The following is a 144179-nucleotide window of genomic DNA, read 5'->3' on the forward strand; positions in this document are numbered from 1 at the left end:
AAATCTGTCAATAGGGTATTTGCAAAATGGCCATAATAGCTACCTTTCATCTGAGACATTGTTAAGAACATCAAGATTTTGCAAACACTCAGAAGTGTAACTTTCCACAAATATTCGAAGATCGTGTCATGAATTCATACAAGTATCTGAGTCCTACAGTGGCCCTATGATAGGCACTAGGGGTAGAGAGTGAATAAAATAGTCAAGGACCCCACCCTCATGGAGCTGACATTCTGAAGGAGGAAAGTGGGACATAAATAAGTAATCAAATAAAATAATTTCAAATGATGGAAGGGGCTATGAAAAAAATAAAAATGGAATCACAGCTAGAGAGTGGCATGTTGAGGAAAAATGAGAAAGTAGGTGTGGCAAAAGCCTAAAGAACAAGGGGAATGAAGGATGATGTGAGGAAAGGAAAGTAGGAGCCAGACCATGACATAACGTGTAGATTCGGTTGTTACTGCACTGGCATGCCCCTGACTTTTAAAAACTGAAATACAATAACATTTTAAGATGCATAGAAAGTGTACAACTCGATGGCAACACACACATGCACACAACTCCTGCAATAACCACCCAGTTTGAGATACAGAACATTTCCAAACCTCAGAAGTTTCCCTCATGCCACTTCTCAGTCTAACCATCCCACAACCCCAGCCCCTGGCAGAGACAAAGTCCTACTAATCCCTGACTGGCCTTCTATCACTGCAGAGCTGTTTTTCTTACTCTTGAGCTTCTTATAAATAGAATCATACAGTCCAAACTTTGGTTGGTCTTCATTTGCTTCATCTGAGAGATTCATCTATGTTGCTGCATATGCCAGTAGTTCATGCATTTTTTAAATTACTTGTATTCTGTTGTATAAGTACATCATCATTTGCTCACTGGACTATTGATGGTCTTTTAGCTTGTTGCCAATTTTTGTTTATTAGAGATAAAGCTGTTATAAATATTCTTGAACCTCTTTTTAGTGGTCATAGACACTCACCCTGAGCACACACCTAGGAGTGGAATGACTAGGTCACAGAGTAAGCAATATGTTTAGCTTTATTAGTCATTGCCAAACAATCTCCTGAGCTCACCATATATCCCCTTCCACTAGCGGTAAAGGAGAGTTCTAGTTCCTCTACATCCTCAGCAATGTGTGGTATGGTCAGGCTTTTCAATTTTACAAATTTTAGCCATTCTGCATGTGTATAGTCATATCTCACTGTAGCTTTACTTTTACTTTCCCTGAAGATTGATATTACTGAACACCGTCTCATATTCCAACTGTATGTTTAGATTTTGACTTTTGATAGGTTCTAGGAAGATTGACCTGTATTTTTAAAAGATTTGGTTCCTCTGTGGAGAAGCGCCTATAGGGAGCAGAACGGAGGCGGAGGGAATAGTTTAGATGATCACTGAAGGTGATCACTTTAGGCGATCTAGACAGGAGCCCGAGGTAGTGCAGATGAGTGGTGGTAAAGCAGTCAGAAAGAAGGGAACAGATTCCGGATAAACCTTACAGGAAGCCTACGGACTGTATCCACAGATCAGACATGGGAGAGAAAAGGAGGAATCAAAGATCATCTGAGCAACTGAGTGGAAGTGGTACATCTCCCACAGTGTCGAAATTTGGGTGAGGGGTGGTTCCTTACATGTCAGTAGGACATTTATAGGACATGAATCACACTGTAGCAACCTGCACCCCCCACCAGAAAACCACTCAAAACCAAACAAATTCCAGTCACAAACTGCTCAAAGAAACATTCTGGGCACTGAGAGAGCTGCGGTGGACTTTGATTTGCTTCCTTGCCTTGCAAATGAGCTCTGTAGCGCTGTGCAGTGTGCATTTGCCAGCAAAGCTTATATAACTTCATTTATCACTAATGTTGTTGGGGTTTTTTTCTTCTTCCAAGAATAAGTATGTTTCTACCAGATGAAATAAAAAAAAATCCAGAAATTTAAAATTAAATTAGTTTGGAAATTACTGGCATTTTTCTTCTTGTGTAAGGTCACTCTGCCCTTGCAGGCCAGTGCTGGGGAAGTGACACATTTCTTTCTCTGTCCCACACTTCTGCTTATTTTCATGCAATAAAAAGCAAATCCCTAACATTTCAAATGTTTAGTGCATGTGGCAAATATTTTTCTCCTCATTTAAGCCTTTAATTTTACGTTATGTTACGTAAAAGGTGGAACGCCAGACCACTGGTTTACCAGGCTGCTTCTATGTGTGGAAAAACAAAATTCTGTACTTGCAGAAATAATAAGCTGACTCTTCAAGTCTCCGGACTGTTAGTCTGCCTGCTTCCCTGATTTGTGTAGTGCTTCTCAGTCCTTAAAGCTGTGACAATACTACATAAAAGAAGGACCCACAGTTATCACCTATAGGAGGTTCCTGTGCTAAACACCAATCCTCTGAGGTATGCACTATTATCTCCATTTAACATATGAAAGAGCTAATTTAGTCCCTTGCCCAGGATCATTCGATTGGTAAACGATGGGGCCAAGATCAGAACCCATGTCTATCTGAGTCAAAAACTAAAGCTTTTCATGGCTCCTGAGCTACGGCAGTGTAGAGTGGAAATTGAGTATGCAGATGCCAGAGCCAGCCCCCTGGGTTCGCATCACAGCCCTACCACTTAGTGGCTGTGTGGACTGGGCAGGCCCCTGTCTGACAGAAGACTATCATGGTACCAATCTTATTGGCTATTGTAAGAATTAAATAGTTATATATCACTTAGAACTGTGCCTGGCTTATGCTATGAGAGGGTTAGCCATTACTTCTTAACAAAAATGATAGCTTTATTAAGATATAATTCACATACCATACTTCAAATGTTTAAAGTGTGCACTCCAGTGGTTTTTAGTATATTCAGAGAATTCTACAACCATCGCTACAGTTTTAGAATATTTTATCACCCCAAAAAGAAAGCCAATGCCCAAGAGCAATCACTTGTCACTCCCCCCACCCACCTCCAGCCCTGAGCAACCAGGACCCTACTTTCTATCTTAATAGATTTATAGATCTATAAGAATCTATTGAATATATATTGCTCATTCTGGACACTTCATGTAAATGGAATCATATGATATGTGACCTTTTGTTTCTGGCCTCTCTCACTTAGCAGGCTTCAAGTTTTATACATTTTGTAGCATATATCAATCCAGTTCTTTTTATCGCCAAAAAAATATCGCATTGTATAGATAGGCCATAATTTATTTATGCATTCATCAGGTGATGCATATTTGAGTCATTTCCCCTTTTTGGCTACTGTGAATTGTGATGCTATGAATACGTGTATACAAATTCTTGTGCGGACATATGTTTTCATTTCCCTTGGCTATATAAATAGGAGTGGGATTGCAGCTAGTAGTTGGCGCTGCCTCTCTATTTATTTCTGAATATGCAGATACACACTTCTCACAGATAAATGTATACCTTAGCTTTTTTGCTTTAAGTAACTTAATGAGGTAAGTGCCCTTCCTCTTTTATAATACAAATTTAAAAACTGAGATTTTGAGAGATTTGCCTTACTGTTTCTTGGTCTATGGCTTTGTCTATGCTATATCCTTTTTTTTTTTTTTTTTTTTTTTAGCATGCCCTCCTTTTTGTCCCTTGCCAATCCTTTAGGTTTGAACTAAGGCTCTACTTCTTGCCAGTCTGCTTGGACTCCATGCCTGGGCCAGGTGCTTTGCTCTGTGCTTCCAAAACATTCTGAGCATTGGTTTACTATGGCCTTTGTCACATTCCACTATATTTATAATGGTAGGGACATTATACCCTAGGGAAGGGTACTGTCCTCCTCAACTTTGTCTTCCATGCCAAAGACAGGCCTGGCATGAATTGTCTCCTGAATTCTGTTGATGAAAATTAAGAAAGAAGGGCCCAGATACATGCTAGAAATTGGTCTTTCAGATTGGTAAAATCTTGTTTGTCACATAATGCAGTTTGAGTTGACAAGAACCAGGGAGTATTATTTAGACAAAAAGAGTTTTCACTTTACTAAATCACTTAACACAACCTTCTTATAAATAGTGAGTCCCCCTGGGAGACTGATGCCCAAAAGGTTGTATGTCTGCCATAGAAATACCCAGAATGCTTTTAGTGATACATGAGGGACATTTTTAACTTAATGGTTAATTATTTCAAAATATATTAGAAATAAATACAACTAGAATATCAAACCCATTATACCACTGTTTATCTTTTTTTTTTTTTTTAAAGATTTTATTTATTTATTCATGATAGAGAGAGAGAGAGAGAGAGAGGCAGAGACACAGGCAGAGGGAGAAGCAGGCTCCATGCACCGGGAGCCTGACGTGGGATTCGATCCCGGGTCTCCAGGATTGCGCCCTGGGCCAAAGGCAGGCGCCAAACCGCTGCACCACCCAGGGATCCCTATACCACTGTTTAGAAGCAGGCTAAATTTTTTTTTTTTTTAATGAAGACTAGTTAAAAAAATATATTAAGTAAATCATGGTGCGGATAGAACACAGATACGGCAAGTATTATAGAGATGGTCAAAAGAATTCAAGCTTCAGAACACTATTTAAGGGCATTTAACATATGAAAAGTCTGAAATACTTCATGGAGCGCCCAGAGGATGCTGATACTGCAGGCACCAGGTCACACTCTGAGCAGCAAGGTTACAGAGCATAAATGAAGGTATAAAGTAATAGCATAATACTACCTACTACCTCTTCAGTTCTACTATGCATTGGGTACTCTTCTAGGTGTTTTATAGATGTTAAATTTATCCATGTTCATAAAAATCCTGTAAGGTAGCTACTAATATCTCCACTTCACAAATGAAAATGTAAAAATCAGAATTGGTTTGACTTTTAGTCATAAGTTTTTTCCCACAAAATAAGATACACAGGCCAAGAGGAAGTAATAGCATTTTCCTTATTTCATCATTGCTATAAAATAAAATAAATCAAGCTAGAGGGACCTAAACCATTGCTTGGTCTTGGCCAGTGCCAAGATCTCAATGGTCATTCTATTCACATGTCCTTTCTATGGCCTCATTGTGAGTCAGAAAGTAATCTGGTCCAGGGATCAAAGCCTGAAACGTTTTCCCATTTCCTTCCCCACATTCAAAACAAAACAGCTCTGGGCAAGGGATGCACTTCCGTCCCATGGTTATTTGATGAACACACACACACACACACACACACACCCTTACTAAAACACAATTTGGAATAAAAAAGCATTCTTAAAACAAATATCAATTACCTATAGTAAAAGAATATATATATATATATATATATATATATATATATATATATATGCATGCCCATGTGTACAATGGTTTCAACTGCCCATTAGGGGAATTACGTTGTTGTCTCAAGTTAAAATTACAAATTTATTTCCACATGGTTATTCTGTGAGATGTGTTTACCTCTTAACACATTATCTACTTACCTACCTACCAAACTATCCTAAAGATTCCAAAGCTCCCCATTAAGATAAATCCAAGAAAAAGAATAAATAAAACCAAGTTTTCTTTTTCAGAGGGCCCCAGGGCCCTTTGGGGTCATGGATGGGGAGATCTGTTGCTAGTCACAGACCACAGACGACCAAGGTGCCTTACATGCCTTCAAAGGGGAACTTTATTCCCTAAAAGTAGGTTCCACAAACCTGAGGGCTTAGGGCTCAATCTGGTCTGGTTCTTCCGTTGCTGTCTAATTTGGAAATGTCCCAAGTTAAGTGCAGAGACCTGACTTCTCTTGAAAAATGGGAAGACTGGGCAACACTGGACCTAGATTCTTAGATCAGCTTCAGCTATTTGCAGTGGAGAAGCGGCTGTCCCTCTTGACCATCTCAGCAAGTTTCACTCATGTCCATTATCTGCCTTGGCCCTGCAGGCTTTTGAATTTGGAATTCCTGGTTTTATAAGCAGGGCTTATAAACAGCCAATATTTGCTCATCATTATCCTGGGGGAAAATCTGGCCAAGTACGTTGGAATACTGAAAAACAGTTTCCTTTTAACAAAGTGAGAGCAGCTGGTTCACACAAGAATTATTCACTGAGTTTGTGGAAGCCAGTGTGCCCCGATTTAAACACTTTATATTACTCAGATATGCAAGTGACAAATCTCCCTCCCCCCTCCCCTTATAGTGCAGCTGGTTGTCAATTAGTGTACCCTTGGCTCATATTCTCTGAAGCTCATTTTAAGTACTACTAGAAGTGACTCTGAAAGTGCCCCCAATACTTTTTCCATCTACTTTGTTGGTTAGTAGGAGGTGAATTTCCTGAGGGTCATAAGAAGCAGTAGAACGAAGGGTGATCTTCAGGTATGGTAGGGAGATGATATCCAGGGAATTGAATTACTCTTTTTAAAAAAGCAAGTACCTTTTCAAGTTACTTTTTCATTTCTCAACTTGCTCAATTTAGAGGTTGGAGAACCTTACAGTTATCCAGCTTTTTATTCATTCAGTAAATGTTTATCAAACGCCAACTTTGTTGCCACACACTGTGCTAAACTGGAGATGCAACAGTAAATGAGACTGGGTCCCCTGCCCTGGAAAAGTTCAGCCTGGAGGTAGTTATTCAAATTTTTATACCCCAATAGCAACTTGAGAAGCGTCTGGTGGCATCTTATAGGTAGAGCAAAGACTCATCCATCACGATCCCCCAAAAAGATCCTACAATTTTCCCATCTGTTTGCTTCCCAACAGATACAGATATATTTGCCTTGAGAAAGATTTTCCAAAGGTCTTACTATCTCTCACCCCTAAGACACCTCCAACTAACACAGACACCCTTGGCAATAATGAAGCCTCAAAAGCCTCCGGGGCAGGGTAGGAGCCAACCCAAAGCACCATGGTGATTGATCTGCATAGGAGCTGTCACTACTCAGGTACTGCCAACTGCTGGGAGCCAGAAACACTGCCCCCAATGTTGCCAAAGTGTCAGGGTTTGCAAGAGAAGCCAGAAATTGGAATTTGTGTAGTGTAACATCTTTTTGAGAGTTAGGGTTTGAACTGATTTTTATTTTTATTTTTTTTTTATTTTTTATAAATTTTTATTTATTTATGATAGCCACAGAGAGAGAGAGAGAGGCAGAGACACAGGCAGAGGAAGAAGCAGGCTCCATGCACCGGGAGCCTGACATGGGATTCGATCCTGAGTCTTCAGGATCGCGCCCTGGGCCAAAGGCAGGCGCCAAACCGCTGCGCCACCCAGGGATCCCTGAACTGATTTTTAAACCCAGTTTTGGGATCCCTGGGTGGCGCAGCGGTTTGGCGCCTGCCTTTGGCCCAGGGCACGATCCTGGAGATTCGGGATCGAATCCCACGTGGGGCTCCCGGTGCATGGAGCCTGCTTCTGCCTCTGCCTATGGCTCTGCCTCTCTCTCTCTCTCTCTCTCTCTCTCTGTGACTATCATAAATAAATAAACATTTAAAAAAAGATAAATAAACCCAGTTTTGATCATCAAAAATGGGGTTGCAGGCAGGTTTCAGTGATGCGATCCCTAGACTGTGATCTCTGATTTCAGGAGACCCCATGCTCCACCCCCTCATTGCATTTAACAGGGAATCTTTTTTTTTTTTTTTAAGATTTAAAAAAAAATTTATTTGACACAGAGACAGTGAGAGAGCACACGCAGGGGGAGGGGCAGAGAGAGACGGAGAAGCAGGCTCCTTGCAGCAGGGAGGCCCTGTTGGCTCCATCCCAGGACCCCTGGTATCATGACTTGAGCCAAAGGCAGATGCTTAACCTGCTTAACAGACTGAGCTGCCCAGGCACCCCTTAACAGGGAATCTTTTTTTTTTTTTTTTTTAACATTTTTATTTATTGATTCATGAGAGACACAGAGAGAGAAGCAGGCTCCATGCAGGAAGCCCGATGTGGGACTCAATCCCTGGACCGGGATCACGCCCGAACCAAAGACAGACGCTCAACCGCTGAGCCACCCAGGAGTTCCAACAGAGAATCTTAACTAGAACTAGCAACCTGGAATTTGCCTTTTCCAGGAAGTCCTGTGGGGCCTCTCATGTTTTTGAAAATCCAACACAGGGAAACATTCAGTCTTCCTGCATCTATCTCTCAATATTTCTCTTTCTCTACTATTCAATCTATAAATACTTCTTTTCATTAAAGAGTGGATCTTGAATATATTGATCAATCAATACAAGCTATTCTTTAAGAGTAATCTTTGTAAGATATATGTGATAATAACATAATTTGGTTCTTCTGACAATCCTTAACTTTTCATACTCACATTATTCTGGCTTGGAATAAAAATCCTTTCCTGGGCACTTGTCCCTTATTTCTCTGGACTGGTGTTGAGCTAAAAAAAAGCCCATGAGTGCCTTATCTTTCAATATCTACAAGGACTTCATTCTCTACCACTCACAGATGTTCTATTTGCCCTGCCTAGATTGTATAAGCTAAATACATGAAAGATTTTGTTTTGATTTTCCATCTCCCTGTTCTCAGAGCTACTTTCTTTTTATCAAACTGCAGTTAAAGAGGACAGAAGTGAGAATATAATGTGGTTTTGTTTTTATTCACGGAAGACATTTTCAATCTTTAATTGTTTTACTGAAGTTTCTTACCTCATTAGAACTTAATTTATGCACAATAAGTAGAATTCATTTTAATTAGCAATCCTGGATTGTGGACTTTTCCTTAGCAATATCCCAGAAGAGGCTTAACTTTAAGCATGATTCAGATTCCCTGCTCTTCTAGGACTGTATTATAAAAAGCAAAAGCAAACAAACAAACAAACAAAAAAATTTAAAAAAAAAAAAAGCAAAAACAGAACATATGTACAAACCAGTGTCCCTAACCCAATATATTCATTTATAACATTTTAATCACCTTGGGATATTTATTCATAACATTATAATCACCTTAGGATGCTTTGACAATTGTTTGGTCTTTTTTTTTTTAATCTCCTTATAGTTGCCACCAAAAGAATATGTGCTGAACACAGCCAATACTGATTGTTCTCTGGAAATGCCTATCTCTCAGGTATTTAACAATGATCATTTCATCATCAGGACTTCAAACTGAGGCCTTAGTAGTCAGTAATGCCTAAACGTGATCTAATTTTCTGAGAATGAGGAAAGTGACTACAGAACCCAAGACAATAATAATAGCTGGCATTTTTAACATTTTTTAAATTGTTTGCTACATGCCAGCGTTGTTCAAATCACTCTGCATCAGTCAGCTTATTGAACCTATTTCATCTTGTTCTTCTAGGTGGCATAGCTGAGGTACAGACAGGCAGTGTGACTGGCCCAAGGTCACAGAGGTAGTTGCAGAACACATATTTGAATCCATGCCCCCTGGCCCGGGAGCCTGCAGCCTTAACCACTTGCCTGCCCTGCCTCCTGGGCGTGAGGAGATATGGTGAAAGTTGATGGCTTTTTCCTTTTAAGTTTGCTTCGAGTAGCTTTAGTTTTTCCATTTATCCCAAATTCTTCATTTGTTAATTTCACAGTATATTTACCAGGATACTGTGGCAAACTCATTATTGAAATGTATTCATAGTTTCTTGGAACTTGGAAGAAAGGCTACATAAATATTACAGAATGATTTAAAAAATATATGAAATGTATTCACCTGAATATAGGATGGTCGAATTTCGTACTATAAATAAATGAATGGGTGCTGACTCTTGAACCAAGTCCTGAGGCTGTGGCTGCGCCAGGTAGCTCTACGTAATCTCACAGTGCAGGCTGCTCGGGCTGCAGGGCTAATGGTCAGATTTTAGACCAGGAGTGAGTCCTCCTGAGGCCTCAGGAAACTGCAGCCCAGGCTGCGGCCAGGCCTCCAGGTGCCACTTTCCTCGAACCTTCTACTATCCTAATGCCATGAGAGGAATCTGAAGAAGCAAGAGAATGGATAAATAGAGATACAGTCACACAGTAGAGTACTACTCAGTGAGGAAACAAATGAACTAAATAGATGTACAACACGGATGAATTTCACAAGCATTTGTATTGAAAGAAGACAGCCAGAAAGCAATACAGACTGTACGGTTTTGGGTTTTGTTTGTGTAAAGTGGAAGAACAGGCCAAACCTAGGGTGGGGAAAATGTTTTGCGTCTTGATCTAGGTGTGGTTACGGACAGGTATATATGCATCCATAGATCATAAGGTCCTTCACTTGCGATTAGCTCACTCGATGTGCATTATACCTTCATAAAAAAGAAAAAGTACTTGTGTAGAAGACTGTCAGACTGCAAGTGCTTGGTGGGATCTGCAGCCAGAGCTGAAGGCAGGGACCAGCTCCCAACAGGGCTTGAACGTCAAGCTAAGGGCTTGCCCTTTATTCAGCAAGCCCAGGGGCCTCTGGAAGGAGTGACGTGATCACTGTGGAGTGTTGAAAGCTCAGTCAGCATCATTCTGCGTAGAGGGAGAACTGGAGCGGGACAAAACAGAGAGCAGGGAGATAAGATGACCTTAAATAGTCCTCATCTGAGAAAACTCCAATTCTCTATGGACTTGGTGAGTGCACACTCCCTGCACACACAGAGCACTCACCTCCAGCTTGGAGGAGCTCCGGGGGCCCTCCCTGCCAAACCGTCACCCCGACCATCTGAAAATGGCTTTTCCAGGGCTGCTGTGCCGCCGTGGGCTCCCCAGGGCAGGCCTTCCTGGCTCACTGCCCTTCTCGGTGTCTCCTGCTTCCCCACTCCCAGCTCCTGCCCATCACAGTTCTCTTCTCTTACCAGCAATTCCAGGGAGGAGGAGGAGGCGGTCACTGCTGCCCACACTGACCTAAATAAAATGCAGGGGTCACAGGGTCATTTCCATGGGGAGTGTGGATAATTTGCACATTCTCACTCAGGCATGCTGTCAAAATTCAAGGAATTTTCCATATTAGAATTAAGCATTGCCAACAAAGATCAGCATTTTTTAAAAAAACTGAATTGAACATAGATGATTTGTAATGTGTCTGTATCATACCTGCAAGTCTTTTAACTTTTTATATTTCTTTTGAGCTGTTTCTACTTATTCAGTAAGCATTTAATTTAAAGAACTGTTTAAAGTGTATCTGTTTATATGCTTATTTTTTATTTAAGGTTTTTTTTTTTAATTCTGACACACACACACACACACACACACACACACACACAGAAGGACAAGTAGGCTTCCTGCAAGGAGCCCAATGCAGGACTTGATCCTGGATCCTGGGATCAAGCCCTGAGCCCAAAGACAGATGCCCAACCACTGAGCCACACCCATGTGTCCCTGTGAATGTGCTTTAAATACATCTATATACAGAATAATGCCATGTCAGTAATCTGGGTTCTTTTCTGAGGTTAGCTTCTTCAAGTATGGTTCTGAATTTTTTTTTTAAAGATTTTATTTATTTATTCATGAGAGACAGAGAGAGAGAGATAGAGAGAGAGAGAGGCAGAGACACAGGCAGAGGGAAGGCTCCATACAGGGAGCCCTGGGACTCAATCCCAGGTCTCCAGAATCAGGCCCTGGGCTGAAGGCGGTGTTAAACTGCTGAGCCACCCGGGCTGCCCAGTTCTGAATTTTTTATCATCCACCTAAAGTAGCTATTTATGGGCCATTACATAAATAAAATATTTGGATTTAAAACAAATGCATTTCAACAACGCAGTATTCTAATTTACAAAATGAGTTGTCGTGTGTGTGCACATGCATGTGACATACAAGTACCTAGAACTCACCTACTTTGCAAATGGAGACAGCTCCATCAAAAATAAGGAATTTGCCTAAGGTTACCCTGTTTTCTTCCCCCCAGAAAGTTTTTTTACTTTGTTTTCTTTCAATTCCAGGTGAGTTATTCTTAAAATATTGTAAGTCAGGGATGCCTGGGTGGCTTAATGGTTCAGCATCTGCCTTTTGCTCAGGGCGTGATCCCTGGATCCAGGATTGAGTCCCACATCGGGCTCCCTGCAGGGAGCCTGCTTCTCCCTCTGCCTGTGTCTCTGCCTCTCTGAGTCTCTCATGAATAAATAAATAAATCTTTAAAAAAAATAAATAAAATATTCTAAGTCAAAATTCACCCCGGTAATTTGAAGGGAGGAATAAAATAATGTTGAAAAATAACTGAGGCCCCTGGGTGGCTCAGTTAGTTAAGCGTCGGACTCTTGATTTTGACTCAGGTCATGATCTCAGGGTTATGACATTGAGCCCTGCATGGGGCTCTGTGCTCAGCGAGGAGTCTGCTTGAAATTCTTTCCCTCTGCTCCTCTCTCCTCCATGCCCTCTCTCTCAAATAAACAATCTTAAAAAAAAAAGGGAAAAAGAACGAATGAACGAACGAACTATATACATATAAATAAGAAAATGACCATCTGTGGTGGGATTAACCGAACTGTGAGCTGGGAAAGACAGGACAACAGGGGGGCAAGGTATGAGACTCATCACATCTCTAAGAAGGAAGAAAGAAAACACCAGTGGGGGTGTGGTCAGTTTTGCTCACTAGACACCAGCTGATGCTGTTAATTGAAGATGACTTGGTCACTGCTAGGATTGATGGGAGTGGGAGACATGTTGGAATTTAGATCCCTGGCAAAAGTTTTAGAAGACAGGATTAATGGGGTGGGGGGGGGGGGACCCATGATAAACAATAAAAATTGAACTACCAATAGGATTTGATGCTGTATTTGCATAATCCTGTCTCACTCGTTTTTTGCCCTAATCCTGGTTCCAATAAAGCTTTATTTACAAAAATAGGTGGGGCACCTGGGTGGCTCAGTTGGTTAAATGTCTTACTTTTGATTTTGGCTTGGGTCATGACCTTAGGGTTATGAGATTGAGCCCATTGCTGGGCTCCTCGCTAAGTGGGGAGTCTGCTTCTCCCTCTCCTTCTGCCTCTCCCCCTGCTCTCTTTCTCTTTCTCGCTCTCTCTTAAATAAATAAATAAATAAATAAATAAATAAATAAATAAATAAAACAGGCAACTGACCTATGAGCCATGGTTTGTTAATTTGGTTTTCAAAATTTTGTATTAAAATATCATTTATCTTGATTGCTGAATTTTTTGGCATCTTCTTAAAGCTTGTGCCCAAGATAAATGCCTCACTCACCTCACCTCAGTCCTGGCCTGGAGGCAGACCTGGCAAACAGTGTACAGTGGCTGAGTTAGATGATGTACTTTGAGTGTAAAATAAAATGAAGTTATGCATGTATTTATGCATGTAATTACTTTTTCATATAGCTACCTTAGATCCCAGGCAGTACGTTTTTATGAGTGAGAGTAAGCAGAGCAAGTACAGTACCTCTCCAGGCCTGTGAGAGTGGGCCAGCATGCAGGAATCTTCCTGACCAGAAGCTTGCTGAGCCCACCAGGAGCAAAGCAATAGCACTAGGAGACCCAGGGCTGAAACTAGCATTTTAGCAATGCCCACAGTACTTACGTGTCTAGTATCCTGTAATCTCACATTTATACCTCCCCTAGATTCATGTGAGAGGCCCTTTGCTTGGTTTTAAGCATACATTACAGTTCAAAAGCCACTCACAAGGGTCCAAAGAAAACCACAGTCCAAAGATGAAGTCAGAATTTCATCAGGATGTGAGTGGTGATTTGTCTCAGTCTTATGACTCTTATAGACTCATTTCCCAAATAATCTCCAGTCTAAAAGAACACATCTGAAACGTTACACTTCCTGCAAGAATGTACAGTACAATGATTCCCTGTTCCGGGACATTATATGCTTTAGTGAGTCTTTAACAGACTTTGGATATTTTGTTTTCCTACTAAGGTGTCAACTGAACTCATAATTGCATTTAGGGTCAGCATGGCTTCCTTCTAGCTGATTTAGTACATACTTAAAGATTTCCTGATGTCCAGATCTGAGAACATCATCACCCATGGAGTCACTCTGAAGGTAGTCATAATTGTCTTTAAAATCTGCAAACAGTTCTCAGAATGGCTAATGTGATGTTTGTGCACATCTACCCCCCAAAGATCAAGCTATTAATTTGGCTGTGCTGGAACTCTCTGGGCTCATCTGTACATCCATTTATTTTGGGATGAGTTCATTTCTTGCCATGAGAATTTTAGCCGTTTTATATTACAGCTTTTGGATTAATTGCTGCCAACTGAGATAATTGTAGCCATGAGCAGTTTTTTTCCCCCTTTTTCTCTCTTTCTCTTTCTCTTTTTAACAGTTTGTTTTTTGTTTTTTGTTTTTTTTTGTGGTTATCACTGTTGATTCCTGCAGAGATGGTGAGGTTTCTTTCTCTTTATATCTTACCAGCAAAACTTGGTGTATCCCAAATAAATAATACATAGCGCATTAGTTGTTCATTAAGGAAGAGAAAGTTAAGTCATAATAAATTTCCCAGAGCCAAAGAAGGCCCCTTTATCTTTTCTCTCAGAGGGTATTTGGGATATAAAATTAGAACAAACCTGAGGACATGTTGGTATGCATCTATGTGCTTTGGTTGCCAAGTACAAGAGGTGAAATAAGTCTCCGATAAATATCTTAGGAGGTACACACTTGTACTGGACAACCCGAAAATGACTGCCCTGTACTGGAAAGAACATAGCGCTCCCTTCAGTAATTGAGAGGCTTCTTTCTCTGTTTGTGGCTGCCTGTACTTGCTGAGTAGCTCAGTTGGCTGGAGCATTAAGTACCGACTGCTCCACAGGAGAGAACAAGCCCAGATTGCTCCGGGGTGCTGAGCTGGGATTGCTCAGCATGGACTGAAGAAGAAGGAGGCCAGAGGTGAGCCCTGAAGAAACAACAGATTCTGGTGGGATGGGGACCACAGGGTGTCATCTGGCTAGCAGGGCCTCCTGGAAGGTAACAGATATCAGAATTACTTCCATTTTTTTAAAAGATCCTGATATAGTAAAACATAAATGCTGGGAAAGGTATTAACATTGTAGCATGTTGGGATCCCTGGGTGGCTCAGCGGTTGAGCGTCTGCCTTTGGCCCAGCGCCTGATCCTGGAGTCTCAGGATCGAGTCCCACATTGGGCTCCCTGCATGGAGCCTGCTTCTCCCTCTGTCTATATCTCTGCTTCTGTGTCTCTCAGGAATAAATAAATAAAATCTTTTTTAAAAATTGTAGCATGTTTTAAGTTTTTACAACATTTAAAGCTATAAACAGAGTAGTTTTTTCTCTCATTGGTGTCCTTTGTAGTTATTTTACCTCTTTGGAGATCATATCCAAAACCCATACTTGAGGCCCTCAGTGAATGTAGGCCTCAGCCAAATGCCTTCCCGGGATGCCACTGCCCCATAGTTGACCCCCAACCCAGATAACACAGCCCAACAGGCAAGGCCCATGCTGTCCTTAGAACTCCTTTTTCAACCTATACTCTGGGTGGCCTGTACCCTAAGTAGATCCTTGACAAGTATATGTTGAATAAAGGAATTGAATGCTCTTTAAACATAACCAAGAACTTAGCACCTCATTGGTTTTCTGATATGTCCCCTACTTGGCTCCCCTCAACCATGCATTCTACCTACCTTTGAAGTTCTGGCCAAGTACCATGTTTTTATGAAGTCTATCTGTTCCAATTATTTACCCTATTACCTCTATATGCTCAGATGTCCTCCTATGCTTAGTCAGAACCATTTATAATAGTGTGAAACTCCCACACCTCCAACCCCCACTTCTCTCTTAGCCTGGAAAATTCAAACTCTTTGCAGTCAGGAACCATGTCTTAGTCTTCTTTTGTACCTATAGTGTAGGGCCTAAATTCCATGCACTGCCTGGACATCGTTGAGCCTCACGGGGCCCCAAAGGCCTAACCATGAGTTCTCATGCCTTTGCCAGGCATGTCCCCCACCAGGTAGGAAACGCTCTCCACTTGGCTGGTTCTCCCAATATCTGGACCAGCTACACTTTCCCTGGACCTCAACCTAACGTATCTTACTTTTCTGTCAGCCTGTGAAATTATTCAAGCAAGCCAATCACATTCTCTCATGGGAACCAGACAGTACTTTGTCCTCTTAAGACAAAGCCTGCCTCCCAGCCTCTCACAGCTCCTGCTGGTTTGCTCAACTCCCGAGTACAATCTCCTTGAGACCCTACATGGTGTGTGATGTCCTCCTACAGGCTGTGAGTATGTATGACCAATAACTGCTGTCAATCTCTCCTGTCCTGCATCAGGTGTGGTATGTTTGGCCATCTTGTACTACTTAGGGTGGGAAATCCCTCCTTCAACATGAGGTTCATAGGAGGTGATCAGGACAGTATCCCACACAGGGGGACACATTTATGATTGTATAGTCTTCATTCTGTGAAGTTCCTGGACCCCAGTAGGAGACTGAAAATTAAATATTTGCTGTGGATGACAATAGATTTATTATCCTACAAAGAAATCTCTTTTAATCCTAGATCAATGATTTCCATTCACATAATCATATTTTAAACAATCTTTTTTTCTTACTGCTCACCATGCTGTTGACCAATAAAAGTAAAGTTGCCTCAGGGCAAATCTGTACTTAATTTCTATACTACTGATCTGGCATTTACATTGTAATTCCTAATTGTTAATAGGAATAAATTGTAATGCCCATTTATGAAAACAAGATGCTAGTATCAGTCAATATAATCAAGAGACTAAACTAACTGGAAGCAGACTTTTCCCACATAAGAATTTACTTAATGTTTCATCGCCTCCATTTATTTTATTTATTTGCAAGGAAAAAATGGCAACATCGAAGGCACTAAAAATCAAATAGAATCTTCCTGGAATCTGCAATTAGTATTAAGCTTATTGAGCTTCAGAGACTTTCATTGGCATTACTCTGCTATTTTATCACTTGGTTCCCAGAGGTCAGAGATAAAAATAGCCATGTTTTTACTTCCTTACTTTATTCTATAATAGCAGGTAAAAAAACGTACACAACAGCCAGCAATTCTCCTGCTCAGTTTCTAAATCACAATCATTTTCACGTGGACTGTCTGCGTTGCCAGTGCCCTGCTACTTCTCCCTTTCCTTAGAGCTGGGGAGTTAGAGGAGTGGGAAGAGGGGATCAGGGTTGCTGATAAAATATTAGGTCTACTCCAGTAGCAGTCCTCCGTCACAGGGGGAATCTAATGACTCGCTTTCTAGCCTTAACTCTCCAAGAAGGAAATTCCAGGAGAATTTCTGCTAACGTTAGCAGAAAATGGTCATTAAACAATTCCAGCAAGCTTCAGACCAGTAGCTAAGCACCAAGTCCTTCTCTCAATGCCTGGCCAGTACCTGAAATGAGGTTGCACAGAGTCTCTAACGCTCGTTCTCCCAGAATGGATGGTAAGGATGTAACACTTGCTAAGTATTGGGTTTTGTGCTGATCCTGCGAAAACTAAAAGGCTAGTGTGAGAGGCAAGTGTAGGTGCTCAGAATTGGGAACGGGCACGGAAAAGAGGTATTTCCAAACAACGCAAAGGGCTTGCTACTGGGACTAATCATTTCACTAGGCACAAGGAGGGGGCCCAGGTGGGCTGGCCCTGCAGGTGCTTAGGAGTTCTGTGGGCTCTATATGCAGGTAGGTGTCTTGGCTGTGCACCACTCATGTTAAGTTCCAAAAGCAGGTTCTCCATGAGCTCACGTAGCTCATGGCCTTTGTCTTCAAAATGGGCAAAGGGAAAATGGGCTTTGCTGTCCAAAGTGGCTGGAAATGGTGGAAAGAAGTCCAAAATAAAATAACTTTTCTGGGGCAGCCCCGGTGGCACAGTGGTTTAGTGCCGCCTGCAGCCCGGGGTGTGATCCTAGAGTCCCAGGATCGAGTCCCACGTCGGGCTCCCTGCATGGAGCCTGCTTCTCCCTCTGCCTGTGTCTCTGCCTCTCTCTTCGCTCTCTCTGAATGAATAAATAAATAAATATTTAAAATAAATAATAATAAAAAAATAACTTTTCTGACACAAGGAGGGGGCAGGCAGGATCTCAAGCCCCTGAGGAAAAGCAGGAATGATATCTCCTGAAATGAGAATTCCACACTGTGTGGAGGAAGGGCCACCAGGGCAGCAGCTGGTCTGCAGTTTTTGTGCCAAAGTTTGTCTACTTTGCTGCTGATTGCTGCTGGCTTGATCAGCCAAAGAAAAAATTCCCACATTTGATCCCTTGATATGGAGACCTTTCTCAGTATTCAATACACAAACTTTCCAGATTTATTTAAATTTTTTTTTAGGAAAATCATAAAGAGGGAAAAAGTATTTTTCATAATCCACATACCCAATACTAATAGTTTTATGTGTATACGGCCAGTAATTGCATATATATACATATGTATGTTTTTAAACCAGATCATATAGTTACATAATCTTTTAATTTTTAAATTTTGTCATGCTTATCTTTTTATGTTAAGAAATGCATACCTACTTCATAATTTTTAAGGTTACATATTATTCCAAGTGGATAGATGTATCATAATTAACCCAACTGATCCTCTATTATTGGATAGTGTAGATATGTTTTCTGGATCATAAAATAAAAATGCCTTTTCTATATAATTGGGTTCTAAAATTGACAGCTCAGACAGGTTTTTGAGCTTCAACATTTCTTCCAGCTTTACTGTTGACAAACCTTCACATCCATCTCCTTCTAAATTGCTACCTTAACTCCTTCTAAACATTTTCATCATAAGCCATACAGACATTACACAGAAATTCAATATTCCTTTCATTGTGGTAAGAAAGCACAGTTGCGAGTCAGGAAATGTGGTGTCCTAGTCTGACCTCTAGCACTGTGGCAATAAAGTACAATGCAACTATTAAGGACAAATTGTGTCCCCATTCCCCAAATTCATGTGTTGAAACTAATCCCCAATAGCTAAAAACATGACTGTGTTTGGATATAGGACCTTTAAAGAGGTGATTAAGTTAAAATGCAGCCATTACGGTGGGCCTCAATCCAATCTTACTTCTGAGTCCAATAAGAAAAGGCAATTTGGATGCAGAGAAAGACTCCACCAGAGGTGCACAAGCATAGAAGACTATGCAAGTACCCAGGAAGAAGGCAGCCATCTGCAAGACGGCTCAGAAGAAACCAAACTTGTCGACACCTTTGATCTTGACGTCCAGCTTCCATAGTTTCTTTTTTCTTTTTAATTTTTGCTTCCATAGTTTCTATTGTTTAACCTGCCCTGTCTGTGGTATTTTATTTCGGCAGCCCTAGCAAACTAATATAGCAAACTTGGAGTACATTTCTTAAATCCATGAGCCTCAGTGCCCTTCAAATAAACTAGGGAATGAGATTATGAGATCTGCACAATTCTTAAGCCTTAAATAGGTCATTCATTTCTAATGAGGCTGGCACCAAAAAGAACACTGAGCTTCCCTAGCACACACAAACTCATTTTCATTGGCCTAAATGGCTGAGGCCTCTCCATTCCTAACTCACTCACTTAGAATTATAGGTACTGTGAAAAGGTTGGAGCTATAATCTAGCTGGAAAGGATATGGGAAGGTATCTATAATGTCCATTAAAGCTAGGAGAAAATTGTTTAGTTTTTGGTTGAACATGATTTCTGTATAATCATTATGTATATGCAGGAAAGTAAGACTATAACCTGCAAATATATTTCAAACGTAATAACATGTTTGTGAATACTAAATATAATTAATGTATTTAATATGGCTATGTGTTTTATAGACACTTAACTAAATATTTAATGATTTTTTGATATCGCCATTTTTTTGTGTTTAAAAACCAATGCGATTTTTTTCAGGTTTCAAATATTCAGGCCCCTGGGGATAAAAGTGCTCTTACCCTCCAGGCATTGTGCACAATGAATGAAAAGGCCCCAGAAGCAATATAGAATGTGATGGTAATTAAGAAAATACAAGATGCGACAAACATTTGTGTTTTTTGCCTAAAGAAAAACTATGTTTATGGGACTAGAGTCCCTCGGGAAGCTAGGAAGGGGGGAATAAAAAGAGTAAAAATTTTCAGTGTGTATCTGGCACCATGCAGAGAAATAAATTTGATCGGTAAAATCAAAGATATGGGCCTTTTCCTTACTAATATATCCTTATAGTACTGTGTACAGCAAAAACAAAAACCAGAACCCAAACCACCACTACCACCAGCAAAACCAAAAAGAGCAAACATTTTGCTCTGTCTCTTGCAAATGACAGCATTTGACACAATACTGGCCAATGAGATTCAAGTGAAACTCTGCTGGATTTCTGGAAAAGTATGCTTTTCCCATTATAGACATCTCCTTTCCTTATTGTTTTCTTTTCCTTTTCCCTATCTGGAATGCAGATATATGGCTGGAGGTGGAACAGTCACCATGTGACTACAAGGTGACCATGAATAGAGAAGCCCCACACCAAGGATGGTGAAACAGAAGGGCAGAAAGAGCCTGGAGGCTGCTGGTGTCAGGGAACCACTGCCCCAGGCCTGAACTGACACTTCTGGATAAGTGAGAAAGAGAGACACCTATTTGAAGTATCTAGCTGTGGTGTCTATTGTACGCAGCTGAATAGGATCCCTAATTAATGAAGAAAGCTTTGTTGATAGGCCATGTTTTAGTTGGGCCTAAGGATGAACAGGGTTCAAACATGAATTAAAGTAGAGAAAGTTACTGCAGGCTGAGGATACAGTGGCAGAAAAGTACAACAGAAAATAGTGTTTTATCTTATAATGAGAATGAGGGAAAGTTCATGTTGTTTATTCATGTGCAAACATGAGGGAGGAAATGAGGCTCAAAAGCTAGCTTGAGAACAAATTGTAAAGCAGCCTGCCCAATAGAAATACAATATGGGCCACACAGATAAGTTAAAATTTCCTAATGGCCACCATAAGAAATTTAAAAGAAAAAAAAAAAAAGAAATTTAAAAGAAACAAGTAATAGTAACAAGATCAATTACCCCCTCCAAAAAAACAAGTTAAAATCAATTTAATTTAATTTTTTATTTTTAAGATTTATTTATTTATTTATGATAGACATAGAGAGAGGGTGGGGGCAGAGACACAGGCAGAGGGAGAAGCAGGCTCCATGTTGGGAGCCCGACATGGGACTCGATCCCAGGACTCCGGGATCACGCCCTGGGCCAAAGGCAGGCACTAAACCGCTGAGCCACCCGGGGATCCCCCAATTTTTTTTTAAGATTTTATTTATTTATGCATGAGAGACAGAGAGAGAGAGAGAGAGAGATGCATAGACAGAGGCAGAGAGAGAAGCAGGTTCCATGCAGGGAGCCCAACGTGGGAGTCGATCTCGGGTCTCCAGGATCACACTCCGGGCTGCAAGCAGCGCTAAACCGCTGCGCTACCGGGGCTGCCCTAAAATTAATTTTAATATATTAAACCCATATATATGACATATTACTTCAACATGTAAACAAAATAAAATTTATTTATTTATTTATTTATTTGAGAGAGAGGGAGAGAGAGGGGGACCACAGAAGCGTGAGCAGGGGGAGGACCAGAGCGGGAGGGAGAGGGAGGGGAAAGATCTTGAGCAGACTCTGTGGAGAGCACGGAGCCCCATGGGGGTGGGGGGCTGGATCCCAAGACCCTGAGATCATGACCTGAGCCAAACCAAGAGTTGGTTCCTCAACCAACTGAGCCACCTGGACACCCCAATATAAGAAATTATTAGCAATATATTTTGTATACTTTTTTTCTTTCAAACTCTTCAAAACCTGGTGTCACACTTGCAGCACCTCGAAGTTAGGATTGGCCATAGTTCAAGCACTCAATAGCCACATGTGGGTAGTGGCTACTGTACCAGACAGTGAAATTTTAGTCTTGAATCTCATGTTTAAAAGTGTGAACTTCAACTACAAAAATATGAAGAGTCACTATTTAATTTCTAAGAAAACCTCTAGTATATTCCAAGCATTACAGTATTCTATTTTATTTCAAAATGTTACAGTTCTGGTTTTGGAGACAAAACCCACAAATACAGTGGATTTTCAAGATGGTATTATGTTTCTGTGGAATGGCAACACCAGTAGTCTGGAACCTAAAGTCAAAGACATCTGCTAAGTCCCCTTAAACCTTAGAATGGTTCTTTCACAATATATTTTGGGTTATTCTTTTTTTTTTTTTTTTAAAGATTTTACTTATTTATTTGACAGAGAGAGAGAGAAAGGGAGAGAGCATAAGCATGTGAGGGGCTGCACAGGGAGAGGGAACAGCAGACTCCCCGCTGAGGAAGGAGACTTATGCGGGGCTTGATCTCAGGATCCGAGGATCATGACCTGAGATGATGGCAGACAACCAAATGAGCCACCCAGGTGCCCCTTTTGGGAGATTTTCTAGAAAATATGGAAGCTAGTAATAAAAGCAGCTACTATAGATAATTATGACCAACATGGTAGCTAATTGTCCTCTTGAACTTTTTTTATATATGAATGCTTTTACACAGTTGAGATTTTACTTTTTAAACTACTCTGTATTCTTAACATTTCATAAGTACTTTTTCTATCATTAAAATATCTTTATAAACATCATTCGCAATGGCTCCCTTATACTATTTCTTTATGTGAATAAGCCATATTTTTTTTTACCATTATCTTCATGTAGCATTACAATCAAATATAGAATATTTCCATCACTTCCCTTTGGTAGTTAACCCTTCTCCCACCTCCAGCACCTGGCAACTGCCTGTTTTCTATCCCTATTGTTTCGCCTTTCCAGAATGTCATATAAATGAAATTATACAGAATATAGCCTTTTGAGGTCTGGCTGCCTCCAATTAGCATAAAGCAATTGAGAAATTCATCCATATTATTGTATATGTTAGTACTTCGTTCCTTTTTTGTGGCTGAGTAGTATTCTATTGTATAAGGAATCCACATTTTATTTATCTATATACCAGTTGAAGCACATTTGGCTTATATCCAGTTTTTCTCAATAAGGAATAAAGCCACCATAAACATGTACATACAAGTATTTGAACATAAATTTTCATCTCTATTGGGCAAATACTTCAAAGTGGAATCTCTGGATTGTATGGTAAGTATATACTTAACTTCATAAGAAACTGCCGAATTATTTTCCAAAATGGCTCAACCATTTTGTATTCCTACCAAGACTGTATGAAAATTTCAGTTGTTTCCCATCTTTACTGCTCCCTTGTATTGCCAGTTTTGTTTTTGTTATTTTGTTTTGTTTTTTAAGTCATTGTGATAGATGTATAGTGGTAATTTATTGTGATTTTAATTTGCATTTCTCTGAAAAGTGCAAAAACAAAAAAAAATGCCTAATACAATAATTATTCTAATGAAATTAAGAGTTTTTGTGAATTCAAATGTATTGATCCTTTTATTTTTTTCACTGTGTGGAAAATTCCTTCCCAATGAGAAATCAGAAAAAAAAATTCAGTTATATTTTTAGGATTTTTTTTTGAGGATTTGCTCCAAATTACCTACATTTTAAATCCATCTGGGCACATTAGTTAGTTAGTTATATGATGGTAGTATCTTTATTCACTGGGGAAAAAAAATGGCCAGGCAGCTCTCTCTGTAACCTTTATTGACTAATCTATTCATTCCATTTATTTGTGAAGCCTCCCTTATTAAATAAGAGGGTCTATTCCCAGGCAATCAAATCTGTTTCATTCATCTTCCAGCCATTTGACAATTACTTGTTAAGTACTTAACTATGTGCCAGGCACTATTCTAGATTCTGGGAATTCAATGGCCAACTAAAAATACGGGCCTCAAACTCTCAGAGCTTATATTCTAGTTGGGGGAGATAGATAATAATTAAATAAATTAATAATTGTATAATATTTTAGGTATTGGTAAAAGCCAAGAAGGAAAGTAAAGCAGGGTAAGGGGCATGTAATGATGAGCAAGTGCTACTTTGAGTAGGTTGGTAAGATGAACCTCTCTGAGGAAGAAATATCCAAGACATAAATGTATTAAGGTTGTGGAACAAGAAGATACCTAGAAGAGGAGCATTCCAGTCAGTCACCTGAAAATGCAAAGACTTTGTTATAGGAATGAGCTTGACATATTGGGGAAACATCAAGGAGGCCGTTGTGGATGAAACTAACTGATAGTGAAGGGAGTGGAGAGAGGTGAGAAGGCCATTTAAAGGCCACAGGTCACAGAGATCCTTGTAGACAATTTATATTCTAAATCAGATGAAAGCTATTGGAAGATTCTGAGCGGAAGGCTGATGTGATCTGATTGGCATTTTACAAATACCACTCTGGCTACTGTGTAGACAATTGTTTAATACATCTTTTTTAATAGTTTTTTTTTTAAGAGATCTTACTTATTTATTCATGATAGACATAGAGAGAGAGAGGCAGAGACACAGGCAGAGGGAGAAGCAGGCTCCATGCACCGGGAGCCCGACGTGGGACTCGATCCTGGGACTCCAGGATCATGCCCTGGGTCAAAGGCAGGCGCTAAACTGCTGAGCCACCCAGGGATCCCCATTTAATACATCTAATTTAAATAAAAATGCGTCTACGAAAAGAAAAATAATAGAAGAAATATATTTGGTTATAGAAAAAAAAAAAAAACCAATGGTGAAGGTGGTATTTTAATACCCATAGTGTGGGAAACACTGGCTTTCCTGGTTATTACTTGTATCTAGGCAACTGTACATTCCTGCAGGATTCTCTGATGATTAGCTATTTTCCTAAATTTTTTTTATAATACTAAGCATTCTCCCACCGATTCTTCAATGAGGTTTCTCTGCTCCCTGGTAATCAAGCCTGGGCACAGGGTTTCATAGTTTCCGAGTTATTGCACACCTATTATTTTGACAGAACTTGGAGGAACTCACCTCAGAAAAGTCTGAAGTCCTGAAGCAAATCAGGATTTGCTTGTAAATTACATCACTGCTGTGAGCAGTAATCAAACTGTGTGTGGAGAACTGGGAACCAGGGAGGAGGACTAAAATCGCATATAAACTGTCCTGAAGGCACATTCAGGCACAACCTCCTCAGTCACAGCACCTGTTGCTCTGGAACTGGTATTATCAACGAGCAGTTCAGCTAGCTATGGTATGATTCCAGATGTGCTGAGAGAACCTATATGACCAGTGTACGCTTCTTGTGATTCAAGGAACAGAGTTTGAAAGATGCTTTCATCACCCAACTGCATAAAAGCAAAATTTCTTGTTTTGGAGAAATATATGCCAGGCTAAAAGAATTCAAAGAGTATGATGAGCGCATACAATGAAAAGTTTAAAGAGGGGAAGTATGTACCCCTGGCTACAAATGTACTAGCTTATGCTTGGAATATTTTTGGAAAGATGCACAAGAGGTTATTAACAGTGGTTGCTTCTAGGGAACTACTGGGTTCTGAAGTAAAAAAAAATAGAACTTACTTTTTACAGATTCTTTTGTACTTTTCTAAATTTTTTTATTGGACTTTTTTATTATGTGCATACATTAAAATGTCAATTAAAACGAATTAATGAAAAACAAATACAGCTTTTGTTTTTATCATCAATGACGGGTCCTTGAAGCTCTCTCACTGCAGAGGCATGGAGCCAGGGTACCTCAATTTTAACCAGAGTGCAATATAAGTTACCTGAACCTTAGCTTCCTACCTACTGGTAGGCCAGCTGGGCCCAGAGCTCCCTTCTAGAAACATAATTTAGCCTTTCCTGAGAAAAGGTGGGGAAAGTTCAGTTTGAATCGCAGCTGTGTGACTCATTGTGGAAAAGGAAAATTATTTAACTACTCTGAGGCTTTATTTCTTCATCTGTGAAATGGGGGAAATAATGACAAGTAGTAGACTTTTAATGACAGAGAGGGCTTTTATATGTTGAAAGGAGCACTCCCAATTACTTGCTTTTTTTTTTTTTTAGGATTTATTTATTTAGTTTAGAGATCCTGAAGCACAAGTGGGACGGGCAGAGGGAGAGGGAGAGAGAATCTCAAGCAGAGTCAGCACTGACTGGCGAGCACACCATGGGGCTCTATTTCACAACCCTGAGATCATGACCTGAACTGAAACCAAGAGTCCAGTCAGTGCTCAACTGACTGCACCACCCAGCTGCCCCCAATTACTTGCTTTTTAAAAAATATTTTATTTATTTGAGAGAGAATGCACAGGAGGAGCAGCAGGAAGAGGGCAGAAGGAGAAGCAGGCTCCCCACCAAGCAGGGAACCCAACTCAGGACTGGATCTCAGGATTTCAGGATCATGACCTGAGCCGAAGGCAGATGCTTAGCTGACTGAGCCACCCAGGTGCCCTCAATTACTTGCTTTTTAATTAATATCCATTATGATAAAGGTTTTCATTTGTGAAGCTCTTATCTTTTAAGCTATGAAACACAATACACAGATATTATTTTTATGTTGCATTTTATGCTACTATATATTAGATCATATCTTTATAAATCAAATGGAATACCTTTCCCTCATTCTTTGATTACTGTTCAGTTCATAAATTTAATGAATGAGAATTGTTTAAATAATTACCTTGTATATAACTAATCAGATTCCTTTAGACATTTCAAGCCACAAATACGAGTTAACTGTTACCTTATTCCCTCAAACATTTTATGATACAGTCTTATCTCATAAAAAATCTTTGAGAGTTTAAACAATTTTCTAATAGCTCTGACTTATGAATTTAATCATATTTTCTTAAGCATATAAATGTCTTTTAAAATTACATATATAAAACAACACAATGATCTTTAAAAACCTGCTACTAAGCAATTTACATATGAATATCACTACCTTAGTACAAAAATTTTAAGTAGTTTTCTGGGATTTTGCTCACCTGCCATCATAGGTCAGCTGAGGTGACTCAGTTGAAAATCAATCAGATTTTAAATCCGTATCTTGAGTTGTTATTCCATTTTGTTTCATAATTTTAGGTACCTATTGACTCTCACCCTGTGGCATTTTATTGATCATATGAAAGTTAATTATGATAAACATTCTTATCTAGTATTCAGAACACCAGAGGTAATCAGTTTTTTCGAATTCAAAAGCAAATAGAGGCAGATTGTGAATATTGGTCATTCCTCATAACAAAACCTTAACAGACTACATTTCCCTGTCTCTTTTGCAGCTGAGTATGGCCATGTGACTACTGGCCAATTAGATGTAAGCAGAAAAAAAAGATGCAACTGTGAAAATTACAGAAAGTCTCCTAAAAAAGGAAGAGGTGTAGCCTTCAACTTCCCTTTCATCTTCCAGTTGCTTCAGAAGGGAAGCTCCAGCAGTCATCAAGTGCCACAGCCCAGGGATGCAAACACACAAAGCTATAAGGAGTTCTAGGCCTTGATGATTGTGGTGCACCATGCTACTTCTATACTGACCTGCAGATTTAAGTGAAAGGAAGATAGCATTTTACCTTGTTTAAACTGCTATTTTTGAGGGCTCTATTACTCACAGCTGAACTTAATCCTGACACATGGCTTATATAACTTCCTGTGCCATCTTCCTCAATATCAGAATCATGCATTGAGTTTAGAAAATCAAGAATATATATATTAGATTTATGGACATAGTCTTTATTTTTTTTTAAGATTTTATTTATTTATTCATGAGAGACAGAGAGGCAGAAACACAGGCAGAGGGAGAAGCAGGCTCTACTCAGGGAGCTCGACGTGGGACTTGACCCCGGGTCTCCAGAATCACAGCTCAGGCTGCAGGCGACACTAAACCACTGCGCCACTGGGGCTGCCCTGCACATGGTTTTTATAAAATACTTTTTAGCTGTTGCTATCTAAGATTGTAGGTTGATGAGTATTAAAATTTTTCTTTTATAATATTTTACAGATGCCAATTTATCTAATTATAAGATTAAATTATTTAAAGAATATCCAAGGGCACATGGGTGGCTAAGTCAGTTAAGTGTCTGCCTTTGGCTCAGGTCATGATCTCAGGGTCCTGGGAATCAAGCCCTGAGTCTGGCTCCCTGCTCCCCTGAGCAGGGAGGAGTCTCCTTCTCCCTCTCCTTCTCCCTCTGCCCCTCCCCTTGCTCACGTGTGCATTCTCTAACTCAAATAAATAAATTTTAAAAAATTGTAAACGAATATCCAAAATGTCCCCAGGTAGCATTAAGGAAAAAATAAAATAACATGAATCAATGCTGCTTGCCCCATGCCAGGATCAGCATAAGAGGTTGGCTGCAGGGGTCCATGAAGCAAGCTCTGGGCCCTCAGCCCAGTTCCCTGGAGTCTAGTGGGTACTAGCCTGTCACTCCTCACCTATGGACCCTCCTAGCCTTTGGCTCAACCTCTCCTACAATAAATACTGCCAGATTGGCTTTCCTCATCTATTGTTCCCAAAGAAGCTTGGCAGAAATATCACAGAAGTTAGAGGGTTTTCTTTTGTTTTTTGTTTTTTGTTTTCATTTAGCACTTCAAATATTTGAAATTGTATAAGATGACTCAATTCCAGGAAACTTCAGGTATCCTGTGGCACTTGTTCAGTGAAGTGTTGAAAAAAGACCCACTCTAGGGTCTTACTGAAAGATGTGAGCAAGCCAACTTGTAGGAGGCAAGGACAAAATGTAACTTCAGAAAAGTGTTTCTTTCATTCCCATGTGGTTTGCAGGTCTTCTCTGCCCCACTCCTACATTCTTCTCTTGAGCTCAGCCTCTCTGTGTGCTTGGCTCCACAAAAGCCCTGCCACTGGCTTCCCCATAGCAACTGGCTCACATGCTCCTCCAAATTCTATTTATGAATGTGTGTTTAATTATAAACCCTTTCAAATCCTTTGAGGGGAATATTTATTAAATGCTTATTATTAAAGCGTCTTTCTTAAACACTATCTTTTTTACATCTCGTATCTATCCTTCAAAGTAGGCTCTCTGAAGAGACTCATTTTACAGATGAGAAAATGGAAACTCCTGGTTCCACAGCAAGTACTTATTAGAGCTGTGCATTAATTTCAAATTCATGCAATTTTTTTCTCCTGTTTCCCTCAGCCATGCCAGAGAAACTGGTTGGTTAATCAATGTCACTTGCAACCAGCAGAATGGAAGGATCACAGCCTTTGGAATCAGACATACCCGTGTTTAATTCCATGTGGATATTTCTGAGCTATGTGATCATGGGCAACATATTTAAATTTGATTCTCTCATCTGTAAAATGGAAATAATAGTAGCACCTATCTAGTGGGATTGTCAAGAGAATGTGAAAAACAGCCTGCCACATGCTAAATACTGGATGAATAGTATTTATTCATTTATTCTTTTTTTTTAAATTCACTTTTTTGGGGAGGATTTTATTTATTTATTTATTCATGAGAGAGAGAGAGAGAGAGAGAGAGAGAGAGAGAGAGAGAGAGAGGCAGAGACACAGGCAGAGGGAGAAGCAGGCTCCATGCAGGGAGCCCAATGTGGGACTTGATCCCCTGTCTCCAGGATCACGCCCTGGGCTGAAGGCGGCGCTAAACCACCGAGCCACCCAGGGATCCCCCAAAAATTAACTTTCAAGATGATGAGTAAGCATTTAGCATTTGCCAAGTCTAGAAATTCCAATTGCTTTGATTTATTATTATTTTTTTTAAATTGAAGTTTAGTGGATATATGCTATATTACTTTCAGGTGTACAATATAGTGATTCAATAATTCTATACATTACATAATCCCCATCACAATAAATGTATTTAACATCTGTCACCATACAACATAATTACAATATTATTGACTATATTCCTTACGTTGTACTTTTCACCTCTGTGTGACACTTATTTATGACTGGAGGTTTGTACCCCTTATTAACCATCTTCACCTATTTCACCCATCGCCTCACACACCAGATTGTTCTCTGTATTTAAGAGTCTGTTTCTGTTTTGTTTTTTAGATTCCATGTTTAAGTGAAATCATAGGATATTTGTCTTTCTCTTTGGCTTATTTCACTTTAGGTCCATTTACATTGTCACAAATAACAAGATTTCATTCTTGCTTATAGCCGAGTAATATTCCATTACACACACACACACACACACACACACACCCCACGGGGGTGCTTACATATCTTGGCTATTATAAATAATGTGGCAATAAACACAGGCATGAATATATCTTTTTTAATTAGTGTTTTCTTGGGTGAGTGGAATTACTGATTTGTATAGTGTTTCCATTTTTAATTTTTTTGAGGGAACTCCATACTGTTTTCCACAGTCGAACCCATTTATATTTCCACTAATGGTGTACAAGGGCTCCCTCTTCTCCCATATCTTCAACAACACTTGCTATTTCTCGTCTTTTTTTAAAAAGATTTTATTTATTTGAGAGAGAGTGAGAGAAAGAGGAAAAAAACATGCATGGACTGGGGGAGGGGCAGAGGGAGAAGCAGACTCCCTGCTGACTGGGGAGCCTGACTCAGGGCTCAATCCCAGGACTGATCCCAGCTCAGGATCATGACCTGAGCTGAAGGCAGACACTTAACCGACTGAGCCACCCACCCAGGTGCCCCTATTTCTTGTATTTTTGATGTTAGCCATTCTGACTAATGTAAGGTGATAGCTCACTGTGGTTTTGACTTGCATTTCTCTGATGAGTAATGATGTTGAACATATTTTCATGGGTGTGTTGCCAGCTATGTTTTTTTTTTTTTTTTTTTTTTTGGAAAAGTGTGTATTCAGGCCCTCTGCCCATTTTTAAAATCAGGTTATTTGTTGTTGTTGTTGTTGTTTTTTTTTTTTTGGCATTGAGTTAAATAAGTTCTTTATATATTTTGGATATTAACTCCTTGTCAGATATATAATTTGTAAATATTGTTTCCCATTCAATAGGCTGCCTTTTTGTTTTGTTGATGGTTTCCTTTGCTGTGCAAAGATTTGAGATAGTCTCAATAGTTTTGTTTTCCTTGCCTAGAGGAGACATTTCTATACAAATATGGCTAAGGTCAATGTTCAAGAGTTATTGCCTATGTTTTCTATTAAGAGTTTTATGGCTCCGTGTCTCTCATTTATATCTTTTTTTTTTTTACAGATTTATTTATTTATTCATGCGAGACACACACACACACAGAGGCAGAGACACAGGCAGAGGGAAAAGCAGACTCCATGTGACATGGGACTCGATCCCGGGTCTCCAGGATCATGCCCTGGGCTGAAGGCGGCACCAAACGGCTGAGCCATCCAGGCTGCCCTGTATTGTGATTTCTTAATGAAGTTTCACAAACTTGCATACATATTAGTATTTACCCCTGGAGAAAAGTATTCCCAGTATAAGAGCCAGTTAGAGCAAAGTCTCTAAGGTAAGCACACCTGATTTACTCAAAGAATATAGAGGAGGTCACAATGACAGGAGCAGAATGAGCAGAAGAGACAGACCATATTGAGTCTTGGAGGCCAATGCAAGGACTTTGGCTTTTATGGGAAGTCATTTTGGGTTGTGAGTAAAGTTTTGACATGATATGACTTACATTTCAAAGCATTGCTTTGCCTCGTATATTGAGATCAGATTTAAGTGAGCAAGCAGAAGTAAGGGAATGGTTAGGAGGCAGTGGCAGTAATCCAGGGAAGAAAGGTGGCTTGGATCAGTATGGCAGCAATGAAAATGGAGAAGAGGTTGGATTCTTGACATATTTTGAAGGTCAAGACAACAGGATTTCCTGATGGATTGGATATGAGTTATGAAGAAGGGAAAGGAGTACATAAAGTAGTGAGACCGTATGGGATCACTAACAAAGTGAGCCTAGAGAAGGGAAGATGGCCAAGTTCTGAGGTAGGAAGCATACCAACTTTTCAACAAGACTTTAGAAACACTGGCCTTATATTTCATTGATGTAATACTTTCATATAAATGCTGAGATTTAATTCCTTCAGCATTCACTTGTAATTTAATCATTATGATTGTTAAATGAAACTAAGGTGTATATAAGGCTTAATCTTCCCTCACTCACTCTGTGAAATTCAACTGAGAAGATGTATTACACAAGGTCAAAGAAAAAGGCATCAGAATTGGAATCTATAATCATTCTAGTCTCAGTTCTACAGATAATGGTTTTGTGAGCAAGTCATATAAACCTCCAGTCATTGATTCCCACATCAGTGAGACTAGAATATTGAAACGGATGTTGGGTCCTCTTCCATATTAATGTTATTATTTTTGAGATGAGTCTGTACTTGGTAAGGCTTGTTTTGTTTTGTTCTTGATATAGTATAAGGAAAATAATTTTGAGCAGAGGTATCTTGAAGAGTGCTTTAATTCTCTCCCTCACACTCTTCTTGGCCTGCAAGGGAAGGATAATGCCTGAACCAAATGCTTCAGTCAAAATTGAGTTGGAACATGATGCCCGATCTTTGCAGGATTCCTTGGGGAATATACTATGTAGTTCCTGCTGAGAAAGGGAAGTTTCACTGGCCTGGCAACCTGGGGATCTCCTGTAGGTATTTCATCAGACTTTCTCCCTTAAGGAGAGTACAGGGCTGAATGAAGTCAGAAGTAGCAGCTCTTACATGTGTTGGATCATGAATCCCCTTGAGAATCTGATGCAACAGCTGCTCTATCCGGCCAAGAGGGAAAACATCATTGCCACCAAATACTAGAAATGGAAACCTTATTTTTTAATAAATGAAGAGACCGAAGATAGAAATAAAGAGACTTGAGCTTGGCCCTGCTGTTAGTAGTAAGCAGTGAATGCAGGACTAGATGTCTAGGTGTTGTCTCTTAGCCAATGTTCCTTCCATTAAATGATGTTGCCTTTTATATTTTCTCTATTTTCCTGCAAAGTTAGTTTCTTAAATGTTTGGGAGGGTGGGAGGGAGTGCATCATGTTTTGTTTTTAATTCATATTCCATAATATTCAACCATTTAAAGTGTACAATCAATGTTTTTTTTTTGCATATTCAGAGTTGTGCAATCATCACCACTATATAATTTTAGAATATTTTATCACTCCAAAAGGAAACCTTGTACATAATAGTGGTCATTCCCATTCCCCCACCCCCAGCCCTAGGCAGCTACTAATCTACCTTCTATCTCTGGGATTTGTCTACTCTGGGCATGTTGTTTTTTGGTGACTGGCTTCTTTCACTTAAAATACTGTTTTCAAGTTCATCCATGTTACAGCATGTATCAATACTTACTTCCTTTTCATTGCCAAATAAGATCTCATTGTATCGAATGTTTGTTTACCTATTCATCAGTGGATGAACATTTTTTTCCATTTTGTGACTACTATGAATAATAATGCTATGAACACTTGTGTACAAATTTTTGTGTAGACATAGGTTTCATTTCTCTTGCTATCCACCTAGGAGAATTGCTGGGTCATATGACAGCTCTATGTTTAACATTATGAGGAACTGCTAAACTATTTTCCAAAGTGGTTACAACACTTTATAACACTATTGGCAATGTTACAGGTTCCAATTTCTCCACATTCTAGCCAATATTTCTTATCTTTTTAAAATTATAGTCATCCTAAGAGTGAAGTGTTGATATATGGGGTTAGTGGCCTACACAATGTACAGAGTAGAACTAAATAGTCAGGAGCTAAAATGGAAATTCAAAGCCAGATAATAAACTCTACCATCATTTTTTTTTCAAGTCAACACTTAACTGAGCTTTTATTATATGGCAGTTACTATACTAAGCATTGTCTTAGATTTCCCCCCTAACTTTGATCATACCACCATCACCACCTACTGTTACTGGCCTATTTTATAAACGAGGAGACCAGCTAAAAGAAGTTAAGTTACTAGTGGCTGGTAGGTGGCAAATCCACGATTTAAGTATAGGGCTGTCTCTTGCTGAAGTCTTTAACCACCACACTGTACTGCTAAATATTTTATCTAGTAGATTTCCTTTTCCAAAATGAGTCTAATCAATCATTACTTCCAAAGTTTTACCCTCACCATGCATCGTCTCTAGCTCCCAGGGTATCTACAGTTATTCTCAAATTTAGTACCAGAATCACCTACTTCGATATGCTTCGTTAGCTTTGTAAGTGTGTCTGACATTTACCAAACTTGGAGAACCACTGAGTCTGTTAGAATTAAATTCAACTGCAATTAACAGAAATGGTGCCATAAACAAGACAGAAGTTTATTTTTCTTACCTGTTAAGAAGCCCAGAGATAGTTGGTCACTCTAGGGTCAATATCAACCTCTATGGATTGGGAACCAGGCTCCTTCGACCTTTGTTTCATATGGCTTCAATTTTTTCCAAAATAATTTCACTGTCCAATTGGCTTCTGGAGCTTCAACTATTATACCTGCATTCCGACAAGCAAGAAGTGGAAGGGAAAAAAATACACACCTTTCCTTTAAGGACTGTCCAGGAATATGCATGTATCACTTCCACTTAATTTCACTGGCCAGACTAGAGACATAAGGCCACACCCTGATGCAAGGGAAGCTGGGAAAAGTAGTCTTAGATTCTGAGTGGCTATGTAGTCAATGAACTATTAGAGGTTCTCTTATGATGGAGGAATTAAGAGGGGTGAATGTTTGGGACAATTAATCTCCATCACACCCAGGAAGGAAGAAAATTTACCTAATTCCTATTTCTACTATTTACTACTCCTATTTTGTCCTATTTCAACAAAAGACTTTAGAGAAATTCTCTCTGTAACAGATTTTAGATTCCATAATGAAGGTGACTAAGGCAATGGCTCTTAAACTTTGCTGCACAAGGGAATCACGTACGGGTCTTAAAAACTACTGATGCCTGGCTTCCTTGTCCAATCATTCTGATTTAATTGGTGTAGAATGGAACCCAGGCATCAGGTATTTAAAAGCTCCCATTGTGATTCTAATGTGTAGCAAAGTTTGGGAACAACACTCCTAAATTTTGAGGATCTTCAACCTAAGATCCATTGAGTATGGATTTATTCCATCAATGGCCTTTCTCTGAACTCAAACGCCAGCAGTTGGGCTGGTACATGTTCCTGGTATTAAGGTTAGGTATGATCAGGGTAAATCTAATGCCAGCGCTGCAAAAGACAATTCAGAGGGCATGTTCTTCTGACAATAGCCCAGTGACATTTTTATGTACAGAGGAGAACACATTTTAATTGTGGCTATATTTAAACACATGCATTATTTCTGTGTGGCATGAAAATAGCTATTCTGGTTGTGTGTGTGTGTGTGTGTGTGTGTGTGTGTGTGTAGCGGGACTCAGCCCTGATGGTGAATCATCCTTGAGCACAACATTTACATTTCGAACACAAGAACCTATTCAATTCAAATTCGGAGGGTCCTCTCTATTTGGCAGTATGCTTGTCATTTGGAAGCTCAAAATAGCCTTTTAGAAATCCAAACAGTTTTGAGCTAGTTGGCATCTCAAACTATTACTAGCTGTCAGATATTTTATCCATTCAAGCAGATATCGGGCAAAGGTTATATTTTCTTTGAATTGTTAATGCAAGGTCTGTCTTTTAAGTTGAGATGCGAAATGAGGAGAAGAAGAATAAAATAGAAAATTTTCAAAGAAGAAATCTAGACAGGTCATTTCATCCACCTCTTCACCTTCAGATAGAATGACATTAAAACACTGTAAGTAGATAAGAATCTATACTATTTTTATAGTTCTTAAATGACAAGATTGCACAACCCTGTTCTCATTGCACTACATTTCATTGTAACAATTTGCAGCTAGAAAATACTTCTTTGCACTGAACCCAAGAGCTCTGGCCAAGTTAATCCCATTTCCTCCTTGCTAGTCTTCAATTCAGATGGACAACAGCATTCTTCGTGAAATTTTCTCACACACTTGGAAACGATAATTAAATAAGTCTCCAGGTTTCTCTCCTCTAATCTGCATAACCTCCCTTCATATCCTCCTTTTAGTGTTCAACTAACTGCAATCACCTTCATGGCAATCTTCTCTTAACCATGGGATTCCCAGAATTGTCTGCATTTGGAATGACCTGAGGAACTTCAGTGTCTACTCATGCTGGTGTCCCACCCCAACAGATATGATTTAATTGAAGTATATCCTGAACTTTGGAATTTTTAGAAGATTCCCAAGTAATTCAAAATTGTAGACAAGTTTGGGAATCACTATCTGAACTCACCCTCTTACCCTCACCTCCTTCCTCCTTGCTAATAGACCCTCAATAAGAGTCCCAGATTAGGCGTCATGATTGGCCTAAACAGTGGTTCCCAGCCCTGGGAACATTAGAATCACCTGCATAGCTTTGACAATAGGAATGCCTGGACCCCACTGATAAACTACAACAGAACATCTACCGTGGGACCCAGGGAAACTGTGCCTTTAAAAAATGCTCTCCAGGGGCAGCCTGGATGGCTCAGAGGTTTAGCACCTGCTTTCAGGCCAGGTCCTGATCCTGGAGACCCAGGACCCAGTTCCACATCAGGCTCCCCACATGGAGCCTGCTTCTCCCTCTGCCTGTGTCTCTCCCTCTCTCTGTCTCTCTTTGTGTCTCTCATGAATAAATAAATAAAATCTTAAAAAAAAATCAATTAAAAAAATAAAGTGCTCTCCAGATATTTTTAATCCACCACCAGGTTGGAACCCATTGGTGGAAAAATCTGATTTAAAGTGTTTTCCAGGGCACTTGGGTGGCTCAGTGGTTCAGCGTCTGCCTTTGGCTCAGGGAGTGATCCCAGAGTCCTGGGATCGAGTCCCACATCGGGCTACCCACAGGGAGCCTGCTTCTCCCTTTGCCTGTGTCTCTGCCTCTCTCTCTCTGTGTCTCTCATGAATAGTTTAAAATCTTAAAAAAATGAAAAAGATAGTTGCATGACCCTGAGAGTAAATGCCTCCTTAAACTTTGTGCCCTAGGCACCACATCTAGCCTCATCCTAGCCTCCACTCTGATTCAGATAAAATTTAAGAGCTGGTACCTGTCATATAATCTTATACAAAACAACCAGTTAGATCAACTAAAATATTAAGTTTTTCAGTGGTTGTTCCAAGTGTTCTAAAGCCAAACAAATTTATCTAGAAATGATGCCACATGCAGCGTGATCTCAATTTGGGGTACGCATCTTGGTATCAGATGACATCAATATCCCTCTGAGTTAAAAAATAACTACCATGCTGATTGTCTCAGTCCCTGTTCACCCACATGAAAACCGGAATGTGATCCTGTGAGAAAAGAATTTAATTAGGTGAGTCAATGGGTGTCAGCTAGCACAGTGGCGGCAGAACCGAGGACTAGGATCCTCGTGCAACTACTAAGGAGTCAAGTAGCTGTTACTCGAATTAAAAGTGGAAACTAGTAGGTGTTTGTAAAAATGTGTCGAGCTTGGCTATTCCTGCTTCCCAAAGCGTTTTAGGACAAACATATGCAGCGGTCTCCCAGAAATAGAAGTGTGGGTAACTCAACCCAAAGTTGTGGTTCCTGTGTCCAGCCTGTGTTGGGTGGTGCGTCAGCAGAATGAACGGTGAAGAATCTCAGTGGGCTGACATTCTGGAGCTTCCTCAGAATGCCTTGTTCGGGCTGGCAGGGAAGTAGGGGGTGCTGGCCAGGCAGACAAAGGGGAGTCTGCAGGTTGAGGCAACACCCATGGCTAGGACTAGAGCTTTAGATGGACCAGTTCCACTCCACATTTCAGGACTCTGACTTTTGCTTTCATAGGTGTAGCACTGATGGAGACAGCTGGTGGCCAGTAGCAGGAGGACAACCTCAACCAAGGGACCTATAAAAGGGCCCTCTTGTCATACCCTGCCCCTTGCTGCGGAGGTGATATTCGAGCCCTTCTCAGCTTAGTGTGGCTTGTGGGTGCTCTAGCATCAGTTCGGAAAATATTTAACAATTTGTTGTTAAAAATAATGACTACTCTTTCCGGTCTGATGTGTGCTAGACCACTCCAACTGACTCCTTCTTGCTCTGTGACTATCTCAGACTTAGGGCAGTAGGACTCTATGTCCTGTACCTTATTGCAGGGAGGGATGGGTTATGGTCCTACCTGTGAACTGAGAACTGAGTAATTGTTGTCTTAAGGCTGTTTCCCTACTTCCTTTTCTGACAGTCTTCAGGCAGGTAAGGAGGCACTCAGCAGCAACTGGCAAACTGGACCTGGATTAAATCAACACCTGAATGTGTCAGAAAGTTTGGATGGAGTCCAAAATGTGTTTGCCAGCCAGAATGACTAAGAACCCACACCTGGTGCCAGAGTGCAACACAGACCTGCCAGCGCACTTGGACAGATCTGCGGTGCTCACTGGAATCCATGGTCCTGGTACAGGAAGTCCCAGGTGACTCTGCCCGCAAAGTCACACTCCTTCAAATACAAAGGTTGGGTGTTTTTATGAGATGCATCCTGAAGTATGAAGAGAAGAAATGACATAATGTCTGGGATTTGCTTTAAGAATATTTAAATATAAGAACTTCAAAGAAAAAGAAGTGATACAAGAGGCTGGATGAAATGTGGCAAACTGGGATTATTATTGAATCATGATATGGGGTAAATAGGGATTAATTATGCTATTTTTTCTAATTTTGTATATTTGAACACTTCCATAGTTAAATCTGTTTAAAAAGCTAAATTGATCTTTATGAACCTCATAAAGCTTGTTTGCAATGAGTCTACGCATAGCTTTGCATAATACCCACTTCTTTGAGATGACAGCAAGAAATAGGGAGCCCAACTATATGGAATCTGGATTGTCCTTTTCACCCAGTCCCAACAACTCCTCGCCTGTGCTCAGGACCCTTATTTTGCAGTGAAAAGATGGCAGGTCTGGGGCTCAAGAAATCTGGGTGCAAGTTCGGTCTGTTCATTAACAATGAGACCTTGGATAAATCGCTTGCTCTGCAGCTTCTTTCCTTCCTCTGTAAACTGGGGATGATCCTGTAATAACACCACCCTTGTGGGTTATTGGAGGATCATATGAAATCAGGTACCTTGTGAAGTGTTAAGGAAGTGTTGTCAGCACCAGCAGCATGACCTTGGATCAGATGGCCAAGTGCTCTGACCTCAGAGTCCTCAGTTATGAGGGCGGAGAGTACAACAGCATTCCCAAGGCTGTGGGAGAACCACCCAGGAAACTTATACAGCTGGTTCTGCTTTGCAGCCTAGTTGGGGGACAGCTGACTTAAGTAATGGCAGTAGTCCTTTCATGTTCTAGCAGTGAAATGGCTGTTGGGGGATTAGGAGTCTACTGTGCCAACTTACGTTGACAGCTAGGTACAGGTCACAGTTTGGGGGTAATTTCATGGTGATAAACAGTTAAAGAGAACCATAATATCTGCAATAATGAGGAGGAAATCTGAACTGGTCTGAGGTGAACCAAGATCTTTATAGCTAGGAGTAGGCACACAAATTAAGAGAGTGGAGGGGGTCAGCTGTTCTGCTCAAGCAGCTGTTACATAAAATGACTGGTAAGGGACTTTCCTGAGCTACCTGGTAGAGCTTCCTATAAGTAGGAAACAACTGCCTCAGGTGAGAGCAGCACCCATAATTTCTGCAGTCTTAGGGACCTTTGGGGTGTCTAGTTTAGATAGCAGGGCCACATGTGGGAGGGTGACCTTGTAATCCTGGCTCTAGGCCTATACCTTCTTCACTGGTAGGCCCATGAGATTGGCTGCCCACCATGCCCATGCCCATCTCACTGGCTATCTCTCTGCTTTTCTTTGCAGAATATTCCAACATTTGTACATACTTGTTTCCAAGTTGTTTTTCCCACATTCTGATTTCAGAATTCTTGTTTGTCTCGTGTGAAGAACAATCCAATTCAGTATTTGTTGACTGCTTGTTATGTTCAAGCCCTTGTGCTACTGACCTCAGATGTTATAAATGAGAGGAAAAAGGAGGTTTCTCCTTAAAGCCCCAATCTAATGTGGGGAAGGAGTAGGGACTACTAAAATAAGCACACAGGTAATCCCAATATACAAAGAATCTGGCAAGCACCACAAGAATAGTGGGTCGTGAAAAGATTTTAAGGAGAATGGTCATATTCCAAAGACTTGATGGAGAAAATTTATTAGAGATGGGTCTTGAATGGTAACTACATTTCCTAGAGGCAGAGAAGGATGGGAACAATACTTGGGGAAGAGGAGGCACAAAGGCACAGAGGTAGGAAAAGGTGGTACGTGTTTGGAGAACAGCAAGCAGTGCCATTTTGTCTGCAACCTGGAATGAGTAGAAAACCAAGAGGACACGGATGTAGGCTGGGGCCATTAGGAAAAGGCACTTACTTCAATTTTCTAAGCAATAAGGGCCCCTGAAGGTTTTTAAGAAAAGGCCAGAGATGAGTACTTCGAGAATATTGACTTAGTGCCGGTGTGCAGACTGGAGAGCCAGACGGACCAAGCTACGTAGTACGGAGAAGACAAGAGGCTGCTGGCCCTCAGATAGGCCACAGAGGCCACAGAGGCCACCACATGCTGGTACACAGAGTCCAGGAAACCATGGAGTCAGGCTAAGGAGGAGAAGTCTCGAGGTTTTATTCTTAAGACTCTACTTTTTCTGAGGTAAAAAGCTCTCTGTTTTAGACATACCCTTGAGGTCTGGAGAGGTCAACATTTTCCTGTCATACACTGGAAAGACAAAATCAAGTTTTCTCCCCAAGTTGATCTTCTTTCAACACTGAAAAATTCACTTTCTTCTAATATCCATAGCTATTCCACTGGGATCCGTAAGAAAAAACAAAAAAAACAAAAGTGGTTGAGTTGAAGGCCAGAGTAGCCTGCCTTCCTTGTGCCTTAGAACTTCTACACAGCCCCGAGTATGAATGATTTTATTCTTTCATGTAACAGTTTCCTTCCTCCTCCCGCTATGCTCTCAGTTCTATTCCTCCCTGCTTTTCATAGCACCTGTGAAGTCTCCTGCTTGAATGGCTCCATCCCTCCAACATCCATCTTGCTGCTTCCCTCTATACTCCTCCTGCTCCAAATCACCATCTCTCACTTCAGCCACTGTAAGGACCTCCTCACTGTCTGCTTATGCTCTTGTACCTTTCCTGGCCCCACTCTTCAAGCCACAGCCAGATAGATATCCACAGTGGTCCTTTCCAGAGTGAAGTAACACTATATGATTATCTCATTTCAACCCTCCAACAAGCATGCCCCACAGGTTAACATCTGAAGTCCATAGGATGGCCTATATGGTCCTTCATGACCCAGCCCCTGGCTCCCCCCTTTCCCTTGTTCTGCAGCTACCCTGGCCTCCTTGCTGTTTTCATACCCACCAAGCATGTGTCAGGCTCAGGCCTGGCCCTTGCTTTCCCTCTACCTGGAATGTTCTCCCTATTTTTATGGGCCACTCCTCACTTTAGGGTTCTGTTAATGCCACCTCTTCAGAGAAGACTTTTTGGACCACCATGTCATGATCTATTAACTTACCTTGCTGTGTTTCTCTTGGTAGCACTGTGGACTACAATCAATCTTTGTGTGATGTGTGTCTTCTCCCAGAAAATGTAAGCTCCATCAGGACAGGGTCTCAGTTTTGCCTGCCTCTATTTGTTCAGGGCCTGGAAAAAAGCCAGGTTCTCAATAAATACTTGCTGAATGAATGAATGTAGAGATCTTCTCTCTAGAAAACACTTTCCTTTGGCTCTGCTTCTGTTTCTTGGTTCTCATTTGCTTTGGTCTTTGAAGGTTTTAACTTAACAAAATTTAAAACTTAACAAAACAAGGGGCCTTGCCCCTTGACTGGCATGAAACTAAATGTTTCTCTTCTTCCATCTCACATCATTTACGATACTTCCATGGACTCCCAAAATTTAAATTTGCTCCAAGATTTACTCCTTACTCTCCTTTTTTCCCTTTCCCTCTCTCTTCATCTCTTATCTTTGTGCAGATGATGACCTAATATTATTTTCAGCCTAGACCTCTGTAAACTCAGTCCTTCCAGTGCCTAGTGGGCATCCTAATGGCACCTCATATTTCATATACTTAAAAATTTCTTCCTCTTCCTCCTCACCTTTCTATGTGTTAATAGTACCACTATTTCCTAGGCTCCTAAGTTAGAAGTCTTAGAATCATTTTCTATTTCTCCTTCAGACCTTCTTTCCTCTTTCACCAATATTACTGGATCTTCCTTCTTAATGGCTCTTAACTCTAATTATTTCCATCCCCACAACCACCACCCTCGTATGACCATTGCCTGCCTAGCCAGAAGTAGCCTGACCTGTTTGATGTTCCCTTCCTGCTTGTAGGCCCTTATCTGAGCCACTCCCCTACCCCATCTCTGCTTCAAAAAGCCCCTGTAGGCTCTGTTCCAGCAAGCATCAACTCACTGATGACCATGCATTTCCAGTGCCAGTTTGGCTTTTTGCTTGTCCCTGCACTGCCCAAGGCTTTCAGTCCTGCTCTTAACTGAATGTCTAGAGGCCACATGGGCCAGACCCACTCATATCAGAGCCTAGGCCCCAGCTCCCATTTCTTGGGGAATGAAGTTTAAGCTTACCTCTTCACCAGCAGCCTGTTTCCATTCTCCCCTCCTAATTCCTAGCTTCAAATAAAAGAATCATTTTTGAAAGATTTGCTTTAAGCCTTGTCTGCCCTACTAAAAAATTAATGGCTATTTCCTATAGAATGAAGACAAAATTTCTCAGCTTCAAATTCAAGTTTGACTGTGGTCTACATTTTTAGCCATAGTATTCCTTTTTTTTTTTTTTTTAATTTTTGTTTTTTTTAGCCATAGTATTCCTAAAATAGGCCTAAGACACAAATGCTTAGAGGGGCTGGGAAGGTAATGGGAGTGAATATATGGGTCCTGTATAACACGGTGAGGAGTGGTGGAGACTGTGGCAAACTGGAGGGTCTGCGCCCAGCTGTTTAAAGAAAAGAGCTAGCTGTTGGCATACAGAAATTTGAGCCTAGGATTGCCAGATGTTCTGAGTATTCCACAGAAACTGGAAATCTGAGGTTTTAGGCCAAATTTCTGGAGTTCATATGTATGTGTGTGTATATATGTATATACACACATACATATACATACACATATCTATACATGGTCTAATACATATATAACATGTATATACCAGTAATACATATTATGCCATATGGTATAAGACCTACATATATATATATTTCACGTGAGTGAATACATACACACACACATATATATGTGTGTGTGTGTGTGTGTGTGTGTGTGTGTGTATATATAAAATGAATGACTATGGTACAGTGGTCTAATACACACACACACACACACACATATATGAATTAATATGGTACACTGCAAATCATATCTGCAGGCTGGATACAACCACAGAGTTACCAGTTTGGAATTCGGCCTCTATATCTCCCAAACCAGCCAAAATCTCTGAGCCTACCCTTGTTAAAACAATAATAATAGCAATAAGCAAGTGTTATATCAGTGTTACAGATTGAGTTCCAAACGAAGACCTTATCCTTGGTGTAATCAGAAGGAGAATTAGAATGGTGGTAATTTTCTCAGGATGTGACTCAGAGGCATTTGCTGCCCTGTCAACATACAATTTAAAGCCATCCTGTAGCACCAGGAGCAATAGCCCAGTTTATGAAAGCACAGACACAGCATTTCCCACCCTGGTATAAGGTATATGAGAAATGCTTGTTGGAGTACATAGACAGCATTTCTAGAGACCTGTAAGTCACCATTCTTCAAAGAGTCTGTATTCCAAACATTTGTTTTTCAAGGTTTTCTGTTTTCAACATGGTCCCAGAAACAATGATATAAATAGGACCACAGAAGCCATACTGCCAATGGATTTCTTTATATTTGCAATGAAAAAGAGTAGCAAAGAAGGCTGTTGCAAATATACTGGTGTGGTGCTTCAATCCCACAAACTTCCTTTGCCCTAGTGGCCCTGGTCAGAAATAAACCTCTAGTAGGCAGGCCTTCAAAGAGGAGCATGGACACAAGGGTGATTGAGAAGAGTGTTTAATAGCATGGTTTCTGAAGTCCTTCTAATCACACACTCTGGACTTTTCATTGGCATTGTCCCAGGAATGGCCTTTCTTTGAGCCTGGGGGCTTTGGGGTTTGGCTTGAAGTAAAGAAGGGAAGGGCATGAATGTAGGGCATATCCTTCCAGCTGTCCTGGAGCTGAAAGGGGCAACAGGACAAGGCAGTTTTCCTTCTTGACAAGGATGCTAGTGCAATGAGGTTGAGAGTGGGAAGGGAACCACATCAGGAAATGTCTCTTATTTTTTATTTAGGTCAAGGGTCCCCCTCAACCCCCCACTCCTCCCAGGCCTGTCTCTCCCCAGGAGCAGGCTGGAGACATTGCCTTTACATAGTATTTCACTCCTCCAGAAGTTCAGCAAGTACAGCTGACAGCACCCCAGGGGACTCCTACCATTTCCTCAGTCTCCAGGGAGATGCCTCCTGAATGAAAGGATCTAAAAAGAGACACACACACATTTATATACACGCCTTCCTGTTCTCTCAAGCACCAGAATATTTTCTGCTCTGTGCTCCCACACTCTACAGCCTCATTATCTTCTGAGATTTTTCTCTCCTTCCTCATACCACTGCCTCTGCAACCACCCCCACCACACACACAGTTTCCTCTGTTATCTCTGAAGGCTAGGAGAACTACTGAGAAGAGAGGAGTGTTTCTAGAGCTTTATCTTCCTCAGTTCCGCCTCAGCCTCAATGTGTGAATACTAGGAAAGCTGTTCCCGGAAGTGTTGGAGGGCATATCGCTCTTTCCCCACCCTGTTCACTACCCCTCAACCCCCCTCCCCATTGATCACTGAGCCTATCACTCATTTCAAAGCTTCTGTTTAAATCTAACTTTCTTCAGTCAAGACAGCCACAAAAACTTCAAGCTCCTTTTCCTCCTTCTCCCTCTCCTACCCTTTGCTCCACTCTCCCATCCCCCTAGTTCGGGAGACTGGGCTGGTTTTTGTATTTTTTCCCATTGATGAGACATAAAGCTAAAAGTAAGACAACACAGGTGTTCTACATTTGTTTGTAAACAATATTTTACCTTTTTTTAAAAAAAAGATTTTACTTTTTATCCATGAGAGACACAGAGAGATGCAGAGAGAGAGGCAGAGACACAAGCAGAGGGAGAAGCAGGCTCCACGCAGGGACCCCAACAAGGGACTGGATCCCAGGTGTCCAGGATCACGCCCTGGGCTGAAGGCGGCGCTAAACCACTGAGCCACTCGGGCTGCCCTATTTTACTTTTTTTTTTTTTTTTTTTTAAGATTTTATTTCTTTATTCATGAGAGACAGAGAGAGGCAGAGACGCAGGCAGACGGAGAAGCAGGCTCCATGCACAGAGCCCAATGTGGGACTCGATCCGGGGACCCTGGGGTCACGCCCTGGGCTGAAGGCAGCCGCTCAACCGCTGAGCCACCCAGGCATCCTTATTACTTTCTAAATAATATACTAAATGACTTTCTTCAACCTCCAAACCTCTCCTTAGGTGAAGCACTTTTAAATATAATGCAGTGGCTCCAGCTGTTAATCTGAAAAGTACAATAAAAACACTATGAGAGCTCTTCTGCCATCATTGGCACTGTCCTCGGCACAACTCGCTCAGTGGCTCTGCCTGAGAGAATCCACCGCCCCCCACCACCTGGCAAACCTCACAGCAGACGGGATCCGGGCCATGATGGACAAGAAGGCCAACATCTGAAACATGTCTATCATTGCCCACGTGGACTACGGCAGATCTACGCTGATGGACTCACTGGCGTGCAAGGTTGGTATCACTGCCTCGGCCTGTGCTGGGGATACCTGCTTCACGGATGCCTGGAAGGGCGAGCAGGAATGCTGCATCACCAAGTCAAGGGCCATCTCCCTCTTCTACGAGCTCTCAGAGAACAACTTGAACTTTATCAAGCAGAGCAAGGATGGCTACAGCTTTCTCATCAACCTCATCAATTCCCCCTGACATGTGGACTTCTCCTAGGAGGTGACTGCCACCCTCCGTGCCACTGGTGGTGCCTTGGTGGTGGTGGACCATGTGTCTTGTGTGTGTGTGCACGTGGACACATGCAGACAAAGATGGTGCTGTGGCAGGCCATTGCTGATCATAGCAAGCCTGTGCTGATGATGAACAAGGTGGACTGGGCTCTGTTCGAGATGTAACTGGAACCTGAGGAGCTTACCAGCCTTCCGGAACATTGTGGAGTGTCAATATCATTTCCACCCATGGGGAAGGGGAGAGTGGTGCCGAGGGCAACAACATGTTGGGACTGGCGGCTTTGGGTCTGGACTCCATGGTTGGGCCTTCACCTTGAAGCAGTTTGTAGAGACGTATGTGGCCAAATTTGCTGGACATGATTCTGAAGAAATCTGATGATTCTGTCATGATTCTGTCAGCATCTCTCAGGCCCTACCTTCAAGGTGCTTGACGCAGCCATGAGCTTTAAGAAAGGGCAGACAGCAGGCTGATTGAAAAGCTAGACAGTGAAGACCAAGACCAAGAAGGCAAACTGCTCTCAAGGCTGTGATGTGCCGCTGGCTTCCTGCCAGGGATGCTCTGCTGCCAATGATCACCATCTATCTGCTCCATCTGCTGTGATCTCCTGCATGAGGGGCCCCTGGCAACGAGGCAGCCTGGGCATTATAAGCTGTGACCCCAAAAGCCCCCATATGATGCACACTTCCAAAATGGTGCCGACCTCTGACAAAGGTCAGTTCTATACCTTCGTCCATGTATTCTCAGGTCTGATGCTCACTGGCCTGAAGGTCAGGATCATGGGGTCCAACTACACCCCTGGGAAGAAGGAGGACCTGTACCTGCAGGCCATCCAGAGAATGATCCTGGTAACTGGCCGTTACGTGGAGCGCATTGAAGATGTGCCTTGTGGGAACATGGTGGGTCTGGGAGGCATGGACCAGTTCCTGGTGGAAGACTAGCACCATCAACACCCTTGCACTCCCACAATGTGCAAGTCATAAGGTTCAGCCTGAGCCCCACTGTTCAGGTCACTGTGGAGGCCAAGAATCTAGTGGCCTCCCCTTCCCAAGCTAGTGGAGGGTCTGAAATAGCTGGCCAAGTCAGACCCCATGGTGCAGTGCATCACAAGGAGTCAGGGAGCACACCATTGCAGAGGCTGAGGAGCTACACCTGGAGATCTGTCTGAAGCACCAGGAAGAGGAACACGCATGCATTCCTGTCAAGAACTCTGACCCCATAGTCTCCTACTGCAAGACTGTCAGTGAGAAGTCGAATGTGCTGTGCCTGCCCAAGTACCCCAACAAGTGCAATCAGCGGTACATGAAGGCATGGCCCTTCCCTGAGAGCCTGGCCGAGAATATGAACAGGCAGGACGGCCACCCATCAGGAGCTCAAGCAGCAGTCCCACTATCTGGCCGAGAAGTGTGAGTGAGATGTGGCTGAGGCCCATGTGATCCGGTGCTTCAGGCCCGATGGCACCGGCCCCATCGTCCTCACTGACATAACCAAGGGTGTGCAGTACCTCAGTGAGATCAGGATAGCACGGTAGCTGGCTTCCTGTGGGCCACCAAAGAGAGGGCTCTGTGTGAGGACAACATGTGTGGGATGTGCTTCGATGTCCTTGATGTGACCCTGCATGTGGACACCATCTACCTCAGAGGTGGCCAGATCATCCCCACTGCCCAGCACTGCCTCTACACCAGTGTGCTGACTGCCCAGGCCTGGCCTATGAAGCCTATCTACCTTGTGGAGATTCAGTGTCCAGAAGAAGTGGTTGGTGGCATCTACAGTGTCCTGAACAGGAAACGGGGTCACATCTTTGAGGAGTCCCAGGTGACTGGCACCCCGTTTGTTGTGAAGGCCTAACTGCCCATGAATGAGTCCTTTGGCTTCACAACTGACCTGAGGTCCAGCACTGGTGGTCAGACCTTCCCCCAGTGTGTTTTTGACCACTGGCAGATCCTGGTTCAACAACACCAGCCACCCTAGCCAGCTGGTGGCAGAAACAAGCAAGCATAAAGGCCTGAAGGGAGGCATCCTGGCCCTGGACAACTTCCTGGACAAACTGTAGGCAGCCTTCCCTGTAGCCGACCACCCTCGGTGGGACTCAGCATAGCCCCTGCACCCGGCCGATGATCGACCACAGCAACATTCTCCATGACACCTCAAGACTGTTCAGACAGTGACACTCCATCTGACAGGTTCTGGGGCCCACTCAATGTCATCACTCAATGTGAATACTTGATGCCACTTCTTACAATATTTATTTCAAGATTTCAGAGGGAAGAGAAATGCCCGGGGGGACTTATTTGGCCGGTGGGGATGGAGAAGTGGGATGGAACACTCAACACATTTTTTTTCCATTTCAGAAACTCAAATGTCAGAAAAAATAATAATAATGCATTAAGAGGTTTATTTGGGTAAATGGCGTAGTGGATTTTCCCCCAGAAAGGGGGAAGGAACAAGCAGTAGACCTTTCTCTTTAGAGAAGAGATACCACATATGTTTGCTAGAAGGCAGGAAACTTCATGTAGTGTCACAATGAGCACCTCAGCTGTGTTAGTGCCACTGGAATAATATATTTGATATGATGGTGACAAAAAACAAAAAGACCAAAAAAAAAAACCCACTGTGAAAGTATTCAAAAATCCAGAAACATAGATAAAATTGTGTATTTATTGTACTTGTTTAGGTTAACAATTAAGCCCGCTATTTTATTTTATTTTTATTTATTTTTTAAGCCCACTATTTTAAATGGAGAGATTCCTCACCTGAAATGTAGTTGTAGTTGAAAGCAGAAATATGTTTCTTCTGTGCTGACATTACAAATACACTACATATTTCCCTGTGACTTAAAAAATTTAACAAGTGTACAATATGATTAGTACACATTCCCTAGTACACATTGGAGCTAAATGGATTAACAAAAGAGCTATTTATCAACACATAAATCCTCCCATGTGGATGACCATTTCAAATTCAGAGTAAGTTTATAATATATTTATAAACCAAAAATAAAGATGATTTTGAATTTTGCATTTTAATGGAATCCTGGAGACTCCAATGAGAAGCCAAGTAGAAAAAGGTCATAGTGTCCTATTTCTCCTTTTCTTTAAAAATGGAATTCCTTTTACATAAATATTCTATCTGTATTACACAATAAATCTAAATAAGTGAGAGAGAACTTGTGCTCAGAATCCTGTCACCTCAGCAAAACTAACTTTTCATTTGACCCTGCTCCCTTCTAATTCTGGTGAGTAATTGGAATGAGTGCATTCTCCCATTTTCAGTTAATACTATTTGAGAAGCATGTTCCATGCTGCTATGTAATCTTTGTAATTTGAATTTTAATAGCTACACCATATTTTTAATTATTCCCCAGTTATTGGGCATTTATTTTGTAATCTTTTCCATAATAATTAACACTGTGGCCAATCTTCATTTATTTAGCTTTTTTTCCTTATGGATTATTTCTTCAGAATACATTCTATGAGGTAGGATTAAATAAAGGTCAAAAGCCCGGATGTGAAGAGGTTTTTATTTCACTCAGTGACCAAGGGGCTCTAGGGACTCCACCCATGGCCTCCCACCTTTTCCATCAGAGACAGACAGTTCTCTATCAGAGGTATATCAAGTGGCTACATTCCCCCTCTAGAATACTGGGACAAGCTGAGAGTCCATTTCAGAAAAATACAGGCTTAAATACTATGACCTTAAACCCATATGAGCTTGCTATATGTTGCTACCAAATGATTCTCAACAAAAAGTAAAACCAGCACTTTCAGATTATAACAATTTTGCTGGGGAAAAAAAAAAGTGAACAAGGAGTGACATTTAGAAAGTTGTATGTCCCATTAATAAATGTAAAATGGTTTTCATTGTTTTAATTTGCATTTCTTTTATAAATTAGTGAGATTGAATCAGTTTTCATATATATGTTTACTAGTGATCTCCTCTTGAATGAAGTGTTTCTTTCCCCAGTTCATTTACTCAGTAAGGACTTAATATTTTTGTATATTTTATATAATATAGATTTTAAGCATTTTAAATACATGCTAATATTTTCCAGTTTATTTTTTAAATATAATTCTAACATTGTGTTAATAAGCTATAACCACCTCCAATTCTCATAGTATTGCTTCAGAAAGCTTTGGATATAGACTTTGGTTCAAAGGGCAACTTGATTCATATAAATCACTAACATACCTGTTTCCAGAGACAGTAACACAAAATTGTCAAGGGTTGGGATTTTTACAACAAGCCATGATTAAATTATAGAAATATCTTTGGTCAATGCCAAATTTATGTTGTAACTTTTTTTTTCCTGTACCATATAAACAGAATAATCAATGTAGTCTGGGACTTGAGGGAACCTCAATGTAGGTAATGAGGTTGGGGCCTTTGGAACGTGAAGAGAGAGGAGCTGGGCTTTCTTGGAATGACATGAAATAAGGTCATATGGTTTGGAGTGGACAGATGACATATGAACTGGGAAGAACTAAGTTAAGAGGAGTTTCTCTCTTTTCTGCCTTTCTACATTCTCATCTTCAACCCCTTTCTGATCACCAGATAAGATTTCCATAGGAAGTAGTTTACAAATATTTTTGGTGTCTCCTTTCATTTCCTTCTTCTATTCCTCTTTTCCCAAACTCCCTCACTCCTTCCTTCCTCTTCCTTTTCTTATGGCAGGACAGCACAATTACAGTGGAGTTTGATAAGCTGGATCCAGGTGCTATCATTTGATTTTTTAAAAGATTTATTTATGTCTGTATGTGTGTGAGAGAGAGAGAGAGAGAGGAGAGGGAGAGAGGAGAAAGAGGAGAGAGAGAGAAAGCACAAACAAGCATGGGAGGAGCAGAAGGAGAGACTCTTTAGCAGCCTCCACACCAAGTGTGGAGCTCAATGCAGTGCTGCATCTCAAGATGCTGAAATCATGACCTGAGTCAAAATCAAGAGTCAGACACTTAACTATCTGAGCCAATCAGGTGCCTCGCTACCATTTGATTACTTGACTTTTACCAGATTACTTTCTGAATCTCCATTTCCTCTTCTAAAGGGAGACAATAATAGTACCATTTCTAGAAGGCTGTCATGAAGATTAAAGAAGAAAAGTGTTTAAATGCTTAACACAGTATGGTAGACTATTTTATTCACAACTATTTGGTGCTCCCACCAGGGGGAGGATTACACTCTCCAATCCTACTAATGTCAGCCTTGGCCAGGAGACTTGATTAATCAATGAAATATGAATGGAGCTGACATATGACACTTTGAGGCAGAAAACTTAAGCCAGTACACAGTTTGTCATGTTTTCTTTTCCCTCTGCCATAACAACCAGCAATGTTCCAAAGAGAAACTGTTCTATCACTGAGTCCAAAAGTAAAGAGGACTTAGAATAGTCATGGTCAACATGCAGTGGGCACATAGCATGAGCAAGGAAAAAAAAAACATTGTTACAAGTTATAAGCCACTGAGCTTTGAGGGTTGCTTATAATCTAGCCTATATTGATTGATTAAAACAGTATCTGGTATGTTGTAAGAGCTTCTATAACGACTGGTGAGCTGTTAGCCAATGTCCAGTGCTCAGACAGGCATAAAAGACATTCGAGTTCTGACCAGCCAGAATGGAGTGTCCTTGATCACACATAATAACAGTTTCAAAATACATGAAGTGAGAACTGATAGAAATGCAAGGAAAAAAGGACAAATCCACAATTACAGTCAGATATTTCAATACTTTTGTCTCAACAATCAACTGAACAAATAGACAGAAAATCAATAAGGACATAGAATACTTGAACCACCACCAACTTGATCTATTTGACAATTATAGACTATTCCATCCAACAACAGCCAAATACACATTCTTTTCAAGTGCATACAAAGCAATCAGCAAGATAAACTATATTCTGGGCCATTTAACAAATCTTAATTGAAATCATTCAGAGTATATTCTCTGACTCCAGAGGAACTAGAAATCAATAAGAGAAAAATGTCTAGAGAATTCCTAAATATTTGGAAATTACACTACACAATTCTACACTTGTGTACCAACAAAATAACAGGAAAACTAGAAAACATCTCAAAGAATATGAAAACGAAAACACAACATAGCAAAATTTGTGGGATGAAGTAAAAACTGTACTAAGAAGATCTGTAACTTAAAATCTTATCTTAAAGAAAAAAAATCAAGAATCAAAGCTTTCAACTTAAGAAGCTATAAAAAAAGAGAATTTAAACCAAAGTAAGCAGAAGGAAGAAAGTAGTAAGAGCAAAAATCAATAAAATAAACTAGGCAAAAGAGAAAATGAATGAAACCAAAAGCTAGTTCTTTGAAAAGATCAATGAAATCAATAGACAAGAAGAAAGAAGACACCAATTTTATATATTAAAGAAGGGACATCACTACAGGTTTTATAAATATTTAGAGTATAATAAAGTTTATAATAAATGTATCAATATATTTGACAAATTAAATGAACAAATTCATTAAGAAACACATCAATTCAAGTAGAAAACCTTAGCTTAGCTTCATATCTATTAAAGAAATTAAATTCCTAATATCTATTTTAAAAATTGAAGTCCTAATCTGTGCCCAAGTCTTAGACCCAGAATACTCTACTAGTGAATTTCATCAAATATTTAAGGAACAATATCATCAATTCTAGATAAACTCCTTCAAAAAATAGAGGGGAGGAAGGAATATATATCCACTCATTTTATGCCAGCATCACTAATATCAAAACTTGTTAAAGATCTAAGAAAACCATTGACCAATATCATTCATGAATGTTCATGCAAAGATCCTTAGCAAAATATTAGCAAATTGAATCCAACAGTGTTAAAAATTATACTATATCACGATTCAGTGAGTTTATCCCCAGAAAATAAATTTCAAATCAACCTCAAAAACTGACTAATGTAATTCACCATATTAACAGGATAAAGGAAAACATAATATGATCACCTCAACAGATAAGAAGAGACATTGATAAGTATTTCATTTATAATAAAATCTGTCAGCAATTCATGAGAAGGGAACTTCCTAAAGCTATAGATGGGGACATCTACAAAAGCCTGCAATTAACATCATACTTAATTGTAAAAGAGTGCATAAGAAAATATGGAAGAAAATCTTTAAATCTGGGATAAGCAAAGTTTCTTAAAAATAAGGGAAAATCATAAAAAGTGATCAACTGAACTTCATAGAAATAAAAAACCCTCTGCTCTGAGATAATATTAAAGAAATAAACAGACAAGCCAGAAATTGAAAGAAAATATTTACAAAATGCACATTTCACAAAAGACAGGTATCTAAGATATATAAAGAAGTCCTATAACTCAATAGCATGAAGATAAAACAATCCAATGAAACGAGGAGCAAGTGATCTGAACAGATACTTAACAAATGAAGATACATAAATGGCCAGTAGACACATGAAAAGATACTCCATATCACTAGTCTCTAGGGAAGTGTAAAGTAGAACCACAGTGGATCACTACTACATATCTATTAGAAAGGCTAAAATTAAAAAGACTGAAACACCAATTGTTGGCAGGGACATGGAGCAACTAGAGCGGTCATACACTGCTGGTGGGAACATGAAATGCTACAATTTTTTTGAAAAATAATTAGGCAGTTTCTTAAAAAGTTAAATATGCACTTACCATACAACCTACGCATCACACTCAGTTATTTAACCAAAACAAATGAAAACTTGTATCACTATATACCTGTACATGAATGTTTGCAACAGCTTTATTCATATAATTCAAAGGTGCAAACAACCCAAATGTCTGTCAACAGATAAGGTGATAAATCACAAGATACCCATATGATAGAATATTACTCAGCTATTTAAAGGAACTACTAACACATGCCACAGTATCAATGGTCAAAAGACACTAGACATAAAAGAGTACATATATATAAGAGTACATATATATGATTCTATCTATATGTAATTCTAGAAAGGCAAAATCTAATCTATAGTTACAGAAAGCACATTAGGGGTGCCTAAGATTAGGAGTCATGGGTCAGGGACCTGGACTGAAAATGGGTACCTTACAGTATCTTAAGGTGATAAAAATGTGTTTCCTGACTGTGGTTGTACAATGGTTGTATTTACTTATTAAAACGCATTAAACTGGGGTGCCTGGGTAGCTCAGCTGGTTAAGCATCTGCCTTCGTCTCAGGTGATGATCCCAGGATCCTGAGATCAGGGGTCCTGGGACTGAGCCCTGACTCAGGCTCCCTGCTCAGTGGAAAGTCTGCTTCTCCTTCTCCTTCTGCCTGTCCCCCAGGCATGTGCCTACTCTCTATCTTTTACTCTCAAATAAAATCTTAAAAAAAAAAACTCATTAAACCATAGCTTAAATTGGGTGCATTTTATGGAAATTTATCTCCTTAAAAAAGTTACAGATAGTGCTCTAAGGGCACACACTCTGAACCTATCAGCTTGGGTTAGAAATCAGCTCCCATTCTTATTAGCTGTGCGACCTTGGACAATTTACTTAATCTCCCTTTGCCTCTCAGTTTTATCATCTAAGGTAATAGGATAGTAACAGCACCTACTTCACAGAATTGTTGTTGGGATTAAATGAGTCAACACACATAAAGTTCTTAGATCAAATGGCAAGTATTAATATTATTACTGTGATTTTTATTGGTCACCTGACCATTCACAGAAAGGTACAAATATTTGAAAATAGGGCACTCTGTGTTGTTCACTGTTCATCTCCTATATCAAGCACAGGATGATATACATAGTGGGTATTTGATAAATATATATATATATTTTTTTAGTGTATGAACTGTGAATAAATACTGTGTTTCTCTTTGGGGTGATAGAAAAGTTTTGATGACGGTTGCACAACATTGTGAATGTAGTTAATGCCACTGAAATATGGTTAAAATGGCATATTTTATATTATTTACATTTTACCATAATAAAAGAAAAATGTTTATATACCTAATGAAAAAGAACCTACAGCTTTAGATTTCAGCTCTGCAGAGGCTATGTATAACCTCAGAATAATCACTATAGCTCTTTTGTCTGTGGCTTAAATGTGGAGGAAGACATTCATTTGTAGTGTCCTTTAAGGTCTTAAGATGAGGATATTGTGAACATCTTGACAGAAAAAGTGAAAATTTGGATCTACCATGAGGTACATTAATAACCAAAAAGTCTTGATATATCAAGCATTTGTCTAGTAAGATAAAATTTCCACCAACCAAGCTACAGCTTACTTCCCACACTAAAGCTATAAAAATATGGGAGATTCAGCACCTGTTAGTAAAATTATGAATTGAAGTATCTTGAGTTCCGGTGTTAAGCTGCTCAATAACATTCTTCTTTAGGACTTATATAACATGATTTGCTTGCATATCTGCGATACTTCTAATAAAAATAACAATTTTGTGGATACGGTCAGTTTTTAGGAAATGTTCTCAAAGTGACAGCTTGAAAACTATCATCAGTTTATTTCAAACCCTTCAAGCACGTGAATGAGTGTTCATTTTATGGCTATAAAACTTTCACATGTTCCTCCTTCCCTTGGTGGAAATTACTTAAGAACTAAAGATGTCGGGCAGCCCCGGTGGCTTAGTGGTTTAGCGCCGCCTTCAGCCCGGGGTGTGATCCTGGAGACCCGGGATCAGGTCTCACATTGGGCTCCCTGCATGGGGCCTGCTTCTTCCTCTGTCTGTGTCTCTGCCTCTCTCTCCCCCTCTCTGTGTCTCCCATGAATAAATAAATATTAAAAAAAAAAAACTAAAGATGTCTAAAATGATTAAAACCCCATAACAAGTACAGAGGAAGAAGTTTTTAGTGGTTAGATTAATTTAGACTAGTATGTAGTAATACTTCCTACCATAAAGACAGAATAAAAAGATACCCAATAGTTTCACTCAAAAGGAAAGTTTTATTCATTTTTTTCCTCCTCATTTCTCTCTCTACTGCTGCATGGTAACCACTGGAGAAAAGAGGAGGCGTGTTAGATTCCACAGTGGCATCTGCACTGACGTCGAGCAGTGCTCTGCGGCTTGCTGTGTATTTTGGCTCTGGTAGACTAGCTAAACTTCCATTACCTTGTTATCAAAATACCACAATGATAAGAGTTCCTCTCCCCCAAGGAATATATTTCACTTTACAGTTACTAATCAGCAAAGAGCCACAGGCAGATTTTTTTTTTTTTTTTTTTAAGAAAAGAGCTAAATGAACCATATGTATTATTTTCTTTACACAGGCTAAGGCTTTGAATAGAATAACAGGTGGGAGTTTGCAAGATATTTTAAATATTTCAAAGAGCCCAGTAAAAATTCTGTCAATACTAAGACAGAGCTTCCTGGCCCTACTTTTGGCTTCCAATTTTCATAGCATGCTGATTAATTAGGGGTTATATGTGTCTAAGTAGGAATGGAGAAGTAAATTATTACACGATAAATATAGTTTACTAGAGAGATTTTTTAAAGTAAATATGAGGTCCTTATAGGAAAAGGATAATGAAACAAATCCTTGGTGATTAAAATGATGGGAACCAGGAGCCTATACTAATTATTCGGTAAGTAGTCATCTTTCTATACTGTTGCTGCCTATGTGAGTATTATTTGTGATTTATACCCTACCATTTTCTGAAGACATTTAAATGGTCTCACACTAGCTAAATATTCTTTCAATACTTGGGTTACTTTACTACTTGCCCAATGAGATGATAGAAGCCCTAAGGAAAAGGAGGACCAGTCTCTGAACTTCACTGTTTTTCTAAATAGGTGTTTTCTGGCACAGAGTAGGTGGTTTCACCTTGTCCTAGTCACTGACCAATGGGTTGTTGGAGGAATTTTCTGGTCAGGTCCATGTGTTGCCCTATTTCAGCAAACACTTACCAAGAGCCTACTGTGTGTCAATCCCTGAAACTAGTGTGAAGTGTAATCAGGTGATGGGAACACACATTAAAGGAATTTGTAGAGTGCTCAAGGGAAGGGAACAGTTTATGCAAAAGGCATGAGGCCGGAAGAGCTAGGCTGGTCTGAGGCACCAAAAGGACAGCAGGTTTAGGTTCTGTGGAAGCAGGAGAGCACAGAATGAGATGAGCTTGGAGAGGCTGGCAAAAGCCAAATTATGCATGGCCTTGTAGGTTATAGTAAGAAGCAAGAAGCTCTTAAGAGTTTACTCGCTGACTGTTCTGAGAGTAGGGCTGGGGAAAGGGTGGTAAGAAGTGTGTTGGAGAAATGAGTTTGGAGACCAAGTATTGGCTTAGACCAAAGTGGCAGAAGGGGGATGAAGAGAAGTATGTTTGAGATTTATTGTCAAGGTAGGAACCATAGGGTTTACAGATGGACCAAATGCAGGAGATAAGGGAAAGGGAGAAGTTTCTGGCTTGGACAATTGCATGAAATGGAATGCCCCCTTTACTGAGTTGCAAGATTGGGAAAGAACAGGTTGAGATGGGAGGTCTTGAAAGGGAATCAAGAGTTTGGTTGTGGCTGTATTATGTTTGAAATGCCTGAAAGACATTGAGAGAGATGTCAAGTTAGTAATTACATTTACAAGTCTGGAGCCTATTAGATATATATGGTTGATCAGCATATATTGATGATATTTAAATATATATTAAAGGAACTCTGTATTTTAGAGATTCCAAAGGAAAATGTAAGGAGATAGAGAGGAACAGGGAAAGGAAGTAGAAAGGATACCAGAATGTGTAATGTACCAGAGATCAAGAGAAAAGAACAGTCAGCTGAGAAGTACGCAGCTCGATGCTACTGAGAAGTGAGCAGGGGGAGAGTAAAGTGACTATCAGACTGGATGCCATCAGGGTCACTGGAGGCCTTAAGCAGGCAGTTTCAGGAATGTGAAGGATGCTGAAGATAGACTGGACAGCAGGTGAAATGGAACAGGTGAGTTTGAGACAGTACAAACAAATAACTTTTTGGGGAGTTTAGGAGAACACGCAAAAAGGAAATTCAAGAGAGACAGATTTAAGGGAGGCAGATGGGGCTGAGACAAACTAAATTTTTAGGGATGCTGAGCTTCCGGTAGCTGCAGAGTATCCAAGTGAAAATGCCTTGCAGAAGGCACAATTGACTGGAGAGAGAGTTTTGAAACCATGTATGTGCAAAGCTTGGACAAGAATCACTAGCCCAGATTCCCTTTTAACAAACCCTGTCCATGTTCAAGGTATGATGTAAAAAATTCAGCACATAATTCCTCTTCCAAACATTCATCTTGGACTACTCAGCACAGCTGGTAACAACTCTAATCTCTAAGATCTACAACAAGCCACCTTAGTCCTTTACTTGGCCCCTTGAGGTTTTTCTGTAAACTAAATTTCTAGAGGTAGCATTTCTGGCCTGCAAGGTATACCTTGAACTGACATGTCAGAGGGCAGCTGCGCCCTCATAGGACCGTGGGAAGTTGTAGAAAGCTTACTGAGATATGCTGCCTCTCTTAGTTCCTGCTGTGAGTGGCATGTTCCGTCTGCTGGTTTCTGCAGCCTTTGCTAAATAAATGAGGAGCTTAGTTTCTCCTGAGGTCAGTTAGTGTGACATCTGGGCCATTCTTTCAATATTGGGAAAGGGAGAAGAGCCATGAAGCTCATAGGAGGAGGAGGGGATTTTGAAAGTAGAACCCATTACGTATGACTGCTGAAAAATTTCTTCAGTACTTTGATGAAGACTCATAATTCCTTATGGGAATGTTTTCTTGTGAGGGTAGCATGTACGTGTATCTTATAGGCTTCTTTTCCTCTTTTCAAAAACTTTAATATGCACCTACGTAAATAAGTTCCCATCTTATATGAATTGATTCATTTGTCAATAATAACTGCAGAAGCCAGTGTGTTGCCACACTACTCCAACAAAAACACAAAGTATATTGTGTTTCAGCTTAAATATGTGGAGAAGCAGTAACCTTGTTCTTGTTCTAGTGACATCCATTGACTTACATATGGTTTCTCTGTGTCCTGAGACTGTAAGTTCAATGGAAAGGGGACAGAGATACAACATGGGCAGAATGTAAGAGATGATTTATAGTATATACTAAAAAATAAATGTCTTGTTATATTAGATTCCTAGGGCTGCCATAACAGTATGTCATAAATGGGTGGCTTAAAACAACAGAAATATATTGTCTCCCAGTTCTGGAGGCCAGGAGCCCAAAATCAAGGTGTCACCATGGCCTTGCTTCTTCTGAAACGTGTAAGGGAATCCCTCTTTGCCTCTTTCTAGTTGTCCAGAAACCTTTCGCATTCCTTGGTTTATAGCTGTGTAATACTAATCTCTGCTTACATCCTTACATGGCATTCTCTAGGTCTTCAGATGACCATCTTTTTTCTTTTTTTTAACACCAATTATATTTGATTAGAGGCCTACCCTACTCTAGTATGACTTTATCTTAACTAATTACATCTATTTCCAAGTTTTTGTAACACTATTTCCAAATAAGTTTACATCCTAAGGTACTAGAGATTAGGACTGTAACATATTTTTTTAGGAGACACAAGTCAACACTTGACACTTATAACTTTTCACAAGAGAGTGGGAGGGAAGGAAAGGAGGAGGCAGGAAAGAAAAGTGGTAGTTATGGGTAATGGGTTAGGAGGCTACTTGTCCCCATTACTGTTTCCAGACCTCTATGTCCTTACCCCTTTATAACAAAAAATTGCGTCCTAGGGGCCCCTGCTATTTGGATAAACTACCCTCTCTTCCTTTTTTCTGGTAGATACTGTTATATACTGACCAATTAGTTCTGTCCACTAAATATTGGGCAGGAGTTCTCAAACTCTGTTGTATATTCCAGACCACCTGAGAACTTGGTAAAAATATATAGAAGCCCAGGTCCTATCCTACTTCAACAGGCCTGTCTCTGTATCTTTTAATGGCTCTCTAGGTGATTCTAATAAACTCTGAAGTTTGAGTATGAATGTCCTTGGGCACATGGCATGTAGTCTTTCTACTCCCATATTTGCCATCCACAAAGGTGACTCATCTAATACTAGGTCTCTTATTTCTTGACCTCCTTCGCCCTCAATGACCTTCTATTCCACTCCATCACATCCTGCCACTCCCACAGCCACACTCTGGACCTTGCCAGCATTATCTCACTAATCTGGGGTAATCAGTATTACCTGGAATGAGCTGCAACTCTAAAGGGCAGAATTATAAGGTGAGTTCTTTTTTTGTTCCCAGTTGCCCTTTCAACCCCCTTCCTAAGCTAGTTCTTGGGGGGGGGGGGGGGGTTTGGTTGTTTGTTTTTTGTTACTAGAGCAGACCATTAACTTTTCTGACTTTCAGGTCATAAAATTTCTTCTTGGAACTCTTGGTCACAAGATCAGTCTCAGTGCGATCATTCAAATGTTCAATAGAATTTGAGCTACGTTCAAAGCTAAAGCTCCTCTCCTCGTCTTGTTATTGTCACTCACTGGTAAGCAGGGGGAGAGGAGTACTTAGGGTTGTTTCTCTTTCCTCTCCATCCTCCCCCCAGTTCAGCTGCCTCTGTATCCTCTTGGATTGGATCAAGAGAAGAGGCTGTCAAGGTTTCACTTGGTTGTCACAGATACAGTCCACCATGGCGGCCTTCGGGACAGCAGAACCTTGGTGCTTACTCTTTCCTTTGATGGGCATTTCTGTGAGTTTTGAGGAGTTATTTCGCACTTGGAACACTCCAGTAAGCTCCCGTGACGGATGCAATGTCTTTCACCTTCTACTGGCTTCCTACAATTTCTTCCTCAGCACCTGGCCGTCTGGTGCCTACTCCCTCAAGCTAGTCATGGGATCTGGGATAGCTCCAGACTGGTTCCTCCCATAGGCCTGCATTTAGGCCGGGAGAAATACTCACCAACCCTTGCCTAGCTGCTGGTGGATATGACCTTGCTCCCATACACCCTTACGTGCCCCCTATCACCACACCATTCTCCTCGCACACCCTAATTTGGTCAGAGCTTCTCTTACCAGCCCTTACACTCTTCAAACTCAAGGAGGCACAATAGAAGCTCTTCAAATGGCTTCCTTAAAGTATCTCTCTCATGTCATTTGAGAGAGGAGCACCACTGCCTTCACCTAGGAGAAAGTGGAAGTAAAAACCAAGGTACTCCAAAAATTCTCCAAAGAACACTTGGCTTTCAGTTTTTCAATTCCAGTGCTTGCACACACTCCAGGTGAGTGATGGATTAAGGGTCATAAGACCAGTCTGACCATCTCTTTGCAGGTCCCACAGAGGCAATATAACGCCTCATTATGGCACCTATTGTTTTCTTCTCAGTCTTTAGGGCCTCAGCCAAAACTAAAACAGAAAGAGCTCCAATTAAACGTCCTGTTTACACAGAACGCTGCTCCCTAATTTAGAAAATGGCCAGTTTGCTTGTTAAACAATTCTCCCTAGGACCATTACGTGACCTTAAGGGGACCCTTCTCTGATTCATGGTCCCCTTTACTTTCTCTCATCACTAGCAATCTCCTGCTTCCCTCACTGCCCGGTTAGATTTCACAGTCTATTATACTTTCAGTAATTCTCTTGCCAATAGCATACTTTCCTTTGTCTCTTTATCATTTCATAACATCAGTCTGGAAAAATTTCAATCTTGGATGAACTCAAAAGCTCATATCCTCCACACCTGCACCCAGGCAACTGTGCACCACAACTGAGAAACACAAAAGGGCTAGTTGATATGACTATAATTTCCGGGTCACTAGCTCTTAGCCCTCAACACAACACTGCCAACAATTCTATTATATTTCTTTGGCCAACTGGCTCTCTTTCTGTCTGTAAGGGACATTTCATGTGTTCCCCACTATACTCAACCTTTAATCCCCTACCCTAGTGCTCACTTTCTGTTGGTCTGTTTTTATTGTCTGTTGTTGTCTTGTCTTGTCTCCTCATTGTCTTTATTTATTGTCTTGTCTCCTCATGATGTATTTCCTTTCTCCCTCCAACTTTTATTATGGTAAGTTTAAAACTTACAGGAAAGCTGCAAGAATAAGTACATATAGCACCTCTATATGGAGATCTACACACATATCTTGGTATACAAACACATACACAGGCAGTTACACATGGAATGATTCAAATTTCTATTGCCATAGTATGCTAACTATAATTGTATAAATACAACTTCACTGCCAAAGCATCAATCTTCAAATTGACCCTATAATTAACAAAAGCCCATCATGATCAGTAACAGTGTCCAATCATAACACTTCTTTCAAAATTTGTCAATGACTGGTCACCGCACATGTTATTCAGTTCAAGCATAACAAAGCATACAATTGTGTTGCCTCCTTTTCTCCCAGTGATCAACTCTCATGACACTTTTTGAAAAAGATTTATTTATTTCAGAGAGGGGGGCAGAAAGAGAGGGAGAGAATCTCAAGAAGACTCTGCACTGAGTGCACAGTCGATGGGGGAGCTCCATCACATGACCTCAAGATCATGACCTGAGCTGAAATCAAGAGTTGGACAGTTAACCAATGGAGTCTCATATGACACTTTATAAAAATAATATTTGAAAGAGAAAATTGGTCAAAGGAGATGAAAGTATAGGAAAGAAAAGTGGTAACAATGAAAGTGAAATTTGAATCAAACACAAATAGAGTTACAGAAGAGATAACTGGGAATACTGACACTGCTACCATTAGAAACACTCCAGATATGCAGCCAGAGAAACTTACTAAATGCAGAGTTACCACGATTAAGGAGGAAAGTGGCTGTGATGAAAAGATAAAAAAATGTCTTCGAGGAAGTGACATTGGCAGAAACTTCACATTAAAAGAACTTTTGAAAAAATAAATAAATAAAATAACTTTTGAAGATTTCACAACATTGTAAATGAAAATGATAATGATTCAAGCTGATCCAAACTTAGGAGTATGGCAATTTGCAAAGGTACAGAGAAGATACTTCACTGTAAGAGTTATACGATCAGAGGAACCATACAAACTACTTTAAGTTTTTCAGAAAGAAATATAATACTTCAATCCTCAATTTCTCTAATGTTTTACATTCTAGTGTACCAAATAAAAATTACTTTTACTATTTTTTTTATTCCCTACATTTATAACTGACCATCATAATGTTTTGACAAAAATGTTTAAAGGTCATGGAACAATGGTAATTTCTCCCACTGATTATGAAAATAATTTTGTACAATTTCACTTTACATGGTCATTTGAGTGCTGCACTACAATGCAAAGTGAGGACTATATATACATATATTTTTTTTTCCCTGAACCGTTTGAAAAGACTCTATAGTTATCATGATGCTTCACCCTCTAAATAGTTCAACATGTATCTTTCTCTTAAGAACAGGGACATTTAGGACACTTGGGTAGCTCAGCGGTTGGGCCCCCGCCTTTGGCTCAGCAGTGTCAGTATTTTCTAATCGTTGACCCATGATGAGTCCTGAGACAGAGTCCCACATCACGCTCCCTGCATGGAACCAGCTTCTCTCTCTGCCTGTGTCTCTGCCTCTCTCTCTGTCTCTCTCATGAATAAATAGATAAAATCTTTATATATATATAAAAAAAGAACAGGGACATTCTTCTACATAATCACAATACCTCTCTTGCTCTCAAAAAAACAAACATTGATACCATAATATGTCTAATATTCAGTACATATTCAAATATCCCCAATTATCTGAATGATATCCTTTATAATGTTTTACTAATATCCAGAATCTACATAAAGATCAGGCATTCCCTTTAATCTAGAATAGTTCCACTGTTTTTTTTCCTTTTTCTCTCATGATATTGATACTTTTTTGAAGTGTTCTATAAAATGTCCCACTATTTGGATTTGCCTGATTGTTCTCTCATGCTTATATTAAAAATCAGTGTTCTAGAACTTGTTTCTTCCACCTGCCCGACTCCTACTCCCCAGACAGAAATCAGGTAGCTATGGTATGTTATTGTGAAATTTCTATAATGTTCTTCTCTTCATTTTATTCTTTGCTTTCTCTCCTTAACCAGTCAACAAGTAACCAACTGATCCTCTTCTTTGCAAAAAACAACAAAAAACAAAAACAAATAACTTCACAACCAAATCCCTTGACCCTCTCATGCTTTCTTAAGAATGACTGAAATTCATCATCCATTTCTTCATTCGGTTATTTCCAGGACAGTCCGTCTTTTTTACTTGTTGGGTGCTTAAATGCCCTCATGTCCTCTATCCCAATCCAAATCTACTCTCAAGACTCAAAATCCTTAAACTAAAATTGAAATGACTACCATCAGCTTAAAAAGACACATCTCCCAGGGGAAGATTTGCCTTTCAGCAAAGCTCTGTGAAGATGTGTGCCCAGTGCCCATCCAGTTCCCAAGGCATAACAGACTCTGACATTTTGTTGAAGTGAATTGACCTATACATAGCTCAGTGGGCAAAATTTCCTAAAGATTTCCAAACCAAACTGTCTTAATTAAAGCACTGCTTTCAGACTTACAACTGTTTCTGCTGATAATAGTTTATACAGGAGAGTGCTAGAGTCTTGGAGGACCAGGTAGGCATTTGAAAAAAATCTTTGAAATATTGTTACTTTAATCTTGACCAATAAAATAGCTCCTTACAACATGCCTTATCTGCAATCACACTTCAGTAGAAGCTTGCTAAATTCAAAAACATATACACCCACATGTATTTTAAAGAATACTACATGGATGATGGTTTTTCCTCCTCTGTTCACCATATCAGAAGGTGTAAAATGTCCGTTAATGGTCATTTTAAGCGTGACCATTTGGTTAAGGTGTTGTGTGTCAGATTTCTCTATTGTCAGATCACCTCTTTCCTTTTGTTACTAATAGTGTATAAGGAGATATTTGGAGACTATGTGAACACACTATTTTCTAATCGTTGACCCATGATGAGTGGTCAGTGGTGTTACTATCCATTAATAATTATTTTCTTATCAATTATTATTTTGGTGGTTACAAAATGATTTTTAAAAAAGATTTATTAAGAGAGAGTGCATGAGTGGGGGGCAGGTGGGAGGCAGAGAAAGGATCTCAAGCAAACTTCCCACTGAGCATAGAGCCTGATGTGAGGACCATGAGATCATGACCTGAGCCAAAATCAAGACTTGGGTGCTTAAGTAACTGAGCCACCCAAGCACCTCACAGAGTGATGTTTTAATGTTATCAATCCAACTACATTTATTCACTGGCATTCCTCTGTAAAAATGAGTTTTCCCTCCCTTCTTGTACCTTTGCCCTTTGAGTATTTTTATCAACTCATGGATTCTTTATCATTCAGTATGTTATAATGAATTGCCATCCTTATTTTTATCATTCAAATTGTCCTATTTGGGCCAGCAGGAGAACCTTTAATCTGGCTTGTGTCCTTTGACATTCCCCATCAGTTTGGGAATGCTTATCTGGTTATTTTTAATTGAGTGTCAGATATTGCATTTAGATAACTGTAAAAGTAGTTTGAGGCCTAGAATAATATTATCTTTCTCCAAGGAGGATTTATATTTGCTTCTGGCAAAAGGTTAAGGCCACTAGCAATCCTAGATCACCTTAATCCAATTGGAGGACCTGAGAGGATTTGAAGCTGGGAGGGCCGAGTCTATTTCTGGTCCCAACTTATAGCCTGTTATCACTCCCCTTGATTTTCCTCAAACTTCAACTTTTATACTTCTTGCCCTCTTAGTCTTAAAAGTTCTATTCAGCTTCTTAGCCCCCTCCTTGGGATAAATGGCTCTAAATGTTTTGCTCACCTCTCTGGGTTTCCTTCTCTCAGATCTTATTACCTTCATTCTTCATGTTAGCTCCTAGGATGATTTTAAAAATATTTTGTTCAACTTTTGTGGGTTTTCTCAGTAAGAATATGAGCCTGAATTACCTAATCTATTACTGGAAGTGAAAGTTCCCCTTACCTCAGAGTTGACTTTTAAAAATAAAAATATAGTCATGTCATTTTCCTAATTAAAACAGTTTCAATGACTGCCTATTTTTCTTTCTTTCCTTTTTTTTTTTTTTTCATAGATTCACAATCCCAAGATCAAGAGTCACACGCTCCACCAATTGAGCCAGTCAGGCTTCCCTGCCTATTTGTCTTCAGAATCCTTAATTAGGCCTGAAGGTCTACATCCCCAAATCATCTCCAGCCAGTCTCCCTCTCACTTTCTACTTTCCAGACCCACTCACTGGCTTTTTTCTGCACGCCACACCTTCACAATTCTGGCTTTGCACATGTGGTTCCCATCCCTTGATCATTGTTAATTGCTCCCACCCATCTCCCTCTGATCCAGTTAATGCTTAATCATCAGAGTTCAGCCAAATGCTTCTTCACCAAAGAAGGTCTTCCTGGTTCCCTCAGACTAGGTTGGTCTCTGTTATGGCACCATGCTCTTCTTCACCAAAGCACTCACTGAAGTGTGTGATTATATGTTGATTTGAGTAAAAATTGTTTTAGCATCTGGAAGGATGCTAAATGAAGGCAGGGATCCTGCCCATTTTGCTAACCATTACATGCCCAGCAACTACTTATAGCAAGTATTCAATAAAATAGAGGAATGAATAAAAATGATCAATCAACAAGTCCTTTTCTGGGCCACTCATCTATGCAATTAGCCCATTTATTTCCACCACCAGGACTGCACCTAGGGTTTTGGTGATGTAGCTAAAATTTCCTGGCTTTTAACTTTGAAGTCTGATTTTTTTTTTAAAAAAGTTTCAGTTTCCATTTTTCTTATGGTTTCATTGATTTCATTTCAAAAGAGCATTATTTTTGACCAAAGAAACATTTTTCAGTGACTTCACAAAACTTTAAAACCAAGGGGTTACCTTGGCTTCAATGTAAACATACTTATCATTGAGAACAAGTCATTCAGATGCTTGATCTCCAATTTAGCTAACTCTTCAGAAAGTGAAATATAAGAGTTTCAGGCAGGTGATGAAGTCAGAATAGTACAGCAAATAATATTGCAAATATTTTCTTTTGCTTAATATAGATTTTCCTGGTAGAGTAAATTTTCATCTGCTTTGCATTTGAAAATAAAAGACAGCTGCCTCTTTAGAGGCTTGTAGGCAAGAAGTCAATAAATAATGGGAACTCTAAGTGATAATACAGGATTTTTGTTTTAAAGGCAGATTTATGCTTACTTTGCTAGAAACTTGCATGAGCCTTCACTGATATTTTATTTTCAAATTTTACTATGCTTGACTTGGAGTTGGCTATTTTTCCCCTCTAAACCCATAAAACATACAAATGTCAACTGTTTCATTTCTTTAGCCTCAAAGTAATTTCTTATTCAGTCAGCCTCCCTGAATGGGATCTTCACTGACAAAACCGGGTAATAGGAACTGTAAATTAGCTTAGGTTTATAGGAATTACAGTTTATCTCTCCCGGAGAACCACCACTGGACAACACCTTACTTCCAAGCTTTGTGAAAATAAATCTCCCTCTTCTGCAAATGCAGAACACAGTCCAATACTTTTTTTTTTAAAAAAAAGATGGACTATTAAGCCCTTCTAATTAACCTTCATGTCAAATGAAGGAACCAATGTGTTTGCTCTATAGCTTTAGAAATGGGGATATCCTTAGATACAGTAGCAAGCAGTGCTAGCTTCTACTCTTAGTTCTCGTCTTCATTATCCAACTGCCTACTAACCATCTCCACTTGAATATCTATTATATCTCAATCTTCACATATCCAAAACTACATTGTTTCCCCTTGCTCCCAAAAGCCTACTTCCCACAATCTGCACCATCTCAGTGAATGACAACTACATTCTTCTAACTGCTCAAGCTACAAAGTGAGGGGTCATTCCTGGCTCTTCAGTTTCCCTCATACCCCATACCCAATTCAACAGCAAATCCTCTCAGCTCTACCCTCAACATGTGTCCAGAATCTGACAAGATTGGGTGCGTTCAGGGTGGTATGGCCGTAGATGTGTCCAAAATCTAATCACATCTCATCACTGCCACAGTTACACTTGTCCAGCCACAATACTTTCTTCCCTAGACTATTAACTAATCTTCCTGCTTTCACTCTTCCCACCCTACAAGGTTCTTCTACACATAGCAGCCAGAATTATTCTTTTAAAACGTAAATTATAATTTCTATGTCAAGGTAGAATCCAAAGTCTTTACCATGGCCTAAAAGGTATGAAATTTGGCCACTCCTTTGACCTCTTCAGCAGAACTCTCTTTTGTTCATTCCACTCCAATCAAACTGGCTTTTGTGATTTTCCTCTAACATGCCAAATTTACCTCGACCTCAAAGCCTCTGTATATGCTATTCTGTTTCCCCGGAACGTTCTTCCCCTAATATTCTCACCGCTAGCTCCTATATCTTCCTCAAGCTTCTGCTAAAATATTTCCATTTAGGAAATGTCTTTCCTGCACAGCACATTGTTTTTAAAAAGCACCTCCTTCCCTTAATCACAGTTTTTTTAAACACCTTGGCCAGAGTGACTATATATTTCAGGGCAGTCCTGGTTTCATCTGCATTGTCCTGACATAATTATAGATAATTATTCTCAAAGTGTTCTTATTTGATAAATTATGTGACTGTATACCCTTACCATGTCTTAGTCTTACAGCTTTCATCATCACCTGATACTACTTGCCTATCTCTTACCATTAGAATGTTGACAAGAGTTAACCATTTTATTCTCTGCTATATCCCTAGCACTTAGAAGTGCCTAGAACACATACCCAAATATGTGGTGAATGAATAAGTGAACAAATGAATAAATGAGCTGGGGTCATTAACTCCTTATGTTAAGTGTTCTTCTGGGAACTTAGGGAGGAAAAGATAAGACACGGTTCCTATCCCATGCGCAAGTTCCACCTGAGAGATTCTGATTTGACTGGTCTTGTGTAGAGACTAGAAATGTCTATTTTTAAAGCTACTCAAGTAATTAATTGTCACATATAGGTCAACCTTAAATCCTATGGTCTGGGAGCTATCTACCTAGTGGAGGAGTCAGATGAAAGGCAGGTAGGATGGGCAGCCTGGGGGCTAAGTGGTTTAGCACCGCCTTTAGCCCAGGGAGCAGGCTCCCTGCATGGAGCCTGCTCCTCCCTCTGCCTGTGTCTCTGCCTCTCTCTCTCTCTGTGTCTCTCATGAATAAATAAATAAAATCTTTTCTAAAAAAAAAGAAAAGGCAGGTAGGAATCAAAACCATCTCTCCTCAGCAAATGGCTAGGATAATCCAGTATGCCAAAACCACCATTTTAAGTTTAGACGTCAACATGAAAATTTATACTATGTACATGATACTTCCCAGTGTACCTGGCCAGGGCTACTGATGAATTAAATTCCTAAATTCCATTTTTTGTTACTGAGGAAAGTCTTGACTATTGGCTTTACAGAGCCACAAATTTGAGTGGCAAAAAAGGAAACTATGGATGGCCTAGCATGTCTCATGATAGTGTAAGTGAGGACAGGGAAGTTGTCCCACAGAGAACCAATTCCAGAACTTGATGAAAATGAGTACTTGGACATAATTTATTTGCAGGGAATAGCTTTGTAACCAAACCTGTGCATATGCCCTAATTATATCCTCAAGATAAACTCACACCAGTAGAAATGCTATTAACTCAGATAGATATCTGAACATGATTTTCATCATCTTTAATTGGGAATTCACTTTTTCAAAAAGAAAATGGCTTTTTTTCTTCTTATTAAATGTAGGTGTACTACAAATACAAACAACGGAGTTTCTTAACATGCTAAAGAATAATAATTTTAGATACTTCAAGAAATCTGCTGCTGCTAATTCTCTCCTCTGACAATACGTAGTTGGGCTTAACTCGTCCTCATTATATAGTCTTAGCACTTTGCCTGTATACCACTATTTTAGCACTTACCACCCATAGTGTGTGTGTTTGTTTTCCTACTTGGCCACACCCCTGGAGTCTCCTTCCCCTCCTAGCGTCCCCCCACATCTCAAGGGTTTTAAGACTATGAAGGCTTAAAGCAACCGTACCTAGGGAACATCTTCAAAGCAGAGAATCCCTTGCCCTCTGAGATTTGGATTCAGAAGGTCTAGGACGGGGCTGGAGAATCTTCAGCAGACTTCCAGAGGCCATCTGGGCGGTCAGTTCACAGACTTTAAGAAACTGACAGAAAGTAGGAACTATCTTAGTCATCATTGCACAACCAGTGCCCAGCACATGCATACCCGATATATGTGTACTAAGTCAGCTAAATGAATGATCCAGAAAAGATCCAGGGACTTCTATGAGGAAATCATTTTGTATAGATCCAAGACCAGTTAGATCAAATAGCACTTTATGTACTGTAGGAATTATTCAACAGGTCCAAAACTGAAAGGGAATTGAAGAGCATACTTGATTGTCATGCATCCTGTGAGGAGAACAGCCCAGCAGATGATTAGGCAGATGACAAATGAAAATCTTAAAACAAAATACCTTGTGATCTGGTATAAACATTTTAGAACCCATGCTATTCATATTTTAGCTATTTTCTGCTAGGCCTTATATTTTCATCTTTCCCAAACAGAGGTACCTTACTGCTTATCAAAGGTGAAAAAAAAAAAGGTTTCAAGAAAAAGGAGATTACAAAGGAGAAATATTTTTAAAACTTGGAATGGTCCTTAAAGTGAATATTCTATCACTTTATGAAAATATGAGCGTGAAGTGCACATTTATCGACGCATGTTCATGCCTGATTCTGAACCTACCTCTGAGCTTTGAATTAATTCACCCTTAATTTGTGCTGATTAAATTCCCTACCTTTAATTGCTCTGACATGTTCTCTAGCAGCATTTTCCAGTCTTTTCCCAACAACACCATATTTAAAACCCACTTGAAGTAAATAAATTTCAGCCAAAATCATTTCTTGCTCTAGAATTCCAAGAGTGGAGCACTCCCTCAAAGGAAAATAGGAAATCTTTCTTTAGGTTAGTTTTAGAGGTTGACCCATTAATAACATCAACACAAATTTTCAATAATAGATTTTAGGTGTAAAAACAATAGTAATTCAGATGCTTAAGTAAAAGTTTGACTTTTCTTCCACTATGAATGTAATAAATACACACACATGTGAATTCCTTTTGAGTTAAAGAATAAGTTGTTTTTATATATATAGTCAGAAGGCATTATAGTCTGGACTTAGCACTCACAGATAAGGAATTGTCAGTCTGCCATTTATGCAAGTTCATTGTGTTCTCCATGTAACCTCAGTATAGCATTGCTAAGAGCTAAGGCCTCTGTTTTCAAATCTTGGGTCTTTCATTGTGCTGAGTCACATTAGTCACTGTTTCCTTCTTGGTGTGGTAACCAGAAATCATTATCCTTCTACCAGAAGAATGTTGGGGAATTAACTATTACTAATAGTTGTGAAAACAGAAAGCAACAGATATTGATACTTATACTTCATTGCACGTATTATGTTAATGAAAATGGAAGGTCTTGGATCATGTGAAATTTGAGGTAAGTAGACTTGGCTTTTATATGAATAAATTGTTCATTGAAAGTACTACTAAACTGATCAGCCATGCCAATGTAAAACCAGCAGACAAGGATGACAGAAGTTAGCAATAAAAGGAATACATGGAAAGGAAATTAGCATGTTTTAATCCTATAAATATATTTAAAAAGAATTTAGGGCAGCCCGGGTAGCTCAGCGGTTTAGCACCACCTTTGGCCCAGGGTGTGATCCTGGAGACCCGGGATCAAGTCCCATGTCAGGCTCCCTGCGTGAAGCCTGCTTCTCCCTCTGCCTGTGTCTCTGCCTCTCTCTGTGTCTCTCAAGAATAAATAAATACAATCTTTTTTAAAAAAAGTTAATGGCCTAGGGCAATATATAGAAAGTGTACATCTACATATGCCATATATGTTGCAGGTATAGATTTGTGCCTTTTGTGGTTTTAAAGAGTACTCAGAGAGGAGCCACTTATTCATATAGGTTTACTTACAATATTTAATCCAAGTACTTGAATGTGGTAGATACTCGGTGAATAAAAATTTTTTTAAGTGAATTGAGAAGTTCTATGGCAAGGAACCAGTGAAGTAAAACTTTTTATAGTTACTTGGAATATTAAATGACTATTTATTTACATGACTGTGCTAACATGGAAAGCCACTTGTAATGAAGGGTTAAACAAAATATGAATTTGCAGTAATGTCATAATGACGGGGGAGGGAACCTCTGAATAAAATAAGATGAAACACAACTATAGCAAAATGTTAAAATGGGACTTTAGAAGGTTCAACTATGGGTATTTTTAAAAAAGGTTTATATATTTTAGACAAAGAGAGTGTACGTGCACGTGCAGAGGGAGGGGTAGAGGGAAACAAGACAAGCAGACTCCCCACTCAGCGGGAAGCCTGATGTGGGGCCTCATCCCAGGACCCTGAGATCACGACTTGAGTGAAATCAAGTCAGATGCTTAACCAACTGAGCCACCCAGGTGCCTCCAACTTAGGGTATTCTTATCTTTCTCTCTACTTTCTATTTTTTTCCTTTAATACACATGTATTTCTTAATCATATAATTTGGTATACCTGTGAAATTGGCAGGAAATGTTACAGGACTTGACGTGTTACTTTGTGACAGCTCTTTCATTTCTGACATATGGTCATGTTGCTATCTAACCAGTTTGCAAGCAAGACGACTAGAAGATAATATCATAGTATTAGCTAAGAAAACGTTTAGCTACGTAAAACAGAAAACAGGCTAACCAAATTGGGGTTACAATGAGTTGAGGGGTGGCCAGTCTAGGACTACTTCCTGCAGCAGTTTCAAGATATCATAAATGACTCAGACTCCTACCTTTCTGCTCCAGAATCCTTAGCTTGTGGGTCCTATCTTCATATTTCCCACATCATGTTCACTTTGATTTTTGTCATGAGGCTCCATGTCCATCCTTATATTAGTATTCTAAGAGGAAGAAGAAGAAATGGAAAGTATATCTATATATATTAAGGAAAAGAAATGTCTTCCCAGAAATCTTCATCCTATGCCTAGAACTATATGCATGGCCACTCATAAGTATATGGGATCTAGGAAAATGATTTTTTTTTTTTGGCTAGGCACATTGCTAGCCCTCCTCTCTCCCCTCTAAAAGTTATCAGGCAAATAAATAAATAAATAAATAAATAAATAAATAAATAAATAAAAGTTATCAGGCTTTTTCTGAGAAAAAAAAAGGGGCAATAAGTAGTATCTGCTGCCCCTTTTCATAAAAGGAATACATTCATCTCCCCCTCATCCCTGCAAGAGAAACAATCTCAAAGTCTCATCCAGTTACTGTAATGAGCTCAGAGTCCAGGATCTAGAAGTTCAACAATATGGAGTACTCCCAATCAATTGTGTGGCTCTTCATGCTCCAGCAACTAACTTTTAAAGAAAAGTTATTTGCCTCAATACTCCTAAAATAAGTAACAGTAGATAGACAAGGTACAGGATGTTGGTACAAGTCCCATTTAGGAAAGGGTAAATGGGAAACACACAGTGGTCACTACAGAACATCTCCAATCCTGTTGGATAACTGTTGCAAGAAATCTACGCCCTTGGTCAGTTCATCAGTCAGTTCCTGATTCGGTTCTGTAGGAGTACCTTCCTATTCCATTTCTTCCAGGGGTCCTCTTGGACTGTTCCTTCTTGGAACCTGGATATTATAATGCTGCAAGGAAGCCCAAATTAGCCATGAGGAGAAGCCTTGTAGAGAAAAACTAGGGAACCCAGCCAGTAGCCAGAGACACACGGCCCTAGTTGAGCCAGGCCCAGCCGTTTAGGGCACTCCAGTCAAAGCAATAAGCATCCCCAAGTGCAGATGAGCCACATGCACCACGACCTGGCTTAATTCCTAAACCAGAGAATCCAGAATCGTGAGCAAGTAAGAATTGCTGTTTTAGGTCACTAAGTTTTGGGGTGGTTTGTACCCAGCAATAAAGTAACTGAGTTATGGGACACCTGGGTGGCTTAATGGTGGAGTGCCTGCCTTCCGCCCAGGGCGCGATCCTGGAGACCTGGGTTCCAGTCCCACATCAGGCTTCCTGCATGGGGCCTGCTTCTCCCTCTACCTGTCTGTTTGCCTCTCTCTGTGTCTCTCATGAATGAATAAATAAAATCTTAAAAAAAAAATAATTCTTAAAAAAAAATAAATGAGGCATTTCTAAAAGAATAAATAATGTGTAATTTAACGGGTGGGAGAGAACAGAATTAAAAACAATCCAAAAGAAAGCGTGAAGTGTAAGGACCATAGAACAGATGAGACAAAGAGCAAACAGTAAAATGTTATTTTTTGAACTTAGATGCTGGCTTCTAGGGCAGCCAGAGTGGCTCAGCGATTTAGCACCTGCTTCCAGGCCAGGGCGTGATCCCGGAGTCCGGGGATCGAGTCCCGCATCGGGCTCCCTGCGTGGAGCCTGCTTCTCCCTCTGCCTGTGTCTCTACCTCTCTCTCCCTCTCTCTCTGTCTCTCATGAATAAACAAATAAAATCTTTTAAAAAAGCAAACAAAAAGGAAACGTGCTTCTAGGTAACTCCGTGTGTATGAGCAGGCGCAGACCAAGACGCTGCCTTAACACAGTTTTTAAGCCTGAAAATTCTATGTTTACCTAGGGGCGTCGGAATTCTGTCCGGGTCATTCGTAGCTTCGCGGAACCGCCTGGACTTGATGCCACGTGGAGCCGCCTGCTGGGGGAGGCCCCGCCCTTAATCCACTTCTTGCTGGCGTCGTGTGGTTTAGAAGCGCGTGAGCAGGCTGGAGACCCGTTATCTCCGGTCCTAGCGCTGCGTAGCTCTTTATATAGGCGTCCCTGTGTGTGTTTGTGTGTGTGTGGTTTTTTGGTTTTTTGTTGTTGTTGTTGTTTTCTTTTTTTTTTTTTTTTTCAACCCAGGAAGCCTCCGAGCTGTGGGACTCAGTCAGACTTGAGGCCGCGGGCGAGAGCAGCTCTTGGCAAGCCGCGTGCGCGTCTCTGTCCACGACTAACCGCCATCCGGGGCCCTTCTCCCCCGACACGGCGGGACCCACGAGCGGCACGCGGGGCTCTCCCCGCACCACCGGAAGCCTATCCGAGGACTCACCGCCCAAGACATTCGTCGGCCCAGAAACCACGGCAAAGTCGCGCGGGGTGCGCGCCGGGAGGGGGAGTCCGTGGCGCTCCGCGGGGCGGCGGCCGCCGGGGCGTCGCCGGGTCCCCGCCGGGTCCGCGCCGCGTGCCGGGCCTTCCCCTCGCGGCCCGTCAGGCAGGGGGCGGGCGACCCCGTCTGGCCGCGGCGACCGTAGCAGCCGTCCGGCTCCCGTCGGGGTCCCGCGGCGCCGAGGCCGGGAAGGCCGGCCGCACGGAAACGGCTCGTGCCGTCCCGCACCCCGTCCCGGAGCCCCTCGGTCAGTCAGGCGGCGCCCGCCCCGCGCGGCGCACACCGCGGCTCCTCACAGCCGCGCGACCGGCCCCCTCCACCCCCGCACAGCGCGCGTGCGCGCGCGGGAGGACACGCCCCCTCGCGGGAGCACGCGGCCGCCGCACGCACGCACGCTCCGCGCGCCTCCCCTCGCCGGGAGCGAGCGCGCACGCGCACGCGCACGCGGGGCGGGCCTCGCTCGCTCCGCCCGCCCCGCCCTCCCTGGCGGCGCCCACTGAGCGCCCGGCCCTCTCCCCCCGCCCCTCTCCCCCGCGGCCCAGGCTCCGCCTCCGCGACGGGGCAGCCGAGAGGAGGCGACCGGAAGCCACTTTAAAGCGGAGCTCGGGGTGACAGGCGAGCGAGCCGGAGCGGGGAGTGCGGCCGCTGCTCTCTGCGCTCCCGGCGGCGGAATGGCCCGCGCGCTGCCCGCCGCGGCCCCGGCCTGACCGTCGGACGCCCGAGCCCGCTCTCCGCGCGGACGCTGCCGCCGCCCCGGCTCCGCGGTCCGCGCTCTCCGCGGCGCCATCAGGTGAGGGCGGCGGGCGGCGGGGGGCGGCGGACCCGGCGGGATGGCGGGCGGGGGCGCCGGCCTCGCGGCCTCCGGGGCTCCGCGCTGCGCCGCGTCCGTGCTCCCCGGCTCCCTCGGACCCGCCAGCCCGGGACGGGGCGGCCTGCACCCCCGGAGCCCTCGCGGCCGCGGGCAGGTGTAGGATCGGAAGGCGGCGGCGGCGGCGGCGGCCCCCCGCGGGCGGACCCCGACCGACCCCGCGCGCTCCGCGGCGCCGCAGCCCGCAACTTTGCGGGCGGTTCTCACGCAACTTCGGGGCGCACGAGCGCGCGCCGGCCTCGCCCCCCGCTCCTCGCCCCCCGCCCCGCGGCGCCGACCGCCCGGTGCCCGCGAGCGTCCGAGCCCCGCGGGACGAGCCCCTGGGCAAGGTCGGTCGGGAGGCGGGGACGGCCGAGCTGGAGAGGCGGCCCGAGCGGCTTCCGCGGAGGAGGGGCCCCGACGGGGTCGGGACGGCGCGCGCGGGATGCTCGGGGACGCGGGGTCGGCCGGGCCGGACCGGGCCGGGCGGCGCCTCCTCCGCGCTGCGCGGAGCTGCCGGCGGCCCGGGGGGCGGGGCTGCGGGGCCCGCGGCGGCCGGCAGGAGGCGTCCCTCGGACCCGGGCTCGGCGGCGGGGGGCGGCGGGGCTGCGGAGTGCGCACCGGGCGGTCTCGGGGCGGGGGCGGGGGCGCGGAGTTTGCAGCGGGCGGTCTCGGGGCGGGGGCCGGGGAGCCCGGGGGGCACCACGCGGGGCCTGCGGGGGCGCGGAGTTTGCAGCGGGCGGTCTCGGTGCGCGGGGCCGGAGGGGGGCCCGGGGGGCACCACGCGGGGCCTGCGGGGGCGCGGAGTTTGCAGCGCGCGGTTGCGGGGCGGGGGGCGGGCATCACGCGGCGAGGGGCGGAGCGGCAGGGCGCCGGCTGCAGGGGCCCCAGCCGGGAGGAAGTGTCCCTCCAATCTTTATTTTTCTGTTTTGCAAACTAATTGAGGAACAAGTCCCAGTGACTTCCCCAGCGCAGCCGCTCCTTAGGGCTCGGCCTCCTGCTCGGTCTTATTTCCGAGCGGGTCGGAGGCAGTAACAGGAACAGGGCGCGCGTGCACACACCCGAATGCACGGGACGGGCGCCGCGTGTCCTGCCTGATCGGAGGGGCCGGGCGGCTGGAGCGGGCGTGTGCGCGCACGCGAGGGGAGGCCCGGCGGGCTCGGCGCGGCGCGGGGCACAGGGAACCCCAGCGCCCGTGCCAGTCGCGCCTGGAGGCCGGAGCGCCGAGCGGCGAACGATGACGCCTGGCCGGGCCGCCTTCCAGCTGATGCTCGTCTCTGTCAAGTCGCTCCTCCGCGAAGCCTTCCCCGCCGCGCCAGCTCCCACCGAGCTCCCGCTGCCCCTCCCCGTGCCCTGCGTGTGCACCAGCCCGCGGCCGCCCGTATGCAGATTTTGCGCCGTTACTATAAGCCTATTTTCCCCGTCCTGGGGACTCTCAGTGTTTCCTTTCCTCTCGCTTGTCCTAAGAGCACAGCGAGCGATGCGTGTAACGCAGAACGTGCGTTAATCAGCTGCTAGTTCTGGTCGCCAGGAGGCTGTTAGGAGTCAGGTTTTGGGGGAGTCAAAAAGTTACCGGTGGATTTTTCCTGGGTTGGTTTCCCTGCACGTCCCCCACCCTGGCCTTGTTCAAGGGTGAGCAGTGCTGTGCTTTGTTTATTTCTCTGAGTTGGATCATTATGAACTTATTGATATGTAGATTCATGAGTCTCTCCAGTTAGATCTCTAATGTTCATTTTTCTGGGGAGTCCGTCTTAGCATTCTGTTGTTGACCTGTGAAGGCTAACAGAACTAGTCCTTTAACAAGTGCTTTTTCTTCAGTAATTCAGTTTAAAAAAAAATATGGGAGCACCTACTGCGTGCTTTGTGCTAGGCATGGATGGTGCTGATCACCTGGGATGAGTGTTTGAGGAAGTCATGGACCCTTGCATCAATGATGTCTTTTTCTTTTACTCAGTTGGCCAAGACAGAAGATGAATTGCTCATCACCAGCTCTTCCACCTCGTACAAGGCTCATTAAATATTTTCAGAATTGGTTAATGAATGTTAGGTTGTGGAGGAGACACTATTTGTCCTTCTACAAAGTTTTCTATATTCTGGGTTTTCTAAGGGGTCTTATGCTTTGAAGAGAGCACGCTTTTGGTCTCAGTTCATTGAGAATCTGGCATTTAGGGTGTGTTTTATATTCTTGTATTTTTCTGTAATATGGCTTCACTTATCTTAAGAGATAAAATCATATATGTAGCTTTTCTGAAGATAAGGGGGAGGCCCTTCCTGAATTATGTAGTTGTGTTTGGTTTCCAAAGCAGTGTATAGTGGTTGCGGCTGATGTAGCTTCTGTTGCTAAACAAGCAACTGGAGGAGTATTCTTCCCCCAGTAGTGATAATGTTTTGGGGATTGTAAAAGTAGATCCTTAACATCCTGGGGGGATATATTGGAATTGAGAAATGCTTCAGTATGCTCCTGGCTTTCTCTCCTATAACATCTCAGTTGTCAGCCCCTGTTTCTTGAGTATATCCTCGTGCTTTAAATTCACTCACTGTTTAACTTTGAAGTTTATCCTTCAGTTGATGAACTTTTTTTTTTAATACAGTTTTTGTCACCTCGTGGGATAGGTGATAAAGAAACTGTGAAGAGAACCACAAAGTAGAGATGTGGCTTCCCTGTTGTCATCTGTTAGCCACACCTATTTCTACCCCTCACCCTCCACCACACCCTAGATTTAGTAAAAATTCATACCTCAGCAGAATTACCAATTGTATATTGTCCACAAATGAATGTCAAGAGCCTTTTGAAAGATACTGTATCTTTACCTTTACCTGCTATGGGCTTTTGAATAGCCTTGGCTGCTTGGGAGCCTTAATTTCTCAATAAAACTTAAAATTGACTCATAAAGATGAAATACGGTATAAAAGGAGTGACTTCAGGGACTTAGTCACAGACTAAAGCAAAACATTTTGATGAATGAATGGGATCCAGTTGTTGTCAGCTTGTAAATGATCATCTTTCCTTTCCTTTCCTGGTAGGATTTTTAGACTCTGAGGAGCAATTGGAGCTAATCCACATCATGGAAATGGAAACCACCGAACCTGAGCCAGACTGTGTAGTGCAGCCTCCCTCTCCTCCTGATGATTTTTCATGCCAAATGAGACTCTCTGAGAAGATCACTCCCTTGAAGACTTGTTTTAAGAAAAAGGAGCAGAAGAGATTGGGAACCGGAACCCTAAGGTCTTTGAGGCCAATTTTAAATACTTTGCTAGAATCTGGTTCACTTGATGGTGTTTTTAGATCTAGAAACCAGAGTGCAGATGAGAGCAGCTTACATGAACCTATAGTGAAAAAACCCCTGGAAATCAGTCCGTCATGTCCACCCACAGAAAACAGTATGTCTGTCCTGATTCCTGATGGGACAAATGTTGGGGGCCAAATACCGGAAGCCCATCCTTCCACTGATGCTCCAGAACAAGTGGTTCCAATCCAGGATCACAGCTTTCCACCGGAAACTCTCAGTGGGACGGTGGCAGATTCTACAGCAGGGCACTTCCAGACTGACCTTTTGCATCCAGTTTCAACTGATGTTCCTGCTAGTCCTGACTGCATAGACAAAGTCATGGATTACATTCCAGGGGTTTTCCAAGACAACAATTTTACAATCCAGTACATTTTGGACACCAGTGATAAGTTGAGTACTGAGCTCTTTCAGGACAAAAGTGAAGAGGCTTCCCTTGACCTTGTGTTTGAGCTGGTGAACCAGCTACAGTACCACACTCACCAAGAGAACGGAATTGAAATTTGCATGGACTTTTTGCAAGGCACTTGTATTTATGGCAGGGATTGTTTGAAACATCACACGGTCTTGCCATATCATTGGCAGATCAAGAGGACAACTACTCAAAAGTGGCAGAGTGTATCCACTGATTCCCAGGAGCACTTGGAAAGATTTTACTGTAACCCAGAGAATGACAGAATGAGAATGAAATATGGGTATGTATCTATAACTACTTTAAAGCTGTTGTTAATCCTGTAGAGAAGGTCAGGAAGCTAAATGCTTCTTAGTAGGGTGGTTTCTTTCAGTAGTAACTTAACAGGTTTTACTCTTTTGGCTGTATGCTATCCTGATTTTTCATGTTGTTTGAATGCAGACTATTTACCTAATGAAACAATGAAGGTTTTATGATTTGAACAATTCAGATGTCACTCTGTTCAATACGTGTGTGCCTAAGAAGTTGCATATACATTGAATGTTGTGAGTCAGATACTGTTTTAATGGCATGAGAGTTTGCTTTTGAAAGAAAATCCAGGGGATCCCTGGGTGGCTCAGAGGTTTAGCGCCTGCCTTCAGCCCAGGGCTTGATCCTGGAGACCCGGGATCGAGTCCCACATCGGGCTCCCTGCATGGAGCCTGCTTCTCCCTCTGCCTGTGTCTCTGCCTCTCTCTCTCTCTCTCTCTCTGTAAAATCTTTAAAAAAAAAAAAAGAAAGAAAGAAAGAAAGAATCCAAGGTTAATCTTAAGGTAGTATAAATAACGAACCAAATTTATCTAATTTTAAAGTTTCGCGTAGTGAGTAGCTGCTGTTTTTTATGGGGGAATAGTGTCATTTAGAGATTTTTGTGGTCCTCTTTCCATTTTGAATGGTACAGGTTTTTTGTGAACTTCTTCCCAAACTTCTGAATCATGCCCAAACATGTTGAATTTCTTTTAGTTTCCTTCAGGTTTCTTAAGTTTATTACTCTATTTTTCTTATAGATAAAATTGTTCTACAGTACAGGCTATTTTCTTCGACCTGAATAATGATTTGTAGGGAAAATTCATGTTAAGATATGTTTACCATTTACATGAAAACCAATTATCCTCAAGTTTTTGTATGCAAGGCATGCAAATATATTTGGTTTTTTCAGTGTGGATGTCCAAGCAATATTCACTCATAGGGAACTGAAATTTCCACATCTGAATTCCTATTTAATTGAATATAAAAATGAAGAGGAAAATAATATTTGCTACGTGTGAAGTTGCTAATGTAATAACAGCAATAGAGTAAGCATTACTCTTATGTTTCTAGTTGTTTCTCCTGTAGTACAGGAGTTAAAATATGTGATATTAATAGTTATTTGTCTACAACCAAAAGAAAGGATTAAAATGATATGAAGGGAGAACATATCTGTCCATGCTCCCTGACTTGGGAAACAATGAGGGCACTCTGACAGCTTCGCAGATGATGAATGGCCTGATGTAGTATTGAAAGGCATGACCCATTGGAAGGAAAAATATACGGAGTATCCTAACCCATAAGTCCAAGAGAAACTTTTTTTCTTTTAGATTTATTTATTTGAGAGAGAGGGAGAGCGTTACACTCACATGCAAGCACATAAAAGAGGGGGAGGAGCAGAGAGAGAGTCTTCAGCCGACTCCCTGCTGAACGATTGGGACTCGATCTCCTGATCTCATGTCCCTGATCATGACCTGAGCTGAGACCAAGAGTCCAGCACTTAACCAACTGTGCCATCCAGACACGCCCAACAGAAACACTTTGTTAAGTCCTCTTTGTTCATTGTTCACAGATAACTTCACAGTGTAACCCAAGTGTCTGGAGAGTCAACAATCAATTGATGTCAGTAAACCACTTCTAAGTTGTCTAGTTTCGTTAGTCTTGGTGTTAACCTTCTGTGTTCAGCATAGTGCCAGGTAGGGCATTGTTGGCATTGTAGAACCAGGTTTTTGTTCTTTTTTAAAACTTGCTCCCTTTGAGTATGAGGTAAGTGGTTTTCTCTTAATATTGCATTATTTCAGTTATGTAGTACACAGATTTGTGTATCTTTTTAACAACTTAATTATCATGAGACTAGAACTTTGCGTGTTTGTGTTTCAAAAGGGATGCATGGAAGGATGAGAAACAATATAAGGCCCAAGTTTAAGGCATTATTATGTAGAAGCCCCTTGGGATAAAAGTAAGATAATTTCAAGAATGTAGCTTTCCTGGGGCTCCTGGGTGGCTCAGTTAAGCATCTGAATCTTGGTTTCTGCTCAGGGTCATGATCTCACGGTTGTGGGATCAAGCCCTGAATTGGGCTCTGCTCAGTTTGGAGTCGGCTCCAGATTCTCTCTTCTTCTCTGGCTTGCCCTCTTACTCACTCTCTTGGCTAATAAATAAAATCTTGAAAGTAATGCAGCTTTCTTGATAATTAATGTTTCATCTTGATAATGTTAGGTACTCTAGATTCTATCTTGCTTGGGTAGCAAAATTTTTAGATCCTGTAATAAAGCTAAGTACTTTTTAATTTTTTTTTTTAAGCCAACATCGTAGGAGACAAGAATGTTTTCCGTGTTATCTTAAAAATCTTTTTAATAAGTTATTGTCCAGGATCTCTGTTGCCCATGAGCTAGCAATTCTAATTGGTATGTCAAGGTAATTAATTTTATACACTCTCAAAGCCACTGTAATCCTTCCATCTCCAGATTGCAAAAACTGCAGAATAGTGGCCTCCCACTTCACTCTTATGAAGCAAATTTCCAGTCTGCTGAGTACCTCATTCAGCATCTTGGTACATTAAGTTTCTATCTGTTTGAACTGGTCAGGAAGAAACTAGCAGGATTATTGTCCAACACATTACATTCTGTTACCATGAACAAGGCAAGACAGGTATTTTGATCTCAGAGAATCCAAGAACTCTTAGGTCAGCAGCATATTGGGTATTGTATTCTTTGGTAAAATTATTAGGCTAAAGAATTAGACCTAGATATAGACTCATAAGTGTATATCATTGGATCAGTTATAAAGTGGTTGCACTGAGTGCTTGATTTCCAGATCTCTCTTAATGAACTAAACTAACGTTTATGTGACACTTAAGAGGAAAAATAGGAGTGAATTATTGTAATTACTAATGCTGCTGCTACATTGTTAATGGTAGTAAGTGGTCCTGTTCTGATAAAAATAGCAAAAAGTGTTAACAATTAATTATTATTAGTAAAGTGAAGTTCTCCATAGACAATAGTAAGAAATATAAGATTGTAGATAGCTAAGTGTCAAAAATTAGGCTTTTGGGAAGTTGACCTGTGGTCATTGCAACCTGGTTTTCCTTGTATTCCAAAGCGATGTTGTGTTTCCTGGCAACAAGATGCAGATAACGGCATGTTGAGCCTTGCTGAGAGATTCACAAACAAGCTGGAGCAGCCCAGGTTCACATGGTTACCACATTATTTGGCTAAAGCTATTAATCTCTGTGGTCAGGCCTGTAAAGCTGGTCTATCTGTACAGATTGCACATAACCAGGAAGTGTGTGTTCAGCTGTGTATATGTCCAGGTCTGGCCCAGCAGTCTTTGGAATCAGAAATAATGAATGGCAATTGTTTATCCCACTTGTTTTCAGCAGTTTATATGACTTGGAAAGTCATTATTGTATACCATATCCATGTTACTTCATTGTATGGAACTTGGGGGAAAGTTCATAGTTCTGGGTCTCTAGCAAAGACAAAAGTTCAGAGTTTCAAACTTTGCAGATAAAATTCTTTGTTTTGCAAATGTATTGGATTTAACATCTAAACCCAAATAAGATGTGCAGTATCATTTTATTCTCAAGAATGAATTTGGAAAGGAAGTTGAGCTAGATAAGTTTACAGGTCCCTTCCAACTCTTTAGTCAGGATGCCTAGATACTAAAATATTTTTTTAAAAAAGGATTTCAATAGTAAAAGCTTATTTGGTTCATTATAACAAAATTATTTTAATTATTCTTTTCCAATTTTGTCTTTATCCCAAAGTATGATACAATCCCACTTTGCTTTCTTTCTCTGCTTTTATATATATCTCCAGATGTTGATTGCTGACATAACTGGAAACTAATTGTATGTATGAACTCCCCATATTTAGATGCCAAGGCTTCTTTTGCACACGGGATGGGCTTTGGAGAATTTCCAAATTCCAAATACACAGTTAAGAAAACAACATTGAATGTTGTGTTTTCGATTAAGAAAACACAGTCTCTGACAATTTAGGCACTCATCCTTAGTAGAAAATGATACTAAATGGCAGGAGTAAGTAGTTTTGAAAGAGCTTTACTAACTGTAGATAATTGAAACTGTGGAGGATGTGCAAATTTCTCTTTAGCAGCTGAGATCGCCGCTGTTTTTCATATTATATTCATGTTAAAGTATGCCAAAATACAGAATAGTCTTCTACTTATCACCCATGAGGGAAAGGCACTCTGTGAACTTTTATTTGTAGGTAATCCGTAGGTAAAAATATGACCAGTGATTATTTCTGAGTCCCTGAAAGAAGGAAGGGCGAGGAAGAAAGTATAAACCTAGACTCCATGGTTAATTTTTCTCAAAGATCGCTGTTCTTTTCTCCTCTTCTGGAATTAAAGCTTATTGATATGAAAAAGGGAGTTTTACTAGTTTACGGTTTAAGCTTAGAGTGATGTTATAGTCTTACTTTTGAGTGATTTTGATTGTTAATTGCTCTTAGAAGGTTGTTTTGTTTTTTGTTGTTTTTTTTTTTTTATCTGGACAAGGGAAAATACCATCAGATGACTTCAAAGGAACTCCGTGAAAGAAGACAGGGGAAGTGCATATTAATGATAATATGGAACATATGCAATTTTCTATTTGACTTGCAGAGTGGATTATCTAAAGTAGAGTAAGCTCCTGACTGAACTATATTGGAATAGTTAAATTAGCCAAGTTAGCTCTGGCCTGCACAGCTGTGATGGTATAGGAACTAACTCATTATGTGTTATTGATAACACTGGAGAGAGGAGAACAGCTGAAACTTACTATGCCTTGTGACTTTTTGGTATTTCTTGAATATACACAGCTGGATGAGTTTGAATTTATTTTAAAAATTCCTGCCTCAGAGAAAGAGAGAGCTCCATAAGCAAGAACTGTGTTTGAAGTGACTTTCAAAATATGTGCCTTCTGCTTTAGGATAAAGCAATCCAATGAATTATTTTTTGTACCTCTTTATGCTCTATTTACATATGAAATAAAACTAATTGGCTTCTGTCTATACTAATCCAGAGAAGTTACTGGGTCTGTGTAGAGCTATCATGGGAATCAATAGCAATCATCCATTTATTCCCTTTCTGGTTTTTTGTCAATAAGGAGATTAGACTTTTTGAAGCAGCTGTCACCTGGCTTCAGGTTGGGGTCAGTCTGTTCCTGAAGTATTGACAGTAATGAAAATGAACTTTGCAAAAGCCAGAGATGTATAACTTTTAAATCAGAATCCATCTGTGCGTCTCTGATCTTACTTAGCTGGTGATCTTAGTTTCATTTGGGTTTGGGTGCCCTTTTCTAAAGGGTGAAACCATATGTAGCTCATACAAACCTGGGCTACTCCAGAAATGCTACTACAGTCCAACCATTTGAGATTATGACCTCTTCTATTCCTTATCATCTGATTTGAGACACCAGATTTGCATCCTTCGTCTGATTGTTAATAATTTTGATCATGTTAGGATCTGAGGTCCTCTTAACATTGATCAGCAACTTTTAATAATTACTACTTCCTGTTTGAGAGTTGCACTTGCCTTTTTGTGGAAGGAAAACTTGAGTATATGTGTATCATTTTTGCAAAGGAAAAAACAAATGTATTTTGAACTAGAAGATGATTCTTTTGGGACAACTTTATAAGTCTGGTTCTGGTAATTAGACACTGGTAAGTTTTGCAAGAAATTCCCTTCATAAAAGCAGCAGAATTTCTCTTTTAAAATAAAACTGGGATTCTTAAACTTAAGTGAATATGAGTGATTTTTGTGTCTTTTTGGAAGATTCTACAGTACAGAGGGTTGAGCTATGTTCTATTTCATTCTGGGTTTGAAATTTTTAGGTAATAGCTTGAGTTGAACTATACTTTGCAACACCATAAACACAAGCTATACAAAGGAATAAAATACTTCTAAAGTTAACCATTTCTAGCAGCAAACCAGTTACATTTTAGATATGAAAAACTTCTTTAACAAAACCAAATGTATTCTTTTTATATTTATAGATTATTTATGGTAGTGCTTTCTAGGGACCAGGAATTCTGCACAGACTTGCCTATATTTAAAAACCCTGTAAGTGTTAAACCTAATCCAGCCCAGTCCCTGATACATGAACTTTTTAAAAGCCTTGAAATCCTAATACGGATTAATTCTTTGTTAATAGGGGAATCTGAAATTGCAAGGGGTAAAGTCTGAAATACATTTTGAAGTCGGTGGGGGAAAAAGCATTTTACGTAAAATCCATTTATTTGATAGTTTATAAGGTTTATATTTGATTTGTGCAAAATTATAGTATTTTAGTCTTATGCTAACTATAAGCAATTCTGTAATCAATAAATTTTAGAAGTTGATGATACTAATAAACTTCTAATTGTGAAACTTACAATTTTTCTTGCTGACTTAACCTGTTACTGTTGCTAAGACAAGCACAGAAGGGAGTTAACTAAGCATTCCTGTTTGCTGTGTCCACACTACAAAATGTGTCTGTCTCCTTGATCTTTCTCTGCAATGTGCTGTTTACTTACTGGTAACACCCACTTGGCCTGTAAAGAACCTTTGCATGGTCATCACAATGAAAGGGTAGGCTCTTAGAATACTAGTGACTGTTCTCTTTCACATTTTACAAAAACCAGTGATTTGTGAGTATGTGTGCCACAAAATGTGTCAGGAGTGTATTAGAATCTCCCATGACTAAGTTATTGAGAAGGAGTTCAGGAAATTTGTATTCTTTATGCAAATGGATGTCCTTTATTTTGGCTCTATTGCTTCTGAGCATAAGGAGGGATTTGTGAATAATCTTATGTGAAACATAGCACTTCTCATATGACTGGAAAATATGTTTAGGCCATACTTGCAGAAATTTCTCTTTGTTGCAATTTTTTTTTTCTTTTTGGATTAAGAGATCTTTTTTTTTTTTTTTTTAAATCCTTTTTCCTTTGACATATAGCCATAGAGTTTGGGTGACCTTCTTGCTTGAAATTTTAACCAGCACTAAATAGGGAAGAATGGCAGGAGTAGAGGCCCAAGGGTCATTTTGCTTGTAGTAGTGTGTATGCTTTCAGAATCTTGCCTCCTGCACCTTGTGATCTTCACAGCTCCTGCAGCTGATCAGGGCGTAGAGAGGGCAAATAGCACAAAATACTCTAAATAATTTCCTGCTGCGGTTGGTCTTTGGTTTCTGTCACCTGGCTTTGCTCTTTCATTTCCAGGCATTGAGAGAATAAAAATAAGTGCAGGAGAAATACTAAATTTGCCTTCTGAGGTAATTTAAAAAAAAAAAAAAAGTCCTTGAATGGAGGTAGAATATATGAAACAGAAGGAACTTTGCTTATTTACTTTCTGACGTTTCGATTGTTCAAATGCTGACACACATCAGAAGCATTGTATAAAGTGTTCTACAATTAATTTGTTACCAAAAAGTATTTTAGGCTGTCTTAACTATTGATAATATTGAATCTGTCTGAGAAACTTGGCTTCAGAGAATCTTCTTCCTTAAAAAAGTTACTGATTTAAAGCCCTATTGAAAGGTTTTGTGATCATAGTTTACAAAATGTAAGATGATTAAAAAAAGTATCTCCTAATGTTTTCTGTAGGAAGTCTTTTTTTTTTCTTTGAGAAATTTGCTTAAAAAAACTCAGGAAATGATGAATTCTCTATATGAGTAGTTTGCATACATTCAGATCTCTAGTCTTGAGAGTTTCTTAGTCATCTCTGGGTTCTCATAATAAGCCATCAAAGTGTATATTTTTAATTTGCTCATTGTACTAACTGGGGAAAAAGACAAGGCTAAATTGAGAAAATTCTGAATAAAACCTTTTTTTAAGGAGTTTATAATTTTAAAATTCAATATATAAATTAGTAGATTGTATTTTTTTTTACTGGTTGTCATTAGAGGACATCATCTATAATTATTTGTAATTAGTATTTCATTTACGTGTGAATGAGTTCTGAATTGTTTGAGGTTATTTGAAAACAATTATTTTAAAACACTTTTGCATTTACATACAACCGATTTTATAATCAAGTAGAAAAATTGTATAAACAAATATGTTTCAGCCCTCTTTCAGTGCTTTAAAATTCTGTATTCACAAAATTGAATTAATCAGTGTGGTGCCCTGAGTACATGGCAAACAATTTTTATTGTCTATTTTGAGGTCAGATAGAAATTTCACAGATTTAAAAATATTTCACTTAACAAATGGGGATATTTACCCCTCTTCGTAAACAGCAGTAACTGCATAATTTCAGGCAGTGTAAGGTATGGTACACACTTTTTAAAAATCTATCTTGTGCTTTCTATCCCAGCTGGTGTGGTAGAAATTAGGTTTCACTTCCTCTTCAGGCCACGGTTAGGAAGTATGCCTCACTTAAGTTACCTTCTAGGTGCCTCAGGACATGTGACTGAACTTGGATAAAAGTTACGGCTGTATGACATTTCTGATGTCTTCAGAGTGCAAAATTTAATCCCATGCCTCTGTAAATAGATAGCTGTGAGATATTCTGATCTCATAAGTGTAATTTTTATTTGTGAAAGATTTTAGGCTTATCCACATCTTTTGTGTTCTTTTGTGTTCTTTCCTTAGATCTGGTAGTTTTGTAATAAAAACAAACAAAAAAGCCCAACGTAACAAAATTTAGCAGGTTTTTTTTTCCTCAAGTGGATATTATCATTTGCTTTTAGTGTTTGCATAGGGCAGAAGGAACTTCAGTGTACGGTATTTTTTAGGGGTTTATGAAGTACTTAGGTGTACTCAAATGTGTCTTAGTACAAAGGTTTTTTGAGAATAAACTCAACTGTTATATGTTTGTTCCTCACATGCTTTTGGAGAATATAGAATTACAAAAGCTTAAAGATGATATTCTTTCATGTAGGAAATCTGCCTTCCTTTTTTCTCCTCTTATGCTCTCATTTTTATTTCACAGTGTTCACTTCTAGAATGACTTTAAGACCACAGTTCGATGTCTAAGCCAGACATGGGGTTTAACACACAGATCAAATGTGGTTCTAGATAGCATCCATTCACTAACTTACTGCTTTCTCATTCACCTGTTTCCAAGGTGTTTCAGGAAGCACCAATGGAGCAGCTTATACAATCAGAATTTTGCCTTAAAATGATCACTGTTTTAAGAATTGATTCCTAGAAACTCATTGTATCTTAAAGAATATTTTTACCTACTCAAAAATCATTTGAGCTATTTAGAACCATAAGATAAATCCATATTTGATGTTAATTGTTTTACAGAGTGAGCTAAGCCTCAGCAAGCCTGTCTTGATTAGGTCAGGGTCTCCTTAGAGGTGGACAGATTGAATTTTCAATATTTCAATACTGCCCACCCGTAACTACTGAGGGTCATGTGCATAGTAATGTAAACTTCTAATTTTGATTTGTAGGTGTGTCTATGTCTATAGCTACTTCTGGATACAAGGGGAAAAATCCAGTTGGTACTAAGACGCATGTCATAGTAAAGAAGTTAAATATAGAATTTTAACTGGGGTACCAGGGTGGCTCAGTGGTTGAGCATCTGCCTTCGGCTCAGGTCATGATCCTGGGGTCCTGGGATGGAGTCCTGTGTTGGCCTCCCCACTAGGAGCCTGTTTCTCCCTTTGCCTGTGTCTCTGCCTCTGTCTCTCTCTCATGAATAAATAAATAAAATCATTAAAAAACATTTTAACTTCTGATAAGTATTGAAAGATGTTGCCTTGTTTGTAAGCATTTATAGGCAACTTTTATTGCCTCTGAGCTATTTACGAGTCAGTATTAGCAAAAATCTCAGTACCAGAATAAATGACCGTTTACTACGCTTCTGAAGCATAAAGTTAGGACCATGAATACGTGGTCCTCTGAAGTTTAATAACTACACTGCTCTCACAAAATATGTTTGTGTTGAATATGCCATGGCTTTGATTCTCATTACCCTGTAACATACTTGAAGGAATATATAAGCTGCTAGATATTTCAGCATTGCTAAATGAGTTCTGGAAACATCAAAGCCAGGTATCAAAAGCCAGCTATATTTTGTGTGCCTGTGAAATTTCTTTAGCAGCAGCAAACATGTCCCATCTGTCATGCCTGTCTCAAGTATAGCAGAAGAGCCTAAGTACTCTCTATACTTCATTTGATCTTTATCCTTCTATTGTTTGTGACCCTCCGTTTTGGGAGAAGTTTTTACTCTACATCATAGTAATAAAACAAGAGGACCTATTAATTGTGTCTAGTTAGTTGGCTGATATGGGCGGGTGATAATTAGTTTGAGATCACAGGTTTATCCTTATAGAAACCAGTTAGCTCTTAGAGGATGGAAGCCAGATTTCCAAAATCTAGCCCATCTGGTTAAAACCCTACAGAGTAGGGTCTAGAAAATTTATATTTAATTGACCTTTGCTAAAGTCTGACTTCTGTATTTTAGTTGCATCTTCTTCCCGTTTAAATGTGTTCCACCCCCTGCAATCCCTGTTTCATGTAATGGCACTTTACCCAGTCATCCAGATCAGAAACCTTCATTCCCTTCAGCCTCTTCATGTCTCTTCATTCCCTTCAGCCTCACATGTAATCCTATTTTATGCAGTTAGATTTTAACTCTTAAATACCTCTCAAAGCACTCCTACTCCTTAGCTCTCTGTCATCATTTGTCTCATGTGGTTTCTAATAGTTACAGATGGCTAGGCGTAGAGTAATAAATATTAATAATAAAGATGCTAATATTTAAGCAAGTAAGTGCCTATCTCCACCCTTCCCCCACCATTCTCCACCCTCTCCTACCAAAGATAAACAAATCAGTCCTCCATACCACCGTTGTTGGAGTAGCTTTTTAAAAGGCACGTCTGAACTTTGTTGAAAATAAACCAGTGATTCCTATTGCCCACAGAGTCAAGTCCTGACCTCTTAACCCAGCATACAAAGCTTTTCATTATCTGGCCCCAGCCACCCTATCCAGTCCAGTCTTATCTCTTATCATCCCCCTCACACGCACATACACCCTGACCTCCCACATGAACTGTATGTGCTGCGTGCTCTTAGGTCTCTCGTGCCTTGTTTGGTTGGCTTCTACACATGCCAGTCACTCTGCATGTGATGTCCTGCCTCCCATTGTCTGCTTGATGTCCAGCCAGACTTGGCTTTCATCTACTCTAGGATACGTCCCATGAGCACCTTTCCTGACCCCTTTTTCCAGCAGAGGTAGGTCCTCTGCCTCTGAATTGTTCCAGGAGCACCTTTGTGCCACATTTCACACCATAACCACACTGGGTTTGCTTGTATCTCTCTCTCCTTGCCAACTCTGACCTTTTTCATCTTATCCCCAGCACATAGCCCAGTGCTTAATCAGTGTGTCTCCTTAAGATTTTTTTTTTGTTTTTTTTTTGTTTTTCACATTTCGGTGTTGGTTTCAGACAACTTAAAAATACAGATAAATTATCTAAAATGGTTACATTCCTTTCTGAGCTCCCAAATGCATAATCCTAAGAACTATTTATCTAACAGAGAGATTTAGGTTCTTAATTTCTGTTTCATTTAGCAACTTTTTTTTTTAATAGTTTTGGTTTTCATTATAGCTCTTTATCATTTACATCATGGGCTCTGTTTACTTTCTTTTGTATTTGAAATTTACATAGAAGAAAATGGTTGTGGGACATTCTTTCTGACTTAGTGTGGGTGTTGGTCCTCTATGCATAGATAATAAGCATTGGAAAATGTTGTCTTGTTATGTCAAGATATTTGTTGAGTAGGAGGAGAATCATTGTTATAAAGCATCTAAATTATGAGAATGGGTGTTCCTTTTAGAATTTTAGATTAGTTTTGATCTGGATTCTTGGTATGTGTGGTGGTGTGTTTCTTGGTGAAGCATGTGGAAACAGAATTGTTAATATTTCAGAAATTTAAGTTCATTCTTCCTTTTGTAGCAAAAATCATCAATCTGTTTACAAGACGTTTTTTTTTCCTGATTCATCATGATAAGGTTATATCTTGGTTAAGTCAGTACTGATTGATTTAGCCATATGATATATTTAGTCAAATCTAAGTCCTGCACAGTGGCTATCTCCCCTACTCTCTTTTCTGGCAGTCCCACAGTGGGGATGTTCTTAGGCAAATAGGGTTCTCATCTGCCAGGATTATTATACCCTACTTTTACAGTTTCTCTCTACCTCCGAATCTCTAGCAGTCTCTTGCTCAGTCTTCACACATCCGGTATTTATTGCTTTGACCCTTTATCACCATCTGCTCAGTACTCTAAATTTCTACTCTTAAATTTGAGGCTCTGAGACCCTGGGCTTACTTCCTCAATTCATGGCCTGACTCTTCTCACATTGCCTATTTTACCCCGGTTCACATTCTTTCATCTGTTTAAAAGATTTCCTTTCCAGCTATTTGCACTGCTCCTATGCCTCCCTGTCCCTACCCTTTTTCCAAGAAGCAAAGCACTTGAAGAACGCCTTTTTTTTCTTCCATACAACCCTTTCTTTATTGGTATTATTTCCTATTATTAAACTGTCCCTAAAATTTTAGAGAAAGCCTCTTAACTTTTCCTAACCTTTATCTGTTCCTAGATACCAGTCACCATCTCCTGTCCCATAATGCTGCATGCCTGCTCTGTGTCTTCTCATTCCCAGGATGCACTTGCCAATGATGAGTGGCAATGATGACTGCCTATCTAAATAGGCAGATGTATGGATTCTGGTTTTGTGTTTTGCTAGTTACTTCTCTCTTGAAGCCCCTGGAAGCCAGGAACTACATCTGTTTAATTCTTTGTGTATTGCCTAATACAGCCCACCATCACCATTACCACACATACATGACTCATAACTGCTTTCTCATAATAAGAAACAATGGTTTGATAAAGAAGAGTGGTGTGTGTTGAACATTTGGCATCTGTATTGCATGCATTTTTTACTGGTGCAGATGGAGGAGAAAAGAAACTCTTGGCTTTGGATTTTTTAAGCATTCCCTGTTTAAGGGAGAGCAGGTGGTAAAATTAATCTTATAAAAAGATAATTTAATGTTTTTCAAATTTGTTGTTTTGTCTCTGTGAAGTCTAGAAAAGCATATTGAAAATCAAATAGAGCTAAAACAGTACTTTGATACATCAATCCAAAGAACAGTTGATTGTAGTAAATTAGGATTTGTCATAGAAATTTCATAATGCCCAATGGACTGAAATGCACAGAGGATGTGGCAAAAGCTGCAGTTTTAGATGTCTTTCTCATGCAAATCATTATCTATGAAGTCTTAATAATACAGGCTTAAACAGAAATTGCTAGAGTGATGTCCAGAATAAAATCTGGTACTTTAACAGCAAAAAGCATTGGCTGTTTATAATGCATATTAACATAATAACTGCTGTTCTAAGAATTCCTTTAAGAAAATACTGAGGATTTAGCTCATAATTGGGAACAGTTACTGGGAAATAAATTTAAAGCAAGAAAATCTGTTTAGAACTGAAATTATATTAAGAGGGAGAAACAGGTATCTGTTCAATATCAGATTCTCCTAAAATTAGGTGAAAATTGCTTAAAGCAACTTGATGTGAAGCTTAATTTAGGTATAAGAGTTCTTGTTTTCAGTGTTTCTTCTTCTTTCTTAAAGAATTTTCCAGGAACAATTTTTTCCTTTTAAATTAAATATCCTTATTTAACATAAATCCTTTGGAACAAGAAGTGTCAATGTGATTTTGAACTACATTTTATTATCTTATTTCCATTTCACACTTAGTTAAAAGTATATGTAAAGGTATATGTTCCTTTTAAGATTATATCCTACCAGAGTACTCTTTTTTTTTTTTTTTGGTCAGTGCTCTTTCTAAGCAGGAAATTAGGGTTTGGGAAGCTCTCTAGGAATTTTTAAAGGTACATAATGGTTTTTATAAGTTATGTACTTCACAGCACTATTAGTTGGATATATAGACCTGAGGGGTTTTTTTTCAAATAGAATCTGTTTCAAAACTTATAAACATTAGGATAGAGGGTAAGAAATAGATTTTCTTTCCCTGACATTTGCCAGGGGTGTTTATTGAGAGACGTTAATAAGTATTCATGGGGAAAAAAAGGGAAGAGAGCACTGTCACAGTTTTAGAAAGATACTTTATAGCCGTCATCATGGTACTTCAATATTTACCTTAGCATATTAAAGGAACTGAGGAGTGGCTGCAGTAAGTAAATTGTTTAACTTTGTGTAACCAAGTTTTTTTTTTTTTTCCAAACATTTGAACACAGAATGCTTTTTACACAGAATACCTATTAACAGTCCTTGAAACAAGTGTTCCAAGAGCAGAATTTGGAAAGTTTTGTACTAACCAACAAAACCCATAGGTCAGAATTAATAAATACCCTTTTCAAAATCCTGATTTACAGCAAGGAAATAAGTTAATTATTGGTGATATTTGTTCAAACACCTGAGTTTCATATGACCCAGTCATTGTGAGTGCCACTAGATCTGAAATATGTGTGTGTTACAGACAATCCATTTAGAAATCCGTTGTGGAAAGAAGGAATGTATTTGGAAACTTAGTCACTCTGCCAATATCTATGATGTTACTTTATGATATATTTTCTTTTTCATGTGTTCTTAGGGACCTTTTGAAACATAACACAAAAAGAGAACAGTACAATGAACATTTTCCAATTATGTAAAATAATGGTTCAGATGTTTCAAACACTAGATGAAATTCCATTAAAAAAGAAAGGCAAATGTTTTAATTGAACCACCCATTATAATTTCTTAAATGATTTTGACTCATATAGTGGAATTTTCCCCCCAACAATATTGAGATATTTATGAAGTACTGATTCAGCAGCAGCAGACCAAAATGACAAAAATATTCGCATAGCTAAATTTCATAATAATCCAAAATATTTTTCTTTTAATGTTTTGTCAATTTCTCCCCCTCCATCCCTGGGATAAAAGATAGTGTTGATATTGGGTAGAACAGTAATATTGGTCTCGTCTGGGCTTTTTAAAATTGTTTCCTTTTTTCCCCTGTCTTTCATCAGGCAATGTTGTGTATTCTGTATTGGCTTAGGTAAACTGATGCCTCTGAAAAAAAGACAGGGTTCAAGAGAAGTTTCTTTTGTTTCTCTGCTTGCTTTCTATGTCAACTTCATCTCAAAACTGACTCCCTGATTGGCTGAGACCAGGGTGGAGGATGAAATTACATTGATTGATTTAGGTCTGTGATACTGTGGGATAGCCTCTGTCCTACCATAACTCCATGGCCTGGAACTTTTTGGTCTTGTTAAGAAAAGGCACTTAGGAAAAGGGGAAAGAAGCAGTCATGTCCTTTTACTCCAAATAAGACAAGTTTTGAAAATTCTACAGCATGTTATACTATATATTTCTAATGTCTGTTGAAATGTTTAGATATTCCTATTTTGCAAATGTATTAACAGTTCTTTTTTGGGGGGGGGTCTCTTTAGAGGACAAGAATTTTGGGCAGATTTGAATGCCATGAATGTGTATGAAACAACTGAATTTGACCAACTACGAAGACTGTCCACACCACCCTCTAGCAATATAAACTCTATTTATCACACAGTCTGGAAGTTCTTCTGTAGGGACCACTTTGGATGGAGAGAATATCCTGAGGTATTTACAGGTTCTTTTTCCAAAAAGTGCATTAAAGCTTTTTTTGTCTTTTACTGTCCTTGCCTTCTTCCTTTACAACAGTAATTGCACAGAACAACAAATCAAAGAGCTTATTGATGTAAAATTGAGTCTTGTTGATTAACATTATTATCAATTTTTCTGAGGATATATTTCTTTCCATTAATCTGGAATCCATAAATACACTATTACCAGAGAGGTAAAATGCTTTCCCCAGTATCTTCATACTGTAGAGATCAAGTATTTACGGTGGTAAATACTCAGACTCAGTGCCCCTTTGGAATAATTTTAATGAGATGAGCACTGGTGTAATTCTGGCTATTTCTGGCTCCTGGGCTCATGTTCATTGGATCATGTGTTACACTTAGCATTTCAGAAGTCTAATGGGAAACAAGCACTCTTAAGCTCCTGGAAGAAATACTTGAAAATGTTTATTGAGTTGTGGTCAGGCAAATCAGTCATTTAAAATTCTGCCATATGTATACATGCATCTTTGGTCTGAGATGGTAAGAATAACTCATCAATCACAAAGCGAGGTTTTAAAATGATGATGGATTTACTTGCCTCTGAAGGAGAATTCTGAGTCAAGTTTAAAAACAATAAAATGGACGTTAGAGATTAATTTCACATTCCAAAGATCTGACTTCTTTAATTTGATTAAATTCATTTCTAACATTACAGAAGGGGAGAACTGACTTATTTACCCTTAGGTTTTCTTTTAAGGCAATAGCTAAAGAAAACTACTTGTATGTTAATTAATTGCTTAATAATACACAATTGAATTAAGATTTCTGAGACTCTTTTAAGTAATCACTAGTATCTAATACCTTCCAAGTATTCTCAGAATACTTGGGCTGTCCTTATGTTTTACCTCTGAAAGATTTCTTGGGTTTGGAACTTAACTAGTTTATTTGAACTGTATATACTACCATCTTTAATCCTCTTCTGAAAATTTCCTTAAGCAATAAAACAAAAAAATTTCTAGGACATTGTTAAGGCCTCCAGATGGAACAGAATAGTTCCCTGGGCTTCACGTGTTTTATAAGGTGGAAATCCATGCTCTTCTGAAGAGGGAACATCTTTCTATTCTGTTTGTCCCCTCACCGTCTCCCCCCCACCCCCAAGTCCTTTGTGTAAAGGGAATTAATTTGACACTCTGCACTTCGTTGATACTTTTCTGATGTTAACAGGAAGGTTAACTATTTTTGACTTTAGTTACAGTAACATTTTTCATATTTCATAGTGATTGCTTTTTTCTAACTTCTTTTTCCTACTCCAGTCTGTAATTCGATTGATTGAAGAAGCCAACTCTCGAGGTCTGAAAGAGGTCCGATTTATGATGTGGAACAACCACTACATCCTCCACAACTCATTCTTCAGGAGAGAAATAAAAAGGAGACCCCTCTTCCGCTCTTGTTTTACACTGCTTCCATATTTACAGTAAGTGTCAGTGGAAAGCCTTATTTTTACTCTCATTTTCTATAAATGTACAACTGAATGCCAAAGAGTAAAAGGTTTTAAATGATAGAGTTCAGATAAGCTACAGTTAACCTAACATAAAAGTGATTATCTGGGATGCCTGGGTGGCTCAGTGGTTGAGCATCTGCCTTTGGCTCAGGGCATGATCCTGGAGGCCCAGGATCGAGTCCCAGGTCGGGCTCCCTGCGTGGAGCCTGATTCTCCCTCTTCCTGTGTCTCTGCCTCTCTCTCTCTCTCTCTCTCATGAATAAATAAATAAAATCTTTAAAAAAAAAAAACTGATAATCCAGTTGATTTTTTTTCTTTTTTTTTTTTTTGAAGTGAGAAGCAAACAGAAATAACATTTTTGCACAACAAAAACTAATTATATCTAGAATGAGGTAGTTTGCATTTGCTTCTTTTGTGGAAGATACAGAGTTTCCTAATGATAACCATCCATGTAATAGGACTACTTCCCAGTACAGGTAAACTGCCAGGGCAAGTAGGGAGAGTCCTTCAAGGTGACATTCTCTAATTCTCCTTTTTTGAGTGAATTTTCATGGGAAAAATTCTTTTCAAATAATTTGCATTCTCATTTGCTAAGTAAGGCCTACCTTCCTATAAAACTCACTAAAATCACCTGTCATATTTCTAGGTTGAGACTGAACTCATTCTTCTGAATTGTCGGTGAGCTCTTCTTCCATTTTTCCCCAGTGCTATTTCTTCTTCCCCACCCCTAGATGCCCATGGGTACATCTCCATAGATGCCAGAAAAATGGAGTGTGTTACCAATAGCATGGCCATTAGTAACCCTAGGGAAATTGTTAATGTACTCATCAGATATACCATATTTAGAGCCTGATCTTTATAATGATGCTAAGTTTACTTGGTTTTATGACTGGGGGAGGTCTAGAGTTACTGGTTTTTCTCTTCTCCTAATTGTAGAGATGCTGTTTTTATAATCTGTGTTTTGGTGTTTTTTTTTTTTTTTTTTTTAATTTCAGTCTCAAACTGTTTTCCCTGGATCATTATGACAGAATTTTAATGATTTCTAATTGAGAATGCAAAGGGAACATTAAAAACAAAATACGAATGAATAAAAATCCCTGAAATGCTTAGTATCCAAAAGCAATTTTTAGTAAGGCTGATTTTAGAAATATATGTTGGCTTGGGGTAAATGTGTGCTTTCTTTCTAATCCAAGTGTGAAAATTTTTACCTTGTATGTTTCTTTTTATTTTTTTATTAGAAACTAATAAAAATGCCATTTCTGTGATTTCACTAGCACAGCTGGAGATAGTGTCAGCGTCCAGTAGCTAGGAACATATTGTCCTCCTAGTGAGATGGTGGAACTCATTAGTGAGACCAGCAGCTTGGCATGCTGAGCCAATCAAGCGGGATGTAGCTTCTGAGTGAGAGTAAGAATGCTCATTCGAGTGCTGCATTGTTGGAGAAGTTTTACAGAATGGTGAACATTGATTTATTTCAATCCTAAGACAAGTAATTATGGAATAACTCCTCCCTCCTCTTTTTACACTTAGGCTTATTTTGTAAAAGTATGAACTATGAAAATAATATAAGCGGTAGTAGAATCAATGTTGCAAATTTGGCACCTTACTATTTATAACATAGGCTTTCAAGAGAACAAAGTCACTCTATGCTCCCTTCCTTTTCCTTCTTAAAATTTCCTATTTTAGTCTTCTTGTCTGAAGTAGTGATAATCAGGTATAAAGTAAGAGCTTAGCAAATCAAAGAGATTATGCAGACACTTAAATGAGAAAAGAGCAAAGAAGCAGCAAGTTCACCAGGGTAGAATGGGTAAATGCAGCCCTTCAGTTCCTATCTGCCCTGGAGTCTGGGGCTGTGGGGCACTCAGACTGGCCTCAGAATGGGTAAATGCAGCCCTTCAGTTCCTATCTGCCCTGGAGTCTGGGGCTGTGGGGCACTCAGACTGGCCTAGTGGGAAGAAAGTAGAGAGGGATTAGTTTCAAAAAGCCAACTGCAAAAATAGACCATGATTTTAATATTAGCCAGGAAGAAAGTTTTGTTTTTAAGTGTTAGTAAATACAGAGCATCAGATTAAAACATAAATGTCAAAAAGGCCACAGTTATCAGGGAATCAGATGCCTAAGAATTGGGAATGCCAGAATAAGAGAGGTGGGATGAGGGGGCTGGCTGACTTAATCTCTGAATTTCCTGCAAATTTGACTTCTCATAAATAAGTTTCCCTAGTGATTTTAATTCCCTCCAGTTTCATTGAGCTCTAACTATATACAACTCTGTCCACTTAAATTTAAGGTGTACAGTATAATGACTTGTATATTGCAAAATGATTACCACAATCGAGTTTAGTTAACCATCACTCATAGTTACAAAGAAAATATTTTTTCCTTTTGCTTGCTGCTTTTTAATGAGGCTGATAAAAAGGAGCTTATTCTTTAATATTCTTGGAATACTTGAGCTGAGGCTGCATACGCAAACAAATCTCAGATTTAGAGATTTAAGAGTTCATTTCAGCTGAAAGGGCATATCCTGTGTAGTCACCCCATGGTCATAGGAAAGCCTGAATCAGTTTGACTTCTCCCCAAAAAGGATAAAATGAATTTTTACTTCATCCCTGAAAGTGGGTTAGGAAACATCCTTTGAAATGGCAAGGGGAGGGAAGGAGATTGTAAAAGATGACCTTGAATTCTGAAAATCCATTCTTCAGAAGTCCTTGAGTACAAGTTCCCTACCCTTCAACTTTGCCTCTGTAAAGAAGGCTGGTACAGCACTGTGAAGCACATGATATGTCGTTGGAATACCCATGACCTGAATACAAACTTAATATCCTCAGAAAATAAAGCCATATTTGTAACTGTGCTTGGAAGATATATTTCTAACCCATGGCAACTGGAGCGTAGAAGTCCATCAGACAGCTGACTGTATGCATTTTTATGTTTTAGCCCAATTAGGACATTGGTTCATTAAAAGAAAGCATCTATAGATAGGAATGGATGAAAATTGTATATATGAAATCTAATGTTTTAGGATTGATAGGATTTATTTACACAGGCTCATCTTCAAGTGTGAGTCTTCTTTGGTCAGTGCCAGCATTTCAGTATGGCTATGACAGCAGCCTAAAACCTATTTTGGGCAGAATGGTTGGGAGAATCTTAACTTTCTTTCCTCAACTCAGAAACTTCAATCCTTAATAATACTGGAAAACCTCGTAGGCTGGAACTTACTCTCTTTGCAAAGCTAGAATAGAAGGGAACGGCTAAAAATAAAGAGATTATACTTTGTGTTTCCTGCCATTTCTCCAGAATAGTGATGTCTTTTTAAGAAGTTACAGACCTTTCAGAATCTGATTAAAGCAGTGGGGCCTCTCTTCAGAAAAATGTGCTAGTGAATGAAGGCTTTGGAGGAATTTGTCAAGGCTTTATGAAAATGCTCCAGAGGACAGGAAGTATTATGCCTCTGCCATGAAGGTTGTAGAAACCAGTGCCCCTTTTAAATTAGCCCTCGTATTTAAAAGCATGTGGGGGATCCTGTAAGCCCTGGCTCCTCCCATTAACTCCTGTCTGTGTCTCCTAAGGGACCTTTGAGGCTTGCTAAATTGTAGGCACAGCCACTTGAAGGGGGCAGGTGTTAGAGAAGGCAGTTGTGCTTCTATAGCTTTTTAGCTTCTTATCAAACCATCTCTTAAAAGACTGTGTGAGATGGTGGTGGTAGTAGTGGGTATCCGGCAAACCTGAGTTGTAACAATGATATATATCCATTACTTTCAAACCATGGGAGCCTAGAGGAGTGTGTGTGTGTGTGTGTGTGTGTGTGTGTGTGTGTGATAGGAGTTACATAGTATATAGCAGTGGAAAGGGTATACTGTCTAGAAACTGTAGATAAGCCTAGATTCAAATCCTGTCTCTGTTCTTTGCTACTATATTAGCAGTTTCTTTATTCAAAAAGTACAGATAACCAAGCCGTCTTGGAGGGTTATGACAGTTAGCAGTACTGTGTGTAAAATGCCTGTCCATAGTATGTGCTTACTATAAGGTGGCTATGATTACGAGGGGGAAGCTGGTAAGATATGCTCTTGGAGATTAGATGCACGTTCACTCACAGTTGTAACCTCTGTGTCACAAAGGTCTTTTGAAAATGTTAGTTTCCTAATCCATTTGGCAGACTTACTGCTTCCTTGTGACCGCTCTGTGCTGAGGAGTGTTACAGTACCCTGGCCCTGAATCTGCGACGCAGGGCCAAGATTTCCTATCTCTCTGATTCTTCCCTTTTGCTCTGTTTTGAAAAAGGCCAAGAAATATAATTTAAATATAAGCATTTAATTGGGCAGGAATAAATAACTATTCAGCTGCTGCTTATCTAAACTCATCCATTAAGATGTAACAGACCTGAATTTAAAGGTTCAAGGTTATACATACTGGTGTCTAGAGCTTAAAGTAATTACCTCCATCTTCAGCACACCTAAAGCTGTAAAATTTGAATAAAACTGATGACTTTGTTGTTATGTGATAGTAAAAATGAAGCAAATGTTGGCTTTTAATGCCTACTCCAATGATTTTTGTTTTTTATACAAAAAGTCTAAGCTTTTTAATTTTTTTTAAAAGATTTATCTATTTATTTTAGAGAACACTGTGCATGTGCTGAGGGGGTGGGGGCAGAGGGAGAGAATCTTCAAGCAGATCCCCCCTGAACATGGAGCCTGGTGCAGGGCTCAATCTCACAACCTGTGAGATCACAACCTGAGCTGAAACCAGGAGTTGGACACTTAACCAAATGCGCCACCCAGGAACCCTTAAGCTTTTTTATTTATTTTTTTTTTTAAGATTTTATTTATTTATTCAAGAGAGACACCGAAGGAGAGAGAGAGAGGCAGAGACACAGGCAGAGGGAGAAGCAGGCTCCACGCAGGGAGCCCGATGTGGGACTCAATCCCCGGTCTCCAGGATCACACCCTGGGCTGAAGGCGGCGCTAACCCGCAGAGCCACCCAGGGATCCCAGCTTTTTTATTTTTAATATTTTATGTCTTCTTCCTATTAAGCTTCCTCTTTCTTGCCTGCCTTACTTTGTCTCCCCTCAGTCTGCTCCTCCCACACATACATAGTCTTTAGTAATGGCACATTTTCTGCTTAGTACAGCAAAGTTTGAAGAATACATAGAAATTATCATTGTACTCTTGAAAAAAGTTGAACCGTATAGGCAAAAGAGGAGTCTAGGATTCAGAAAGTAAACATAAATTGGCGCTTGCTTGCTTGCTTGCCTTGTAGCAGTATATTCCAGAGTTTTCTCCACATGGAGGAAGTCCGGAAGAAGCTAATAATAGGTTATCTGTGTACAGGCAGTGTTACTTTAAGATGTTTTTTAATACACAGCATTTTCTGTATTGTTTTCTAAATAAGCACTTAAAGTTTTACAAGTGATGATATTAAATACTGCTATAGAGCACTATAATGTGAGATGTACTTATGTTTTACATTGACATTCCTTCCTCTCCCTTGTAGGACACTTGGTGGTGTTCCCACACAGGCTCCTCCACCTCTTGAAGCAACCTCATCATCACAAATCATCTGCCCCGATGGGGTCACCTCAGCAAACTTTTACCCTGAAACTTGGGTTTATATGCATCCATCTCAGGACTTCATCCAAGTGCCTGTTTCTGTGGAGGACAAAAGCTATCGAATCATTTATAATCTTTTTCATAAGACTGTGCCTGAGTTTAAATATAGAATTTTGCAAATATTGAGAGTCCAAAACCAGTTTCTTTGGGAGAAATATAAAAGGTGAGTCCACAATATGAAAAGTTAAAGAGTTCTTAATGTAGTTAATGACAGAGTAGAACATAATAGTAAAGACTTTCAAAAAACTAATATATTTGTATTTTTTCATACGTTAATTCACATATACTCTTCACAACACTCCGTAAGTTCAGTAACTTGCCACACATCATACAGCTAATAAGATATGTCCTAGAGTTTGAACCCTGGCAGTCTAGCACCAGAAGCTTTGCTCTTAATCACTTTACTATGCTGCATTTCGAGTCAACAAATAAATAAGTGTAATACAAAAAGAATACGGGCAGGTTTGAGAAATCTCAGAATTAAGACACTCCAGGACAAAGCTATCCTGAGAAGGTAAGTTTGTGAACTAGATTTGAAATGGAAGAGAGAGCAAGTGAACAGGTGTAGGGGGTGGGGGGAGAAAATAGCTTTTCTTGTCTGTAGTGGAAAAGATAAGTTTAAACCTTTAATATGCTCTTTGATGGCATTTTGCCCTTGGAAGCTACTTTAACATTTCCTCCCCATGGAAACGGTAAAGAGAAGTTTATGACTACATCTTGCCTATTAAATTGATCTATATCTACCTTCTTCTGAATTCCCTCTCCACTCTTTGCATTAGGAAAAAGGAATATATGAACAGGAAAATGTTTGGCCGTGACAGAATAATAAATGAGAGACATTTATTTCATGGAACATCACAGGATGTGGTAGATGGAATCTGCAAGCACAACTTTGACCCTCGAGTCTGTGGAAAGCATGCTACCATGTTTGGACAAGGCAGTTATTTTGCAAAGAAGGCAAGCTACTCTCATAACTTTTCTAAGAAGTCCTCCAAAGGAGTCCATTTCATGTTTCTGGCCAAAGTGCTAACTGGCAGATACACGATGGGCAGTCATGGCATGAGAAGGCCCCCTCCGGTCAACCCTGGCAGTGTCACCAGCGACCTGTATGACTCTTGTGTGGATAATTTCTTTGAGCCTCAGATTTTTGTCATTTTTAATGATGATCAGAGTTACCCTTATTTTGTTATCCAGTATGAAGAAGTCAGTAACACTGTTTCCATTTGAAAAATCTTGGTACTGCTAAATTATTTGATATGAACTCGATCCAGCATTTGTAGCAGGTTTTGGATGGGTGGGACAGAATGGGAACAGCATTGGACATTAATAGGGCACTTTTAAGACCCATTTTTTAAGTGCTAGAAAGTGAAATTTTTTTAAAGAAAAACAAGTTTTAAAATGACCACTTATTCTTTAATTATTTACTAATTGTTGTTAGTGTACTCAGTGTGGAAAAGACTACAGATTGCATACTCTTTTTATTCACACTTGTACATATCGGCAGCAATGGTATTAGAAGCATTTTTTAAAAGAAACTGAACAGCCTAACTAATTAAATGTGGCTTAAGCCTGGTAGAAGTTTGGCCAAATGAAATGGGAGGCTGTGAGCAAAGTGAGGATTCTGTGTATTTATAATGATAAAAACTGACTGGAGCTAGTACTACCATACTCATTCCCTGTCCAAAGCATCATTTATGGTGTAAGATAAGTTCATGAAATTCTGGTGGGTGGAAAGCAATTTTTATTTCTATCAGCAGAACTGAAACGTATCACCCAACCAGAGAGCATCAGTGACTTTAATTGTTCTTCAGAGTTTGTCTGAGAACTCAGAGGACACTTTTAAAAAGAAGAAGAAGAAGAAGAAGAACCATTTGAAAAATTTTTGTCACCAGCAAAATTTTTCACTAACCGGTTATATGAAACATGATTCTTGTGTTGTTAAAGTTAGGCCTTAGAAAACCCAGTCTCTTCCATTATCATCTACCCCAATCTGAAGGAGTTGGGCAGCTAATTTGGTTAAAGCCAGTCTTGAGGATTAGTAGTATTACTTTTAGAGTTCCAGACCTAGGCCCTGACAAGGTTTTAGAGGAAGGAAGTACATGTATAACTGAGTCGAAAAGGTTTCTTACTGTGCTTTGCACAAAGTAGACTCTCAAAAGTATTTGTTGGCTTGGAAATCTTGTTAAGGTGGTTATCCCACCCCTGTGCCTGCTTTGCCAGCTGCAGCTCGATTCCCTGGCCGACTGTATATTACACTACTTAATAGAAACACAAACTTGGAAATTGTGCCACTGGCCCAGCTGGAGCAATGTTAAGTGTATATGCTAATGCCTCAGTTCAGAGAGGAAGCAGCTAGGTGTACTTTGCCGTAAGCAAAGCAAATACCTGGATTTACAGAAGTGGAAGTGGTTGTTCAGAAAAGAATTCCCCACGGAATTCTTTCAGATACCAAGCTCTCCTAGTATGTTTGTGGTTATTTCATTTACACAGAACTTTTCAGGAACTCCTGTGTTGTTTAAAGCAAGATATATCTATACTGATGTCTCAGTGAATCAGTCTGTTTAAGCACTTATCAGGGCTTCCACACAATTATTTATTTTGCCCTAGTTGATCTCGTTGTTTGCTGCCATTGGCATGAAGCAGCCAGCTGTGGCTGTTAACAGTTGTTCTTTCATTCAATTATAACTTGTAAACCAGTGATTCCCGATCTTTTTCAAGTTAAGACACCTTACCATTGCTTATTTGATTTTATGAAACTTGTTCCTTTTTTTCTCCTTTAAGGAAAATAAAGCTTTATGACATATTTATTTTTTTAATAAAACTAAGCAAAAATAAAAGTTCTGGTAATTCTTTAAAACTTCTGCTGTTTTGGTTCCATTGAAGATAACTGAATTCAGCACATAGTGGATAATCTGTCTGTAAATGCTGGTTGATTGGTTGAATGAATGTGCAATTGAGTGACTGAACAGACCCAATCAGAACCTGCTGCCTGAGCTTTTGTGCTCTAGAAATCAGCAGAAACTATTAGGTAGCAGTCAACTGTAAGTCACAAGAGAAGAGTGAATGTTTTATTTTGCAGGTAAATGTTTGAGGAAAAGGGGCAAGCTGTATATCAGCAAACAGCTATAGTGAAAAATACAAGTAGGTTGTCCCCATCAACAGGTGCTGAAGTAAATATGAAAAAGAATTCTAGAAATCTTGTTGGCTGTCAAGCACCTTCGCTTTCAGCCAACTTAAAGTGATCTGATCTGAGTGCTTTTCCCCCCTGGTGTAATAATCGTTAAATTCCTGTATAGTACTGTATGTTGTTTTAACTAAGCAAGAGCTGTGGAGTTGGTCTGAATCTTTTAATGGTTCCATGGCTTTAAAACAAACTGAAAAGCATTCAGTAAATCTTTCTCCCTACTGACACAACTGTAATTTACACCATTTCAGAAAGCTGGAACTTACTCTTAATTTAAACTGTGGTTAAGATTGCCAGGGAGAGGCTGCAGACTCCTTGAGACATTCCAGTGTCGTACAGTTCTATAGATAGGAGAGCTTTTTTTAGATGTGCAAAGTTTATAAATATTGGGTCCTTTGTAATTATAAATTCTAAAATCCAACTCTGTGCGTTTTGTTACAAACCTGTTTATTTTAGTAAATGATTATTTAGATACCAAAGAGAATCATGAGGGCCTGAAATATACTGATCTTTAAAGAGGAATTTTTATTATACTAGGTCTGAAAATGACTGAAAAACAACGTATTCACCCAAACAGTGCTATACAGTCAGTTTAAATCAGAGGGGTTTTTCCTCCTTCATTTAAGGAAGGTAAGATGACAACAAAATGTTCCTAGTTTTCCTTAATTGGGATCAAATAATCAAAATGTGTTTAGAAAATTCTGTATGACACTTCCAAAATCTAATCCATATTACTTATTGCTATTGTGTGTCTATGTTTTTAAAATAACTTAAGATCTTCCATTATACTATAACCTTGGAAAAATCCCTTAACCTTTCATATGGTTACTTTTCTCATATTTGAAATAGAAGTTTGGGTTTTTTGTTTTGTGGATTTTCTTTTTTTTTTTTTTTTGAGAGACTGCAAATAAGAATGATCCAACTTTGAGATCCTATGCTGTGAAAATGCTTTGTAAAGTTCTGTACAGACCAATAGTGTTTATTTACAAATTAAAAGCCAGATACAGGGGCGCCTGGGTGGCCCAGTCGGTTAAATGTCTGCCTTTGGCTCAGGTCCTGATCCCGGGGTCCTGGGATTGAGCCCCTCCTCAAGTTCTCTGCCCAGTGGGTAGTCTGCATCTTCCTCTGCCTCTGCTCTCCTCCTAACTCATTCTCTCTCTCTCTTTCTCTCTCTCTCTCTCTCTCTCTCTCAATAAATAAAAATCTTTAAAAAAAAAAAAAAGCCAGATATGTTTTTTCTTTTCTAAGATTTTATTTGAGGGAGAGCACATGCCGGCAGGATGGGAAGAGGGAGAGGGAGAGGGAGAAGTAGACTCTCCACTTGAGCAGGGAGCTCCACTCGAGCGAGGTTAGATCCCAAGATCATGACCTGAGCCCAAGGCAGACGCTTAACTGACTCAGCCACATAGACACCCCAGATACATATATATATTTTTTTAGAGAAGACAGTGTTGTGTTTTAAAATCTGACATACACTTTATTCATTTAGGTTACTCTTAATACAATAAGAATGCTTTTAACCTTTGCTAACTTTTCTCGTAAGCTACCATGGTAGAAAAAAAATTTGCTTTTGACAAATTTTCACCGGCATTATTAGTTGCTCTTGTTTGATATGTTCTTGTTTAACTCACTCAGTGTATCTTCTGGGAGCCTGTCAGATGGAGCTCTTTTAAAGCTTTAATCTTGCATGAGTGGAAGTGTTTGTGTGTTAGAAGCATTTCATGGACACTTTGCTAAATTTCCTAAGCTAGAGCAGAAGTGTCCAACCACTCTAAGAATATCAGAATTTCATGGACTTAATTGCCCTTAAGAATCTAATGGTTAATGAAATATGATCAAAAGGTTCTATGAATTCAGTAGGCTTTATTTAAAGATTTTGTTTATTTGTTCATGAGAGATAGAGGCAGAGGGAGAAGCAGGCTTCCCTGCAGGGAGCCCGGTGCGGGGCTCAATCCCAGGACCCCAGGGTCACGACCTAAGCCGAAGGCAGACGCTCAACCACTGAGCCACCCAGGTGCCCCGAATTCAGTGGTCTTTTAATGAAAATTTGTGTTACTCATCACAACCATATCTGCATTTGATACGTAGGATATACCTAGTCTACAAACAACATTTGGTGCTCAAATGGATTAATGGGCTCCTTACAATAACTCCCATATGCTGCTAGTTTACAGCCAACAGACTGGAAGCCACTGGGCTAAACTATTTCTATATTCAAGTTTTATAATGGTATAGATCTCCTTAACTCTATCCAATCTTTAAAAAGCCCTAATCAAATCACACCATTAAGGGGCTCAAACTAGTGTTCAAGTCTCTAACCTGTCTAATATTTAGCAATGTTTTAGGTGCCAAATTGTCATTTGGCAGGCCTTCTGTTTAGATAAATCAGCTGCCCTTCATAGTGCTTCACAGTACAATAAGGACTGCATCTAATAAATGTGAGCGGCAGGCGTACACTAAACAGATGCTTCTCAACTACATGATAATGAGGGACTCTTCAATGCTCATCAGTTTATAAATCAGTTTTTGAGCAGCAGTAATGGATTTGGGGCATTAACCCACAGTTCTCTGATGAATGTCTGCATTTCACAGTATTTTTGTCAAGAATTTAAGTCATGATTTCTAAGCTGAGTGCAATGAAATGTCCCACTTAGGGGTAGCAACCATAAATCTAATTAGCATTGGTCTCATGGATCTAAGCTAACTCAACCCAGTAACCACAGCTTTAGTTTCAACCACTCATAAATGTAGCTAATTTCTAAATGCAAGTTTCTACCCCACATGACTTACATTTTTCTAAAAATACAAGTTTGTAATCTTATTTTTATAATTGTAGGTATATATAAGTCAGTGCTAGATTGCAGTGGGAATGCAAATTTTGTGAATCATTGTTACTCGATTTTGTGATGGAATTACTGTCACTTACCAGAAAGCAATGGCTTAGTCACAAACCTGAGAAAGACAATCTTAGTATGTGGCTTGAGGACTAATTGAGATTTAAAAATGTAAAGAGTTAGCCCAGTAACTCGCTCATGGTATACAACAAAATGTTAGTAATACTAGAAATAGTAGAGTGGTAGCCTAAATAATGACCCGTAGGGATATGTTAACATTATATAGCAAAAGAGGATTTGTAGCTGTGATTCAATTAAGGGTTTTTAGATGGGAAGATTGTCCTAGGGAGCCTAATCTTTTTTTTTTTTTTAATTAATTTTTATTAGTGTTCAATTTACCAACATACAGAAAAACACCCAGTGCTCATCCCGTCAAGTGTCCACCTCAGTGCCCGTCACCCATTCCCCTCCAACACCCGCCTTCCTCCCCTCCACCACCCCTAGTTCGTTTCCCCGAGTTAGGAGTCTTTATGTTCTGTCTCCCTTCCTGATATTTCCCAACATTTCTTTACTAGGGAGCCTAATCTAATCAGAGGGAAGCAGAGATCAGAGAGAAATTAGAAATAAATTTGTTTTGTTTTAAGCCACCAAGTTTGTGGTAATTTGCAACAGCAATAAGCAGGTAATACAAGTAGTAAATATAACAGAAATCCTATTAAAGACTTACCAAGCTCACAGAAATCAGCAATTGAAAGGAGCCCTGCAAATAAGGAAACTTCCCATGCTTATTGGAAATGTTAAAAGGTGGTGCGAAATTCCAGGAGAAAACCAGCAGTGGCTTTCTGAGAGTGGTATATACACGTGCTAAAGACAAACCTTACTTAAAATAAGACTTCTTCTAAGGGGTATTTACTGAATAAAGACAAGCACTATAGGGAGTCAGCTAGCCTGGCCCTCTTGAAAGCAGGGAGGAAACAAACTGCCTTAAAGAATGGGTGAAAAAGATGTAGGGATGGCAAGTTTTAGTACCAGGATTGTCTAAGAGTGAGTTTTGTAATTTCAAGCCCCCTTTGGGTGATCTTTCTTCTTATATAGGCCAAGAGTTCACAGCTATTTAGAAAACATTTGTTGACTAACTTCTAGAACCCTGGGACTTCCTCCTTGAAAGGGCACTGTGCTCCATGATCGAAAGTACCTTCCTTTGCTCTAGCAAGGCACAGGGTTTTTTTGAGCCCCTTTTGGTTAAGGAATATGAGAAACCCTTGTCTTTGTAAAGACTTCTTAAAGTCTCAAGCACTAACTCCACTCCTAAGTGTCTTTTTTTCCTGTACTCAGGAACTTCTTAACAAAAGGCTGCATTGAGCTTTGCTTTGAAGGAAGGGACATCTGCTTAGTCAGCTTTGCCTTGCTTTTCTCTGTTGTACCTTCTTCCAAAGAGTCTTGTGGAAAAGGTCAGGGTAATCAGACCATTTTGGTAAAAATGCATACGGGTGTCTTAAATCATAATATAATGAATTCTTTATCATAACAAATGCAGAATAGGTTATTCCAACACTGATTGATTCAAAAGTGCAACGTTTCCAAGGATTCTGTGCAATTCACTTGGTTCTCCCCTCATGGTGACAAGAGGACTGCTTAGCCTCAAATACATCTCATTTGCGACGTACAAATGTAGGAAGGGATGAGCTTCAACTAGTGCTTTTTTTTTTTTTTTTTAATTTCAAAAGTTAGGAAAACCTTACAAAAGCACCCCCCCAATGGTCTGCCATCTTTGTATTATTGTCCCAGGTTGTATCATGTGTCCGTGCCTAAACCAATCCCTGGCTAGGAAAACAGAATCCCGTGAATGATTTGGACTAACCAACGTTCACATCTTAGGGCAAGCCAGTGATCCGTTAAGCAAGTTGTCACCCACACCTGAACAAGGTTGGGATTTTGTTAGGAAGAAGAGAGGTGGCTGTTGGGGAGAAAAACCAACAATTACCTGTCACATTGTTTTTCAAGGTTAAGTTGAGATTGCATTAAAGGGTACTCCTTAAAGTTTTCCAATCTATTTCACAAAGACCCCTAGGTATCCATTTCCTTAAAGACCAAATGGCTATGGAAGGAAAAACATTGTTTCACAAAGCCTGTAAACTGACTTAAAGCTGGATTTACTACTGTCCGGTCTTTGAAACTTCCAGATTCTAAATGGAGCTATTTTTAATGTGAAACTTTGGCCTTCCTAATGGACTGACATTAAGAAGGCCCATGCAGCACGGAGTGCAGGAACAAAAACCGTTAGGTTACTTAGGTTGAAATCCTAGCATCATTATCTCCACGTGGGGTAACTTGAGCAGGCTAGCATCGCTAAGATTCCATTTCCGTATAATAAATAACCTCATGGTCCCTGTAAGGACTAAAGGAGCACTCATGTAGAACACGTAGCATGATAATGCTGACTTCTTTTTACTTGAGTCCAAGGACTCAAAGGAGGCCAAATTGAAGATCTACATTTGGGAGTACGGAACAAACCCCTGCAAAGTTCAAGCATACATTTTCCTTGGTTTTAGATTCACAAACTCCTACTTCCTAGCAAAACATTTTAAAAGTGTAAACTACAAAGATGAAATACAAGTAAGCAGAGTATAGTGAAAACAAGCTAACCGTCCACCGTATCTCAGCATCCAAGCCAACCCCCTAGCTCTATCGAGCTGCTACGAAAGGCTGGTGTTCTCACTCAGGATTTGGGAGGGGAGGTGGGATTGGCAGCATCAGAAAGGAACTCCTCCTTCAGTTTTGCTGGGACATTACAGGCTTGAGCTTGTGATGGATGGTGCCATAAGCTTACTCAGAGATGAGAAATTTAAACCCTTAGCAGCAAGCACGCTCAACTAGCTTTCTCCAGCAATGCAGACAAACGTCTGATGCAATGAAGGCATTACCAGGCAGCGTTCTGATAGGAACCCGGGAAAACCCAATTCTGGGTATGCCTGGTTCTGCCTTGGATCCGTCACTCACCTTCCCACAGCATCTTGGAGAAGATGTTTGTCCAGAGGTAGCAAAGAAAATAAACTGTTGTGACTTGAGGTCTTGGCTCCAATCTCTAACACGGTAAAGTGGACTGCAGGTTGGAAGGCCACTGAGTCTATTTCCAGAGCTGCCTGCCCTCAGATCCAGCACGCCACGCAGGAGCCCTGCCTCGACTCTTCCCTACTTCTAATGCCCTAACCGGGGTATCAGGCTTTACTTCTAGGACACAAAACCAGTCCACCTCCCTTCCCTGCCAGCTCCTGGAAAAGAAAATCAATTCGTTATTCAAAGCAGGAGCTGATGAAGCTCTTTGTATAAATATTATAGACTTGGTCATACAAAATCTCATAGCTGCTCAGTTCTGCCGTTGGGGCATAAAAGCAGCCAGAGACTACGTGTAAGTGAACGGCATGGCTCTGTTCCAGGAAAACCTTACTTCTAGGCTGCCGCCACCTATGCTATATGCCATTTTCAATCAATCTAAACAATTGAGCCAAAGCTAGTTTGCGTGATTTGTTACTTGGTGTGTCTAGGTACCGTATCAAATACTGGCTTCTAGCTCCTACTGTAATCGTGCTCCTAACCGCAGGGAGAGTCTTACTATTACCTTCTAAAGTCTGATTTCCTTCCCCTCCCTGTCCTATATGAGGCCATATTCAACTCATAAAGAAAACTGAAAGCCTTTAGGAAGGCTGGGCCTTTGTGCCCTGTGATGGGTGAAGGCATGCTGCAATGCTTCTGTTTTCTCTGAGGCAGTGGTAGACCGCGAGGCCGTTATAAAAAGGCTCCCACCGTTGCACTGCTGCACCCACCGGGTGAAAGGCAGTCCTGTCCTCGCTGTTCTGGTTTAACAGAAACCCTCGTCAGACAGTAGAGTGGACAGGAGACCAACTGGCTCCAAGAGTAGGAGATAGTCAGTCTCTTACTGGGATGCCAAGTGGATGAAAACCTTTTCTGACTTTCAGGTTTTCGGTCATAGAATGACCAAACGCATAAAGAAGTCCCTGAAGGCAAGGGGGTCACTTATAATTCCCACCCCTCTTTTTTCATGTTAGTGTTGTCAGGACTGTGGTAGCCCCTCAACCCCAGGATCAGGAAATAGAGCAGGGCGTGTTTTCTGGAGATGCAGGGAGACAACAGGATGGAAAGGGTAGGAACAATATTAGCGAACTGCAACCATATGCTTGACAAGACTCGGGATCAGCCTCAAGTCTGAAGAGGCCAGTGTGAGAGCCTGCAGTTGGGCTGTAGGGAAGTAAGAGATCAGGACTGGGACATGAGTTTTGCTTTATCGTTTCCATAAATGGGAGGAAAGGGATATTTGATAAGCAGAAAAATTGGGAAGAGATAGTTGGCAGGCATGCCTATAGGCTTCTCAAAAAATAGGAAAAGGGAAAAAAAAAAAGAAAGCTGTGGCAACTTTTCACAGAGTTACCGTAGGGCCTCAGGAAAGCCAATAAGGAAATAGTGATGGCTACAGGGGAGGTGACCATGATCACAGGGGTGATGATGGTGGTCCTTCATGACTGTGATACTGGTGATGCAGAAGAACATGGTGTTGGTGATGGTAGTAATGGTGATTGTGATGGTCATGGTCAAGATGGTCATGTAGATCATGATGGTGATGGTGGTGGTGGTGGTGGTGGTAGTGGTGATAGTATTGTTGCTCTTTGTACTGATGGTGGTGGAAAGGGAAAGAAATGAAGACCTCTAGGACCTGAGCTAAAAAAGAAAGTGGGGATAATACATTTTATTGTCCCAACTCCACTATAAAAACTCCTAGAAGGGAAGTACACAAATTTTGACCTTGATTCCTGCCTCACATTTCAGTCTGATAAATTCAGAGTTAGGAAAGAAAAAGCAGCAAACTCACATGCTTCTATTGATTGTTTAGCAAAAGATAGAGACCTGCGGTGAATGGTTTTTTATCTCAATGGACTTCTTGATTTTTTTTTTTTTTTTAATTCATGAGAGACAGAGAGAGAGAGAGAGAGAGAGAGGCAGAGACACAGGCAGAGGGAGAAGCAGGCTCCATGTGGGGAGCCCGATATCCAACTTGATCTCAGGACCCTGGGGTCACGCCCTAAGCTAAAGGCAGACGCCCAACTGCTGAGCCACCGAGGTGTCCCAGGCTTCTTGATTTTGAAAATAAAGTATGTTTGTTTGTTTTTTTTTTAAATCCTCTTCCACTCTTGTGTCAGGCCTGCCTTGTTGTACAACTCTAGGGAGCGTTCACTCATCAGCATGACCTGTACTCCTGGAGGAGCTTAATGCCCAGAGTGCAGCTATGTTTAAGGCCTTTGCATAACAGCCTGGGGAGCTGGGGCTGGACCCTGAATTTAAGGAAGAGCTAAGGAGGCAGAAAGTTCTCAAAAAGGGGAAAAAAAAAAAAAACTAGGCCAACAACAGAGAGATAGGCCGGGCCTAAGGCTAGACAGAATCAATAGGACGTTCCCAGCAGTGGGCAGCAGTCCATGAACTTAGGAAGGGTGATACCTACATTTGCAGTTGTTTCCTGCTCTGAACTATATTTACCTTGTATTCCCCACAAGTCTTAAGTCTTAAAACAATCCTGAGTCTTAAGGAATGCTCAAAGGAGCTCACGTCTACACCAGGAGGTGTGCTAGGTGATAGAAAACTGAGCCGGGAGAGAGACGTCGGGCAACCACTACTGGTTGTCACTCCCCGAAAAACGAAAGCCCCCTCTGGAGAAATTTCAAGAGCATACACTGGCCTTCCCATAAATAGGTGAGATGGGAGGAATTGAGTTATTTTATCAAGATAAGGGAAGGCTGGAGAACTTGGAGATATTTAGGTACAATAATATTGACTCATGTTTACTGAACATTTACTGATAATTATGGAACATTTACTCTATGTTGGGCTCTGTATTAAGTGCCTGATGGGTCTTATTTCAATTTACAGTTGAGAAAATAAAGCCTATAACAAATTATTTTGATCAAGTGTAGCCAGTGAATGGCAGAGGCTTATTTAAATCTGTCTGCTAAATTCCAATTTACAGTCAAAATCAGTGGTCTCCAAACGTTGTGATGATACATTCCTACCATTAAATAAAAACTTTGGGGGGGGGGGCTGCCCCGTCATACGTGTATTTATTTACTCATAAATTATATATATATACATCTCTTCTTTTCCACTAATAAATTATATGTATTACAAAACAGACATGAAAATAGAAATAAAATAAGAAAAAGATGAAGTAAATAATGTAAACAAAAGATAAAAAGTTTTATTTTTTTTGATAAAAAGTTTTAAAAACAAGAAATGCAATGTTTTGATACGTATTAAATGTATACAAGTGTTTTCTGTTCTCACTATAAAAGTACTAGTGATAATAGTTGAAAAAAAGCATATCACAAAGGTACTCATATCCGATAGAAGTTCTTCACTGACTACACTGTAGCTAGTAAATATTCCTAATACCAGATGTCTATCAGTTATTCTTGCAAACAAAAATAAAAATACCACATTTATATATATATATAAAATATATATATCTTGTATTTTTATATTTTTACCATAAAGTTTCAAATTCCATGAAACTTCGTGTGGACGGTGTTTAAACAAGCAAGTTCTGCTTCTGTGTCTGAGAATGCATACATGAACATTTTTTTAGAGAAACAGAATAACATAAAATGGAAACACATCAAAATATGCTTTTTCAAAATGCAGCCTTGCAGGTCTCTTGTGAAATGCACAAGTATTTCTCTCTCCTTTAAATGTGAAAGACAATTTCACTTGAAAAGACAGTTGAAATGTGTGTGTGGGGTTTTGGTTTGTATTTTTTTTTCTCTTTACAAAATATCTTCTAGGTCGCTAGAATCAGCTACTGGTCATCAGAAGACAAGGCCAGAAACTTTGAAATATTAGTGTTTTCATATACGCAGAACTGATCTTTAATTTCAGCTTTCTTTTAAGAACTTTGTCATGAGATAACCAGTGAATCCAAGGGTGATAAAGATTTTTATGACCACAACCCTCCCTCTCCCATCGTATGCAGTTTAACAAAAATTGAACTGTTTGGGACAGGTTTTGGCAAATATTTTCTGTGAAGGGCTTGCTGGCAAATATTCTAGGTTTTTCAGGCCTTGTGGTCTCTGTTGCAACTACTCAACTCTGCCCTTGTCTGAAAGCAGCCGTAGACAATATGTAAACCAATGAGCGTGACTGTATAAATAACACTTTTATTTACAAAAAGAGGCATCAGACTGGATTTGGTTGAGGCCAGAGTTTGCCAACCTGAGACTTAGGATGAGGATGATATCATCTTTAAACCCACTCAAACCAAGCCCAGATAACCTGTGATATGTCACAATACCCTGAAAGGGAAAAGAGCACAGGTGCCTCCCTCGGCTCGGGGAACCCCTCACTCTCTCCTGAGGGTACCATGCCTACTGCACGTGACAGGTGCCCACCCAACAGACAGGCCTCGTAGGGTGCCGGTGTCAGAAAAAGCGAAAAGTTGGAGATCCCTAAGATTTTTCTTTATAATTTTTTAGACAAAAATGTATGTAAGTAGTTGTTTCTCAATATTTTTGTCCTTCTTCTCAACTGATCATTGTTTATGTCCCACTTTTGAGATGACTTCAAGCTTCTGCACATCTACCTGAGAAAGTGTGTCATCGGGATAAGAATGGGAAGTAAAATGAAGGGGAGGGTGTGGGACCTTGACGGTCTCTAACACTAGCCCCCTTTCAGATGGGGGAGGCGTCAATGTCCCCCTTGCCGATGGAGGAGGCATCAATGTGATGGCACGGTTGCCTTTGAGGATGAAAAGTCAAGAAGTACAGAGATGAACTAAGGGAAGAAGAAACAACAGGGCCTGTGGCCTTTGGAGAAACTTCCTAATGACCATCCAGACCAAGCCTGTCATGCCTTTACCACACCACGTTGTTGTTATTTATTTAAAGGTAGACTAGGCTATGAGCTCTTTGAGTGTATCTTCGTGGATCTTTTAAACCAGGTGTTGTGAACACTCAATAATAATGTTCCGTGAGTGAGTGGATGCAGAGGTGCAGAAGAAGGGCCACAAGATTTTGGGTCCCGTTCTTAAGGAATAAGATTAATGTAAGACTAGCTAAGCCACATAAACATATAAGGCAGGATGTGTCCCCAAAGTGTCGCTGGTCATTGCAACCCCACCCCAAGTGAGGGAAGGAGGAAATGACTGTGACTCAGCAGAATGGGACATTTCCCCATCACCAGGAGAGGTGTTGCGTGAGGATATGTAAGGTGAGGCACCAGGTTCTTGTTTGGGTTTTATTTATTTATTTATTTATTCGTTAAAATTTGTATTTATTTATTCATGAGAGGTACACAGAGAGAGAGAGAGGCAGAGACACAAGCAGAGGGAGAAGCAGGCTCCCTGCAGGGAGCCCAACGTGGGACTTGATCCCAGGACCCTGGAGTCATGACCTGAGCTGAAGGCAGGTGCTCAACCACTCAGCCACCCAGGGGCCCCCGAGGCACCAGGTTTTTAAATGGTCTTTTCACAGATATCCAGAGTGGCAATAATTTCGTTGATTTGATCGATACAAACTGCAGGACTGGAAAATTCTGGTAAAATACAATCTATTTAATGCCAAATTGTGTGATTTGTTCAGACCTACTGAACTGGAAAATGCCAAGTTCCTTTTCCCCTGGTGCCGCATGAATGTCACCTGCAGTGATTAAGCGCAGAATCCCAGAGCAGGGCAAGACGTCAGCCAGCCGATGGCCTAGGCAGTCCTGGCTTCCCCTGAACACACAGCTTCATCTTACCTTCTGTACGTCATATATGAGAGCTGGGGTCCGCTTATGACTAAAGTGTTATTAAATCTGGACATTATTTGTCAATTAATAATGAGTCACATGAAGCGTGGTGGGCCCTTATATAGGTCTGTGTGCTCACTCTTTCTCTCCCCGCCCCCCTCGCTCTTCTTTTTTCAGCTCAGCTTTCTGAAATTTTCTACTGAGTCAACATATTCACTTTTCTTTGGGACAGGGAAATGGACCACAGAGTTTGAAAGTGAGTGAACAGAGGTGTGAGCGGAACGTATAAATAGAAGATTACTTTTTAAATAGCCAAGGACTCTGCTTAGAGAAGGATAACGTAAGTTCTAGCCCCAGCTTCCTGGAGAGCTGCACCACATTACTTAGCACTCCCAGGCCTCAGTTTCCTCATCTGTACAGCCAGTGATACTGCCCCTTCCAACTGCATGATTCTAAGACAGATTAAGAAATAATAAGCCTATAGCTTCCATCATCAATACTCAGACCTTGACCTTAGAGTCATGTATACGTTTCATGAGGAAAGTCCTCTGATTCCAAGTGGAGTGACTCCTCCATAGAAGAATCTCATAGATGGAAGGTGGAAAATCCAAGTGGAAATCTGAGATTGTTCCCACTTGTCACTCTGATCTGCACAGATATATATTCGCGGCCCTTGCTGGGGCAGAGCCACTTTCAGCCTTCACGTCTAGGGTCTCGTCTAAATGACTCTCTCTCTCTCTCCATCTCCACTTGCCAGTGCTCAAACCACAACCCCCCCCCCTCCCCCGAGACTACCGGGGAAGGTGTGTCCTCCAGAGCCACCAAGCCTGGCCTGAAACCCGATCCTGAGGACCAGGGACCCGGGCCCACAGTTAGGCAGGCCTCTGCAGTGACCCACTTTTTAATGACTTCCTATCCATCGGGTGGTGCCTCCTGCGGTGTTGACTCAGGCTCGCTCTCCGGGCACCTGCACCTGCGGTAGGAAGGCGTCCCCGCACCCGGCCTCGCAGAGGGACAGTCACCCCCCAGGGGAGCCGTTTCTGCCTCGCCGCCCCCTTGTCAGGTTGGGCTCTGACTCAGCCTCACATGCAGCCCTTCTCTGGGGCTTACCAGGCCTTTCTTTGTTTCCTCAGGAGCCAGTTCTCGTTCACGCAGCCCCAGCGGGCCCCAAACCCCGGCCACCCCGGCCCGGCCTGCCTGGTTCTCGCGGCCTCCTTGCAGCCGATGGAAACTTTGCCCACAAGCGAGTTAATTCCTCGTGATTCTACTAGATGCATATTTAATGCATTTTTAAAATAGATCCTGAATGTCGTTTCCATGGCTATCTCAGATTATTGACAGCACATTTTCTTTTAAATAAAACTTTTATATGTATAAATGATTTATTTGACGTGGGGCAGATTTTCATTCCCAGGAGAGTGAAAGTTCTAAGTCCCGTTTGCTGTTCTTCCCCGGCGCAGCATCGTAGGAGGCACAGACCCTGTGCTGGGAATACAGACATCTGACTTCCATCATATTTCTTAAAATTTTACTAGTAGCCGAAGACTCTTATCAGCCCATAATCATAAATGGACCAGAACATGAAATAGCTGTGAGAGCTAAGAAAAACATTCTTACTGGAACAAGTTCATAGAAAACAAAGTCTGTTCGAACTTAGAAGGAGGAAAGTTAAAATACTGTATATGCACTGGGAAGTATTTTTAAAGATAAATCGTTTTTTTTTTCTTTTTTTTTCGGTTCTCTCTCTGAACACGGGTCAGGTCAGCTGGTCAGACACGTAAATGGCCTAGAACTGAGTGCACTGTCTTCCCAAAAGGATGCTCGTCGGAAAAGAAAATGCCTTTCCTGAAACATTTCCTAAGCTCCCGCTCCCAGAGCCCCAACCAAGCCCCGGCTGTGGTGTTGAGCCAGCCCACAACCTGACTACATCCCTGACTTAAGGAGCTTCGGCACTTCGAACGCTTAAAATTCATCCTGGCTGGACTTGGGACGTTGAAGAACACGTGCAAAGAATTTTGTATGGATATTCCTTACCTGTTTATACTGTGAAGCCTTGATTGTCATAACGTGTTTGTTAACTAGCTAAGACGTGCAATACATAAAAAATGCAAATGTCACCAAAGAATATAGAGAGTCTCCCTAGTTCTCCTCTAACCCCTGCTAAGGTAAAAACTGTTACCGGTTTCTTATAGCCGCCTCCGGAGGTAACACGTATGTGTGTACAGATGTTTTAAAAGGCGATAGGGTATTGAACACACGGCTCATGCACCTTGCTTTTCTTCACTTAGTTCATCCAGGAGCTCAACCTCGTTCTTTTTAATGACTGAAAGCATTCTTTGCTATGGATGTTCTAGAATTTACTGATGAACTTTTGGGTTGTTTGCAGTCTTCTGCTACTACAAACGATGCTGCGGCAAATATCCTTATACCTACACACACACACACACACACACACACACACATTCATGCCTATGTGCCATTATTTCTATAGATGGAAATCTTAGAAGTAGAGTTGTTGGGCCAAAGGACAGTGTACTTTAAAACTTGGTAGATAGGGCAGCCCAGATGGCTCAATGGTTTAGCACCGCCTTCAGTCCAGGGCGTGATCCTGGAGACACGGGATCGAGTCCCACGTCGGGCTCCCTGCATGGAGCCTGCTCCTTCCTCTGCCTGTGTCTCTGCCTCTCTCTCTCTCTCTCTCTCTCTGTGTCTCTCATGAATAAATAAATAAAATCTTTAAATAAAATAAAATAAAATTTGGTAGATAATGCAATGTCGACCTCCTTAGAGACAACCAATTTATCATCACTCCCCATACCTTCTCCCACTCAAGAAACAAAAAATATGAGAGGACAATGTCTTCCTAATCACTCTCTTTGCTCTGAGTGTATATCTTTGTGGAATTGCTTTAAAAATAGAGAGATATAGGGGTGCCTGGGTGGCTCAGTCAGCTAGGTGTCTGGCTCTTGATTTTGCTTCAGGCCATGATCTCGGAGTTGTAGGGTCGAGCCCCAAGTCGGGCACCCAGCCTGGTGGGGAGTCTGTTGGAGATTCTCTCCTTCTGCCCTTCCCCCCACTTGTATGCATGCTCTTTCTCTCTCAAGCAAACAAATAAAATCTTCAAAAAGAAATAGAGAAGTCTATCGGACAGAACTGTCATGATTACCATAATATTATCATTCACGTCTCAACTAAACTGTTATTCCCTAAGCAGATCTTCCCCGACCAACCCCCCCCCCCACCCCCGACACACACACACATCCCCAGTCCCTCTCTGTTATCCTTTGCATTGTCTTCCTACCATTTGTCACTTTCAAAAATGGCTTCTTGGTTTACTTTCCCCCCTAGCCTGCCACCCTCCACTAGAAGGTGAACCTTAGGGGAGCATGAAACATGACTGCCTATGTTGTTTATGCAGTACTTTGAACAGGACCTGGCACGGAGTCAGCAGTTCATACACGTGTGTTGAAGGAAACTCCAGGTCCAAAGGTACCCTCAGTACCCAGGGATGTGAGCTCACACTCGAATAACTTTCCAGAGCCTTCCAAGAAAGGCGGGTGGGGGCGGGGCATGGGTGGTGCTGCTCAGAAGAGTTTCTGACCCTTTCTGGAAATGTTACAGGGCTTTGGAGAAAAAAATAAGGCTCACATCAATTTCAGGAAAAACAAATGGCACTGGTAGAAACTAGTCTTTTGATCGGGGGACTGAAGAAAATGAATCACATTGTCCTTGGTTGTGGGCAAAACATGGGTCAAAGTGGAATAAAAATTAATATTTGCAAAGTGTTTGAAGAGTATCATTGCTATGACTGGAAACATATTCCATGATGAAAAATAAAGCCGAAGTCTTTGACTTATAGTTTATAAAACATTCTGTCTTGAGGAAGTTCTGACAGGTGGTATCGTGCTGTGGAGCTGATTCACTGAATACAGGTCATAATAAATGAGTGTTTGTCCAAGGGGTGTTTCTAAATCCTCTAAGGTTATTCGGCTGGGTCCCGGGTGTGGCCGGCAGGTTTGGCTAGGCCTAATTAACGAGATTCTGCTGTGAGGAACACTTTGGTAATGACTGTCGGTATAAACATTTCTTGTGGCGCATTCACTGGCCCAGCACCAGGAAGACATGAAAATATCATTGGAGCTTTCCAGATGTTATATATGCTGAGAGCTACAGGGCAGGCATGTGAATTGTCCCACTGGAAAATCTTCCTTCGTCTTGATTAATTAAATACATGAAGTAGGCTCGTGTTAATTGCTGAAGAGTATGTCTTTCTCAGAATTCTTAGAGGTCGGCTACTCAGTTTCTTATATAAAATTACATCTAGTTTCATACTTCAGTGCCATGCCGCGTGCAGGTGGCTTTGGGGTTTAGACCCCTGCGCTCCCCATCACAGTCATCTCCTCAGTTCCTTAAAGGAACAATTAATGTTTTCTCAAGCTTGAAGTGCTATGAAAGTGAAGTTCCTAAGACACTGGCGGTGGCTTCCAGCTGGCCCCCACTCCCAATGGGATGGCTGTCTGTGAGCACCACCATGGGGCAATTTTCCTTCAGATCTGCAGACATTGGAGAAAGCAGCATTGCAGAGCTGTGTGTCCGAAGATAGCCTCATGTGCCAACAGCTCTCTACTGCTTCCTCGTCAGACATACCACCTCCAGGGAATTTATTCTTGGTAGCCTTTCATCGAGCTCCCCGCTCTGATCTCAGCAAGCCCAGGGACCTAGTGAACTTCTGACTCTGTGGAAGAATGTGGCAGGACTGGGTTATCCCGTGTGGGACAGGACCAGCAGCATCAGGTTCAGGAGAATTTTTCCAAGTCGGCCAAGTGGTTTCTTTTCAGGCCCAGGCTCTACTACAAGTGCCAACTTCCAAATATGGGAACACCTAGGAGACTGGCCTGCTAGTCACACAGGCCCCTCGAAGGGCTATGCAGAGCCCCCGCCAGGCCGGGCATTTGAACAGGCGCCTCTCCAAAGCTGGAATAAGGTATTTTGCCAAGTCAGGAGTGACTAGAGACATTCAAAGTTTCTTTGGCACTTTGCTTTCTGAGATGTAAGGATCGAAATGGACCTGCAGGGCTCAAGATGCTCCTCCTTTTCAAAGCATGTATTTTCCAGACCGTCTCTAAAATACCCTTCAAAGAAAGATGAACCACATATTTGTGTATGAAAAACATGAAAAACACACACAAAACACCCTTTTTTAAAAAGGCCGTTTAAGATTCTCCATTGTGTGTCTTTACAGGTATCAGACATCCATCTGCCTACTTTTGATTTTCCGCCCAGGAAATAAGAGTTTTCCCACAAATAACTTCAGCTGCCCAGGGGAAAAGTTAGAGAGAAACTTAATTTCTCGTAAGTGGAATGAGGAGTGATGTTATGATTCCCACTCATAGGATCCACTGAGATCGTTTCTGAAACTAAATGCCCTCTAATAATAGATCTGCCCCGTACGAAGCCTCATTTTGCCAGGCCTGGCTTCGAGTTTTAACGACGTCTGCCCTTAAAATGCATTCCTAACAAGAACCTGTGTATCGACTCAGTTTTCTAGAGCTGAGGCACAATAGTGAGGACATGGCTTTCTCTGTAAATCCCCTACATAACCGCTCTGTCCAGGACCTGTGGACAGGGCGACCACCGTGGCCGTGACGGAGACAGAGCTGGGTCAGAAAAGCCAGCGTGGAGTATTGTCTTGTTAGCTCGGACTTTCATGACAAAGCCCATAGACCGGGTGGCTTAAACGACAGAAATGTATTGCTCGCTGCTCTGGAGACTGGAAGTCTGCGACCCGGAGACCCGGGTGCCAAAATAGCCGGGTCCTGGGGACCACCCTCTTTCTGGTTTGCAGAAAGCGAGAGAAACAGAAGAGAGAACATGAGGGCCCTACCCAAGGGCCCCACCCAAACACCCTCACATTGTGGGTTGAGGGCTCCAACATATGAATTTGGGTGGAACACAATTCGGTTCACAGCTGGTATTGAAGCAGAGGGAGCTGGACCAAACCATCTTCCTCCCATGCACTTACGTAGACGAAGACGGTCTGTAGCATAGAGGCCATTCTAGATGCGGTCCTGCGGGATTTCTTCAGAGAAGCTCAACGAACAGCCTGTTTATTTGTTTGTTTGTTTTTCTGCTTTTTTTCCCCAAAGATATACAGGGAAAAAGATCCACCCCTAGGAGTGTATGTCTGACCTCTATACACTCTAACACTGAAAAAAGAAATATCTTGGAAGGAGAACATCGCGCCCAGTTACGGCAGAGGGTTTGAATCCAGGGACCAATTCTATCTCTCAAGGGACAATTTCGATATTTGGCTCTTTCTTCCTTGATGCCTCTTCTGGGTCCTGTGCGAGAAAGTGCTTCTAAATGGATGCGAGGGTCAGTTCCAGGCCAGAAAGGACATCGGGCGCGGTCGTCGAATTGCCGGGGGTCAGACGCTGAAGGCCACCTGGTAGGCCTGAGCTCCAGGAAACCGAACCCCCGCGCTCCCTGGAGATCCTGGCAGCCAAGGGGCCTGGAGGACGTCGGTCGGCTGCAGGTTAGGCCTCGGGGCCCGCACCGGGGCGTGAGGATCTGCAAGAAGGATCACACGCGCAGCCTCTCTGCGAAAGCCACATAGTCTCCGGGACTCCTGGCGCCTTCCTCTCCAGTACCATATCCGCCCCCGCTGAGCGGGATCCAAAGGGCCTGTGAGAGGAGAAAACACACAGTGGATTCTGCCCCCTCGTTGGCTTGTCAAGGTTAAGAAACCAGCGACGCCAACGGCCCCTTCTGCCAACCAGCGGGACCAAGGGGGGGAGCAAAGGAAAGCAGGAGCCTCCGCGATTCCCGCATCTGACCTCAGGTCCAGGGACGACGACCTTCTTCACAGGAAGCTTCTCTGAATGTGTCCCGTGTCATCCTGAGACGGGAGGGGGGCAGCTGAGGCCTGTGGACACCCCGGGGAGGAGTAGGCCACGATGCCGTGTGGGCAGGGACACGGAGCTGTGGGAACCAGAGCCAGAGCCACCACGGCGATGTCGGGGGCGTCCTTAGCCATCACTCTGGAAAGAGACCGCGTTGTCCTCCACTGTCCCAGGCGTCCCCGTTCTGCGCCCTGGCAGGGAGGCCTGAAGACCTCCCACGGGAGCACTGGCAGTGCCAACAGACCCCCCCTCAGCATCGTGTATGAAGTTCTTTGACCTTAGAAGCCCAGGCCTTCCACGATACAGAATCTCAGGCCTGGAAGACACCCCAGAGCCACCTTATTTTGCCTTATCTGGGAGAGACAGAGCTTGAAAGTGACGTTTCCACTTACCTTCTCCGCCCCGAGAGCTGTCCAGTAAGCCATTTTTGAAAAATGAGGCAACTTACTAACCTGTTTTATTCAATAGGTGTCACCAAGCATGCGACCTCTTCTTAATAACTGGACATCACCCTAAGCTTCAGTTTTCCCATCTGCAAAATGGGGCAAAGCCCTGAGCTTATAGGGTTGTCAGGATCGAATGTGACATGACTTGGAAAGTGCTCAAGTGCTTGGCACAGTGTCTTACCCACCATCCATGTTAAAGAAAGAGCAACAAGGGGACCCCTGGGTGGCTCCGCAGCTGAGCGCCTGCCTTCAGCTTGGGTGTGATCCTGGAGTCCCGGGATTGAGTCCCGCATCGGGCTCCCTGCAGGGAGCCTGCTTTTCCCTCTGCCTGGGTCTCTGTCTCTCTCTCTGTGTGCGTCTCTCATGAATAAATAAATAAAATCTTAAAAAAAAAAAAAAAAAAAAGAGCAACAAGAGCCGGGACACCACTACCATCGTGGCCGCTCAGACCGCCAGGTATCTTCTCTGCTGGCAGCACAGTGACTCCCTGCCACAGCCCAGTCGGTCTGTTGTTTCTTATATGCCATGGACTGGGGAACTAGAAAAATCCACCACGTCCAGAACCACATGTTTATATGCTCAATTAGAATCAATATAGCTTCAAATGGGTGGTTAAATGTACAGCTGTGTGAGGGCTTTATCTGATCTGCGGAAACTTTTCCCCGCCCAGGAACACAGCCTGTATTCCAAAGGGTTGGATACATCATAAATCAGCCACCCCAGACGAGTGAGCTGTTACTGGATTTATTATACCCCACTTATGCAAGGTCCTATTTCTCTTCAATAAAGTAATTTTACTCACACATCTTTAAGGTGTTGCTGGGAAGTCACTCTCTTTCCACCTGCTGGCAAAAAGACGCACGCGGGGGCCTCGGAAATGATGTATTGGGATCGATATAAACCAAAGCCGTGGCTCCTTGAAGCACCACCCAGATTTAGAGATACCAGGGATTTATCAGACCAGGAGAAATCCCCAGCCTTGGCTGTGCAAAATAAATCTCACAGAAGAATGTCTACATCTGGTTGTGTAGGAAGGCTAATGGGAAACAGTGATGTGTTTCTGGGTTGGGAGTTTGGCATTGTCAGTCTTCGTAAGGGGGCGAGCGTAATATAATTTTCTGTTATGAAAGCAGACAGGGATGTGCTTTTGTTCAGCCCAGCACCCTTCACCATTTTATTTTATTATTATTATTATATTTTTGGTTACAGCCAGCTGGTCTAGGGACAAGCAGGTGACCAGCCTGGCCAGTCCATCCGTACCATATTCGAAAGATCACAGGGATTGGTTCAGAGATGACGATCCCAGCCAGTGGCAGCCCGCTGGGATTTTTGTTGGCGCTAATGGGAAAGAGGCAGTCTCTCTCTCTCTCTCTGGTAGGCTGGAGATGCGAGGCTGGAGCTCCTGGTGGAGGAGAGTCCAGGAGGAGAGTCGGCCTGAGAATGAGAACCCTGGGGATGTCACTGAGGCCCCCCCATCTAGGTACATCAAGACCTTTCCATCATATATGCTAGTAGACGCATTCGCTCTTATTTGATTTTCCTTGAAATGGTTTAAGGTAGGTTTTGGCTACTTGCAACGGACAGATTTCCAGTCGTACGTTGTGATAATCTGGAGTGCGTGGCTCTGTGTGGCTAGGTGGTAGCCGGCCTCCACGAGGGCCCCTATAAGCTTTGCCCCCTCGTATTTCCTGGTAGTCATCACGTAGGAGGCCTCCTTCCCACACCGGGGCAGGGCTGGCCTGTGTCACTACAGGCTGCAGCAGAAGTACTGCCTGTGGCTTCACAGGCTTGACTCTCATTCTGGGGCAAGCCAGCCACCGTGTGTGAGAACGCTCGGGAAGGCCCTGGGACGGAGCCCACGTTGAGAGCACGCAGGCCTCCTGGGAAGAGCCAGCAGCAGCTCTCCAGATGTGTGGGTCGAGCTACCCTGGAGGTGGGGCAGCCCGGGTCACACCTCGGAGTGACCGCCGTCCAGCTGGGGGCTGGACTGCCACCCCACGAGAGACCCCGAGCTCCAGACACCCTTCCACTGTGGGCCCAGATTCCTGGTGCATGGTGAAGCTGTGAGGGATGATGAATGATCGCTGCTGTCTTAAGCCAGTGAGTTTTGGAGTAATTAGTCACACAGCGTTAGAGGAGTCCTGGGCCTGCTACTTCTCATGGCCCAGTGAGAAAAACAAAATCCTATAATGCTTACATCCCAGGCTCTTGGCTCTCAAATATCACTCCGATTTTGAGAGTTTCCAGAACGGAAGTAATTGCCGTAGTGGAACCCCTGCCACCCTATGCTCTCACCTTCCCTGAGTCCCACCGTCACCTGGGCTGGGCACCCACTGTGCTTCCCTGGGGATCAGCGCCTCTGCCAAGCACCCGGCTGTCCTTGAGAACTAAGGCCCCCCCTCAAATTCCTAACGCAGAACTCAGGGACACTTCTGAGCTCAGGGCTCACTGTGTCCTCTGCAGTAATGGGGTTGCTCCTTGTCCTCGCTCTGTGACGTCACTTTAACTTTTGACTTTGCCCATGAAGTTTGGAATTTTAATTTCGAGCATCATACCAGATGATAGCTCCGAGGTCCAGCTTGGCCCTTTTTTTCCTCTGCCATCATCAGAACAAAAGCTTTTTCTTTGAAGCAGAGCAGCCTAAAAAGAATTTTTTTTTTTTTTTTTTTTGCAAAATGGCAGCGTCCTTTCATCTTCACCGTTCAACACAGGAGCCCCTGGCTGCATGTGGTTACTTAGCGCTTGACATGTGACTAGTGTGACGGAAGAACTGGATTTTTAATTCTATTTAAATAGTCACGTGTGACTAGTGGCTGCTGTATAGGACATCACGGCTTTAGATGCAGTGGTTGCCAGGCAAACAACTTTTATTTTTTTTTATTATTATTATTTTATTATTATTATTATTATTTTTTTTGCAAACAACTTTTAATCTCGAGCACAGAGTTTGTACTAAGGTAAGTGCGACTGTAGAGCCCCGCTTTCCCTCGAGTCTTACCCAATTCCAGGGCAAGTGGCCCTTTCAAGTTCTCTCAGTGGCTCCTCCCACCTTCCCCCCAGGACTCAGCCGGGACCCCAGGATTGACTCATCGCCGGCCTCCAGCCGCGCCCACACACACAGCTGCCCCCCAGCGATGGCTGGGCCTGTCTCAGGGGGATACCCTGCTGCAGTGAAGGCCGGCATCTGGGGCCGGAGAGGGTCTAGAAGCTTCTCCGGTCCACGCCTCCAGGGTCCCCTCACTGCTTAGGATTACACAGCGGCCCAATGGGGGTCCCAACTCAGTGGGGGTAAAACATGAAACGGTTTTCATTTTTCTGATCACTGCCTTCAAGTGTGATCTGTTCCTGGCCAAACCAAACAAATGAACGCATTAAAAAACGAGAAGCGTGTCTCCGTGCACACCTCGGCAGGTTGCGCTCCTCTCTTGGCACTTGCGGTCCAGTTAGAACCCTCCTTCCTCCTCCTGACTTCAGAACTCTGGGTCGGCCTCCCTCCGTCTCTCAACTCAGTTTCCAGGTCCTCCAGGCTGCTGGGGTCCGGAGCGGTGGGGACTGGGCCAGGCCTCTCCTGCTCTCTCCCGGGTCACGGGAGCCGGTGGCCCTGGGTGGATCCAGGCAGCTCCGCTCAGGCGGGTGAGGGGGGCGCCTGCAGGCCCCCGGCCTCTGCCCGAGGCTGCCCCGGAGTGAGGGGCCGCGGCCCTCCCTGTGCCGCCCCTTGGGGGACAGTGGGGCACAGGGAGCGGGGCATCCTCACTGTGCCCCCTGCCAGGCTGTGGACCCGGATGCTTCCTCCTGCCTCCCTGCAAAAAGGGGCGAGGCTGACCCTCGGGGGCTCACACAGGGCCCTGAGGGCTGGAGACTGACACTCGGGTCCTCATATAGGGCCCGGGAGCTGGAGGCTGGAGGCTGAACCTTGGGGGCTCACATAGGGCCTGGGGGCTGGGGACTAGAGGCTGACTCTTAGGGTTTCACACAGGGCCCGGGGGCTGGGGTCTGGGGGCTGAGGGCTGGGGGCTGACCCTCAGGGGCTCACACAGGACCCGGGGGCCCAGGGGAGCTCCTAACTGGTCTCCGCTGACTGCCGGGTGGGCTTGGGGCACCTATGAGATCCAAGCCCTGGGGAGCAGAGAGCCCGTCCCTGGCACAGGGGGCTTAGGGACCAGTGGTGGGTGCCCTCCCGCTGAAGCCAACCCCAGAGGGTGGGAGCGTGGGGGCCTGGGACGGGGCTGCTGAGTCCCTGGTGGCCCGGGTTGGGTGACGTTCAGAATCCCAGCCCGGTGCCAGGGGCCCGCACACCCCGTCAGGCCGCCCGCTGAGCCCTTCCCGGCCTGGCCTGCACACTCGGGTCTTGCACTGGGACACCTGCGGAGGCCGGGCCTGGGAGCCACGCTCAGGACTGTGCCAGCAGCACGCGGCCTCCCCCTGGCCTCTCCTGAACCCCAGCCTCCCCGCGGCCCAAAGCACAGCCGGCCTGGCTGTGAACCGTGTCCTCCTCCCCAGGAAACAGCTCCTGCCCAGTTCCCCGCCCGTCGCTCTCCCTGCCCCCTGCCCTTCCTTCTTAAGCCGGGAGCGTGAGCACCTGGCTCCCGGGGGAGGCTCCCTGCAGTGATGCCGGGGTGGACTTCGGAGCAGCCAGTGTGGACGCCGCTGGCCCCGGCTCCTAGGGACCAGAAGAGGAGGAGCACCCGCTCGCATATGCAGGTCGCAGCCCTGCCCCAGCACCCCCCACCCCCTGAGCACCTCGTCCTCAACACCATCTGTTCTCACACCTGCGACCTTTGCATAGGCCAAACGTTCCTGCGGCAACAGGTAAGAGGAGCGAGCGGTTTCTATGAGCGCAGCCCCTCGGGAGCCTGGAGCCTGGACCTTACGGTAACCTACGGGGAAAACCTTCCGGGTGGATTCTTAGTAGAAGACGAAGGACTTGCTTGCCTTGTCTCTCTATTAGAAAGAGGACATGGAGCGCAAAGCTGGGTCAACCTTTTCCTTTTTCCCCTCTCTTCTATTCAGAGGAGGTTTCTTCCTTGTTGTTTGGGTGACTTTGGGAAGACTTTCTTTTTTTCCTAAAAAACAACCAGTCTCTGGGTTCTTCAAGAGGAGAGGGTCTCACTCCAGATCCGAAGGACCCTGGTGGCACGTTATTTAGTTGTTATTTAGTTCGCTTGCTCACAACGGAGCCGTGAAGCAGTAACGTGCCATCCTACGGATGAGCCCACCGAGGCACAGAAGTTCCAGAAAGTGTCTCCGGGGTTACGTGGTCACTGACTGACTGGGGCTTCCAGTCATCCACCCTCCCAAGTATTTAAGCACTTAGGCCACTGTTGACTTTCTGACGAGCTGAGATATTTTCCTTTGGTTCTTGATGCCAGCTCTTTGATCCGTGTTATCATTTTATTTCAAGTTCTCTTGGGAAGGTTTAGATTAAGAAGTATATTAACGGGAAGAATCTCGATTTTCTATTTTCTTAATAGTGACCTAAGGAGATATTTAGGGAAAGTGTGGCCGGAATTTTGCCTCAGTTTTCCAGGTTCTGTTTGAGCGGTCATCTTACTGGCAAATCCTATTTCTAAATGCTTCTGTTTTAAGTGGGAGACCCTCGTAGCTACTGCTGGGAAAGCATCTTAAGTTACTTACCCCACGGAATCCCTGTCTCAGTGTTTATGTCCTATATGACTGGCTTTTCTTTCATGTTGTGTTTTCACGGGCCCAACCAACACTTTGTCCCTGTGTTCTTGGATTCTTTTCCTCTTTGGTTGTCTTTCTCTTCCCTACAGCCACCCAGATTTTCCCTCTTTTCTCTACAGATGCATAGTCAACAGGCTTGCTCACTGTTTATTTTTCTAACTTCTTTTCTTCTGCTTTAATCTGTGCTGTGTGCCCCACAATAGGAACAGGGGATTTAGGAAACTGCATTTTTGGCCTTGGTCACAGCAGCTCCAAACAACACCTCCAGAAAGTAAATGTTTGTGCTCCCAACTGCTCCAAGTTCTCAAACATTCGGGCCAGCAGTGTAGGTGGGAGCTTGTCGTGCTTCCTACAGGAGTAGGAAGCCAGGCGGGCGCCGGTGTCTGTGGGGGGGCAGCCCTGGGCCGCACTCCGAGGCCATCTGCTCCCTCAGAGAACCGGTAGGAATCTTTTCTTTCCAGAAGCCTCTTTATGTGGCTCCAGGGATGCAGTACCTGGGCCTCCTGCGGTCCTTTGATCCCACAGGGCTTGCCACCACCTGACTCCTCGCAGTCCCCCTTTCGCTCTTTTCAATAAAGGAGATACCTTAACGAATCACCCAATTGCCCTTCTATTTCAGGCTGTGGAAGGCCCAGACGGCAGTCTGGAGGGACAGGGAGTGGTCTGAGACCCTGTGGACCACCGGGAAGGCGCAGAGGCTTGGCACATTAAGGACAAGTTAGTGGTGCACGAGCATGGCATTCGGAGACACGACAAAAAGACATATTTCAGGGCTGGAAAGAACCTAGTACCCATCAAGTCCAGCGGTCCCCAAAGCTGGCCTCAGCCCAGGGAGACGCTGCTGTCGCAAACGGCCCGTAGAGGCAAGGGCTGGACGTTGGGGAGGGGTGTGCAAAGAATGTACTTCTGGGCTCCAGGTGTATGAGCCCCTCCCAATTTAGCCCGTTTACAGGTGAGGCCCAGAGCAGGTGTGTGGCTCTTCCAACACCCCTGACCGTTCGGTGACTGCACCAGCACATACGTTCCCCCAAGTTATTAATCCACTTTCCCCTCTAGAACAGCACGGAAATAACATGCCACAGCAGTGGTGGTGGCGAGGGCGGGGGAGCATCCTGCCAACATCAGAGGAAGAGCTAAATACCAAGCAAAAGCTCAAGGGAAATAGTAAAAGGAGGTGGGGGGGGGGGAGAGACTGGTCCCCAGACAGAGGACCTGGAGCACCGTGCGCAAACCTGAGAGCATGCGGAGGCCGGAATGTCACAGATCAGACTAATTCGATCCAGATCTGGGAAATTATTGCCCTGAGTGTATCCTTGCAGCCCCTGCTTCCTCCTCCCTCCCTCGCAAGGCTGGGGGGCTGGTCCTGACGCCTGAGGTTAGAGAAATTCAGTGGGAAGGTTTGGAGACTCAGAGCCAAGTGGATCATTACAACTCTTGTGCTCCCAGCACAGAAGTGAGGGTAGGAATGTAAGAGGTAGTTGTGTTTTGTATTTAAGGAAGAAAAAAAAAAAAAGCCTGTGTGGCCCTGAAGGAAAGAACATTTGAGGTCGAGTTTAGGAAAAACTTGCTAAAACTCAGAGCCATTCCTCTGATGATCTGGGAACCTCCTTCCCTGCCATGTTCAGATCGTGCCTTTTTTTTTTTTTTGGTCACGGCAGTGCAGCGGAAAGGACCATTTGCAGAACAAATTCAGGTCAATCTTTTGGGTTGTCCGCCTGGCTTCCGTGCTTTACGAGATTTGCTCAGTGACTAGCAGGCCAGCGGCGCGCCGGCCCCTTCCCGGGCGAGTGGCCCCAAGCCTCACTCTAATCGGGAGCCGGAGCCTTCTCTAACCCTGATTCCTCGGTGCTTCAGGAGTGCAGGGCCACGATCCGGCCTGGTGACATCCGGCGGGCTGGAATTTCTGGATGGCTTTTCCCACTGCAGGGATTCAAGCAAACCATTGTCATTCTTCCCTCTCTAACAAGAGAAAGAGAAATCCCAGCCCCGAGAGCATTAGTTCTGGCTCAAGGACATGGGTTTTCTTTCCTGGAAACAGGGACTGGCTCAGTGAGACGCCCCCCAAGCTGTGCTTTGTCCTGCCAGGACGCCCGCGCTGGCCAGCTGCAGAGCAAAGGGGCTGCTTGGGAGGGGGAGTCCTGACGCCCCACCCCACCCCACCCCCCCACGGACACAAACCCTTCATTATTTAAGTTATTCAGCATCAGGGAAGATTTTTCCCAGGATAAAGGCTTAGATAACTTCATTAATAGGAGTATTTGCAGGAATCAGAGCATTGAGCCAAGTATGAGTTACGTAGCCTAACGGAGGAAATAGGGAAACAAGCGGGGTGAGGACCCCACTGTTGGGAGTCTGCAACCGGCGGCACATGGTGGGGTGAGCCCCCTTGTCCTGGCCTCTCTCCCACCCAGGGCCTCACAAGCACCTCAGCACCCAGACGGCCCAGGGCTCCTCCGGAAAGCCCGGCTGTGACAGCGGTGCCTGGGGCCTGGCTGGGGTGTGACGTGGAACCCCTCTCCCGGGGCCTTGCCGTGACCATTCGTCTCCGTGGTTTCTCCTAAGAGCCAGGGTTGGCCGCAGGCGCCCCGCGGCGGCAGGTCCCCAAGGGCAGGCTGCAGCCCCCTGGCAGCTCACCCCTATTGCAGGTGGCCCGCGAGGCAAAGCCAGGTGCCTGAGGATGTTGAGAGGCTCTCTACCTCTTTTCACCCACTGACATTTGCATCAATGACCTAGAAGCAACAGTGGAGAAAGGCCCCAGTGCCTTAGCACAAATCAAGGCAAAGGCAGCAAACCATCCCCAGGGGCACTTCAGGATCCCAGGGTCTGGGATCGAGCCCCGCGTCGGGCTCCCTGCTCAGCTGGCTTCTCCCTCTGCATCTGCCACCACCCACCTACTTATGCTCTCGCTCGCTCTGTATGTCAAATAAATAGGTAAATAAAATCTAAAAAAAAAAAAAAGAGAGAGAGAGAGAGAGAATATCCTCGAGGAACCATACAAAATACTCACGTTACTAAATCTCACCTGGAGGTACCGATCTTCTTAGCGGTCTATGTCATGGAGTGGGAAATACACGTCTAAAGCCCCTGCTGTCTGTCTCCCAGGGTCCCCTGTCTGTCCCAAGGGAAAGCACGTGCGCAATTGTCTGAGTTACGAACTAAACTAGCCGCCCGTCGTAGAGCACGACTCCTACCTAAAAGAATGGCTGAGAGGCCAACGACAGGTTCTCAGACTCGGATCTCTGGCAGACTTTTTCACAAAGTTGGCAAGTGAGCCTGTCACTTCAAAGAAAACAACCGACTGCTTGTTGCCAGTGGTAGAAATGAAGACTTCAGGCGGAAAAAAAAAAAAAAAAAAACTTTGGAAAACTTGTGCCTTGAAGGTACCATGAGCTCCACAGCTTTACCAGTATTTTAAAGACTTTGCTGATGATATCGGTGGGGATGCTAACAAATGCAATTTTATTTATTTTATTTATTTTTTTAACAAATGCAATTTTAGATACTGTATGATTCATGTCTCAACATTGGGAAGGTCTGCATACCTCAGCGAATCAACATTTTCCAAATGACCGATGCCTGATATCACACAGTTATGCCTGGGTAAAGATCACTTCAAAGCGTAAGACAGACCAATGGATTCCAACGCAACTGAGACGAAAATTTTATTCATTTGGTTTCAGGTTCCACACTGCAACTAACTTTTTTTTTTTTTTTTTTTTTTAACTTATAGGCTTGGCTGTTTTATTGTCTTTCCCCAAAAGTGGTCAAGGGGAAAGGCAACTAACTTTTAAGAAACTAAAAGCTGTGCAGTTTTGACTTGGTAGCAAAGAATCTGCACGATTTTCTGAAAAGGCTCATAAAATACACCTCTCTTTTCCAATGATGTATCTGTGTGAAGTCAGATTTTCTTTGTATGCTTCCACCAGAACAACCCATCACAACAGACTGAATGCAGAAGCAGATAGAATCCATCTGTCTTCTATTAAGCCAGATGTTAAAGAGATTTGCCAAAATGTAAAGCAATGTCACTCTCCTCACTATTTTGTTTCGTTTGGGAAAAGACGGTCATTTTTCATAAAAATATATTACTAATGTTAGCATGAAATGGGCTATTAAGGCTATTTTTAAATTAATTAAACACCTTGAAATTCTCAGTCTTAATTTTTAATGTGTTAAATACCAATAGTTATAACCCAAATACATAAAAACACTTTATGATCCTCAATCATCTCTAAGAATGTAAAGGGGTCCTGGGGTCTAAAAAGTTGAGAACTGATGATGCACTGAAACTTCACGTGATAAAGCCATTCAAGCTAGAGAGCATGCTAGGGTGGATAAGACGTGTGCGTTAGAGTCAGACCCAGGTTCAAATTCTGACTTTAGCCCTTATTAGCTATTTGACCCTACTGAGCACTGGCGTGTTCCAAGTTTCACCTTCCTCATCTGTGAAATGGGAATAATAATACGTGACCTCCTGATTGCTCGAGGGTTAGGATAGTACTTGTATTTAGCAGAAGGCACTCAGATATTGGTTGATGGAATGAACATAGGAAGATGTTTGGTGTATCAATGAGGACTTTTGGTTGCAAGGAACATAAATCGCTTAAACAGTAGAAAACGTACCTTCCATAGCAAGAAGTGCAGAGCTAGAAGAGGTCAACGGCATCAGAAGACCCAGGTCCTTCTCATCCCTCTGAGCCCTTGATGCCGGCTTCCTTCCTTGGTCAGGTAGCAGGTGGCAGCAGTAGTTCCAAGGCAGTTGACACTGAGGCAGAACGAGGTCTTCTTTCTCCCTTGTGGCTCTCTCTTAGGAGAAAGAACTTTTTTCTAGATTGTCGCCCCCACCCCACCCCCTGGACGGACTTACCCTCCTATTTCATTAACCTGAATTTGGTCATGTGTCCCTTCCCGAACCCATTCCTGGCTGGGGGTGGTGGGCGCCAGGGGATGGGTTGTCCCTTTGACCAGTCAGGCCCAGCTCCTGGGTGGGAGGTGAGGGTCAAGCTTCCTTGAGGGACAGGCTTGGCGGGTGAAAGGCCGATAGCTGAACAAAATCCGGACTTTGTTAGGTAGGAAAAAGGGATAACGGAAGAAATCATCAGGCAGTGGCACAGGGTCTACTAGATTCAGTCTCGAGCGTTGGGTCTCCGATGTGGCTCCGCAGACTGGTTACATGGGAATCACCTGGGAGCTTGTTGAAAAGCGCCGTTCAAAGTGTCCTATGCATACGAATTGGCCTGGGATCTTGTGAAAATGCAAATCCTATGTTCACAACCAGATCTCAGATAATGCAGCTGCTACCGGTCTATGATCCCGACTTTGATAAACAAAGATGTGGATCTGCACCCCCAAATCACTGACTTAGTCTCCTAGCTGGCCCTGGCTCGAGAGTTGGGTCCGATGGCGTAGAATGTCAGCTCCGTACAAGTTGGCACGCATTCGTTCCTCATTCCTGAATTTACTCATTCAATAAGCATTCGCAGAAACCTATACCCCGCCAAGCCCGTGCACGTGCAGCCCACGTTTCGTCGGGGAGAAAGGGCAGCAGATCTGTAAGCAGGTGTCTTTAATGTAACGCGAGAAATGCTCTTTAATAAGGTGGTGAGGGTGGGGTGACCATCAGGGAAAGTTGCGCAGAGGAGGGCATTTCAGCTGGGCTTTCTTTGGTGCCCAGAGTGAGAGAGTGCGTGTGCACGAGAGCAGGGAAATGGGAATGAGCCGAGTTCACTCAGGGCACAACGACGAGGTCTCTGCGCCTCATGTACTGGCTGAGACGGGGGTGAAGGAAGGGAAGGTCACAAGATTTGTCTGGGACTCGATTACGAGAGGCCTTGAATGCTGCATTAATCACCCCACAGCTGTTCTCAAGTTTGCACCTGAGAGTGAGTTGGAGAGCTTTAAAAAATCCTGATGCCCAGGCCACGCCCTAGGTCACTCTCTTGGGGGTGGCGGTGGGGGTGGGGTGGGGGCAGGCCCGCATCAGCACCTCTTAGAGCAGGTGAGGCAATGTGCAGCCAGGTTGGGAACCATAGGTCCGCAAGAGCCAGCGCCTGCCCAACCTGTTTGCATAGAACATGCTTCTCAGTGTGGAATGGGCCTCTACCTTCCTAAATGCACTTTTCATTTCGATTTGATATTCAAAATCAGGATTATTAAAAGGCTTTTATGCCACAGAGGCCATGTGATGGGCATTGGAATGGAGCCCCCCCTTGCACAGGGGCCTGTGGGGTGCGGGCAGATGAAGCCTGCCCTTTGTTCTCCTGCCTGCATCTGTGAAAGCTGATCCCGGAGAGGCTGCGCCGGGCGGGCGAGGGCACCCCTTCCACCCACTGGCCTGCACCGCGGGGATCCCGGACCAGGCAAGTCCCAGCCTTGGCCACGGAGCACACGTCCCCTTTCGCTGACTGAATACCTATTCGGGGAATCTGGAGTGTGTTTCTCCTCGATAAGATGAAAAGATGAAGCCTCCACATTTCCAGGCTGGCGGAAGAATGTTTTCACAGGCGCTTCACAATATGGATTTGGAATGCCCGCTCCTGGTTTTGATCTCCGAACTCAGCTGCTAAAATGTTAGAGTTAATAAAAGTCGTCCCTTCTCCCATTTATCACCATTACAGTCCCCGAAATAAAGTCTTTAAAGCGTCCAAATGTTGCTATGAAACTTTTGTAGTTGTTGTTGCCTCAAGTTGCAGAATTTCTGGAGTGTTTTGAATTAAAAGAAAAAATTTAAACTATTCCATGTATAAAGCATAAACACATCAAATAAATAAATAAATAAGCAGCCCTCCAACCTTGTTCACCGACCAGCCCCGTGCCCTAGTGTTGAGTCAGTGAAGTACTGGGCGCCGCAGTGGCGAGGCCTGACTCCCTGGGCCCTGGAGCAGGCCGTGGAGGGCCGCGGGCCGCCTGGTGGGCTCTGGGCCGCCGCCCAGGCCTTCACCACGGTTTGAGCTGTGTCCTGGTTTACAACCCACCCCCCTCAACACATGGGAGCTGTGCTGCTTTATTGTCAGAGTTAAAGCACCTTCTAGGAAGCCCAGGGTCGCTTTTGCTTCTTCTCGGAGCCTCTCCTGCCCCCAGGGAGGAGAGGGGTGCACCCCCTTCTCCAGAGCCATGCACAGGCCTTCGCTGCAGAACCTTCAAGTCACTCACCCGGCCTCTTCCCCTCCTGATAGCCTAGGCTCCCCCCACCCCCAATGATGCATAATCACCTTGAAAAGAAATCTAAAACCAACAGTTAGCTGCAGCTCTGACTGCAAGAAGCAGACTCTGTGGAAATCCCAGGCCTCCACTGTGGCTGCAGATGTGACCAGGAATCCAGGCCGTAGCTAATGCAGAGCGAGCTGGCTTCCGTGCGCTCCGACGCGCCAGCGTGTGGGTGGCCCGGCCAGCCCCGGGTAGGCCTCGCTGTGCCGGCGGCGGCGAGGCCCGCGGATGCCCGGCCACTTAGGGCGAGAATCTATAATCAGTAAACAAACCCCAACAGCCCCTCTCCCCGGGCCTGCATTCCCACAGCCCCCGGGGTCCCCAACTCCTGCGGCTGCGGCCACTTGGCCCGGGTGCCCGGCTCCCCCAGGGCCCCGCCTGGATGCAAACAAGCTGGCCTTTGATGACAGGAAGGGAGTGGACTTTTAATCTTGGTTCTGGGGGACGTTACCTCCCTCTTTGTGGATCTGCAGTTGCTTTCAAAATACTTGTTTTTTTTGTTTTTTTTTTTTTACCTACAGGGTTATTGTGTGCCATAATTAATTTAGCCAAGGCTCTGAGAAAGCAGTAAATGCTGAGTGGCCTTATTAGTCCTCGTTTTGAAAAGCACTTTAACATCCCCGGGCAGCAGGTCTGCTGAGAAGTGCTGCTTAGGCCGCCGCTGCCACCTTCCTCCTCCTCCGCGGCTTCTCAGGGCTCTGCGGCCCGTCTGATGAATATGCACTAGCGCCAAGGGAATCGCAGAAAAACTGGGCAGGGAGGTGAAGCTTATCTTTAGAGTAGACCAATTCCAGTTTTGAATGAAGGAAAAAGAAGAACAATTTCCTGGTAAGTAGCAGGGAGGCACGTAGCCGGCTTTCTGGAGAGGCGCAGGGCAAGGGTCTGGGCTTAAAGTTTATTTAGAAAATGCCTAAAAGGAAACCCATTTTGAAGCTTGTCCACAGCCAGGGGCTCTTGTTTCAAGCCATTCTCCTCTTTTCTCTCTCCTTCCCCTTCCTCATTTCCTCTCTACCCACCTTCCACCCCCCCCCACCCCCCCAAATACTACCAGAGAGAAACACAGCACAGGCCAAGGGATGAGTCTTTAGGACACACACAAGTACATCTCGGGCGGTGCAGAAAGGCGGGACTACAAGGACAGGGGATGGGTTGGCAGCAGGACGTGCCTCGCCCCAGCCCCGTGGAGTCCACACTCTTGCCCGGGGGAGCACCCTGGTGGCCCATAGGCCGATGGGTGGCTGCAGGCCCGGGGTCAGCAAGTCCTGGGGAGCCCAGGCGTCCTCTGGAAGCATCCAACTGTCCAAGCTGAAGCTGCATTGCTGAGGACGTCCCAGGATGAGCCAAACTCTTACCCTGTTTGACAGTTTTAAAACCACTCTTCCCATGTGCTTTTAATTTTTATTTGACAAAGAGATAAATGCTTCATAACGAGAGGCCCGTCAGTGAGGCGTGTCCCAGCGGCGGGTGCAGGGAGGGCGCAGGGAGGGCGCAGGGAGGGTGCAGGGAGGGCCCAGGCTCCCCAGCCCGCCGGCCCTCGGCTGCCCCACGCAGCCGCCTCTCACTTTCCCCAGCTCTGCTTCGGTCTCGGAATTCTATCCTGTTTACACAACTGCTCATCCGTTATCCTCCTGTTTTTGGTTACCAACTGGTGTTTATTTTAAATGCAGTTACGGGCCAATTAAATAGAAATTAACTACATTGAGAGACAGGGCGCCCGATGCCTGGGCTGGGCGGCTTCTTCGGGAACGTTCCCCTTGTGCAGGCTGCGCGGAGAGCAGAAACTCCAAGGGGCGGCTCCTTGGGGCCGACCTGGGAGCCCCAGGGGTGCAGGAGGGACCGGGGATGTGCTGGTGCCCGGGGGACCTGAGCAAGCCGGGGTGACCAGGGCTGCCTCCTGCTGTGATTCGCTTAAACCAGTTCTGATTCACACAGGCTCTCCCAGCGGAAGGTCAGGTTCATTCCACTGAAGCAGAGGGAAGACCCCCCATCTTCTGCTTGTCTTTGTTTTTCAGGACAGCTGGAACGCGTATCCCTTTGCACCCAAACCCTGAACACTGCTGGCCGGGGGCCGGGGGGCTCCACCGCGGGCACCCCGGGGCTGAAGGCTCCCTACCTCGGGCCACCCCACTGTGCCCTCACTGACGTCACCTGACACGGGAATCATTTACTCTAAAATGCAGACGAGAAGCACATCTGTGACACACCTCCTTGGCCCCAGCCGTTTCCAGGCTCCATGCGCGCTTCTGCAGCTGGCACAGCTGTGCACAAGCGCTGGCGGTGGGGGCATCTCCTCACCTGGCCTCCTCAGCAGGAAACCTCTTCTGTCTTGGCCTGACACGAGCTACCCATCCTTCAAGGTTCCACTCCGGCCCGTCTTCCCCTTTTTGAAAACTTTCCCGGAGATACTGAGTCAGGTCCTGGTGGGTCACTTCATAGCCGTGGGGCCCTGGGTTGACTGGTGGAAGTCCTCTAGTTCTCATTTTCCTAACAGGGAAAATGGGGAATTCTTGTTAAGATCAAAAGGTTGAATAAATGCAGAGGCACTGTTATTTTTACACGGATGGGCGGTACCATTATTATTCCATTATGACCCTTTATTATGGTTGCACCCTAGAATGCTGCTTGGGCCATTCATGATACCCTACCCTACCTACGTCATTCCTTAACTGTCCCTGATAAGCCTGCCTATTCTCTTTAACTATGTTGTAAACTTTGATAAAGTAAATAATCAAAGATAATTTACCTATAAGAATCATTCAACCTTGTTTATGATAGTAAAAGATGAAAAATTGCCAAGAGTAAAACAACAAGGGATTGAGATTGGTTAAATAAGACATATTACACATTCACTTAACATAATACACTTTGGCATTAAAATGAAAGGGAAGGGCTTTGCTCTGTGATGTAGAGAGCTAGAAGGAGCATCACTCTCATCTGTGCAAGGAAAGTAACTGGATGAATGTCAAATTTTGTATAGACTGTCAGAGCTGAGGTTGCAGAGCAAGCAACAGGTCCCGAACCTAGGAAGAGATAATGTCTGCAGAGAGAAAGAGAAGGCAAAGTACTCACTTGGAGTGGATGCCATTGGATGCCAATAAGAAGAATTAGACTAAAATAGTTGATAAATTGTTGAAGACTGAATATGGGATGACTAGCAATTATGAAATCCCTGGGGGCCACAGAGTTTGGGGAGTCCGCACTTCATTTGGGCTTTTTCCACAACCCCAACCAGTGCAGAAAAGATTGGAAAGATCTCTTAGGTGGCCCCATCACATTGCAGACCTAGGAGAGTGGTAGAGCAGTCTTGTGGGAGGACCAAGAAACACCAGTTGGATCCATCTCCTATCTCCAGGAGGGGAAAAAAGCCTTAATCTGTAGAGGGAGAGCACACCAAGCATGACTGCACTAGGGCTTTGGTGAAAACTCACTGCACTTGGGTGAAAGCAACCAAAGGGAAAAAAATCAGGGAAGGACAGGAGTATCCACTGGGCCCACAATACAGCTGAGGTAGAGACAAGAGAACTGAGAGACATAACCCGTCCCTAATCCAGAGATAAGATACATGCCTAAAACTGAGGCTTATTCAAAACATGGAGAATATATTCCCACACTACCTCTCTCCACTGCCAAACCATCAAGCTTTAAATAACAAATAACAGAATTCTACCAAGAGAGGGATGGAAGAGAAACACACAGAGACTCTCTGAGGTACAATGCAAAGAGAAGACTTAAAATTCAGAATCAAACAGCTAGTGCTCTGACAAATTTACTTCCATCCACCTGAAACACAAGGTATCCCTGTAAGAACATCAAGCCTTGAGGATAAACATAGTAACCCAAACATAGATGAATTCATACCTCTATTAAAGACCCTAGCAGAAGGAAACGTGCCTCTTTATTAAGGCTAAAGACTATTTCCTCCAGTTTCTACTAGCCTATGCAAGATGACTGGCTTTCAACAGAAAATTACAAGGCATATAAAAAGGCAAGAAAAAAATATTCCAAAGAAACAATAATCATCAGAATCAGATACAGATATGATACAGATGTTGGAACTGACATGAGATTTTTTTAAAAGATTTTATTTATTTATTTATTCATAAGAGACACAGAGAGAGGCAGAGACACAGGCAGAGGGAGGAGCAGACTCCCTGTGGAGAGCCTGATGTGGAACTCGATCCCAGGACCCTGGGGTCATGACCTGAGCCAGAGACAGACGCTCAACCCCTGAGCCACCCAGGTGCCCCCTGACAGGAGATTTTTAAATAAGTATGATTAATATGTTAATGGCCCTAATAAAAAAGATGGACAACTGGTAAAATCAGATGGTTAATTTCAACAGAGAGACAACTATAAAAAAAGAATTCAATCAAAATGCTGGAAATGAAAATCACAATAATAAAGAATTCCTTGGAGAGTTTCATCAATAGACTCAGAAGGTGAGGCAGAAATAGTGAACTTGAAGGTAGGTCAAAATGAATGACCAAAATTGAATCACAAAGGGAAAAAAGAGTGAGAGGAAAAACAGAATGTAACACCCAAGAGTCTCAAGAAATTATTAAACATTCTAACATATGCATAATTAAAATCCTAGAAGTAGAAGAGAAAGTGAGGGACACAAGAAATATCTGCAAAATAATGACCAAGACTTACTTAAATTTAATGTTAGATCCAGAAGCTCAGAGAACACAAAGTAGGGATGATCATACAAACACACACACACACACACACACAAACACACACACTCCTAGGCATACTATCATATTCAAAACCAGCTGAACACCAATGACAAATAGAAAATGTTAGGGCAGCCAGAGAAAAAAGAAATTGCGTACTGTGGAACAAAGGGAAGAGTTGCAACAGACTTCTCAGAAATAATATAAGCCAGAAGACAGTGAAGTGACATCTTTAAAGTGCTGAAAGAGAAAAACAAACAAACAAAAACCTGCCAACCCAGAATCCTACACCCAGCAAAAATCTCTTTCAAAGTGAAAAAGAAGAAAAAGACTTTTCCAGACTAACAGAAATTGAGGGAATTTCTTACCAGGAGACACTATAAGAAATGTTAAAAGGAGTTCTTCATGCAGAAAGAATGTATCAGACTGAAACAGTATCTACACAGAAAAATGAAGGTCTTGGAAATAAATAAAGATCAAATGAAATTCCTTTCTTTTCTTATTTATGATTTTTCTAAAAGATAACTTTTCACTGTTGGAAATAATGATAGTGCAATGTTCTCTGTGTTTATAGCACATGTAAAAATGAAAGATATGAAAACAATACCACAAAGATGGAAGGGAGGAATTGGGAATACACTATTGCTAGGTCCTCATAAAACACTGGAAGAAGTATAATATTTGAAGGCTGACTCAGATTAATTAAAGATGGGTATTGTAAACCCTAGAGAAACTACTAAAAATATTTTTTAAAGAAGAATGAATAATAAGTCAATAGGAAAGGTAAAATGGAATAATAAAAAATTCTCAATAAACACAAGAAATCACAGGAAAAAGAAAAAAGAAACAGAGGACAGATGGAACAAGTGAGCTCACCTTAATTATAGAGACAGATTGGTTAAAAGTGAAAGGATAAAGAATATTACACCAGGCAAACACTAACAACAACAACAACAACAACAAAAAGCTGGAGTAGCTATGCTATCAAAGTAAACTTCAAAACAAGAAATATTATTTTAGTGATAAAGAGGTATAATACATAAGGATAAAGGGCTTAGTTTTCTAAGAAAACATAGCCAACTAAGTTGTGAACGCAACTAATAGCAGAGGTTCAATAGACATGAGGCAAAAGAGATAAAACTAAAAGGAGAAAAATGCAATTATCTCTCAGTAATTAATAGAAGAAGCAGACAGATAATTGTGAAAATAGAAGCCCTGAACAATGCTATCAACAACTAGACCAAATTGATGTATATAAAACACTCCTCCCAATAGCAGCAGAACACACGTTTTTTTTCAAGTATAGATGGGACATTCATCAATATATACCATATTCTGTGAAATAAACTTAAAAGAGTAGAAACCATTCAAAGTATGTTCTCAGGCCACAGAGGAATTAAACTAGAAATCCATAACAGAAAGATATTTGGAAAATCCCCAAATACCAGAAATTAAGCAACCCTCTCCTAATAATCTGTAGACCAAAGAAAAAGTCTCAGGAGAATTAAAAAGATTCCTGACTGAAAGAAATTAAAAATACAACATATCAAAATGCGTGCTATTCAGCTAAAGGAGTGCTTAGAGAGAAATTTAGCATTAAATGCTCAGAAGAGAAAAAGGGTTCCAAATCAATTTTCTAAGCTTCTGCCTTTAGAAACTGGAAAAAGAAGAGCAAAGTACACTCAAGTTACACATAAGCTAAGGAAAGAAAATAATAACAGTTAAAACAGAAATCAATGAAATTAAAACAGAAAACAATAGAGAAATATTAATAAAACCAAAAGCTGACTCTTTGAGAAGACTGATAAAACCGGTAAACCTCTAGCCAGACTGACCAAGACAAAAAAGAGAAAAGGCATAAATTACCAGGGTGAGGGACAAAAGAAGGGATAGATCATCACAGATCCCACAAATATTAACAAGATTAGAAGGTATATTATTAACAACTCTGTACCTAGAAAATTGACAATTTATATGAGATGGATCCCTTGAAAGAAACAAATTACCAAAGCTCACTCAAGAAGAAATAGATAAACTGATAGTCCTATATCTATTAAAGAAATGTAATTGTACTTTAAAAACTTTCCATAAAGAAATCTCCAGGCCCAAAAGTTTTTACTGTTGAATTCCACCAAACCTTTAAGAAAGATTCAGCACAACTTTCTTCAGAAAAGAGGAGGAAACCTCAACTCGCTTTATGATGCTTGCATTCCCTAATACCAAAGCCAGACATGGCCATCATGAGAGAAGAAAACTATAGAACAATATCCCTCGTTAAGATAGATTAAAACCTCCTTAAATTCCTTACCAATATATTAGGAAATTTAACGCAGCATATTTAAAAGATAATCATGATCAAGCGGCATTGGTCTCAGGA

General features: G+C 42.0%; 1 protein-coding gene, 1 long non-coding RNA gene and 1 pseudogene across 6 annotated transcripts; 2 read left to right on the plus strand and 1 right to left on the minus strand.

Annotated features, from left to right (window-relative positions):
• Nucleotides 1–7982: 7982 nt before the first annotated feature.
• LOC112925405 (uncharacterized) lies at nucleotides 7983–74898 on the minus strand. 5 transcript variants are annotated; one of them, XR_011995319.1, is made up of 11 exons: nucleotides 74071–74898; nucleotides 72282–72389; nucleotides 69472–69604; nucleotides 65249–65302; nucleotides 43979–44021; nucleotides 41035–41162; nucleotides 40192–40319; nucleotides 33838–33993; nucleotides 10675–10798; nucleotides 9564–10364; nucleotides 7983–8686 (listed from the first exon to the last, which is right to left on the minus strand). It is a non-coding gene; the product is annotated as an uncharacterized lncRNA (long non-coding RNA). The 5 variants fall into 5 exon arrangements; XR_003236107.2 differs by lacking the exon at nucleotides 65249–65302; XR_003236109.2 differs by lacking the exons at nucleotides 43979–44021; nucleotides 65249–65302 and having other exon boundaries at nucleotides 10675–10723.
• LOC112925404 (elongation factor 2-like) lies at nucleotides 45125–47654 on the plus strand (annotated as a pseudogene).
• A 189-nt stretch (nucleotides 74899–75087) lies between the features above and the next one.
• TIPARP (TCDD inducible poly(ADP-ribose) polymerase) lies at nucleotides 75088–104942 on the plus strand. Its single transcript, XM_072727230.1, has 6 exons — nucleotides 75088–75386; nucleotides 78468–79425; nucleotides 94828–94996; nucleotides 96294–96454; nucleotides 101970–102248; nucleotides 102865–104942. The coding sequence occupies exons 2-6, from the start codon at nucleotides 78509–78511 to the stop codon at nucleotides 103310–103312; spliced, it is 1974 nt and encodes a 657-aa protein (XP_072583331.1). The 5' UTR covers nucleotides 75088–75386; nucleotides 78468–78508; the 3' UTR covers nucleotides 103313–104942.
• Nucleotides 104943–144179: the final 39237 nt, after the last annotated feature.

Source organism: Vulpes vulpes, chromosome 11 (assembly GCF_048418805.1).
Source record: "Vulpes vulpes isolate BD-2025 chromosome 11, VulVul3, whole genome shotgun sequence".
NCBI classification, from domain to species: domain Eukaryota; kingdom Metazoa; phylum Chordata; class Mammalia; order Carnivora; family Canidae; genus Vulpes; species Vulpes vulpes.

Excerpts from the sequence above, each read along its gene's own strand:
- TIPARP (XM_072727230.1), top strand. The coding sequence starts at position 78,509 with ATGGAAATGGAAACCACCGAACCTGAGCCAGACTGTGTAGTGCAGCCT. Across the intron at positions 96,455-101,969 it reads ACACTGCTTCCATATTTACA|GACACTTGGTGGTGTTCCCA; the intron begins GTAAGTGTCAGT and ends TCTCCCTTGTAG. Across the intron at positions 102,249-102,864 it reads CTTTGGGAGAAATATAAAAG|GAAAAAGGAATATATGAACA; the intron begins GTGAGTCCACAA and ends TCTTTGCATTAG.